The sequence below is a fragment of the Gossypium hirsutum genome, chromosome D08, assembly GCF_007990345.1.
Source record: "Gossypium hirsutum isolate 1008001.06 chromosome D08, Gossypium_hirsutum_v2.1, whole genome shotgun sequence".
Taxonomy (NCBI): domain Eukaryota; kingdom Viridiplantae; phylum Streptophyta; class Magnoliopsida; order Malvales; family Malvaceae; genus Gossypium; species Gossypium hirsutum.
This window is the reverse complement of record NC_053444.1, coordinates 432046-574045: the sequence shown is the minus strand read 5'-3', so window position 1 is coordinate 574045 and position 142000 is coordinate 432046. Positions and strand designations below refer to the sequence as shown.

General features: G+C 33.3%; 10 protein-coding genes, 1 long non-coding RNA gene and 1 other non-coding gene across 18 annotated transcripts; 2 read left to right on the top strand and 10 right to left on the bottom strand.

Annotated features, from left to right (window-relative positions):
* Positions 1-6914: 6914 nt before the first annotated feature.
* On the top strand, positions 6915-6997 carry TRNAL-UAA (transfer RNA leucine (anticodon UAA)). Its single transcript has one exon. It is a non-coding gene; the product is annotated as a tRNA-Leu (tRNA).
* A 2688-nt stretch (positions 6998-9685) lies between these two features.
* Positions 9686-14732, bottom strand: LOC107932520 (glucomannan 4-beta-mannosyltransferase 2). The gene is made up of 9 exons (XM_016864549.2): positions 14169-14732; positions 13977-14075; positions 13313-13565; positions 11886-11996; positions 11360-11496; positions 10992-11105; positions 10711-10910; positions 10405-10620; positions 9686-10038 (listed from the first exon to the last, which is right to left on the bottom strand). The coding sequence occupies exons 1-9, from the start codon at positions 14496-14498 to the stop codon at positions 9885-9887; spliced, it is 1614 nt and encodes a 537-aa protein (XP_016720038.2). The 5' UTR covers positions 14499-14732; the 3' UTR covers positions 9686-9884.
* A 13430-nt stretch (positions 14733-28162) lies between these two features.
* Positions 28163-38979, bottom strand: LOC107932510 (AP-2 complex subunit alpha-1). Of its 3 annotated transcripts, XM_016864531.2 has the most exons (28): positions 38897-38975; positions 38543-38750; positions 36900-37031; positions 36130-36255; positions 35591-35653; positions 35418-35515; positions 35121-35328; positions 34739-34810; positions 34569-34661; positions 33965-34066; positions 33731-33828; positions 33286-33367; positions 33071-33159; positions 32812-32917; positions 32646-32711; positions 32450-32556; positions 32262-32366; positions 32012-32132; positions 31677-31868; positions 30933-31169; positions 30731-30811; positions 30441-30605; positions 30259-30345; positions 29890-30015; positions 29609-29689; positions 29463-29534; positions 28851-28930; positions 28163-28773 (listed from the first exon to the last, which is right to left on the bottom strand). In XM_016864531.2, the coding sequence occupies exons 2-28, from the start codon at positions 38672-38674 to the stop codon at positions 28635-28637; spliced, it is 3060 nt and encodes a 1019-aa protein (XP_016720020.2). In that variant the 5' UTR covers positions 38675-38750; positions 38897-38975; the 3' UTR covers positions 28163-28634. The 3 variants fall into 3 exon arrangements, with proteins under 3 accessions (XP_016720020.2, XP_040955263.1, XP_040955262.1); XM_041099329.1 differs by having other exon boundaries at positions 32262-32337; positions 32635-32711; positions 38543-38979; XM_041099328.1 differs by having other exon boundaries at positions 38543-38979.
* Positions 38980-40399: 1420 nt separating this feature from the next.
* On the bottom strand, positions 40400-48241 carry LOC107932509 (vacuolar protein sorting-associated protein 41 homolog). 2 transcript variants are annotated; one of them, XM_016864529.2, is made up of 19 exons: positions 47884-48241; positions 47397-47666; positions 47131-47310; positions 46686-46946; positions 46168-46303; positions 45992-46082; positions 44970-45072; positions 44593-44696; positions 44425-44518; positions 44164-44319; positions 44007-44069; positions 43806-43871; positions 43256-43456; positions 42432-42509; positions 42234-42353; positions 42066-42146; positions 41617-41702; positions 41159-41240; positions 40400-41081 (listed from the first exon to the last, which is right to left on the bottom strand). In XM_016864529.2, the coding sequence occupies exons 1-19, from the start codon at positions 48148-48150 to the stop codon at positions 40659-40661; spliced, it is 2862 nt and encodes a 953-aa protein (XP_016720018.2). In that variant the 5' UTR covers positions 48151-48241; the 3' UTR covers positions 40400-40658. The 2 variants fall into 2 exon arrangements, with proteins under 2 accessions (XP_016720018.2, XP_016720019.2); XM_016864530.2 differs by having other exon boundaries at positions 46168-46300.
* Positions 48242-61323: 13082 nt separating this feature from the next.
* Positions 61324-64307, bottom strand: LOC107932454 (cation/H(+) antiporter 4). The gene is made up of 3 exons (XM_041099199.1): positions 64110-64307; positions 62941-63939; positions 61324-62506 (listed from the first exon to the last, which is right to left on the bottom strand). Exons 1-3 carry the CDS (start codon positions 64305-64307, stop codon positions 61352-61354), a joined length of 2352 nt encoding a protein of 783 aa, XP_040955133.1. The 3' UTR covers positions 61324-61351.
* Positions 64308-69734: 5427 nt separating this feature from the next.
* Positions 69735-72857, bottom strand: LOC107932409 (uncharacterized). Of its 3 annotated transcripts, XR_001693385.2 has the most exons (6): positions 72608-72857; positions 72335-72436; positions 71913-72067; positions 71678-71803; positions 71092-71293; positions 70045-70643 (listed from the first exon to the last, which is right to left on the bottom strand). It is a non-coding gene; the product is annotated as an uncharacterized lncRNA (long non-coding RNA). The 3 variants fall into 3 exon arrangements; XR_001693384.2 differs by having other exon boundaries at positions 69735-71293; XR_005917339.1 differs by having other exon boundaries at positions 70045-71293; positions 71640-71803; positions 72608-72831.
* Positions 72858-87821: 14964 nt separating this feature from the next.
* LOC107932474 (cation/H(+) antiporter 4) lies at positions 87822-91472 on the bottom strand. The gene is made up of 3 exons (XM_016864462.2): positions 91132-91472; positions 90031-91029; positions 87822-89074 (listed from the first exon to the last, which is right to left on the bottom strand). The coding sequence occupies exons 1-3, from the start codon at positions 91372-91374 to the stop codon at positions 87947-87949; spliced, it is 2370 nt and encodes a 789-aa protein (XP_016719951.2). The 5' UTR covers positions 91375-91472; the 3' UTR covers positions 87822-87946.
* Positions 91473-109391: 17919 nt separating this feature from the next.
* LOC107932453 (cation/H(+) antiporter 3) lies at positions 109392-112978 on the bottom strand. Its single transcript, XM_041099327.1, has 3 exons — positions 112675-112978; positions 111567-112565; positions 109392-110620 (listed from the first exon to the last, which is right to left on the bottom strand). The coding sequence occupies exons 1-3, from the start codon at positions 112915-112917 to the stop codon at positions 109991-109993; spliced, it is 1872 nt and encodes a 623-aa protein (XP_040955261.1). The 5' UTR covers positions 112918-112978; the 3' UTR covers positions 109392-109990.
* Positions 112979-118562: 5584 nt separating this feature from the next.
* Positions 118563-121480, bottom strand: LOC107932452 (cation/H(+) antiporter 11). The gene is made up of 3 exons (XM_016864440.2): positions 121244-121480; positions 120119-121126; positions 118563-119687 (listed from the first exon to the last, which is right to left on the bottom strand). The coding sequence occupies exons 1-3, from the start codon at positions 121478-121480 to the stop codon at positions 118563-118565; spliced, it is 2370 nt and encodes a 789-aa protein (XP_016719929.2).
* A 2817-nt stretch (positions 121481-124297) lies between these two features.
* On the bottom strand, positions 124298-126982 carry LOC107932450 (cation/H(+) antiporter 4). Its single transcript, XM_016864439.2, has 3 exons — positions 126659-126982; positions 125568-126572; positions 124298-125488 (listed from the first exon to the last, which is right to left on the bottom strand). Exons 1-3 carry the CDS (start codon positions 126890-126892, stop codon positions 124349-124351), a joined length of 2379 nt encoding a protein of 792 aa, XP_016719928.1. The 5' UTR covers positions 126893-126982; the 3' UTR covers positions 124298-124348.
* Positions 126983-130791: 3809 nt separating this feature from the next.
* On the bottom strand, positions 130792-133525 carry LOC107932436 (zinc finger CCCH domain-containing protein 66). 2 transcript variants are annotated; one of them, XM_016864422.2, is made up of 2 exons: positions 133345-133525; positions 130792-133006 (listed from the first exon to the last, which is right to left on the bottom strand). In XM_016864422.2, exons 1-2 carry the CDS (start codon positions 133466-133468, stop codon positions 130968-130970), a joined length of 2163 nt encoding a protein of 720 aa, XP_016719911.2. In that variant the 5' UTR covers positions 133469-133525; the 3' UTR covers positions 130792-130967. The 2 variants fall into 2 exon arrangements, with proteins under 2 accessions (XP_016719911.2, XP_016719912.1); XM_016864423.2 differs by having other exon boundaries at positions 130792-132975.
* A 5497-nt stretch (positions 133526-139022) lies between these two features.
* On the top strand, positions 139023-141622 carry LOC107932408 (putative serine/threonine-protein kinase-like protein CCR3). The gene has a single exon (XM_016864386.2). The coding sequence runs from the start codon at positions 139176-139178 to the stop codon at positions 141483-141485; it is 2310 nt and encodes a 769-aa protein (XP_016719875.2). The 5' UTR covers positions 139023-139175; the 3' UTR covers positions 141486-141622.
* The last annotated feature ends 378 nt before the right edge of the window (positions 141623-142000 follow it).

Below are 142000 nucleotides of genomic sequence, written 5' to 3'. Positions count from 1 at the left end.
CTTGACCAGCAATATGGGCCTAAAGTCCACCCATATTTATAAATGACTATTTGAAGCACGTTTCAGGTTCGTCATATTATTTTTTAGAAATATACTATTTTAATTTAATATTTACTATTTTAGATGAATTTTATTTTATTAAAATTTTAAATTTAAACAACTTTTAACATTTTTAATGTTTGTATTGTATTATTATATATTTAATTTTATGTGATATAAATTACATAATATATAAAGATAAAATAAAAATATATTACACAAGCATAAAACGGGTTGGTTGATTCGGGCTTAGGTCTTGAATGTTGAAGTCCAAGCCCGACTCATATTTTAAACGACGCTACTTTTTAGTCAATCACATTTTTCGAGCCTCGTATTTTTACCCAAACCCTCACATATCTCGGGTGGATCTTCAAACTTGAACGGATAATCGAACGTATCTACTTATAGTGAGCCAAATAATATATATATATATAATATATGTTAAATCTAAAATGTAACACCCCAACATATAGGGGGTTAATTGTAAAAAATGACTAAGTAAAACTCACTAAAAATCTGTAGTTTAGCTACACTTTTCCCAATTCTTTTCTTTATTTTTTAGCAACCTATGATTAAAACCATACTTGAACATATATTAAATTAGAGTAAAAAATAATTAAGAGTGGGTAACAGCCCAAATGGTTAAGCCTTTTCGCTTTCCCAAATTCAAGTTATGTCACTCTCCTCTTTTTTTCCATTTAATTTCGGCAGTATGGATAATTTACAATGCAGCCCCTCCAAATTTTGTTAAGCCTAGCTATTTAATCCATTTTACTAGTCATAGTAGAATTTTGTTTCCCTTTCCAACCTAAAGAGAATTGTATCCCCCTAATCTTTATATTTCCTCCTATTTTCTTTTCTTCCCTTTACATTCCATAATAATTTCCCCATTACTGATAATTATTTCGTTTCCCGAATCAAATCACCCTTCATTCTGTTGTGTTTTTATCGGTTTAGCGAATCGTTGTCAATTTCATCCTAATTTTGGCCAAGAGTTGGTAAGTTCAAATCAAATTCCGGTAATCAATTCCAAATAAATGGATCTTTTACGAATATTGCTGAAATTCCTAGTAATCTTGAAAACCGTTATTAATTCTAGCATAAATATCATTTGAAGGACTCGATTTAGGTACCCTAAACCAGATTCGAACATGAGGAACGTCGCTCAAGACCTCGATGACAGGTGTGTGTTCTTTTACAAGTAAATCGAGACAAATAGTGCCTAGAATTAGGGCCGAACAACCAACCATATGGGCGTATAGACCACCCTTGTGAACCACACGACTCCTTACACGATCATGTTCCCCTGAAACCCTGGGGGGGCCAATTGTATAATTTAACCTAAAATTTTTCTTTGAAATGACGATTTAACATCCACGTCAGCTTACCGTTACATCGTTAACGGCAAATAACGGCTCAGTGACTAGAATGTTACAACACATTAACGTAAGTGACTAAAACGTACATAAATGACTAAAATGTAACCTGAGTGAAACAAAAGTGACTATTTTGATAGTTTACCTTTTTAAAAATTTATTTTATAGATATAAACAAAACTTTTAAAATTTTAAAATAATATGATTTAAATATTTATAATTTTTTACAGCAACAACTTATAAAATAAAATATAAATTTAAAACTCAAATAAAATATAAATTTATAAAATAAAATAAGGTCATTTTCTTGAAAATTTCAACAAATATAATTGAATAAGAATAAAGCACGTGTTTTATTCAAATAAATAAACGTACATATTTTCTAAGCCTCGAAAAATTATTAAAAACATCACATGAAATTAATTTTATATTATTTCTCCCTAATCAAATCTGACATGTCATGTGCAATATTTATTTTTTTAAATGTTGACATTTTTTAATATTAAAAAAGTTAGGTTAATTGATGTTTAATATTAAAAAAGTTAGGTTAATTGATGTTTACATTTTGTTCTCCTTTCTCTTACTGGTCTATTTTCGTATTTATAATGTACAATCTTTTGATGTGAAGTATTAGGGTTAAACAAGCTCCATACATGTTAATACGTACCATTTTCTATGCACTTCGCCACCATGCAGGTAAACTCATCAATGGCGAGCCTAGTAGAGGCCCAAGGGCCCATGACACCCCAAAGTTTAAAACTTTTGCAATTTAGCTCTTTGTAGATATACTACGGTCCTCCCAAAAATATAAGTAGGCCCCTCAAGGTTTAAGATTTTTGCAATTCCCCTCTTTGTATATATACTATAGCCCTCCCAAAAATCGATTGTTTATATGTTTAATCGACCGTTATGTTGGAATATTACTTCTTTTGAACCGACTGTTAGTTTGGCCCTCCAAGATTAACATCCTAACTCTGCCACTGGAACTCATACTTGGGGGACACGTGTTAGTCTTAGGAGAAGGTACGTGTTAACATGCATGAAGCATATTTGATACTAGTACGTCACATCAAAATATCGTACTTTAAAAATACGAAAATAGGCCCTCAAGAGAGAGGAAGACAAACAAATACTCAACATATATACTATTTAAGAATAGAGTTAAATATATCATAGAATTTTGTATGAAAAGATACTTATACTATAACCCACTCACTTACGTACAGTGGTGGAGCCAAGGGGGGCAAGTAGGGACCTCGGCCCCCCTAAAATAGAAAATTTTTCATTTAGATCCTTTATAATTTATAAAAATTTAAATTAGTAATGGTCAAATTACACTTTGGCCCCCCAAAATAATAAAAATTTGATCCAATCTTTTAAAAATTATAAAGATCTAGTCTATTAAAATGGTGAAATTATAATTTTACGATAGTAAAAATATACAATTTAATTCTACCAAAAAAAAATTTCTAGCTCCGCTACTGCTTACTTATATATTTATTTTTTTATTCAAATTATTTAACGTAAATATATTATTAAAAACCAGTCATTTATTACATGGTTAATATCATTTAACATTTCAAGAGATTAATTAATAATTAGATTATGTAAAAAATTATGAAAAATTATATTGTAAAATAAAGATATATATAAAGGGGTGGTAGATTTCTAGAAATAAATTATAGTTTTTTTTTTTTAAAAATTTATATTTAATTTGATAGTCGGTTAATTCATGATATCAATTCCGATTATATATAGAAATTTAAGAGCCAAAATTGAATCATAATATTACTATTTTTAGAAGTCCAAGACCCTTGCGTACAAAAATAAATTTCGATAATTTTTCATGGAGGTCATTGTATTAAGAGTCATATTACATTTTGTTTTATCTAATAAAAAATGGATAAATTAGTCTCTGCACAATAGATCAAAGAGCAAACTGGTCTTTCTATTGAAAACTAATCCTTATACACGTGACATGTCACGTGTCATTGTTCGATTATTTCGTTAGTCAAGCCAATTTTTAACAATACAAAAAGATGAAATTATTAATAGAAATGATCAATTTACTCTTTAATTTAATGTACATGAACTAATTTTCTTATTTTTTAATAGAAAAAATAAAATACAATTTAACTCATAATACAATAATCTTCAGAGGAAAAAATTGTCTCCATTGGCTCTTGACCACAAAACTATGGATATATATATTTTTCCTTTTAGAAACTAAGGTCTCTAAATATTTAATTTTAGTCAAGTAATTAATTATAGACCCACTTTTTTTTTTTATTGGTCAATTTAGTTTTGGACCCCTCTTTGCCTAGCACTTGAGTTGAGTCTCCTTTTCCATGAAATAACATCAACAATTTAATATCCAACAATCATTGTGTGTGTCATGTCAAATTGCAATTAATAAATTTCATGAATCATGTTTGCAGAAGAAAATTCTAGTAAAGTTTCCAAGGTCCTTCATAATTTCCAATTTTTTAGAAATATTTAAAAATGGGTCAATCTAATCAATCAAGGGTGCCTTTTTCTTTTTATTTATTTTCTAAACACCCAAAATTAATATAATGTTATACATTTTTTCATATTAAAAAAAAAATCTTTAAACCAATGTTTTAGACCTACACACGTAACATGGTAAAGGGTTAATATAACCTTTTAATCCCTGACCTTAATAATTAAGTTAACTTTGATATATTTATTTTTGGATCAATTTAGTACTTAAACTTAGCAATTAGGTCCAAATTTGTCTTTGAAATTAGACTTCATAAGGAATTTAATGACAAGACATAATTTTAGAGTGTCACATCATTCCGGACCGAAATGAACTCACTTACCAAGTTCAAATACCAAAATAGACCTAATTACTAAGTTTAGGGATTAAATGTCATGTTAACCTTTTTCCAAACAAATTGGCAAGATATCTAAATAATGCACAATTTTCCATTTAAATGAAAAAACAAATTGAGAAACATTAGCAACAATTCTATTTTCAAACTTACTAAATAGTAAATAGTAAATACTATCTTTTTAACCCAACAATTAACTTTTTAAAAATGATAAAATTATTGTATGGTCCCTCTAAAAATAGTAAAATTATAAATTAATATAACGACAAAACTATATTTTGACCTAAAAAAATTTCTAGCTTTCCCCTACTTTTAAAAGTGATTATATGAATAACCGATTGAGTGTTAGCTTGATTGACATGGGCATTGTTGCCAATACAGGAAGATTGAGTTCGAGTGCGCTGAAGCGCATTATGGGTTGATGAGGGGCTATAGGTAGTTCTAGGCATTTTGTGAAAAAAATAAAAATAAATATGATCAAAACATATAATAAGATTATTTTTAAAAAAAAAGTGATTATATGAATAAACCGAACTAAACCTTAAACTCAGCATTCTTGTTTAAAAGGATATTTGCTTGAGGAACTACCTTAATTGTGTTCCCACTTCATCTCCTAAAGGCTTTCACATTCAGCATTGGAGCTAAAGAAATAATGCCTAACCTAAACTTGATTGTGAAACAATTAGGGGTTTTAACCAAAATTAGTTGTTGGGAGACTCTACCAAACTTCAAAGATTTTTTTTTTTCAACACTTTGCTAATTAGTCAACTAAATGTTAATTGAAAATTAGATATTGAAACAATTTGGCATAATGTTAAATTTATCCTTAACGTTTACATTTTTTTGTTAAATTGATTTTTATTGAGTTTGAGCTAAATTTGACTTTTGACATTTTAAAAAGAGTCGAATTACTGACTAAAACATTAAAATTTTAACATATTTTTTATTGACATAATTACTCTATCATGAATGATGCAATCAAAAGGTTTGAGAGAAGCAAAAATACATGGTAGATTAAAAATATAATTATAAAATAGTTTAATATATATAATTTGATATATGGGTTTGACACTTTTTTCTAATGTGGTACTTATAGTTTTTTTTCTAATGTGGTACTTATATTTGATAAAAATTATACATTTTACTATTTGAAGGTAACAATGGTAACTTTTTAGTATTTAATTCGGGTTTTAGATTTGATTTGATAAAAAATCATAATCAACTAATAATATTAACAATTAAATTTCATCAAATTTTCATCAATTAGCCCGTATTTGTCAAATTAAAAAAATTAAATAAATCCATAATTAAAACTAAATTTATTCTATTAACAAAATCATGAAAAATTCAAGCTAAATAATATTAGTAGTTAACTTTTATAAAATCAACCCTAAATCTTGAATTAAACATTAAAAAGTTAACATTGTTACATTCAGGTACCAAAATATTTATTTTTTCTCAAATATAGGTACCACATTGGACCAAAAAATAATACATGTACTACATTATAAAAAATGTCACTAAATAATATATTAAACCTTATAAAAATTTATATGAAAACCAAATAAAATGAGATTTGAGTCCAATATGTTAACTTCTTAAGCTCAAATGAAGCTGAAAAGTTTCTTAGGCCCACAAATGAAATCCCTTTGTCAAAGGATTTGAGTTATAGAATTTTGATGTTAATAAGCATTGGTGTTTATGTTGTATTAGACTAATATAGAGGTGTTCATGGGTCGGGTTAAGTTGGGTTTAAGAATGATATTAATAAATTCTATATTTGTCCAAACCTAGCTTGATTTGAAATATGGGCTTAAAATTTTGCTCAAATCCGTCCATAAATGTAAATGGTTAATCCAAACCTATTTTAGGTTCGTCCATATTATTTTAAAAACATATATTTATATTACTTTTAATTTGATATATTTTTATTTATTGAAATTTTATATAGTCATCTTAACATATTTTTTTAAATTTACATTATAATAGTATTGTATATTTATGTGTTATAAACTACATAATATATAAAAATAGCATAATATAAAAGGGAATGTACTTGAGAGGTCCTTGTATGATAGGGACTGGATCAAATTAGCCCCTCTCCTATTAAATGAATCAATCCAGTCCTTGTACTATTAAAAATAAGCAAATAAAGTCAAATTGGAATAGGGTTAACATTTACTGTTTAACAAACATAATATATTTAAAGTTCTTATGGTTTTGTAGATGAAATATTTGTTTGGAATTGAACTGTAATTGAAAAATTGATTATTAAACTGTAATTGAAAAAATAAATCAATTTCAAGAGATTTTTATACCGTAAATGTTAACTTTATTACAAATTAAATTTATTTAATTCTTTCCAATAGTATAGGGAATAAATTGATCAATTTAATAATAGAGGGACTAATTTGATTTAGAATACAGGGACCTTCCATGTACTTTATCTTAACATAAAATATTACTAACCTAAAAACAAACTATCCTTAGTCTTTGAATGTTCAAACTCTACCTACATTTAATAGACCTAACTTTTTTGCCTTACCTCATATTTTGAGCCAAAAATAGCTCAACCTAAGAGTAAGTCTAGGCCCATTATTTTGTTTTATACTTAAAGGTAATTTAAGGTTAGACTATTGAATTAGCTGGTTTGCCCGAGTGGTTAAGGGGGCAGACTTAAGATCTGCTGCACTGAAGTGCGCGTGAGTTCGAACCTCACAGCCAGCAGTTTTTTAATTTATTCCCCTCAAACAACGTTGAGTTGTTTGTAATTTTTGCATCATATATCCTCAAGGTTCCGATAGCTGAAGCTTTATAAAATAATCTCAAAACTATTAAATATTTTAATTAAACAGATAAACTGAGGACAATTGTAGTCAACCATAAATGCCATTGAAAATTACAAACCCATGTGCTTTGTTTCACAAAATGGGGCCCAAGAGCTTTTCCTAAATTATGGGCTGTGCAAGGAAAATGCATCATTTTTGCATTCAAAATTTCCAGAATAATTAATTCATTTAAAATAAAACTGGAAAAGAATTAGAGACCTTCATGAGTTCGATCCGACTTGAAATCATATTAACACATTTTATATTTATTTAAACATGATCAGTCTCAAAATATGAGCCTAAAATTTTACTCAAGCTCCTCGTATTTGTAAACGGTTAACTTCTATCTTTTTAAAAATATATATATATTTATATTATTTTTAATTTGATATACTTTTTTCATTTATTAAAATTTTATATAATGACAACTTGATAAATTTTTATCGTTTACATTAGAGTATTATATATTACTATAGATGTATTGTAAATTACATCATATAATATATTATCAGTTTAGAAAATGAGACAATCGAAACTGGATTCAGGCTTTGAATGTTTTAGTCTAAGCTCAACTCATATTTTGAATAGGTCTAAATTTTTTTGTCTAAACCCGTTTTTTGGACCTAACATTTTTGCACAAATCATCCCAAATTTTGAGCGAATATCTTAACCCTTAAACAGATCTAAAAAGAACACACATTCAAACCCGAAATCTCAAAATTCTCAAAACCAAAACTTACCATTCTGCCTATCCCTTTCTTTAAAAAGAAATGACTCATTCCCAATAGTCCACCCCACAACCCCACATCCATGTAATGTGATAGATTGGTACATTCTCTCACAAAATTAAAATGCTTGCATGTGTTTTAGGAGTATACAGAAATTTGGTTATCATTATTCTATTGAAAAATGATAAGAATGACGTAGAATTATAGTTTCATACAATTTCTTTTCTCTATATATAATATAATATTTGACTTTATTCTCAAATTTTTAAACGATTTTTATATATAATTATTTATGTTCAAATACTTTTTAAAAGAATTTCAAAGAATGATTTCAAAATTTACTATCACATTCTTAATAAGGTATTCGATAAACCAACTGTATCAATGTAATTTCTTCAAAATTTTAATCAATACTTTCTCATATATATCAAACATTATAATGTGACATTAAAATCTTAACACAAGAAAATAACAAAGCCGATGTAAATAAAAAAATAGGTGTAATTGTAATTAGTTTAAAATGAAATGTCAGAGGTAAAAAGGTTGATGAGTGAAATCAAGGCAGGGTCGAGAAAGTTCACAACCCTGACAATGGCAATTTTTAATCTCTTTATAATGCAGCAATTATTGCCCACAGTTAATGTCTTGGAAAGGAATCACAGTAAAAAATTTTACATAAAAGAGACCACAAATAATTTAGGGACTACCTAGGGATTCCCTCTATAAAATATTATGAGTATTATTTTAAATTATTCTGATTAAGTCTTTAAATTATATCAATTAGGTCCTTTCATCATTAAAATAATTAATTTAACTGTTAAATTAACGGTTTTTATAACCCGATTGATATTATGTGGTGTTGTTCGTTATGCAAATACAAAATTTTTTTTATACAATTTTGTGGGGGTATGATAGCATTTGATATAATAGAGCCAGAACACTAGAGATGGCCTATGAACTCTTTAATTTAAGGCATTCGAAGCTTTAAAACGTGCTTGAGAGAGCATATGTTGTTGGACTAACATGTGATAATAAGAAATATTTATTTAATATAGTTATGTAATCACAACTTGTATAATCAAACATGATATGGACGATTACGATGTAATTACACTTTCCCAATCAAACACGTCAATGGAATTAGAATAGGTTAAATTTTGCATTTAGTCCCTGCACAATTACGATGTAATTACAATTTTTAAATTTTAAAATTTCAGTCCTCGCCAAACAACAATTGTTAAATTCATTAAGCTCTGATATTTCCAAAATCTGATAGGGCAAACATATTATCATATGTTTGACTATCATTTGTGTCTAGATTGAAGTTTTAAAAATTGAAAAAAATAGGGACTTAGAATGATCCAATTATAGAATATATACTCTACAATTGTAAGTATAACACATGATTAATAATTGAATTTAACCAAACGAATTTAATTGCTATTGTCCGCCTGTTTGAGTGAGAACTAAAATTTCAAAATTCAAAAAGTACAGAGACTAAAATTGACCAATTTGAAAAATATAAGAACTAAAACTGATTGAGTTACATGGACTAAACCCACAATTTTCATAAAGTGCAAGGACTAATAGCAAAATTTAACTATTAGAATTTCTTCTAATTGCAAGAGGTTGTAATTGCTACCATAGTAATTACACTTTTTTTTCAATCACTTTGTAGATTTTAAAAACACCTTATGGTATAGAAACGGTCTTCTTTGATACATAATTTAAAAGGAGTATTTTTATAATTTTATAACTGAATTGATTACTATTAAGGGTGATAGCAACTCGATAAAATGGGAAATTTTAGCTCCTTTAATTAAACTTAATTAATTAAAAGAAACAAAAACAGCAAACTATTCACCAAAAAAGCTTCATTTTTGCATCTCATTGTCCTTAAATCTGTCATAACAAAGAAACTCTCCATTAACAAAGAAAGATGGCTAAAGCTTTGTCCTCTGTACAGTACTCTATTGAAAATGGACCTATATTTTGCTTGTTTGGCAGGCGAGAAAATTTAGAATAAAAAAACAACAGAAAAACAAACTGACAAAATGATCAAATGATGGTGCCGACATAGCCAATGCCTGTAATGAAGAAGGTAATGGTTTGTAGCCAAAGGTATATGAAGTAATTGTTCTTCCCGTACATAAAATCAAAGCACCCACATAGGAAAAGGAATGCTGAAAATCCTAACTCCAATTTGTTTAATCTGTTTTCATAGAACAAGAAAAAACAAGCAATTAGTTCAATTTTTTAAAATTTGAGTATAGTAAGGGACTAAAATCATAATTTAACATATATAGAATCATGGGAATTTATGAGGGTAAAAGTATTATTAACCCTTTTATTCAAAAAATAGTAAATTAGTCCATTTGTATTGTTAAAAACTGTGGTAGGCTATGTTCATAAAGTGAGACTAAAAGGAGAATTATTTCATTTAACTAAGGAGGCTGAGGAATCTACACCTGACTTTGTCCCGATTATCTTTGTATCAAATATAAATTCTTTATAATGATTCGTTGACTATAAATATTATATAAAGATGTGGATTCAAGTGTACTTAAATGAGTCTTACCTATCCGTAAATTTTGATCTACATCTCTTTACCGCTTTGCTATTGGTCTTGTTTTTATTAGCTTCAGCGACTTTCTTCGCTACATCTCCAAGCTTCTCGGTGACGACCCACTCGTTGGCTCGGCCGGTCTCGAAGAGACCGATGAGTGTCGCTTTTGTCCGATGCAACGACATCGCGTTCTCGAAAAGAATCCAATAAAACAATAGGTGAATGGACCTACAAAATACCCCAACACATACAAAACATTAAATATATTTTTCTAGAGAGTTCTTGAAGCATCATATCTCGGATCGTATTTCACTGTACCTAGGAGTGCCTACGGAATTTAAGATGGTGATGATGGAAGGGATATAAACCGAACCCCATATAGGAACTTTAACCTCAGGGACTAGAATGGTTAAAGGGAGGACCACACAGTAAAAAAAGAAAGTGACCATGTGAGCAATGATTTTTCTGACGAAGAAGAAGCTGTAAATTACGTATAGTTTCTTCCAGAATCTCACTTTCTGCAACAAGGTAAAAAGTTAAAAAATCAATTAATTTAGTTTATAAGATAAAAATTTACAGCAATGCCTTTGTTTTTTTACCTTGTTTGTGATGATCTCCCCCACCATTTTTCTGAACAAATTTGCAGGGCCACATGACCATCTATGTTGCTGGAAACGAAAGGCCTTGAAAGTACTTGGAAGTTCACTTTTTACCTAATAAGATAAAATGTAATTTGGATTTTAAGTTTGGATTATTTCGGACATGAGATATTAAGCATAAAGTTTAGTCAGTTTGAATTCAGATCGTTTTGAGTTTGTGTCAATAATAAATCAGGTTAAATTAAATTTGAGTTTTGAATTGATCTAAACTTTATGATTCGGGTCAAAATTAACAAAATTACCTACATGTATATACATGTTAGATATGAATGCTTGTAGTAAAATGAAGAATCGAAACAATCAGATACCTGAAGGTCACCAAGGTAAAGAAATTTCCATCCCCTAAGACTAGCTCGGACCGCAAGGTCCATGTCCTCCACGGTGGTTCTATCTTTCCATCCACCTGCCTCATTAATGGCTGCTATTCTCCATATACCAGCAGTTCCTGCATTTGGATCATGTATAAGTTAATACAATGTTATTAGTGCCTGTTGAGGGAAGATTGACTCTTTCGAGAGAAATCTTCAAAATGTCATTTGTTCGAAGTTTGATCTCTCAACGGGTCATTATTGTCTTCGGTCAGTGTTTTATCTCCCGACTCTGACGAGAGTCTAAGTGCTTGAGGGTTCTTGAAGAGACGGCAAATTCAACAGAGTGAGAGCACCTAGTCGCCTACCAAGCGCAAATACTCACATTTTCTTAATAAATGATAATACACAGTCTGCTTCTTCAAGCACTTACAAGGCGTTTTCACTCTGTCAAACCCACCGAGTCAAACACTCACACTCTTCGTAAAAATCCCAATATCTCTCAACAAAGCTGGAAGTTTTTTACCATTAAAACCGAAGAAAGCATGAGTTGCTGATCCAACTTCTTGTTCCACTGTGAAATGGTAATCCAATGACATCTCTTGCATTCTTGTTAGCAAGCATTCGTCGGCATTCACTAAAAAAAAAATCCGAACTCAATAATTAACTCATAATTTCAGTTAATTAATTAACCAAAATAAATCTAAAAATATTTCGTAAATTTATACAGAATTTTTCAAAATCACTATTAAAAGGATATATTATGTTTTACATTTAAATATATAATAAAATTTATCGAGTCTTATCTCAATTATCATTATTAATTTGTCAAAAATGAAAACACTACTTGACTGCTGCTGTGATGGAAATGACATTTATGGCCTCTTATCAGTTAAGATTACCCTGCTCCTGACCAATTTTGGTCGTTAACCAAGAGAGCAAAATCAGACCAATTTTTGTTCTTTTATACTGAAATGACAAAACCACCCAGAAGTTTATAGGTCAAAGAAGACAAAAGCTTTATTAATGATTGGAATGTCTAAATTCTTTACTAGTATAAACTTTATAGGTCAAATTTCAGATTTAGTTTATACACTTTGACCTTTTTATAATTTGGTCCCTTTATTTTTATTATATAATTAATTAACCTTACCAACATAGACTTCCGAACCGAAACAATTAGCAGTGTTAACTATTTAAACTGACGGATAACATTAGGAAAACAACGAATCAAATTATATGAAATTAAATTATAAGGACTAAATATCATGTTTTTATCATGGTGGAGGGACCAAAGAAAAAACAAGACCAATTTTTTATGCTAAATTCTCAAAGATGGGTCCCATTAACCGTGATGGAAGGCTGAGTGGGTCCCAACTTGATTAGTGGGGTACTTTTGATTATTTTTTTGCCTGGGACCCACACCCCTCAGCCGACAAAAACCAAAGACATAATTTCATTGTCCAAATAAAAAAATGTTTTATTTTAACACCACCGACACAATTAAACACAAACTTAAGCAGTAATGTAATTGAAAAGGATTAATTCTCAAACTAGTCCTCAAATCATACTGTTTTTCTATTTAGGTACATAAAGTTTTTTTAAGTCAAAAGTATACTTCGAATATCAATTTTGTCTCATCTACCAAAAACTGCATGGTATCAAATTTTAGGGTAAAATGACACAAGTTTAAGTAGAAATGAACCCCTTATGGACACCTCAAAAATTTGGAAAATTATCATTAAGATCTTCAAAATTTTGGAGAGTTTTAGTTAAGTCTCTCAAAAAATTTGAAATTTTTAATTGAACCCCAAAACTTAATGTCAAGATATGCTACTATTTAAGTATCACATTTGACCCTAAAAAGCTTAAAAGATTTGCATTTAAGCCTGATTAAAAAGATGATTAAATGATAAAAAAATAAGAAGTTTAGGATTTAATGTTTAGAGTTACCGAATCTCCAACGAGCTTGAACTAGAGCAATGTCAGGGTTATGATCCAAAAAGGGGATACTTTTTCTAAGGAAATCGGGATCCGGTCTGAAATCGGCATCGATAATGGCTACATATTCACAATGTTTCACATAGCTCCTCTTTAACCCTTCTTTTAAAGCACCAGCTTTGTAACCTGTTCGGTTTTCTCTTATTTGGTACGTTATGTTTATGCCTTTGCTTGCCCACCTTTGGCACTCTTGCTCCACCATTGACTGCATTAAAAAAAACATTTTCATAGCTTGAAAATCGAGATCTTTTAAGGTTAAATTGTAATTTTAGTTCTTATATTATGCTCAAAATTTTGAGATTTAGGGGTTGTTCATAGTTTCAAACCCTAGATTAGGTGCTAGCTAACAACTTGAGGATAATGCAAGAACTTTTTTATTGTTCCCCTGGCTAGTTGACACGGGCAAACTTAACAATTTTATGCTAAGAAGGTTAAATTGAAATACTAAAGGTCTAAAAATGCAATATAACCATATTATCCTCGACTTGGAATTGTGTTTTCAAGAAAAAACACATCCGCATTTTAACCGGAACTGATGATATTATAGGGATTTGAGCATAATAGAGGGACCGGAACCATAATTTGACCATTAAGAAAAGATGGCCCTGTACTTAACCTTGATTGCAGAGTCAGTTGAATCATCAAGTACTTGTATAACAAGACGATCGGACGGCCATGAAAGTCCACAAGCTGCTCCAATGGAGATCTTATAAACCTGTTGAAACACACACACACACACACACAAAAAACCCTAAACTTTCTGTTTTAGCAACGAAAATCCAGAAATAAAAAATTGCAGAAAAAGGACCTCTTTTTCATTAAACATTGGTATTTGCACCAAAACGACCGGAAAATTCGAGCTACCGTGCTCTTCATCGTCTTCAATAGGCACAAACTTATACCGTTCCTCTGGTTTTTTCCAAAAAAGCTTTACGAGGACAATGACAATCCCCATATAAACCCTTTCCATAAACAACATAAGCGCCATGCCTAAACAAATATAAACCGAAAGTTTCAACATAGGGACTAACAATGGTGCTTTAATCAATTCCCACATCAAGCCCAGTTGACTCGTTACATCATCTCGATTCACTAGAAATGATTGTGGAATCAGTAGCTTTGGTGATATCTGATCCATCTATGCTTTTCTTTATTTTTTATTGTAAAAAACAGGGGATTTTTTGAAATGAAAAAAAAAAACCCTTTTAACAAAGAGAATCTCTCACTGGTTTGTTGATGTTTGGCAATAAAAATGAAGCCCCCTGTTTGAGAAACAGAGTGAAGTGAGGCAATGATAATGCCAATGGAGAGGATGAGAGACTCTCTTGCGGGTAGAGAAACAGAGTAAAGAGGGGGTTCTTTTATGGTGTAAGAAATGGTCATATTTGGAACTTTAAATTTATTTACTAAGAAAATCTTACACCTTATTTTTAGTTAAAAACTATTTTGATAGAATCAATTTTTATTATTTTTTAATAAATAATTAATTTAAATCCTAACTAATTAACTAAAATAAGTTCTCATTCAGTTATTAACTCACTCTAAATTTAATCGAAATCTAAATTTATTATTGAAGAAAAATTATTCGTAATTTATATATTAGGTTAATTGAGTTATTGAAATAACCTAGAATTATTCATAACCTCTCACTAACTCATAAATAGGAGACGTTTTAGCGCACTCAAGCTCGCGTCGCTTTAATATCAAACAATTCCATCGAATTGAGTATGATTATATGCGTGATAACATATACTATACCAGGAGTATCAATGATCCCGATTGTTGCAATTAGTTTAGCTTCTAATTAGCTTCCAGAATCTATTTCTTAGTTTAAGGTCCCTCCTTACTAATTGGAATCAAAGAATTAATAGATCTGTTCTGCCCAAAATAGGAATAGGCTGGGGTTATGAACTTATAATTTATAATCAGATGATTGAGTTGGTTCCATTATTATAAGTTCATTCCATACTGGACCAGGTTGAAATAGGGCTTTATACATTCTCATTATGAGAAGGAGTCATTTGAGCGTTTCTAAATAGATACTATGTTTACATATGGATCCCTACATCTTTATATTCCATTTAGGATTACGAATGGGCATAATTGGGCCTTCTTTTTACGCATCTCTCGTTATTTGGAACCCTTTTGCATTGACAACAATGTTCAGGCATTGGTAAGAACGTGATTTTTTTTAATGAATGTACTTAAGAGATTTCTTTATTATAAGGACTTGATTAAATTAGTCTCTCTACTATTAAATGTATCGATTTAGTTTCTATATTATTAAAAAGAATTAAATAAGGTCAAATTGGAATAAAATTAATGTTTATTGTTTAAATATTTTTAAAGTTTTTATTGTTCTGTAAATGAAATCTTTTGTTTAGAATTGAACTGTAATTGAAACAAAAATTCAAGACATTTTTTATATAGTGAATGTTAGCTGTTACATTTGGATTTATTTGATTCTTTTTAATAATATAGGGACTAAAATTGATCCATTTAATAATATAGTGACTAACTTGATCCACTCCCTATAATACATGGACCTCCAAGGTGTTTTAACCCTTCTTTTTCACTATTTTTTTTGGGTTAATATACTATTTTGATACTTGAGTTTTTTTTTGTTCTAGTTTGGTACCTTCCCCCGAGTTTTTTTAATTTGATATTTGAGTTTTTTTTTTATCTCTGTTAAGTACTTTGTTTTGGCTTCAATGTTAATTTGGTGATTGAACTTTTTTTTTATCCCAATTAAGTACTTATTTTTTTTATTAGAACACATGTCAACATGGCGGAAACCAGACATCTTTCTTGGAGGGGTTGAAATTAAGTTATAAAAATGCAATATATTAGCTTAAATCTAAATAATTTTTAAAAGGATTAAATCAATATTTTATCATGCTCTGGGGCCAAATCGTAATTTTACCATATATATTTTTTTATAATTTTGAAAATTTTGAAGGGCCTAGGGAAATTTATTTTAGGCCATGCCCCCTTGCTGTCACCCTTATGTGCTAAACATTTATTTGGGAACATTTTGCCATTAGATTTAGGTATCAAATTGAATACTAAAACTAAATTTAAGTACCAAAGGATATATTAACCATCATTTTATGGTAAGTAGGTGTTTTCCTTTTCTGATTGGCTGTTGATGCAAGCTTCTCCAATGGTGAAAAGGCCAAAGATTGAACACTTTTACTTTTTTATTTTCAGAAAATTGTCATTAATTGCAGGTACCTAAAAGTAAAAAAAAGTACATACATGGAAGCTTGAAGAAGTGTCTAAAGTAAAAGACTCTATCTTCAAGGCAAGAATCAATGTTAGGTTAATTAGTAAAAATGACTCAGGTAAATAGCATAACCTGGCTGGGAATGCTGTTATCTCGGTAAAAATATAATTGAATTTTCTATATTAAAAGTAATATTGCATTTTATTTTTTTACATAAAAGTGAATAAATTAATTTTTTTAATTAAAAAATTATCTATTTTTATTATTAAAAACTAGCGTGGTTGGCGAAATAATCAGACAATGACATATGATATGCCACCAGTACCTCATGGTGATGTACAAAACCAGTTTTCAACTGTAAAAATGAATGAAATTTTTAACAGAAATGCCAATTTGCTCTTTGATCTAATATACATGAACTATTTTACTCATTTTTTGAATAGACGAGGTAAAATGTAATTTTACTTCTAATATAGGGACCTCCATAATGCTTTTACCTACACCTTCTCATTTTTTATTGCGCATAAATTATATTATAGGTTAATTAATTATATTTAAGTTTTTATGGTTATCCAACTATAAAAAAAGTTACAATATGATAACTTAACTAATGGCTTTTGTTTTTGTTTTTTGTTCATTCTTGTTAATTATGTAACAAAAAAAATGATAAAATATTCTAAAATTGACAGAATAACAAATTTAGATCTCTAACGTTTATACACTTTGTTAATTTGATCTTGATTTTAAAAAATAGTCTTCAACATCTAAATATTGTGTAATTGTATGTGGCGTAATTGACAAAAGCAAAGACTCTAGATCTTAAGTATCCAGGTTCGACAATTATTGATATAGTATCATTTTATGTTTATGTATTTCATATACGTATAATTGTATTTATCTAATATAAAAATAAAATGATGTATTTATTTCTTTAAATGTGTATGATTAAAATAAAATTTCATGTGTATAATTACATCAAATCAAAAATCTTGTATCAAATTGCATATTAAATCATTAAAAAAAGTATTGATTCAATAAATATTTAAGTTCAATTTTGAGATTTACCCAAAATAAAATTACCTTATGCTATTTTCTTGATAATTGCCAATTTTGAATCCATTTATGAACCATTGAAATTAGTTGCACAATTAATGGCTTTAATGGCCAAGAACTAAACAACAAAAATCCTTTATTTAAGGATAATCTTCATCCTATTCATTGTTTGGTTACTAAAAAGTTTCAAATTAATTGCATCCTAATCTTCATCCTATTCATTGTTTGGTTACAAGAGAGTATATTATATTTAGAGTTATTTGCAGTAAACACCTTCAACTATGACCCTTAATTTAAATTGGTCTTTTAAATTTTAAAATATTTTAATTACATTATTAAACAATCAAAGTCATATCAATCAGGATCTTTCATTATTTATTTATTTTTGGTAACAAGAGTAATAAAAAAACTAGTTACAAGAACTTAAAACCCTTCCCCCAAATAGAGAATTATTGAAAACTTGAAACCCAAGCCTTCTCTCATGAGTCATCTTTACTAAGCTATCTGTGTCTTGATTATCTTCTCTAGAAATGTGTCAAATACTCCAATAGCCAAATCGTGACAGCAGCTGATAAATTCTCCTAACCAGTGTAGAGTTGGAACCCTCCAAAGAACTTTCTTGAATGTCCTTAATCGCTTCAAGACTATCAGACTGGATTAACACTTTATCATACTCCCGGTCAATTAAAAGTGTCAACCCATCCAAGATACCCCACAGTTTCGCATCAAACATTGAGCAACTCCCCAAATACTTGTTAAACCCAAATAACCACTTCCCATTACGATCTCGCACAATTCCTCCTACTGCAGCGAATAACACACCGATTTTCATATGGCTAAATTTAAAATGCTTTAAAAAAAACCATTGCAAAATAACTTTTAAAATTAAAAATGCATTCGTAAAAGTTTCGAAAACCTCAAAACCAAGATTTTTACAACACTCGTTTTACCGATTCTTTTTCTTCTGAAAATTTTCATTTTAAATTATGTCGTATAAGACCTAATGTATTAAATTAACTATTTTAATAACAGAAGGACTTGATTGATATAACATCAGTAGTTTAAAGACGTAATTAGAATAATTTGAAGTTTAAGAGACCAATTTAACATAACGGTTATAGTTTGGAATGTCTAGTGCAATTATATGCCTATTTTAATTATTTGACTCAATATTATTATTTTAATGATAAAATATTAATTGATATAAAATTTTACATGTGCAATTTTAGTTACCATATAAATAATGAACTTTTATTTCATTTTGATATATTTATATATTATTTTACATGTTAATAACAAATAAAATATTTAAATTTAAAATTATTTATCCAATGCCATTCTAATTCATAAGACTTTTTAAAGGTATTTTGTAATTAAAATTAAGTAAAAATATATTAAATAAGTTAGGGTGTATTTGATAAACTCAAAAATTAAGTGTTGAATTTTTGCTATTATACTAGAATGGGTAAATTGCATCACAAGTCACCTAACTATGGGTCATTTTCTTTTTTGTTTACCAAACTATGAATGTTTTAAAACCCAACTAATCGAGATTGATTTTTTGGTCCATTTCTGTTAATTGCACTAATGGAAATGTGACATGACAGTTGAATATCGGTATAATAACAAATTTATCCATCAACATTTACATATTATATCAGTTTATTCATAGTTTTAAAAAATTAACCTTCGAAATTTACAAATAATATAAATTTCACCCTAATTCTAAGAAATTTAAAGAAATATATAAACCTACATAAATATTCTAAAAGAATATAATAATAAATCTAAATTTTATATTAATATTTATGTTAATATTAAATAAAAATAAAAAACCCCTCCCCCTCCGATTAGTCTTATTTCATTGTACATCTTTTTTTTTTCTTTGGTCTTATTTCTCTATCCTTCCGATTAAATTCCTAATTGTAAATTTAAATTTTATATATTCTTTTGAATTTTTTAGAATTAGGATCAATTTAAGGTCATTTGTAAAGTTTGAGGGTTAATTTTTTAAAATCGATATAATATATAAAAATTGAGAGCTGAATTTATTCCTATATTTAGAAAAAAAATTATTTTTAAGAGATTAACTAATTTTAATTTTAATGTTATTAATATAATATTTTATATTATTTTAAATAGCTTTGGATGAAAGATTAATATGATAATTTGAATATCTCATTTTTTACATTAAGTGATAAGTAGCTACCTACTTACTTATTTTATTCTACATTTTTTTGTTGAAAATTTTATATTAAGTAAAAAATCAGAATGATTATCCAATTAAATGTTGAAATGTTCACTTTTAATAAAATGAAAAATTTCGATAATTTATCAAATACACCCTTAAATATTTTAAGATTTATTATCTTTAAAAGTATTTTATGGTGAAAATAAAAATTAAATTTCCTTTTTACCAAAGAGAATCTCAATGACTTCATGTTGAAGAAAGGAATTTAGTCTCAATGCATGGAACTTTTTTTTTTTATAAAAAGGGTATCATGATAATGGCAAAGTCTTTTTCAGTCTTAATAATGGCTGAAAAATATTATGGTCAAAAGAAATGGCTGCTGTGGAATCAACACTAAATTTGGTAGTTTGAAATGTGATATTTTTCTATTTTCTTTATATCTACAATGTACAAATTTGGTTATATATATTAATTAAAATTAGGGGCATAGTTAGGGGTCTGCAATGATTTCAACTAAGTCCTTCAAAATTTTTAAAATTTTAAATTAGTAAAGGTAAAATTATACTTTAGCTCTTCTTAAAATGATAAAAATTTGATTTAATTCTTTAAAAATTATAAAGATATAGACTATTCCTCTCTAAAAAATTTTTCTAACTTTACCCCTGATTAAAATGTAGTATATATATTAAAAATTTATTACAAAAGTTTTACCTTTTCAAAATTAATATAAGTGAAAAAGTAAAAATATAATATATTGAAAATCAAATTAAATGTGTTTGCAAACTCTATGCAAACTTCACCATTTTTAAGGAGAATAATGCAAAATTATTAAAATTTCCTTAATTTCTGAATATGCTTGATATTATTTTTATTCGAATTTCTTTTAATTATTTTTATTTTTAAGTTACCAAATATGTACAAACTAAGTCACGGTTTTCAAATTTTAAAAACGTACAAATTTTCGTTGCAAAATAAGGTAATCAATTGAGTGTCTTTCTGTTATAAAATAAATAGTTTTAACGGGTATTTTCCTAAAAATTGGAAAGCAATTTGCCAAAATTAATATTATCAAAACACACAATTTCGAAATCGATTTCTGGGTTTAAAACAAGTTCATGTAATTCCTCAAGATTCGGCCATAACGTTTAGGCCGAGTGTGGAGTGTTACAAATATAATTTTTTAGGACCTATAATATAAGAACTTTTTTGCCATAACCATCCCAAACATTTATACATGTTCATGTGTAGAATATAATTTTTAAAACTTGTATAAAACTAATTTTTTAAAATTGACTTTGAGTGTAGTTACACGTATGATTACTTTGATTCTCTTATTCCTCCTAAAAATTGGAAAGTGTAATTGAGTGTATAATGTATTTCACTCATTTGCTTTTTTTGTAACGTATTAATCCTAATACTTTCTTGAGACTCATATTTCAAATACCAGACTTAAGCAATAATGTATAGTGTTAATTGCCTACATAAATTCAATCCAATCCGACCATCAACTTTTTTTACGTACTATTAATATAATAAAACTTGATAACCAATCAATTATTTATGAAGAATTCAATTTTGTTTTCTTTTAGTTGCAAAAGAAAGTTGAACTATAACGCTCAATCGATAACAGTAGTCTAGTTACTCAACACTTACCCCTCAACATTACATCTTGCACCACCAAAGGCATTGCGAGAGAAAATAAAAACTTATTTGGCAACGCTTTATCGCCTTGTGTACAAGGGCGAAGCCAGAAATTTTTTTAGGGAGATCGAAATTAAATTTTAATTTTTAATAGCCTATATATTTATAAGTCTTAAATGATTAAATCAATTTTTTTTTATCATTTTTAGGAGGGGTCAAAGTGTAATTTTACCTTTACTAATTTAAAATTTTAAAATTTTTAAAAGGTCTAAATGGACAAACTGCTTGTGTATAGCATCAACAGTCATATTCACTGCCGAATCTCCCCTTGCCATCTAGTTGCAAACCTCCAATGCCAATCTCGACAATCCCACCACTTCTGCTCCAAATATTAAGTCTGCTATTGTTTACTATTACTCTCAATTAGCAGCCAATGCACCCCCTTCTCTCAAGCCGTTTTCAGCCCATCAACAATTTCTCGAAATTCTGCCTTTAGAACTGAGCTAACGCCTAGGTTATGGTTATACCCAAACACTGGGTCACCCTGGTGACATCTTACAATCCCACCCTCCATTGCAGTTCCAAATATATCATATGAAATTTGAGAAAGGGAATTAATATTGATAAAAGCAAAGCTTCTTTGATCGATTAAGCAATTTGTGTTTTGCAATAAGCAATAGTTCAATAGAAGAAAAATAAAGAAAACATATTATATGTTTTTTTTTTGTTTGTATATTCAAAATTTTCAATACACAAACACAAATTCTCAGCAAATAATTATGCCACTTAATGATCAGGTGAGGTTTAATTTCAAACCTAATACAACTTTATCCATTTTTTATTGCGTTAATTAGCAACCCTATCAAATTGCATGCAAAACCGTATTAATTGACGAAATGTGTAAATATTATTATATATTTTTAAATTTTAATATATAATTTGGTATTTGGAATTGATACTTTTTTGATACCCAAAGTTCAAATATAACGGTATTAACTTTTTAGTGTTTAATTTGGATTCTAGAGTTTGTTGATTCAAATTCATAATTAGCTAATAATATTGACAATTAACTTTCAACAAATCAACCGCAAAACACGAATTAAATTGCATCTATCAGATTGTATCTGACAAATTAAATTCAAAATTAAACAAATTCGCAATTAACACTAAATTTATTCTATTAACTACATAATAATTTTAACAATTAACTTTCATCAAATCCACTTTAAAACTAAAAAATTAACACTGTTACCTTCGGATACCAAAATATATAAGCCAGATACAAATACCAGTTACACCAAAAAATAACATATGTACCACATTATCATATATATATATTGGAACCACAATCGAAGTTTCATGTGTATACGTACACCAAATCAAAATTCATACATTGAATCAAAGTTCGTACATGATTTTGAGATTTATCCTTTTCAAATTTTGATAAACTAAGGGTTTGGATCATTTTGGATTATTTGTTCAAACAAGTTCAAGTTTGATTATTTTAGATTTGAATCAATTTTAAATGTGAATTAATCAAACGACTACAAAATTATTAATATTTTACAATTAATCTATTGAATCTAAATAAAATTCAAATTAATTAAATTATTCTTTGATTCACATCTCTAGTAACAATGCATTATCTTCGCATAAAATATCAATCAAACACATATTCATGAAAAAGTTTGGCTTATAAAAATATATATATATATATATTTTATATTTTTATAATTAAATATAAATATAAATATTTTTTATTTTTAAGTAGTACGAGCTAATCTCGAATTAAAACCTAAATTTTCTTTTAATATACAACCTTAGTTCAATCCAACCAATAAATACCTCTAATTCCAGTCTTTACCAAAATTTTCACTTTTATTTTAATCCTCATCTATTTACAATTTTTTTAAAGTTTCAGATTTCCAATTAAAATCAAAATCTCCAACTTGCACTAAATATCAGTTAAAGTTGTTCATACAAATATTATTTTAGATGAAACTCCAATACATAATTAGTATAACAAATATGAGATATTAAGGCCTTTGGTAAATGATTTGTTGAAAGAAGGAAAAATATTTGAGAATACCATCAATTTAAATTAAAATAAAGACCTAATATATTATTTAATATCCAAGTTTGATATTGTAATTGTATTATTTTTTGGCATCTAAAGATAATGGTATTAAACTTTTAGTTTTAGGATTAATTTGATGAAAGTTATCAATTTTGGTTTTTTCATAATTTTGTTAATAGAATAAGTTTAGTGTTAACTGTAAATTTATTTAATTTTGTGAAAGTTAATAGCTAATAATTTTTGTCAAATACATGTATCACATTGGACAAAAAAATAACACACGTATGACATTAGAGAAAAAAAAACAAATTCAAGTACTAAATTATGTATCAAGCCTGAAATAAATTATTATAAGCAGTAAATTGTATAACTTTAACCTGACTGAGCTAGCTAACAAGTTCATACATAATTCTTTTCACGTGATGGAATTGTTGTATAAAAAAATTGGTTAGATCAGAAATTGATATTTTGTAAAGGTAAGACGTTTCTAGGAAACTATCTTAAGAACAATTATTTCTCCTTCGTGTGCAGAACGATCAAGAAATGTTATTCCCACAATACAATGCTTTTACTCAAACGGAACAATACATACTACATTACAAATTGTTTTAAACTAGAATAGACTCCAAAAATACAAAAGAAAGAAAGAATTATATAAAAACACTTCTCTTCAATTACATTCTTTCTTCATTATATATTGTTATACAATAATAATAAAATATACAAAAACCTGACTTAGGATCCAACCCGAAATATTTATGGTTTAAATAGCCCCAAACACTCCATTTGAGAGGGGTATGGGAAAAAAACCCATCTTTGTTATCTTCTTCCACTCTTCTCCTGGACTAAAACTCTTCTCCTTTTTTGGAACTCCATCATTAATATTATGTATCAACAATCTTCTGATACCATGTATCAATATATATATTATAAATAATATAAAACTTTGTTGGTGGCTCAAGGAGCTTCCTTCTAGGATTGGAAAAGCTAAGGCTCATCAAGAAAATAATGTCCCAAAAGGTTAGACATTGGTGACCTACCATTATGCCAATGGGGCATCTAACCCTAATTTCAATTAACCTCTTTTTTTTTTTTTCTTGCCATCATTCATTCTTACAACTACCATTTGTTTTTATTAGCCATAAAAAAGAATATCCATTATACCCAACCATTTTAAATTAATACTTTCCATATTAATAAACATTATCCTAAATTTTGGTTAATTTATAATTTTAGATCTTTTATTATACTTAAATTTAAGATTTAATACTTATACTTTAATTTAATATAAATTATTCTTATTAAAATATTAATGTAAATTTTATATAAAATACCTTCTAGAAAGGAAAATCAATGACAGAATAGCTTTTTAGAACAACACACATCAAGCTTCTAATTGGATTAATACTTAACCATGATAACAAATTAGACTAATTAATTAACTAAACAAAACAATTCTAAAATAAAATTTATATATTTATTTAAAGTGAAACTCGTAAATGTTGTTATAATAAATATTGATAATAGTGGTAAAACTATATAAAGTAATATAAAAGAAAAATAAGAATACACAGATTTTACGTAGAAACCCTTTCGAGAAAAAAATCAGTGGTAGAGGTAGAGAAATTCAGTAATATTGAAAAACGAATGATAAAAGGGAAGTTTCGACTACATCTATTAAAAGGTTGAAAAATCCTATTTTAATCAAAGTCAAATAGAAAAAGAATAGTTCTATACAGATCTTCTTATTTTACTACTGCAGTTATTTTTCAACAAGTGACGGGATTTGAGTCACACAATTCCTATCAAATGTCGTTTTTTGTGTGAAAAGAAACAAACTGACTACAAAAAAACTACACAATGAATCTTTTAGCAAGACTAACACACTTGCTTTAATAATAGGAGAGATTGCTAACACCTTCTACATCGAAATTCATTTTAGCCATACAATTAACAATTTTATTAACGATGACTTTATATGCAAAAATCGAATTATTTGAATTTCCATGATTTATGCTACTTTTTCAATCTTCTAAATTGCCATCTTTTTAGCAAATATTGACCTTCTTTTGCTATTTTATTTTTTAAATTTCTTTAAAAATGATAATTTCCCCATATCGAATCCAAAAAAAAGAAAAACAGTAAGGTGGCATCTTTCCCAATGCTCCAATATTATTTTTCTTTAGTCACATAATTAATTTCTGCCGACAGCGGTTCTTTTACTAAATAAGATCTAACATATCACATTAAGACGTGTGTTAGATGGGTCTACCTTATATACTATTTAATCATGGTTATATGAAAGTCGAATTAACCCAGCTGTCACTCTAAACAAATTAATTGTAGTGAGTTAAAAAATTGTTTGAATAAAATTTTAATGTTTTTTAATAATTTATTTAATGAATTAGTCAAATCGAGACTAATTACATGTCACTAAATTGATCTCAAATTAAAGGGATTAATTGCACCAAATGTCCCTAAATTATAGTACAAATTCTAAATTGATCTCAAATTTGGGAATTTACCTCTTAAACCCTTTTAAATTTGTAAAGTTATAAGTTAACATACGATGAAATTATACTTTGATCCTCAAGAATGATAAAATTACATTTTAACTCTCATAAAAAATTATAATTTAATTACAACCCTTAAAAAATCCAACTTCACCTAATTATAATTATTGCTTTTCTTGGTTTTGGATTATTTATTATTATTCACTTTATTATTTGGAGTTAAAATACTTTTTTTTTTAATCTGTAAGGTATAATTATGCCACAATGTTCAACAAAAGAATTATTGATTTGTTAAAATTTTAATGGCATATGATGAGGTATTTTTACTCTATGAACCTAATGCCTCTTCAGGCATTTGAACATTCAACAGAATTGGAAGACAAAACCCCACTCGAGGACAATATTAATCACCAGACTTGTTGAGAGGCTTGTCGACTTCTCAAACTTTTTAGGAATGAATCATAAATTCCTCAACAAAACTAAATCCCAAATTTGAGCACAAACCAAAATTGACCTAATTCAAAATACATGACATACAAATAAATTGATTTTGATTTTGTTATTTATTGGTAAAAGTATTGTATAGATTTTTGTATTAAGAGTTAGATTACATTTTGTTCTCTATACTAAAAAATGAGGCAAATTAGTCATTGTATGTTAGATCAAAGAGCAACCGGATCATTTCTCTTAAAAATTTCATCAATTTTTACTATTAAAAGCTGGTGTAGATAACTAGAAAGTTATATGTGATGTGTCACGTGTACCTCATTTTAAAGTACATGACCAATTTTTAACAATATAAATAGATAAAAAAATTTAACAGAAAGACTTGTTTGTTTTTTGATCTAGTGTATGGAGACTAATTTGTTCATTTTTTGGGTAGAGGGGATAAAATACAATTCGACTCTTAACACAAAGACCTCCTTAGTATTTTTACCATTATTTGTTACAATTGAATTGAAAGTTAAAAAAAAAAAAGTCGAGCATCAAAAACAGAAGTTCATGCAACCGCACAGCTCCATTTGCCATATTAAGACAGGGTTTCCCATGATTTGTTGTCTCATTCACCCTATGTTCTGGAGTGGAAAAACACATACAAATAGTAACTTGTTAAGTCTGGAGATGCAATAATAATGATGATACCCTTTGTTTGGACAACAAAACAAAAGAGGGTGTTTTCAAGCAATAAAAAGAGCTGTTGATAGCAAACAGAAGAGACTCCATCTTTATATTTTGTGGAGATGGGCTATCCAAAACTCCAACATTGCTCATCCTCTTGTTCTTGAAACTGGTTTATATGGTCGGTCTATTGAACTCTACAAATCATTGGGTTTATTCATTTAAATGCAAATATGCCGCCTTCTTTTTTAACCAATGGGGTATGGCTCATTTTGGACCCAGTGTAGATTGACGATGGCGAGGCTAAGATGATGTCATTAGCGATTGATCATGGTAGTGCACCTTTAGTACTTCTAGTGCTACCATTTTAGCAATCCTTTCCACTGAATTTTTATGATAACCATGGCATGTAATTGGTAGAACAATGAGACCAAACAATTCCAAATGCCATTCATGCTTATCGTTTAGTAGGTATGTTGTATTCACGGTTTGAAGAACCAAATTATTACAGATTAATTAAGCAAAACATAATAATTTCAATTACTTTTCGTTTTAACTTAACAAAATTAACCCTTACAAATTTTTCTTATTAGATAATTCATAGTTCCGTATACAAAGTATTGAAACAAAACAAAAATGTAAAAGCAAAAACATAATAAAGGTATTAACTATCTAATTTATATACATTAGAAGTTCAAAACAAACATAAAAACTTCTGCTTAAAGAAACCCTTGTATTTAATGTCACATTGCAATTTGTCTCCTTCACTCCAAAATCGAGCAACTTAATCTTTATATGTTAGATCAAAGAACAACCTGATCTTTTATGTTATAAAATCCCTAACAAAATAACCAAATAGTTACAAGTGTCGTGCCTCATGTACCTCATTCTAATGTACGAGAACCAATTTTTAACAGAAACACAGACTAATTTGCTCAACTTTTAGTAGAGAGCAAAATGCAATCCAATTTTTAGTATAATATCGCCACAAAAAAACTGAATGATATATTGGATTGAGAAACGAATACATTGTTACAACCCATATCCTACTTTCATCCCTTATCCTACTTTCATTCCATATTACAGGCTAAGACGTCGTACTAAAGAAATCAATCTCGTAAAATTGGTAAGAAATAGGATTAACTGAAAATAATGCCCCCTCCCCCCCCCCCAAAAAAAAACCCAACTCCCGTTAGACACTAAAAAGAGGGAGAGAAAAACTCACCAAGGTTTCAATATCCTTGTGCAGAAAGAATCACAGAAACCGGACTGGACCCTTCTTTGCTAAGCCAAAAAAAATATGTAGCTCGTCTTTAGCTTCCGTTAGCCCTTGCATTGGGGATTTTAACTGTATACACCTCGGAGGGGCAAGTGGGAAGGGGCCAGCTGTTGAAACCGAGTCTCGTTAAGTGTAAATTGAACAAAACTTCCGGTTTGGTCATTTTTTACTTTCATCATAGCAAATCAGTGAGTAGAGCAGCGGGATCATTTGGTGGTATTTGAGGGGTCGGTGGAGCTGCAGGTGGAGCCGGTGTAGGTGCTTGAGCAACTGTGGGAATGCTAACCAGTTGTTCTTTGATGAATTCTTTTAACCTGTGGGGTAAAATGGTAAGAAAATTTCCGCTAATCCGATTACACTAACTTCTTTATGTGAAAGTTTAGCTACTTACTCGAACGTTAATGTGGGATCACCCGAAGCGAGGGTCATACGCAACTGTGTTCTGTCTGCTGGATCCGTTTCAATTCTGACCTGAAAATATTATAGAAGAAATGGCTTGTAAGCAGTGGCGTTACACAGATTCTAATGCACCACAACAAGCTCATTGATAATGTCCAAAACAGCAAGTTGTAAAGATTAAGAATCGATTTCTCTAATTATATGACAAATTATCGAAACAAATTCAGCACCAAAAAGGGAAAAATAGTATCAAGAGTTGGGGGAGAGCATATGCTGGTTTTGGTTCACTCAGTTTTCTCCATTAAATTGGTTTGTCTTGATTATGATGGTTCTCCGTCAGTCAGTTATCGTTTATTAAAATTCATAACTGAACTAACCGACTTAATACATATTAATTATTTTAAATATATGATAAATAATAAAAAAGAATTAGAAAAAGTCGGTTAACTGACTTAACCAACTGATGTTAAGTCTGTTTGGTTATAGTAGCAGGATGGTCACTTAAGTCAGTTAAAGTATAAAAAACAGACTGAATATATAGGTGTCATTTCAGACTTCATTACAATAACACAGCCATATAGCTAGAACAGAACATGTTTCCTACCAAGCAAACTATGGCACGTGTATTCTCCGAATAGAAGGTTGTGCTTGCAACTAGATTATTAGGATTTGGATCCTGAAACAGAAAATCGAACGGTGAACAATGCATATATAAATGGAAGAAGATGTTATCTGATTGAAAGGACTTACAAGCCCTGGAGAAATTGCTATTCTGTAACTGTGGAGTAGATTTGCCATTTCAGGAAGAGCCATCGGTCTTACACCTCTAACCTGCCCAAATTTGGAGCAAAATGACTACAGATCAGACAGGGAACCGCACAGAGAAAATAAATTAGACTATAAATGATAATACGAGCTTAAAATGCACATAACAAGAATCAATTATATAATATAGGTGTGGTGTGTCTCGATATATGAAACTAAGTATTGTGCTTTCCAATAAAAAATAAAGAAAAAAAAGGAACACATACAACTTCTTGAAGCTTCAATGGTGGTCCAGAAAGTGATCTCCACTGGGGGAAGAACTCCTCTGCGGAAACTGGTAGAGGCTGAAGAAATTTATTCAGCACAGCAGGAAGACGAAGTTTGATGTTAACCTGTAAAAGATAATAATAAGATACCTGGCACTGTAAACAAAACCAGCTCTTGGTGATTTAGGGTGGGTTTGGATGGGCGATTGGGTGCGGTGCGGTGCATTTAGCTTACTTTTTGTCTCATACTACAGTATTGCTACAGTATCTAATCTCACCGCCACGGCTGTTTTTACACTAACCGCAGGTAAACGCACCGCCCATCCAAACCCACCCTTAGTTTATAATATATCAATTATCTGCAAGTACCATATGGGTTCCAAACTTGTAGGAGAAGTCGAGAACAGCTACGTCCCTGCTTGGCCGAAGATTTACAACCTCAAGTGGGCATTGCACCTACAGGAACCATGAAAAGAAAGTAAAATAAACATGATAATTCACGAACATGCATCAACGAATAACTAGTCACAAACACAATGAGTCCTTTTCACCTGTGCTCGAGGAGGTATGGTGTCAGGCACTAATGAAAGCTCCATCTTCAGATGAGCAGGAGGCAATATCAAAGCCTGAACTGAAACGAGAGGAGATGTATTCTTGTTTCCTAAGAAAAGAACCAGACGTCCTTGATGAGCTCGCCACTCTGCTTTAATGCCGATCTGAAGTAATTTTTAGTGAGAAAAATCAGCATCAACCTTTTGGAAGCTTCTAAAAGAGTCATAAAACCAACTTGAAACTAACAGATAAGATAAATAACGGAATACAAAAGGAAAAAGCTTTATACCTGAATGTAAGGATCTTCGTATAGAACACCACTATCTTTCAGGCATAAAGCATGAAATCTTACGGCAATATTCCCTATCGGCTGCAGATGCAAGTAGTAACATCAACTAGTAAAACTAAAAGCAATACCAAACCACTTACTAGAATCACATGCGATTTTACAATCACTAAACTTCTAATTAGTGTTAGGGAAGCAGCAATACCTGAATTGTATTTGTCCCCACTTCTACGGGCACTATGGCTGAACCATCTACTACATCCGGACCACTTTCCAATCCAGAGACAGCACTGTTCTCATATTGAACAGTAGCACCAGGAGGGCCCTCAATAGCCAGTGGACCCAAAAGATCACTAAGGGGATCTGCTGAAGGAGGTTGCTGATCTACTTGGCTTAAATTTCCGTTCTCCTGAGAAAGAACTTGCTCTGTTGAAGAATGATCCTGTCAAGACAATCACATATAAATTAGTGCAAATTACACTTAAAAACAAAAGCTATACATAAATCTGTAAATCTATAACCTATAATGTAAAAGCACATATATCAAAATACTTTTCAACTGATATAGACATTTTTGTTCATTATATTTCTACATTGCCATTTAAAATATTTATTTTAAATAGATATTAATAAAATTTACCCAATCTGATAAATAAGAATATAGTTCCATTAAAAGATTTTCTTTAAATGAAGTATTCGATAATAAGATTTAACCAATTTATAAGAATTCTAATTCAATGTAAATGTGACATAAATGCCAAAGTAAGTCTATGGTAAAATGTAAATTTCAGTCATTTCTACACAACATAGTAACTATTAGTTTAATATATAATGATTATTTTAAAATACATAAATAAAAAGTATACAAGTCCAACATATGTGACAATAGCAACTAGTATATAAAAAAACCAAGAAAACAAGTAGCCACTAGGATTGGAAGAGAACTAACCTCGGTATTATTCATGTTGGGTGCCTTTACAACACTAAGCTGCCCAACAAAAACTGGTAGTGGTTCCCCATTAGAAGGGTGTTGGTCGGTTACAACTAGAGCATTTGAAGGTTGCTGTTGAGCACGCAACTTGAGGGCACTTTGCTCTGCAGTGTCAGCCTCAGCATCTTCGGCCTTTTTGATCAATGAAGACTGTAAATTGAGAACAAGAGCATGGTTTAACCATCACTTGAATCAAGACTATGCATGGACCTTCTGCAACACAATGCATGGACCTTCCGCAACACAAAGGTGGAACAGGCAGCTTCTAAACAAATAATGCAAAGTACACAAACCTGACGCTCAGGAAATTTAGGCATTTCAGCTAAAATATCCATTACAGCAGCACCTTTCCGACTCAATGCAAAATATTCAACAGCTCGTTGTTGTATCTCCGCGTCAATGCAACTCTCATATCTGAGTTCAGTGTGTTAAGCAAATCATATTAGTTAGATGGCAACAAAACCAAAAATTTCCAAATTTCAAACAAGCCATAGATGAGATGCTCAGAAATCAGAGAGAAAAATATGCTGAAGAACATCTTACTTGGTGAATATTGTCCAAATCTGATTCTGCAGTACTTGGTCAGGCGGCTGAGTGTGCATTAAGATCTTAGCATACGCTGATAGAAGAAGAGGAATGGTGGTAGTTCTGAAACGTGATATACATTATAGTAAGATAATAGAGAATGAGTATTTATGAAACATATAGTGCCAAAGGTTAAAGGCTCTTACGATACTGAAGGAAGTTTCTCATGTATGATGCTAAAGATTTCTTTTGGACTACACCCAGGCCGTCTAGCCAGAAGGTGGCTGTATTCTCCAAGAATATAAGCACAGACCTGTTTGGTACAGACAAATTCCAAAATAAAATTGCATATTTTTGTCCATAATGATACATATCCATGTAAAATATTTACCATATACAAACCTTGACCATTTTCTCGTCTACAGCAGGCTTGTCAAGATACTCTTTCGCCTTTGCAGCTGCATAAGGCTGGTCATAAACATAAATAATTCAGCCTGAAAATCACCAAAAGAAGAATACCTTTCCTGTTATAAAATAGCACAACTAAATGTGTTGGACTTTTTGTCACCTGTAGGTCATCATTGTTAGTAACGAACTGCACAACATGGAACCATATGTCATCGCTAATAAAGTCTCCTGCCTTTTCAATCAACTGAAGAATCACATCCACATACCTGCAATGTTTGGGCAAACTAGTTATTTTGTAAGGAATAACAACCAAACATTTGATGAAGCTACTGTACACAATAGAAAAGAAAACACTGAGGTACAAAATCTTCATTCATAAGCATGTGGGTTAAAACTCTGCTTCCATCCAACATGCTTACCATGACAGATCAGGAGCAAACTTCTCAGCAAGAATGGCAGCCTTAAGTGACAATTCCTCATGCATTGTAAAGTCAGCAGAGTTCAGATACTGGTTAAGGGTCACAGTCAGTAACATTCTCATCTCGTACCTCACCATTTGAGTAGTTGTATGGAAAATAAATTAGCGGAGAAATCACACCAAGTAATACTTTTTCCATGTTCAAGACTTTAGTACCTGCAACAGTTCTTCAACAATGTCCTTTGCATTTGTTATGTCACACATACCATAAAGCAAATCAAGAGCTCGCCTACAGATACTGGAAATTACACACTGGTGTTAGTCAAAGAAGAAAAAAGATCTTATGAACATACAGTTCAAAGAATATATAATTCCATGTTTAGAAAATCAAGGCTTTAGTTATAGATGAAAGTTTAAGGCTTCAATAAAGAAAATTGTTATTTTAATTAGTTAGGCAAGGAACTCATAACAAGACAACTATATAGGGTGATTTTCAAGCAAGGAAAAGTTTGGCATGTCAAAGATGGGGCCAATTGATAGATGTTACATACACTTGAGTCTGTATATAAATGATTCACAAAAGAGAATCATAGCAATAACATTTTAAGTGCAATTAATACTGAAAAAAACTGCAAAAAGAAAAGAAAAAAAGAAACCCAACCTGATATCAGGATCCTTCAATGATGTGATGATTTGTGCCTGATGCCTTTTTATACTCTCTTGCACATCAGCAACTATTAGCATCCTAGTCATATTTTCCTGCAACCAAGCATTTAATATCTATAAGTAAATCATTAGGTTATAGATAACCACCCGGATCTGGCACATGTGAACATATTTTCTTGTTTGGAAACAAGATCATTAAAAGAGAAGTAATTATGCTCCCATAACTTACCAAACCAAGATACCTAATATTTGGTTCACGAACAGCAATGAACTTCCCAAGAAGAGCCACACACTGAGACATCATCTCCTTTTCGGCATCAAGATGCATGACCTGTAATGAGGAGAGCAAACGTACAACATAACTTAAGAAAGCACTCATCTAACATGCTTAGTAAAGTATAATAGTGACTAACATGTATTGTTATGCACTTTACATGATGTTTTCACGCACAGAGGAGCCAGGAGAGGGGTATAGTATATAACTTAGAAATATGTCATATAGAGACAAGAAAGCAGATAGGCTGCCAAATTTGAAACCACTATGTTTTTTCTTCCGTCGTGTGCAAGAGAGGTGCTATCATCCATATACTTTTATTACGTAAACAAGGCAATAAATTAGGTATGAATGCTAAAAAAGCGCATAATATTTCTTGTCATAGGATAGAAAACATGAAACCCATCTAGAAAACCTACTTTGATGAATTTCAGCAGGACTTTCATAAAGTGACAATCTTAGTTCGACAGAATAAATCTTCCTGGAATCACTTAACGTCAAATATTGTCTTCGATAATAAATTTCAAGAGCTAGAGCCAGAATGAAGAAGTGAACTCACGAGAGCAAGGGCTTCAAAGAGGACAGCATGTGATGCATTATTCTTATTAACATTCTTCACAACATCTGTTCCCATTAATATCCATTGTAAGACCTGAAATCAGCCTTCAAGATCCATTAATATAAAAATAACCTTAATAGAAGACAAGAACCATGCAGGAAAGTTTAAACCTCAAACAATGTTCTTCTCGTATTTGGATCTTCAATGGTAGGAAAATACTGAAGAGCCCTCATTGTCTTAACCTATTATAACAGAGTGATAAACACCACAATGAAATTTACCAAATATGAGTCGATGATAATTACTGATTAACAAAGTTATCCACCTTAATAAAGAGATAGGGAAAAAAGGGGGGGGGAAAGAATTGGACATAATTACCAAGTAATAAAGTCTAAACATGTCAATGACCAAAAAAAAGTGCAAACATATCCAAGAGAACAAGATCCACTTGAAACATACTTATATACAATAATCAGACCAGGCATATGACATTTTTCTGAGCTAGGTAACACATTCATATAGGAGTTATAAGAGAGAAATAGAAGGACAAACCTGCAGCCATGGAGATGGGATGCCATAATAAGTATATTCCTGTGGAACATCTTGGTTCCTCGCAAGGCGTTCCAATATTTTAACACATTTTGGAAGGCATGTCCAATATGCTTCATGATTATTTGATACCAAAGCAACAAGAAGGCTCATAGAAGATGTCAAAACGCCAAGATCACGCTCATCTAAAAGTTGCGTCATCCGGTCCGCCCTAAAAGATAGGGCAAGAAAAGCAATTCAGCATCAACACAGCTAACATCATAAAACAGCAGGGATAAAACTTTTAGCGTTCTAGCGTACCAGCCATCAACATTGACAACATCAGGATTTTTCCTAAACAATCGCAGCAAACATAATGCAGCTTTTTTCCGTACAAGTGGTCTGCAGCTGCTAGACAGCTGAAACATAGATTCTCTCAGTGTAAATTATTTTTTAGAAGCAGTTTAACTTAACAAGTTTCTGGCTGATCTTACAAGTAACTTTTGAACATCAGGTGCCAAAGATTCAGCAAATTCCCTCCCACCAATATTACCAACCTACAAAGTTAATTCAGGAAAAAGTAGAAGTAAGATCACAATAATAACAATATCGAAAACCTAAGCAAAGGATAAGAATAACAATATGGAAATCCTTAGATGTCATATGAACTAACATGAACTAATAACTATAGAACAAAGCAACATCCAAGCGCAACACAATAGAACAGTGATCCTCATGCATTGATTAACAACAAAATCATAGTACTATAACCACCTATTGCAGATCCAGAAATAATAAGCCGTGATATAAACTGTAAAGTGATGAATAATATTTGGAAAACTGAACTAATTCTTGAGAAAAGAGAAAAAAGGAAAATTCTGAATCACATGTCGCCGACTAAATCATACCTTCTGTAAGCAGCTCAATTAAGTATGTAGGCTAAGTGCTCGATGTTGTAAATTACAAACAGTTCTATCCCATTCTAATTACATAGATAATGTCTAGAACCTCAAGCAAATTTTCTTAGCCTTACCAGGGTTAATGCTAGGCACTGGAAAGTCTCATTTTGACCAATTATATCATTGCATACAGTGTTGATTGCTAATCTCAGAAAATCATGATTTTCGTTGAGCAAACATGATGTCACAATGTATCCAACCTACAGCCAATAATGGAAAGCCAAAAAAAAGGAGAAAAATAGTTAATAGAGTTAAATACAGATTTGAATATCAACCATGTCCATACAGAGAATGATAATTATATCCTTTTTATGAGAAACACAATAAGCTACATTATCCGAAAAAATTACATGAATATCCATATATTATCCAGGCTTCCATAATACATACTAAAATAGATATCATATGGCCCCATTCAAATACTTACAAGAATCAGAATGCTATTATATGATGGTTATCTACAGTGCTTAGACAGTGCCAATCACTTGCCAGCTTTATCATTGTAGGAAACAAGTTACATGTAACAGTAACTGATATGAATACAAAGGATAAAGCTTTCATGCTAATGCAGATTCTAAGTATTGAAAGCTGAGACCTTTCAACATGTTATCTTGTTCATGCATTCAAGTTTTATTGGCCCTTTCCCCTCTTGCCTTCTGAAAGGGAAAGGAGGAAATGATTAAAAAACTTTAGGCCTTGGTTTACAACTTTTCTTGTTTTCTGTTCTTTCAAGCTCTTAAGGATGTCACCTGTAGTGCGTAGGTCCACCAGGTTTTTCTCGCCAATTAAGGTCTCACAAATGTGACACTGATCAAAATTAAAGAGATAACAAAATTGATCTCACCTGCTTTTCTGGATACTTTGGTGCAGATATCAAGGAAACAGCTTCCATATGACCAAAATCAACATCATAACCCAGCATGTAAATGTAAAGCATTTTCCAAACATATTTCTTCTTATCATATGGTGTCAATCCCTGTCAGAAAATGTGAACTTTCAATAAAAAACTGCTCATTCATCTTGGTAAGGCAATAAAAATATGTCACCTATCAAGGCACTAAGTCTTTCCATGTAAAAGTTTCTACAGGGAATGGGCAGGGTTTGGAAAATTTTGGCTCTAAGGTTTAAACTTCATGTGAAGAATGAGCTCAACTCCTCCCCAATAAGTCAACTATGAAAGAATGAAAAAAAATATCATATAAAAACAACAAGGTTACTTTGTTGGAGATGGAGAACTTACTGAGATTTACCCAACTGCACTTAAGTACATAAATAAGCAGACTCCTGTAAAAGAGTGTAGAACATAACATTCTAGCGTGTATGAAGCTGGAGCAAATACTCAGTGTGATACAAAAGCAAATGCAATTTATGTTTCTTACTTTCTTACTGAGGCTAGAATTTGATTTATATGAAACTCTATGAATCAAACATAACAAACTAGTAAGATGACGCGATGACTAAGGAAAGAAAATTTCCCAACAAGGAAAAAGTTATAAAGTTTGGCAATTTACAACTTGGGAAGGAAAAAGTACAAAATACTGTAAAATTTAACTATAATCCTACTAAAGCACAAACTAACCTTTCCAATTTACTATAGTAGCGAGGAAAGGAGGAAGGAAATGTTCATTAGGTAGAAAACCTTGTGTTCTTCCCTTCAACATAGAACAAAATAGGGGAATGCAAATCGAAAATGCTCAAATATGAACCACATAAAGAGTGCCCACAAGAGGAGGTTAAAGGAGATGGGAGGGGAGAGAAAGACTCAATACTCTATACCTATAACATCAAATTAAAGCAAACCAAATCAAATGATTCAAGGACCTGTTCTAACCATCAAAAGTGGCTAGATTTGTAAAATCCAAATAAAAAGAACATTTTCAGTTCAAATACGCCATTGAATTGATAAGTTCATCGTTTTATGGAAAGACATCTTTGAAAAGGATAGATTCTCAATAATGCATACACATAACGTGATTTTGCATGCCTACTATAGTATCATTCACTATACATGTTTAGAAAGGTTTCATACATGGTCTTTAACAGGAAGCTCAAATTGTAAAGAGTTTCTCAGAATTAGAAAGCAAAATACTGTCCATACACTACATAAGTACATATATTTTTGCTCAAGGTAGGGTTCACAAACATAGGTAGAATTCTTAAGATAGGAGATCCAATCCTACTGCAAACTCTATATAAAATATTATAAAGAAATATCGCAGTAAGTACTTAGGAAGATCGCAATTGCTGTAAATAATCGATACATTTACAGCGTTCACAAATGCATAGACTTCACAGCTAAACTAAGTTCATAATTTTTTTTTCTTCTCTAAAACAAAAAAATTAATTAACAAAAGAATCTATGTCCACTTTTATCCTACTGAAGCTCATAAAAATTAAAAAAAAAAAAGAGCAAGTCCGACCGTTTTCTAATTCACCGAAATTTAAATTAATAAAAAATAAAATAAAAAATGCTTTGAAACCCCTAACCTTTTCTTTTTTGAAGCGATTACGTATGTTGCCGAGCTCTTTATCGACACGCAAACGCTCTTGCTCTTTGTTCTGACAATTACGAATGTCGCTTATGAAAATCGAGAGACCTCTCATCCCGTGCATTGCCATTCCGTTTTATTGATCGATCCACTTTCTTCTTTCCTGTTTCGCGATCTGCGTTCTCGATTTTCCAGATCTTTTACCTCTTTTTGTTTTTCAACGGCAACGGAGAAATCGATCCGGCATCAGAAAAAAAGGATAACGGAGATGAACATGAGGTGTTTGAAAAATAATATGTAAGTTTTTTTCAAATTTGAAATTTAAAAATAAAAAAAAGGAGAAAATGAGTACTTAGATATAAAAAGGAGGAGCAAAATTTGGCGGAAAAAAATAGCCGTCGAGAGTAGAGCTGGAGATAGAGTTGTTCGTTAGTCGGATCGGGTTTATTTATTTATTTATTTATTTATATATATGATTTGGATTTTGCTTTTATGTATATTTGTATGTTTAATTCATGATCTGGCCCTAAAGTATACTTATTTTTTTACTTTGGTATTTAAATTTTTTTTATCTCAATTTGAAACTTAAATATTAATTTTCTCTATTTTGTTTATGTGGCAATTAAGTTCATTTAAAATAAAAATATTAGATTTAAAAATAAATATTATAATATTTAAAAATATTTTTGACTCTGACCGATCATTGATTTGTATTGACAGGTTACGTGGCATTATTAGAACACGTCATGTGTCTTTTTTTTATTTTTTAAAATATTATATATTATATTGATTAAAAATATAATAAAATCATATATATATAATTTTTTTTAAAAGTTTAAAATAAATTTTTATAAAATTCTAAAATATATAATTTTAAATTTTAAAAAGTTAAAATAATATATAAAATTTAAAAAAATATTATAAAAAGATACTAATTTAGGAAAAAAAAGCTTAAATACTATAGTAAGAAAATAAGTTTACTTGAATTGTGAATTAAACCTTTTTATAATGTATATCAGATCCAATAATGAGAGTTAAAATTTGCTTCAATTTTTTATGTTTATAATTTAGTACTTCTATTTTATTTTTAGAATTTTAGCCTTAAGAATTAAAATTGTTTTATGACAAATAAAAGTAAATAGAAGAATTAAAATTTTAAATGTTCTCATTTTGTTGAATCAATTTTCTTATGTGTTTTTTTTTTTGCAGAGTTGACAGAGAATTTTATTCGATTAAAAAATTTGTTAGCTTTGAATAGAAGAATTTGAACTCTTCGTAGAGTCGACAAGCAAAATTTTTTCTAGTTGAGAAATTTATTAACTCTAATGGATGACACTTTTGAAACTTTTTCGAAAAAAATCAAGCTCCCCTCTTACTAAAAAAGTAATATTCAGTAGGCTTTGAGTTAGCTAGTCCCTGTATTTTTAAAAAAAGTTTGATATTTAATCCCCATATTTTAAAAGTTAAAAATTCAATCCTCTTTTTTTTTCAATTTAAAAATCCTAGTCTAACCATTATGTCATTAGTAGTTTCAGTTAAAATTTGCCAACTTAACATGTTTACTTCCCCATCAATCATATGGCTTCAGTCTCTATACTTTTCTCAAATTTAGAATTTAGTCTCTATACTTTTATTTTTTTTATAATTTAATCTCTCTACTTTTCACATTTTAAAATTCAAATCCAATTATTGACAATTTTTGTCAGAAAAGTAGAGGAGCTAAACTACAAGGAAATAAGAGTATATGAACTAAGTTCCAAATTTAGGAAAAGTAGATTTTTTTTAATTAACGATATTGATCATATTTATGGTATCTAAAATTAACAAAGCTGATTCTGGTTTGGAACTCACCGTAAATCACATCACATATATTTCATTAAAAAGAACTTTTCTTTATGGTACTACATAGGTATACATATATTATATAAATCAACCGCCAAAAAGGATTTAATTACACTTTCCAATGATTACAAGGGACTATAATACATATATTGCCACTATAACTGAAGCACAACAACAATTCAAAGAGAATGGGCCAAGGAAAGATACGAATCATGAAATTTTTACCTGCACAAGCACCAAATTTGTCAGACCACACCTACACGAAAGTTAACTCAACTTGCCGCCGTGGTACATAGAATACATCGCATTCGGGGGTCACCGGCCTGGTCGTCTTCTTCATCTTCATCATCATCATTGTCATAACCGTATGGCTCTTGTGAAGTTGGTCCGGTCCCTTTTTTGTTGCTATTACTGTAAGTAGAGTCCGTCAAGCAAGTAGTGTGATAAGCATGACAACAAAAAAACACGGTGACCGATACATTTTGTATAGATAAAGGATCGAAACACAAACAACATCTTCCACCCCCTCTAGTTTTAGACTTAACCACCGTGTTTCTCACGCTAGATGTTTTCTCTATTGGTAAAGAGGCTCCACTTGCATCCCTCTTGGATCGAGTATCGTCTTCTTCATTGCTCAAGTAAACTGCACGTCTCGCTTCTTTGTAGTATTTAACCAACAGGTCAACACAATCAGCCTGTATATTTCGCATTTACATTAATTTCAAGTTTCAACGATTGAAAGTTACGACACGTGTTATAAGAGTACGAGTACCTTGAGAATATCATTGCATCCATGTCTAAGAGAAGTTTCGGTTCTGTAATCTGTTATAATTTTGACTAGACGATCCCTAAGCCTGAAAATAACATATACAATGGGGTCAAATTATACTGAACCGATCACATACTGTAAGTAAATAAAGTGATTCGAATTAGATCCCACCAACTAGGGACTTAGACTAGTTGGTTCATTCAGCCACATTTCTTCTGAGGACCAGCAGCCGATGCTTAACCGATAGTAAAGCCAGTTTATTAAAACAACAACTCAAATAGCTATGAGCTTTTTACACATTTATGAATCCTTGACAGTTAACCATCAGATAAATGCGAGTTCTTGATGGTGAACCAGGTTTCCCTTTCCTCCATTTTTTTACTACGAAACCCAGACGATGTTATTCAAACTGCTAGCTACACACTTTGGTTTGCAAATTTTACTCGAGAAAGAATACTAACCGAGGAATCTCTAGGCCATTGGGTACTATGTTTACAATATAGAGAGGATCAAGATTGCCAACAGTGTGTTCCAATAAGACACCCACCTGCCAATTAGTGAGAGTAGTAAAATGAAAAAAAAAAATGGGAAAACAAAAGATAAATGTGACAAATCATAAGTATATGGTTAAAATGTACTCTAAGTCACTATATTTTTCGTGCAATTGGAATTTAGTTCCCCTGCTTTTATTTTTAGGAATTTAGTTTCTCTACTTTTCGGATTTTAAAATGTCAGTCCAATTGTTAATATAATGAAAGTTCTTCTGTTAAATTCAAGTACATTACAACATCTATTTCTTTTTTGTTACATGACTACAAAGTGAATATTTTTTGTTTCAAAATGTTGCACCAATAAATTTAACAGAATAAATTTAACGGTTTATAGATACTTTTAGTTTTTATGCCACTACCATTTCGGGTTTGTGGAGGCATTGCTGAATCAACTCTTCCCAAAGATCATCATCATGCTGCATGCTCACAAATTCTACAGCCTAGGGAAAATGACAAGGCTTTTCTCATTAGTACCAATCGTTAAGCTAAAAGCTGAAGGACTGAACACTGAAAATGACATAAAGTACCTCTTCTATATCTCCTAATTCATTTATTATGACCGCAAGAGCTTGTTTTGAATTTCCCATTCTTCCGAGGATGAATACTTGTTCCTTCAAAAGATCTCTTCTAACACAGATTTCATATGCCTGAGGATGAATTTCAACGGCATCATTTATGGAAAAATTATTATGCCATCAATTATAACCTAATGTTTAGATCCAAACCTTCTCCAGTGTGTAATGTTGACTACTGCGAAGAAAAGGAAGTAGAACCTTTGGATCATATTCAGCATAAAGCTCTACCTAAACGGCAAGATAAGAGTACAATATTTATTAGAAAATCCACTCAACATAAGAACGAGTACCTTACACACATGAATGTACATGTTCAGTAAACATGCAATAAAATATCGAACATAGCATCAAAAAAAAGCATTGAAAGAGCATATTCCCAACCGATAGGAAATCTTACTCTTCTTTCCTCCTCCTCTTTTCCTTTATTTGGATTGAATTTAACACATAGAAGCGGTACACCTGATGATCAGACCAGCAAAACTATATAGCCTGGTTTAATTTATGGTCCAGGTTACAGCCTTAAATTGAGCTCTGTTGATGAATGTTTGAACCACTTAGGCCATTGTTAGCAGCCAACTGAAACCCATATAAACAGTCCAAGTTCAGCTGCCATGGCTGGTCTAATGTTGTCAAAACTAATCCGTACTAATTTGGAACCTACTGCAATTTTGCTTCTCCACCATTGACCGCACAGACAGGGTGAAATAAATTTTACCTCCCAACAACCTTTTTTTTGGGGTATGATTATAATTTTTGGGTTATTTACACAGGGTTTGAACCCTGGTCTCGGGTGCCAACATAGTACACAGAGCTTCTTTACCACTTGCTCCATTGGGTTGTTGGCCCCAACAACTAAGGTTTGAAGCTAGAAAGTTATAGCAAATATCAAATAATAGAGAACTGTCAGAGTAAATGAAGCCCACGATATTCAAATAAATGCTATTAAAATGCCGAAATAGTTGTCTCATACATACCTGCATATCATGATAATCCTTTCCAGCATGTGGGTTGACTTCAAATAATGAATGCAGATATAAATGCAAGAAATATCTTGAATCACACTTATTTCCAGAACTCAAAAGTTGTGAAACAACTTCAGATGGTGTAATCAAGTCCCTATTTTGGATCAACAAAGAAACAGCATGCTTACAATCTAGCATCATCAACTGGACAACCTGCACCGTACACATAAGAGAAAGGACTTCAATAATAGAATAAAAAAATAAGTAAAAAATTATCTAGAATGTCAACAAAGGGAAAATGGAAGTACATGAAGTGTTTTTATTTATGCAAAATGGTGCAAAGAGCATGTACTATATAGTGTTGACTTTAAGTATCATTGAAAATCAAAGGGTCAAGTTTCAACATGGGTAGTAAAATCATGTAATGCATCCATTTCAGAATTTCACAGGTTGGCCTCAAATGAAACAGGTATTAAGTTATTCTATAAAAAAATAATCATTCATGAGAAGGCAAAGCAGCTCAGATATTGCACCTGCTCCTCCATAAGGACCATAACCATACCTTTTCACGAATGGAATCATGTAAGTTGTGCCTTTCAATGAAGTCAAATATATCAGGCTTCATGAGCTGAAAAACTCAAGAGAAGTAAACTAATTAACATACAAGCTATCCAACTAGAGAATAGATGGAAACTAGCCGAAACAATTTACATTAGATGAATTGAAAGGTAACAAGAGCACAAATTTACATCCAAACACTTACATCAGCATAGAGTGAAAAAGCTTTCTCATACTGCCCATTAATAACATATAACTCTGCAAGTGCCTATCAAGAAAAAATTAAGGATAATTCAACATATGAACCATTAGCCGATTCAACACTCAAATCATATCAGATATTCACAAACTGCCTTACAAACCTCTTTAAGGGCATCAGTCATTGATGAAGTATTTAACTGTGGCTCTATCGCAGAAATAACAGGTAATGCAGAATAAATGACAGGTGGCCAAGATTTAACAGTTGATAATAGATCCGTATGAAAGGCTGGATTTGTTGCCAGGGCCACAAGTGCAACCTGCAGCATAGCAAAAGGGTAGTTTTAAATTCCAAGTTGACATATATGAAGGGCCATACGAGTGGACTACATGAATATTTGCACAGAGTTGTTGTCCTAACAAACCTCATAAGCAGTATCACGCAGCCTTGGGTTTTCAGTAGGTATATATGGAACCAATGCAGGAAGCTGACGGAGATGAGCAAAATGAAATACCCATCTGTCAAAAGCATTTGAATGCAAGTGATTAACAAGAAATGTAGGGAAAGAGTTACATATAATGCCTTTTGGTACCTTTCCCAAGCTGTAGCAGATCCTCGCAACAATTTGGGACACAAGGATGCAGCCTCAGTATATTTCCTTTCAACAATCAAGTGATCAAGGTATTTTGATCCCACCTGCATGTAAAGCAAATTAGCAGGTAAAAAAGAAACAAAAATAATTTTTGCCATTAACATGGACACGGATTAGAAACCTAGGCAAACAATTGTATCAGCAATAAAAGGTATTATTTACCACAATTCAACATTAAAATAAAATCATAAGCAGCCAAAATCTTTAATATTATAGGAATAATTAGGTTGAATTAAGAATGCTAACAGCCAGCAGCTTTGTATGGTAACTCATGTGAAGTCATTACCAAATATATTAAGAAAAAGAACCCAAATTACCTCATCAAGGAGTTCACTCCGTCCCTGACCAGCCTCAGCTGCTGCTAAGGCTTTTTCATGCCGACCATGCTGAAGAAGCCATGCAATGTGATCCTCTGCATCCCTAGGATCAAAAAGTTTATAGGTCTAAAACCAAGCAGGATTTGCAAAATATATCTGTAGGTACCTTAGAAGATATAGGACAAATTCTAATACAATATGTACAAATCCAAAGTATCATCATAACAGGTCAACGTCCATGTTAGGGGAATCTTGAGACCAAAATTCAGATAAAACTCATTGTGCCCTATGAGAATACACCTCATTTTCATTCATCTGAAGATAAAGTATAATATTCACTTACCTATCATAAACCTTTTGCCATGTACTACGAGAATGCACCTCATAAGTATTGTTTGACTATTATAATACATTTGTCAACTAGCCAGTTATAATAGTACTATATACTTTCTTAGATCTTGTTAACACCACCCAACAGAAGCTTGTGAATTTTATGTCAGCTTCAAAGGCAAGGATAGGTCAACAGATGTATTTTCACACCAAGTCAGATCATTTAAGTCAATTAGAAGGTCTAGGAATTACAATGCAAAACAAATAAGCAACTATGGGAAGAGATTATCCATAAACTCAAATCCCTTATGATATGATAAACTAGGATATGGCAACACACTACGCACGTGTTTTAATTGTATTTTAGGAAGTGGGTAGTTTTCTTTAAATGTGTTTATCGCATATTAAATAACATACATACTCTTAATTTCACATAGATTACTTTTTTTATTTCTTTTTCTATTTCCTGACTGAGTTAGTGTAACTTGACTCATGAAACTAACTCATTTAGGAGATTTATATATAGCATAGATAAATAAGCAACCAAGACCAGATTGACACTAAAGACATTTGATACAAAACGCAATTAGCTATTAATGCATATTGCTAAAGCAAACCATGATCCTTTTATTTGGAATAAGCAGCAATAATAATCTTTAGGAAGCTACAATGTACAAAGAATCAATAGTAACCTGGGTTTTGCTATGACAACATCCTTTGGTGATACAATGTAATAGATTGGTTCATCACCAGCAGCCCACTGTCCACCAGCATAACTGCTTCCTGCATTTGTATGAGAAAGGAACCTTAATTATTGACAGTGAATTGTTTCCAAAGGTCCATAAAATTAAAAAATAAAGTTAACAACCTGAGAAGGGAGAATGCGCCAAGGAATAATCTTTTGCTTTGTAGTGCTCAAAGCCATGCACAGGTAGGGCATCTGTTGCCAGCTCATCATTGTTCCAAGTTACTACACGTACCTCTGGTCTCTGTGCACTACCCTGCTTCAGTAGATTCATGCATAATGAGAATCATAACAATTGCAAAAAGAGCTCACAAGCATGGGGTCTAGCATTACTGAGAAAAGAACTGACTGATTCATTTGATAATACACTTCCTCACCTTAAATTTTTCTAAATTAAATTCCTTTCAAAACAAAGACAGCCTTAAAGTTCAAATCAGAGTAGCAACTTGGGTAGTTACAGTAACCACAGTCATAGCTGCTGTCAAGCATAGAGTCACTACATTCAAATATGTTGGTATATTTCTGAGATCTGTAACAGGTAATGGACAAAAGATGGCACGATCCAACCTCAAAATAGGAGGGTGCACGCCATTATGAGGTACTTATTGGAATTTAAAATGCAAAGGACAAGTATGTTATACCTGTCGTGATGGTATTGTGCTACTAAATCCATTCTCTCCGTCTTCTTCACTAGGAATATAAGCTAGAAGAACCAAAGCATCACCAAAAGGAGCAATTCCTGATATGAAATAGCTAGTCTGAAAAGATGCAACAATATCTACTTGGTTCATGTTAGACATTGTAACATGCCTATATGTTCCATTGGCTCCATTATTCAAGTTTGTTCTTATTGCTGCAATCTTGACAGAGGTTCCCCAACCAATCACCAATAAAGTATCATCCTGAATGCAAAGTTCAAACAAAGAACAATAGCAATAACGAGAAGCAACAGTATCATGCTTCATGGAAAATTAGGGAAGTGAAAACTTCAAAAAGAAAATGGAAAATGGCATTGCCGTTTAAATTTTAGAAAATCTATATAGTCTGAACAACTTCCAACATATCTCATTTTAATCATTGACTAACCTGCCAAACCAAATGAGGAAGCAAAACTTCAGGATGAGGACTGCATCTTGGTCTTTCTATAAATGTAATCCGCTGATCATTTGCAGCATCATAAACTTTTACGCCTACATTATTAGCCCAAGCAACGAGACTTGTACGCCATTTTACCGCATGGATTGGACCTTCACCCGAGTGCAAAACCTAAAATCCAGTTAAAATACAAAACGTCAAGAATTTAGAAAGATATCCATTTTCAAATATATCAAGGTCAATCAAGCACCACAAACCTGATCCTTATAGCCAAGCCACTTTTTGGTATTAAAATATAAGTGACCTGCCAAGCCACCAGCTACGAATCTCCTAGATGATTTTCTTGCATAATCAGGATCAAGAGCAATTGCTTTCATAGGACGATGATATTCAAATTTCAATTTCTCGTCAATGAAAAGACTATTTATTACAACAGAGCCATCATCAGAACAGCTTCCTAAATATTCACCTTCTTTATCAAAACTAAGATCATTCACTGCAGCTGAATGAGCAGCAAATGCCTTAACCTACAAACAACCAAACACAACTTCAAACAAACAAACAAAAAAGAATTCTCCTCTTCCAACACTAATCACAACAACCGAATAGCTTACTAAAGTCCACTCACCAGTCAAATATATATATACTCACTAATATTTGGAATTCAAGTGAAGTTACTAAAGAAATTTTTAAGATTCAAAAACGAAATATAATATCTAAAGTGATGAAAAAAAAAACCTTCACCTGATTTCCCAAAAAGTCGAGGATATGAATAGTTCCGTCGTACGTTCCGAGTGCGATCATGCGTTCAGCGACGGCGATACACGAAGCAGCTTCGTTAGATAGAAAGGAAGGTACGCTTCCTCCCATTCTTTGATACTTAAGCCTCGGCTCTTCTTCTTCTTCCTCTTCCTCTTCTTCTTCTTCTTCTTCATCTTCAACGTCATCTTCTTCTTCTTCGTCTCGTTCGTCTTCACCTTCGGCGCCGTTCTCCGATGGAAACGGAGACATTTGAAGGATTCCGGGAATTGAGAAACGGAAAAAAAAAACGGAATAGAAGGATCTGAGTGGGGTTTGGGGCTTTAATTTGGTTTAGTTAATTAAAATCAAACTTATTTATTTGCTAGCAAACAAAAGGGACGGTGACCAATGATGGGTGCCAACTGCCAACTGTGTTCATTTTACTTGTCTGTGTTTTTTTCTTTATTTTTAATTTCCACACCCTTTTTGGACTAATTTACCTATAAAGGACTACTTCCAATTATATTTACGAAAATGGGTCATTTATGTATTATTTACCGAAAAGGGCCGATTTTGGGAAAACGAGTCCAGGTATGAGCGTTTTTAGGTGAAATTTCAGCAAAAAGCACCCTTGGGGTAGCGATTTTGCCATGTCAGCACAAAACGTGCTAACGTGGACGCACTTTGCTGACGTGGCAAAATCGCTCCCTAGGGGCGCGTTTTGTTTCGTGTTTTTTCTAGGTCAGGGTTTTTTACATGTTTAGTTCCTAGGGTTTTTAGGGTTAGGATTTTGTTTAAAAATTTAGGGTTAGGTTTGTAGAGTTTAGAGTTTTGTTAAAATAATTTAGGGTTTTGAGTTTTAGGAATTTTAAAAAATAAATTAAAATTTAGTGTTCTTTTTTAAAATTAATTAAATAGGGTTTAGGAGTTTTAAATAAATAAATAAAATTAGGTTTTAGTATTTTTAGGAAAATTAATTAAATTAAGGTTTAGTTTTTTTAAATAATATTGTGTTCAGGTTTAAGGTTTAGGGAAAATTATATTGATAATAAGGAAATTTTTTTCTACAGTAGTTCTTGAAAAAATAAATTTGAGAATACGGTTCTAAATAAATAGTGTCAAAAACGCTTCAAGAGGATGCATTGTCAGCAAAATTACTAAAAAAGCTCTCATGTGGACGTTCTTTTTCTGTAGTAGTTCCTGAACAAATAGTGTCAAAAACGCTTCAAGCATGATGCACTGTCAGCAAAATTACTGAAAAAAGCTCTCACATGGATGCTCTTTTTCTACAATAGTTCCCCAAAAAATAATTTTAAGAAGACAGTTCTGAACAAATAGTGTCAAAAATGCTTTAAGTAGGATGCATTGTCAGCAAAATTGATGACAAAAGCTCCTACGTTGGCGCTATTTTTCTACAATAATTCATGTTTGGCCTTACTTAGGCTATAAATGAGCCAAATTTCATTCTCAGGTTGCCTAAGTTACAGTAAAAAAAATTAGAGAGGTTAAGTAAAATAGAAATTGAAGATGGGTGAACATATTATTGCTGTTATTTACTATGATTATGAGGTCTGTAACACCGAGAACGACGTTATTTTTTTTCGAAGAACACAACGTGACTGGTTTTTAACCAAATTATAGATTTGACAGAATTTCGTAAAAGAATTAGGAACAAAATCTTCGAAATGACGCCAATGAAAGTTTCTTCTATTAAGTATCGATTTTGTGCTTCGATTGATCCCGTGACATATGACTCATTTGATATCAAAGGTGGTCGTAGCTTTAAGGTGATGGTGTAGACTCATATCGCTAGTGGACCACCCTATCTTAAGTTATATGTACAATTTTCATCTCCAAATGAAATATTTACGACTTCAACATCTATTACTATTCGAGAGGAATACACGACCCCTACCCGACACTCCGTTAGGGGGAGGCAGAACACGGAAGCGCCCGTATTTGGTGGCAGTATGGAATACACAACTCCTGCACGACACTCGGTTAGTGGATGTGACATGCACATCGGTGGGTCGATGTTCGATGCTGAAAATACGTATTGGAGAATGACATCAACTTCTAGTGGTTGGCAATCCACATCTGATTGGGGACGTTACGAAACGTCTACAAGAAGAGATGATGTACTCCCTACGACGTCCACCATCGAGGAGACCTCATACGTTGCAAATGATGGTGGGTTAGATGATGAGTCCGATGTGGATCCACCTCGAGAGTTCGGTCCTGATGGTGCAGAAGTTGCATTATTTTCTAAACTAGAGCCTGTTCTATCCGAACCTGAAGACGTTGAAGGGGGTTCAGATGAAGAATAAGAAGATCCGTGATTCAGGGTGTACTCACCTCTAGCCCACATGCATAATATCGATATATCAACAGATGATACGTTGGAGTTTCCAGATCTACCACACAGAAGGCATGACTATACAAGTTCGTTATTAGATTCGGGTGAATTGGAAGTTGGTAAAGAGTTTTCCAGTAATGATAGTTTTCTTGGTGCATTGAAACAACATAACATCAATCAAGAGGTTAACTACAACGTGGTTAAATTCAAATCCGAGAAGTTAGAGGCCAAGTGTGCAATGCAAGATGGTACAGGTTCATGGAAAATCATGGCTTCTTTTAGGAAAAAGACAGACTTGTGGGAGATAAAAAAGTAAAAAGGTCCCCATACTTATGTTGCCGATACAATATCACTAAGTGTTTAGGGTTTTTGAATAATAATGTTATTACATAATGTTGTATTATTTAACGTACTTCATTGACAGGTGTTTCACAAGATCATCCTAAGATGGATTCAGGTATGATAGCTAGCTTAATACTACCGATGTTAAAGGCAGATCCCAGAACTTTTATGCCGGTCTTAATTGCCAATATTCATAACCAATTGAGGTACACGCCCTCTTACTGCAAGGCTTGGATAACTAAGCAGAAGGCGTTGGAAAAGATGCATAGTGGGTGGAACGCTTCATATAATGATTTGTGGTAGTGGTGTTAGGTGCTGGAGAGATACGACACAGGTTGCATAACTGACCTATTACAACGACCGATTGCTCCGTGGATGCCAAGTGTTCAAGCGTTTGTTCTAGAGCTTTGAGCAATGCCAGGACGCATTTGTGTACTGCAAGCCATTGGTACAAATTGACGATACCTTTATGTATGGTAGATATACCCCTCAGCTATTACTAGCTGTAGCACAGGATGGCGGTGGGAGAATCATTCCAATTACGTTTGCAATAACACCGGGGAAGTTAGGTGATGACTGAGATTTCTTTCTTTTTAGGTCAAGGAGGTATGTATGCCTCTAACTTGATATTTGCGTTATATCAAATCGGGGTACTGGAGTACTAGCCGTAGTTGAGCGACAGGGAAGCTTATGGGATCGCACACACCATCAATATTGTCTAAGGTACGTTACGCCTAACTACTACGGGCAATATCAGTCTACCACTGAATGATGGTAAGTGACCAACATAGGTATTTAATCTATATTAATATAATTTCATTTGTAATATTCAATTTATTCTGAATGGAATAGTGGTATGTAATTTTTGCTATCAACTTATATTGGTAGGGTACGAGATCAATAATGACCGTTTTCATTAGATGTTGGGGATTTTGCGTTTAGTTAATGACCAAGGCGCAGGCTATCTCTGTAACATACCTTTCAAATAGTAGACACAAGCATACGACGGTGGCTTACGATATGGTCATATGACCACAAACCTGGCTGAATGAATAAATTATGTTCTAAAAGGAACGCGTCATTTGCCAATAACCTCGGTTATGCAATAGACATATTTTTGTTTGGCGACACTATTTTCAAAGCGAGCAGTGAGTTATAAAGGCCAAATACAAGGAGACCATATTTGGTTGCGGAAGGTATTGCAAGAAATTAACAAGGCGAAGGCGCGGGCCAACACCATGCACACAGTGTATCACGATCGCGACAACCTATTATTTCGTTATCCATGCGCTCATAAAATTGCAGCTTATTAGAATCTCCGTTTGGATCCCATGAGATATGTCGACGAAGTGTACAAAATAGAATACATGTACAATGTGTAGAGACATGTATTCCTACCGGTCCCAGATGAACGTAAGTGGCCGTTTATATTGTTTGCTCTTTTTAAGTTGTTATCGGATAAAGAATTGCGTCGCAAACCAAAAGGTTGACCTTGCTCGAGTAGAATACGTAATAATATGGATATCTGGGAAAGAACGAACCAACAGAAGTTGTTCAGATGGTGTAGGAACCTAGGTCATACAATTCGATCATATCCAAACTGAAATAGTTGATAATTGCTGTAATGAAACTATGTTGCATTATTTCTATAGTCTTATTAAAAAGAACTTCTATTTTATTAAAAATATAAAAATAATTTACTATTAAAATATTAAAAACAACTTTTATTTTATTAAATGAAACAATATAAAAATAGTTTGTACAAATATATTAAAAAAATCAATGTATATACCGGTCGGAATTAGTGTCACATGGAGTGGTCGACGATTACGCGCTGGATTCCTCATTGGTTCAGCTTTCGACGGGGTTGTGGTTGCTCCGGTTGTGGGTGTTGGGAGGATGACCAACATTGATGGAATAAAGAATATGGAGGTGTTTGCATCACCTACGGCAGAGGTGTTTGAATCCCATAAGACGATGGGGATTGGTAATGAAATGAGCTCCCCGACGGTGCCTCGTGCGGTCCCTCCGGGCCATGCATTCCAACCTGGCATATAATTAGGAAAATGAAACACATAAGGGCCTAGATACATATAAAGGCTAGTGTACGCACCTAGCATAATCTGAAGGGCTGTCGTGTGGGTGTCGTCGGTTGAGGCATTGGGCCTGGTGATTGTGTGGGCACTGTTGATGGGCTCGTGTCTTCATCCCTTCTCCTTGGATTTAAAGGGCATTGTCATTTCCTTTTGACATGGATTTTTTGACGCCTCTGCTCTTCCGACAACAAATATAGCTTGCCATGGTTCCTAAATCATGGCATGTAATCCGGCGCGCACGCTAACTCTGGAACAATGATCGGTTCGTGAGTAGGTATATGATCATACTGATTTTCCCAATTTTTGATATATTCTAAGAAAAATACCTGCCAATTCATATTCGTTTACCGTAAGTTAATTTTGTGCTCTTTATCGAGCACATCAAGTGCCTTGAGAATCGGTTGTCGGAATCTAAATTGCCGCAACACTCTATCCGTCTGGTGCATCTCAACAGTAGCATAGTTGACCAATGGGACCTTAACATGCCAAATGTTCGGATTTTGAAAGAATTCATCCGAAATTACTGCTCGAATTACCAGATCCTCGTATGGTGTTCATTGAAACTATATGAACGTGATAAAAATATTAGTTATATACATAATACTAAATACTAAATATGAAATGACTATTTTATGTATATATATTTTATTTAATATTTGCGCTTCTGATCGTTGGTCTAATAGAAGCCGTATATCTTCAAGAGCGGTAGGTATTCCAATATAACTTGTCGGATGCTTCCAACTAATTAAATATTTTTTAGCATACAATTTTATTTTAAATCTATGTAATAATTGTAAAATCAAATAAAATTTTACCTCGTTATTAGTGGGAATATATATGGGTGGTTCACTCGATGACGTAAAAATGGAAAGCGAAACGAGCCCATGATTGTAGTAGTAATAGGTAACCTCCGATTTTGGCTTTATTTGGTGACGTCACCTTACACATCTAAATTCGCCAACTAAATTCACTAGCTGTTCTAAAATTCGCCAACACAACAGACCCCCAACTAAATTCGCCAGCTGCTTTAAAATTAATGAGTTTCAGCAGCCACCTCAGATGTACGAGGTTTCGTAACAAGTCCGGAATCAAATAACCTCCAACCATCTCAAGGATGTATGCCTAAGTATATCGTATTCTTTCTACTTCAGTCGAATCATTCCCCAGCTCCGGGAATGTGTCTCGTAACCAGCCCATCTTGATCTGACCTCTGTAAATATTATCCGGAATCACACCCAAAAGATCGTAGCATATGGCTCCCAATTAGTAGATTGAACGGGCCCGGTGAGTGCAGACCCATCCACCCACAATCTTAATTGTAACTACACGTCCTCCAAAGTGATAGTACACTGTTTGCATGGAAGGTGGAATGTATGCGTCTCAAGTCTCCACCACTCTATTAACGCGTTGATGAGTTTCGAGTCCAACTTGCACCCCTGGCCTATAGTGGCCACGTGCCAAAAACCCGCTTCCCTCAAGTAATTTTCTATCAACGTTGATGGAGAACCAGACATATTACAAATATAACATTGTAACACCCGATCTACAGACTGTTATAAAAAATTATAAAATACAAATTAATAAAAATTACATAAATGAAAAAATATTAAATAATATTCAAAAATTAAAATTTACCCTTACCATTTTCATTTGCTCGACGAGATATGTTTATGATAAAAAAGAATTAATTCTTCGGCTATTACTAACACGACTAATTATTTTTGAAATTATAAAAAAATAATACTAATTTAGAAAAAAATTAAAAGGAAATAATTAATTAAAGAGAGCTTTGAGAAATCTAAGGAGAAATTTGAGAGCTTTGAGAAATTTAGGGAGAAATTTGAGAGTTTTTTGTTAAAATTTGAAGAAATATTGTGTGAAATAATAGGAGGGGAGGGGGTTTTATACTTTTTTTTGACTGTTGGACCCCCCAACGGTCAAAAAATAAAATAATCGTTAGGAAAAAAAACACAGAGCAAAACGCGCCCCTGGGGGAGCGATTTTGCGACGTCAGCAAAGCACGTCTATGTCAATGCGTTTTGTACTGACATGGCAAAATCGCACCCCCAGTGGCGCATTTTCCTGAAATTTCACCCTAAAATGCTCCTACGTGGACACATTTTGCCAAAATCAACCCTTTCCGATAAATAATGCAGAAATTGGCCCATTTTCATAAATATACTTAGAAACGGGCCTTTATAGGTAAATTAATCCCCTTTTTGGACCTTTTCTTTTATTATTATTATTATTATTATTATTATTATTATATTCTTATTCTATTTGGGGATTTCTATCAAAGACCTTTGATGTTGATGTAAATGAGTATTCAAAATTATTTGATATAATAATAAAAATTTTAATTTTCTTTTCGAAAATTTGAATTGTTATTCAAGATTTTTTTTAAAACTCGAACTTTCTTTTAAGAATTGTAATGTTTGATCAATGGAAGTTTATAAGAGTTTGTTGAGCAAAAGCCTTTAAAATAAAAAAGATAGACAACTTTTTTCACAGCTGATCGGGGATGAGATCTGTGGAATGACATATCTGACCATGTTTGCTAAAAAATTACTCCCTTTGCCACATGCTCTCAACCATTCTTGAATATTCATGTACTCTTAATTTATTTTTAATTTACTTGTGTAAAATGGAAACACTCAAAAATTCAAAATAGTTGGATGAACAAAAAAAAGACAAAAATTGAATAGTTGAATAGCCCTCTTGTAACTTGTCATAGTTGGGTGACTAAAAAAATAAATTTATTAATAATTTGATGATTATTTTATAACTTTCCATAATTTGGTGACAAAAAAAATTTGGTGACTACTAATATAATTTACCCAAAAAAAAGAGCCTTTCATTATGGTTTTAATGGAGTGGAGGTTTCAAGGAAGGTGATGGTGGTGGTAGCATCAAAACTTCTGTTGGGACTATTGACTTGAAATAGTAGCTAAGTAATAAGCATAGTATGACTAGAAGTGACAGTGGAAGTAGGCATTTGTGTAAGCACTATGATAGCACATAACTAAATAGGGGATAATAAAGGCCTAATTTAGGAATGCTTCTCAAAAGTGCTTTTGAGGAGAAACTAAAATTTTCAGCTTACGAAAAAAGTGATTTTGGTCTCATTTTTTGGCATTGGAGAAGTACATTTTCTCTCAAAAAGCAACTTGTTTAGGATTTTTTTTTGTCTCAAAAGTGCTTCTTAGAAGTAATACTAAACTAGCCCAAAGTTTGTTTACACAATTTGATTTTCCTATATTTATGGAACTTAGCTTGGTAAGAAAAATCTACTATATTCAAACAATTACAACCAGTGAACTTAAATATATTACATCACAGTGACAAATCGAGCTAATATACCTGCTATTTGAAGTAGTTTACCTTTGTCGGCTATTTTACCCATTTGACCTAAAATATAAAATATTTACAACAATAACCCAAGTTAAAAATAATTACCAAAATGACCTGAAACGAACAATGCCGGAGGGTTTTGGCCACTCCATGGTCAACACCCACATAAAATTCCCTCGATCATTACTTCATGATTGATATTTGGTTGTGGTCATTGCATGGTCAACACCCATGTAATTTTTTATACCATATTATACTGGTATACAAATTATACCAGTGTTTAAAAAAAATTTGGGTGTCGTGAAACAGGTGGTCACACCCTTTTTTCTGTATAATTATTTTTAGGGTTTTGGCCACCCCATGGCCAACACCCATTTGTTTTTCTCTCTGTATTCAATTTTTTTTGAGGTGCCATGTACCAGATGGCCAACATCCCTTTATCTGTATAAAATTTTTTTGTGTGCCAGATACCAAGTGGTCGACACCTCTTTAAAAAATTTAAAAAAATTTTGGTGCTGGCCTTTTCTTTGCCTACACCAGTAGCCTATATATAGATATATGGATGCTCTTTAGGTTGTGGTATTGTAAATAGAGAAAAAAATGTTGAAAGTAACCTGTTGAAAAAAAGGCCATTATAGTTACTCATCATCTGATAAGCAAACAATTTATTGCCTGAGCAAATTTATGAATGGTTAGAAACATTGCGCCCATCTTGGTAGGTTGTTAACCCATCTTAAATTGTTTGCTTATCAGATGAGGAGTAACTGTAATGGCTAGATGTGAAGCGGTGGATCTAATGTGAAGTAGTGGATCCCTTAATTATCTGGGAAGTGTACCATTAATAGGAGATACCAGTTATCGAGGTTGAATTATATACTGTCATACATTAACGGGGTTGAATTATATATTGTCACGAGAACCGTAAATGTCATGCCATCAAAGAACGTAGAAATTGATTACGATTTACACAAGTTAGTGGCTGTCTTCATCGATGATGACTAATTGTGTAGACTGGTTATGGTTTACACAAGATGATGGGTGAACATGGTCAATATTACTAAATGTAATGTAGACCTCATTCAAGCAGAAGATGACTAATTGCGGATTTTTTTATATCTGTAAACCAAATTTGGACCGTTTTATTTAAAAATCGAATTTTATATTTTTTTTATCAGTTAACATTTTACGTAATATTTTGTGCTCATCAATTCAAAAATAAATAGCTATGTTGAAAATTCAATTTACGGTTTACAAAAAGTTACTAAGTAAATAGTTAAAAAAATCAAAACTGTATGGACCCAGGCGTTGTCCCTGGCCTCGACGTGTAATGGTCAAGCTGCCTCCTTCGGCGACCTCGTGCACCTTCATGTGGCAATTCATAAGTGCTCGGACTAGCCTCCGATGTTCCTACAAGTGTACTAAAGAAACTAGTAAAATTATATTCCCCATCATCAGGAGTCATGGGGTTTGCGAGACCGGAGGTACTGAGCCAAAGATATCCTACTTGGTAGGTGCTTGCTGATGAGGCTTTGGGTGATATGAGTACGCTCTAGAGTGTGCCGAATGTTGAGGCTCGAGGTTGGGGTCTGCGCCAAATATTTCCTCAAATGAGGGTGGTTGTTGTTGGGGAAGGGTAGGGTGTGTGAGTAAGATCCGAAGATGGAATATTGGGGGCTCGAGATCAGGGTTTGAATTAGATTCAATGTTCCTAGATGGTGGAAGTCGATGACGACGCGGTTGGGTTTCCCTCCGTCGCTATCAAAACCCTTGCGGTTGCACATGTGGTAGGACCATCATAAAATGATCATTATATATGAAGGGCTTCCCGTTCGCCATGAATTTAAAGGATTAAGAGTATAAAATTCACAATTAACATCGGATAATCACCCAAAACGCGTTAAGAATAAGGTTAAAACATGTTACTTTTAGCACTTATCAAATATCCCCACACTTAAACGTTTGATTGTCCTCAAGAAAAATTCTCAACCCACATTCAAGTTAACTTCCTTTAATTTATTGTTTTCACCGATGTCTCAGGATAATCTACAAATAATCATGCATTGGAAATTTAAACTAAAATGACACTAAAAAATACAAGCAATCCAAGCAGAATTTTTTTAAGGCATAAAAAACATAGGTATCTCCCCTATCTCAATAATTACTTGAAATTCAAATTCAACAAGAATTAGCACCCTCACTAAGGTTTACTCAAAGCTATCAAGGTGTTTAAGGTTCAAGTAATATGTACTTAATAGTTAAACAAGAAATGCTATTACCATAAGCTTGCTTGAAAATTAAATCTCCACTACTACATATACGAGATGACATACCATTTAAGAGGTCTTTACGAGATTGTAACGGGGCTTAAGTTAAGGGTACGAAAAAGGTCATAAAATATGGTTACAATCGAGATTCCAATTGATAGGTTACCAGACCAAAAGAATCAACTGCTAAATTACAAGAATTTAACATCAATGAGAAATAAAGAGTGGATGTGAGTTTTTATACAATAGATGAGATTAACGATTCAAGCTTAAATAAGATAGTAAGGTTTATAACCTAAATATTGATTTCTCAATTGATCAAGATTGCTAATTTTTTTAGAACAAAGAAAAATTCAACAATACAAATGAAACATAGTCAGACAACTAACCAAATCAAATCTCAACAAAAAAGGGAATCAATAAAAAGAGTGATTTACAAAATTAAGGTGGTTTTCGGGTTAACATGAATGGGTGATAAGTAGACAAAAATGGATTAGGATCAACAGGGTTTCTTAGGGGATAATACAACGGGTAAGTTGTTTAAAGGTTAAGCAGATTCAATCTTAAGTGCCTCTATCTTCTCAGTAAATCAAATCAATAATATGGTCTTGACCACCAAAATTGACATTTCAAGCCCTAGCCATTAAGTCTCCTTGACCATCCGCTCCTCGAGAGTGGCTTTGGCCACCTATTCCCATGACAAGGCCACCTGTTTAGCAAGCTACCTCATCAGGCACTCTTTTTAGGTACAATCACTTCTCTAAGTATGAACATGCCTCTAATAATAAGTGAGTCTTGTCAGAGAATAACAACAACCTCGTACTGCCCAGGACCACTACATTCGCACCTCACGTTCACTATGCCAGTATACCCATTGTCCATTGTAACCACTTGTCACATCATAGTACAGGACAAGAGGACCTCCCCTATAAATACCCTTCAAATGGTGAAGAAAGGATCAACCTTTTAAGCCTTACACTTCTTTAAGCAATCTTCTCCTCCTTTAGAAGTCAGTCTATTCTCTTGTCTATTTTTGACTATTTACTTCTCTAGGTGAATTGTCTTCCTTAACACCACTATATACCTTTCCTTACCTCCTCATTATCTCCTCAATTGTTGTACATTGTATCAATAACGTTAATGTTTTTGCCAATTGTACATAATTTTTGTTAATATAATAAATTTAGCTTGCAACATTTACACGTTTTGTCAATATTTACACAAAATATATGAACAACAAGGGCTAAATGTACAATTGACGAAAAATATTAACATCGTGATTAATTGTCTTGAGTTGCTCACTTGTGAAATTAATAGTGATTAAATTGCCCCAATTTTTTGAAACGGACCAATTTGTTCAATATCAAAATTGAGATGGATTGAAAGGTTTTTTTACCAATTGTTTTATATTTCAAATCTATGATAACTATTAGATTTTTGTGCCCTTAGTGTAGTAATTCCATCATATTTGATAAATTACTGAAATGACCAAATTGATTATTCATGAAAATAAACCAACATTATTCACTATCTCTATGTTGTATTGTCCTTAATGGTTTATACAAGTAACACAAAATGTATATATAAATATTGGCTCATTGATTACCACAAGCTCAACGCAACTCTTTAGTGGATTGTGTTTAACACGAATACTTATATGGAATTGTAAATAAGGAGAAATAGTTCACTAAATTTACTCATTAGAGTAATAAGTCTTTTCTCTATTCATTGATTAGATTATCTTGAGTTAATTTAGTCACTTCAGATATCTATTTAATTAGATTAAATAATGAATTTGAAGTGAAATTAAATTAAGAGATCATGTTATCTAATTATTTGGAATGAAATAATATTAATTAAAAAAAGTTACACATGCATTTTAGTACGATGAAGTCGTCATGACTTTAACGAGATTAGAATAAGGCTTTGTAAATTATTTAATTGAGTAACTAATATTGGTTTATTAACTAAAATTAATTAAGAATCTAAAATACATATGTGGGTAATAAAGTGACCTAACAAAGGTTAATAAGTTATAGGCCAAACAAGCAAGAAGGCAACATTAGAAGTCCTGAAATGCTTAAATTAATTAAGGGTGAGTTTGGATTGGCAGTGCATTTAGTGTAAAAACAACGGTAGCGGTGAGATTAGTTACAATAGCAACACTGTAACATGAAACAAAAAGTAAATTAAATGCACTGCATCCCACCGCCCATCCAAATTCACCCTAATTCTGATATGACAACAATAGCATACATAAACTTCTAATTTTAATTAAGTTTTGATTTTAGTTAAGTTTACAGATGAAACCAACGAGAAAAAACTTGAAACGTTTAAATTAATTAAAAAAGCAATTATGTCTCAATTTAACAAAAGAAGAAGTAAGAAGTAAATAACTAGATTATGAACATCCAAAGGTGCCAAGCTACTTTTCTATTGTAAATTAAGTTACAATTTGAGTAACATGTAAAAAACTAATAAGAAAATATGTACACGAGAATTAGTTATTGGAAATTTTTTCTACGGTATTACTTAGTGAGTAATTCACTATGTATCTACATTATAAATTATGATTTAAGTTTAAATCATTCACAGAATATTTACCTCACATTCATACACCAAATAAGATTATTCTCTCACTAAAATTTTTACCTTGAAAGCTCGGTTATAAACTAAACACAAAATACATTTTGTTTACAATGTATTTGCACTAAAATAGGTTCCCAACAAACTTTTAATTATATTTATATTCTAGCAGCTATTTAATTGCAGCTATTTTTCATATATGTCCCTCTAGCAAGGTTATTTTTAAGATTCGATCCTTAGTTGTGTTTTTGGTTGATGAAAGAATTTAATTTAGGGACAAAAGTATTAACTAAAATGAGATAATTAAGAGTAAGATTTTTGCATATAATCAATGTTTATTATAAACTGCTAAAAGTTATCCATAATTTCTCTTTAATTCTTATAGAAGAGGATTAATGCACTCAAACCCACTCTTTTTATATTAACAACAATGTTAATATCAAGATAAGATTCAAGATAATCAATGTCTATTACATTTATACAGTTTGTTGTTGTACAACTAATATAGATACCCTGCTATTTAAATCCATGGATGCGAAAAGGTCTCCGACAATCCCTAGTTCAGGGAATTCACTCCATTCCGATAAACCCGCCAATAGTACCGACTCTACCCCGTATTGTCTACCGACGATCATTAAATCATAATCGTTGGCGATTGACCTAACGAGCTTTATGGTCTGCGATCCGCAATGCAACACTTCTTCTACATACGTTATGTCATAACCATTACCAAGTACTCCATTATTTTGCTTAACATCTTTCAACATCTCAGTATCCAATACCGTGTCCCAGTCTACAACGTTACTGCAATCTTGATACTCAATGAGACGGGTCACGGTTAGCTTCACCCGAGGGCCTCGAGCCATCCTTTTCGCCAGCATTAAAGCTTCCCTATCGTCTTTTCCGCCTAAGAAAAGCATCCCGATTGAGCAAGACGATGGCGATGACGGCTTCATTGGTTTCTGCCTCCTGCCACGATCGATTAGGATCCCGACTGAGCACGGTGCTTGGTCCAAGACGGTGCAATTCAAGTTCCTTACCACATTATTTTCTTCTTCAAGGGATCCATCAATCGACCATTTCCTATGGAATGGAAGAATTATAAAAGACGTTTGCTTGTCGAGAGCCATCGTGCAAATATCTTCATGCATGAGCTTTCGTGGTGTAATCACCGTGAAAGCGTTAACCGTGACCAAACCCCAATTGTTCCCCTCGTACCGATAGAACGGAATGATTTTCTCGAAGGACTTGGTGGTGGTGGTGCTAGATTCATGATTGTGGTGAGCTATAAACACCGGAGAATTACGAGCCATTAGCTCGATCAAGTGAAGGACATAAACAACATTGGGACTCTCTCTCGTAGGGCAAGTGAGATCAAGCAAATTGATCATAGCTGGGACATTATCGGATGTGTGAACACATGCAAGAATCCGTAGCTCAGCATCGGGTTTTAAGTGCATTATGTTCCGTTGCTCATATGCTGCATATTTTCTTGAATCTGGGTCATAAAGGAACCTCACCAGGATTGGGATTATAGTTGCATTTACCAAAATGGCGATGACCATGGCGGTAAAAACTGTTTCTGATAAAACCTGCAAATGAAAAAGATAATTAGATAGGTTTGGGAGATTCTAATTAAGTTTTTGATCGGTCAAATCATATGAAAGATCCTCATAGGGGTTCAACGGGTTTAAGTCTACTATAATTTGATTATTTCTGGACTAATTAGGACATAAAAAAGGCTTAGGTACCAATTGGATATTATAGGCTGGAAATATATTTTGAAAATTAAGGAGACTAGAAATTATCAAAAACTATATATTATAGGGATAAACTATACCAAAGAAACATATTATAGGGATCATATGTAGGATTTTATTTATGATTTGGCTCTCTTAATTTAATATTTAAATTTTTTTTCACTTTACAGAAAAATATTATCTATATCCAATAAAAATGTGGCATGTCTCAAATTCTTATTGAGATATCTTTTTTCTTAAAGTAAACTAAGGCGAAAATGATAATTTAAATATGAAATAGTAAATTTTTTAAATTTAGAATTTACCTGATTGTCTCTAAAAGTAGAATAATGCGACAACTGGACAATTCCTTTGCTACTCATAACGAGACCAAAAGCTAAGGAGTCCCTAAAAGGCATAAAGTTCAAAAATGAACCTATGCAACATGGTATTAGTTTTGCAAGGAATGTCATGGAGAAAAAAAAGGTAAAAAATTTGACATGGGATGGATCCGACAACATATTCCCAAAATTAGCCCTCAGTGTCGATGCTATCACGTAGATCGAAAGAAAGAAGGCATTGATAAAGCATTCGAACTTGTCTATCAATGCCGACCCTAGCGGCGGACCGTCAGGGACAGCTAGGCCGAAGAGAAAAGCACCGATTAAAGGAGATCGATCGGTCCAATGTGTAAATACAGCACACCCTAATGCAACCATCATGGTGGCCGTGATGTACACTTCCGCGACCGGTCCCCCATCGGGTGTTCTTTTAATTACCCAATACATCAATGGACGAAACACGAAGATAATGAGAGTTATGAAACAAAACATGATAACTACTCGTTCTATAACCAACAATGGTGATGCGGTAAAATTTCGTGACAACGACATTACGTGGACTAAAAACATGGTGCTCAAGTCGCCTACGGCAGCCGACGTTAGGGCAAGTCGTCCGAGTTCGGTATTTAAGATCTTGAGCTCGGCTAGTAGGCAAGCGATGACCGAAAACGATGTTAACGCTTCGATCACTGTTCCGATTAGACGTTCGGTTTTTACTTGTTCGGTTTCATTAGGTTGTTTGAAGGTTTCATTAATAGCTGCACCGACCAAGATGGAAGATAAAAGGGATACGACGCCGATCCCTACGGATCTCTTTGTTGTCCTTAATGCTAATTTCATGTCCATTTTCACTCCCGTTAGGAACAAAAATAATGCGAAACCGAACATCGATACAGTGTCGATGACTTCTATACTTGATTCCTTATTGAAGAATGTGCTCCTGAATGCTTGTAGATTCATCATAGGGCTCATGGTAATGCCGGCCTAGTAAAAAAAACAAAACAAAACAAGGTTTCACTTAGTTGACATGCATCTCATTAGCATAATAGGCTGAGAAATATAGAGAGAGAGAGAGAGTAGGTGATGGATTAACATACAAACATTTGTGAGGCAAATAAGGTGATACCAAGAGGCCTTAAGATGGTATAAATTACATGAGTGATGACGAATGTCAAGACAACCTGCATCTCCAAAAGTGGCAACGAGTAATTGAAAATCACCAACGGGGAAGCCTCATTTTCCCATATACCGGCGGAATTCACCTTGGGAGGTAAAACGATGCAATATTCATATGTTTCATTCTCGTACAGAAGAAATGGCAGTGGTGATGGTGGAGGCGATGCTCCGACCATGGCTGCCACTGACTATCGCTAAGATTCTGGTATTAATGAAGGGAAGGAATTGGATGGTAAGGTTTAATGCTTTATGTAGATTTTTTTTAAGAAGGTAAATTAAGGAAATTATTGTAATGTTTTAATCAAGAGGGTTATAATATCAAATTAGCAACAATTTTTGGGATTTCTTGTTAATGTTTAACAATTTCTAGCTAGTTGTTTCAACTAGACTTTCGGCCCTTGAAATTAACAGATTTACCTAAATTTTTTTATTAAGAAATTAACAAACAAAATCAAACATTTGAGTTGGCGTTAGTTGATTTGGTGAAGTATTCAATTAAAATCTTAATAAACCGGTAAATATATCATATTATTTTGACTTCTTTTTAAATTATTTAGTAAAAAGATTTATTTGGTCTCTCTTAGTTTTGACAATGACAAAATTGATCTCTTAGAACAAATCAGAGAAATTTAATCTTTTTCCAATTTTGAAAGTAATGTTTGTTATATTCCCTAACGCTTATAGACGTGTCAGCACATTAAGCCACTAGAATCGACCTTTAAACCCCCTGTCATTAGGTCCCCTTGACCACCTGTTCTCATGACAAGGCTACTCACTTAGCGAGATAGGTCATCAGGTACTCGCTTTTTAGGTACAAACACTTTTCTAAGTATGAACATGCCACTAATTATGAGTGGGCCTGCCGGAGAATAACAACAACCTCGTACTATCTAGGACCACTATGTTCACACCTCACGTTCACTATTCCAGTATGCCAACTGTAACTGCTATGAAACTTAGAAAAAGAAAGGAATTTATTTCAGGTTTTCTATGTACAAGTGATAGGTATTTATACTAGTACCTAGGAACTATACATGCCAGTATGCTAGAATCATGTTAGAATTAATTATTCATTAATATACAGATTTACATTAACATCCCCCTCAAACTTAAGTTGGTGTTGTGGATTGTAGCTTGAGTTTGGAAAATAAGTCGTGAAATTTGATTGGTAGATGCGTCTTTGTGAAAATGTCTGTGATCTGAGCTGATGAGAAACAAAAGCAAGGTGTAGAGTGCCTTGAGTAACATGATTTCGTACAAAATGACAGTCAAGCTCTGTAACAGCCCTTTTCCTGTGGTGTTAGAAATTATGGTTTGAGGATCATAAATTCGACTAGTGAGTTCGTAAATATTAAATATTAATATTTACGAGTCAAATATTATATTATATAGAATTTTGACCTAATAATTTTTGTTAATTGAATCATTAGTTAAAGTTAAGTGATTTGTCCCTAAAGTCAAGTGATTTTAAAAAATGAGGTATCGAGACTTCTTTTCTATAAACTAAACTCATAAATATTTTTATTAAACATTTTAGGAGTTATTATATTGGTATGTGAAGTTACGGTTCGGAAATTTTATTATTTTACTAGTTAATTAAAGAAAAAGAATTAATTCATAAAAGATGTAAAAGTTAATCGCTATTATATTTTATTGATTAAATAGCTTAATTAGTAATTGAAGAAGGCTTTATGTGGTAATTAGACCTTTGTTAGGAATCGATCCGATTAAGCAACAAGTAACAAAAATAGCGGAATAAATTGAGAAATTGAACACACAAATTTAACGTGGAAAAACCCCTTCAAAGAGAATAAAAAACCATGGGGAAAGATAATTTTACTATAATGGCAAAAGAACGAAGAGTACAAAAGATGGAGATAAAACTAAACCCCAGAAACCTGAAAACAAAGAACCCTCAAAACGTAAACACAAAATTCTCTAAATGTGTTATGAGTTCTAATATCTAATGGGTGTTTATACTAAGGTTGTAAAAGAGCCTATTTATAGGCTAAATTCATGTGTCAAATAATAATAAAATAATCTAAACTAATCAGTGTTTGACTGAAACAAATAAACAGATTTTAACTAAAAGATTATTTATCAAATTTGACTGAAAATAGGAATCATACTTAACAACCTTAATAAACCATCATGGACGATTGGTTATTAGGTTTTATTACATTTCATATGTTTTATATTTTAGTTTAATTAATTAAAGTAATAAAATTAATAAGCCAAAGTAAAAATAAACCTTTCACCTTCTTTACTTTTTATTCCCATGACCGAAACCTCCATTTTCATACATTAGAAGCTTCGGCTAAGCTAAAATCTTTGCATGTAAGTCATATTTCACATGTTTCTTGTAATTTTTATGTTTTTGTGACTGTCTCAATTAGGTCCAGCTAACTTGTGCCCCCATTTTCAAATCTGTTAAAGATTTTAAAGATGAATCTTAATTTTTTTTATAGAAAATGGTTTATTTGGAAGCTTGATAATGAGTTTAGACTAGTTTGTAAAGTGATTTTGTTTAATTTATAAGTTTAATGATTAAATTGTTAAATTGTTAAACTTGGCATGTAACGACCGAAAGTCAATGAAGTCGGAAACGGTAGTTTCGGAATACTGTTTTCGATGATAGGATCAGTGAATATTATTTATTAATATTTACGAGGATATTATAGTATTATATTGAAGTTTGGTCTAATAATTTTAATTATTGGAAAGTTAGACAAGGTACAAGTATATCAGTTCTAAACCGGACTCGTAAATATTTAATAAAAATATTTGTAGAGTTATATTAGAAGTGAATTAAATTTTGGTTATGTAATTTTGACGAAAGAGTGTTTAAGTAGAGAACATGGGCTGAACCGCATAATTGAATAAAGTAGGATTTATAAATAGACCATAAGACATGTGATCTTATTAGTGGTCGGTTATGACTTTATTATATATGTCTTTCAATATATATTATAAAGTTTAATTAATATTACGTTAACTAATATTATAAGGTAAATGAAAGCTAAAGGATTTATAATGCAATTATACCTATGTATTTATGTAGTGGAATAATATAAAAACATAATTAGTAATAAAAGATAGTGAGTGGGGGAAAGGAAAGAGAGGAAAAATCATTTTCTTCCCTTTATTCTTCATGCAAATCGAAATAGAGGGGGGGAGAAGAGAAGAACATTCGGCATTGGGGCTGAAATTTTTACAAGCTTCAATTGATTAGTATATCCTAGTTCTTTTTACTTGAATTGTATGTTTTTGGGAACCTAATAGCATGAACTAGCAATTTATGGAATGATTGTAGTTAATAGAAATTACTATGGTAGAAAATCTAAGTTCTTAATATTGTTTTGGTAGATTTTTAGAGTTGGAAGTGAAGTGACAATTCATGAAATTGTACATTGAGGATTATTATGGAAAGTTTTGAAAATATGGGGTTTAAATTGTTTATTTGTGTGAGATTATCAATGTATAAAAGGAAAAATGCCATTGAGATATTTTGAAGTCTTTTATTTGAAAGAGTTTTGTAGGAGTGCTTGATGTTGAATTTGTGTTATTTTATAGAGTAAAATTTCACGACATTTAAAAATTAGGGATTTAATTGTGTAAAAGTGTAAATAAGTAGCTAAATGTATTGAATTAAATGGTATATGAAATTACAGAGTCATTTTAGAAACGAGCAGAATGATAGTTTGATAATTTTAATTATTAGTGTTTAATTAAGTACAATGATTAACTTAAGTGGGTGATAAATTAGTAATTAGTATTAAATTTTAAAGAGGGATTAGAATAAGGGACTATTTAAATAAATAGTCCATTAATTTGATGAGTTATGGTTAGTGGATGGTTACGATGTTAAGTTATAATAAAAATGAAAATGATATGAAAATAGGAATAAAATAAAAGAAACAAATAGAGTAGTGGGGGAAAGGAGGAGGAAAGAGAAACAAAAATTAAAGCTTCATCTCTTGCATGCCTTTAAGTGCCATTTTTGAAGCTTAATTTTGTTGGGATAATTTGATTATTTTCAATTAAATTTTATATTTTTGGAACCAGGTTACCCATGTAGAAATTTAGAGAAATTATGATTTTTGTGGAAGTTGCCGTTGATAGAATTAGAGGTTAAATTGTTAATTTTGTGAAGTCTAGGGACTGTTTTGGTGGATTCTTCTTTGTGCTGGAAATTTGAGCTGAATTACTAAGTTTAGTGAGTAATTAAAATATTTTGTACCATGAGTTTTGTTAGTATTAGCTTTCAAGGAGTTTAATGCTATAAATTAAATTAGCATGGTGTTAAGTTATAAAATTCAAAAATTTAGGGATTGTTAATAAATTATATGTATATTTGGTTAATTATAGAAATGGCAAATTCAAGGATTAAATTGTGAATTAATTAAAAGTGTGAGTTGTTTTGAACCTTCTGGAATAATTGGTTGAAATGGGACTTTTTTTTTTATTTTAATTAAATAATATGATTTATACTTGGGGATTTAATTGTATCGAGGGTAAATGTTGGGTGCAAATAAGTAAAAATGTAATTAAATGGTAGAATGATTTGAATTTGAACTTGATATGGTATTTGAATTAGTTAATAAATTTATTTATTATGTTTTGATCGTGAAACGAGTAGATCGATTGTAAACCGGGGAAAAGAGAAGGTTGTGGAATAATCATCTGGGGTTTTAGGTAAGTTCGTAGTCCCCAAACTCAAACTTTATAAATTGTTTTAATTAATCTAGTTACTACTTGATGCCTTAATATATATCCCTAATGTAATTGTTAATAAAATTGAATGGAAGTTTACGGAGGTATAAGTTAACTCAATTGAATGGAGGTTTATGGAATGTGACATTATGAAATAAATTAATGTATGATTAGTAGATAATTGGAGTGGAAGTGTTATTAAATTATGAAATTTGATATTGAGTTATGAAAGTAAAAATTACGGACTTGCAAATGAATAATTGACATCGTCGATTCGTTCGACTAGAGCTGGGCGCAACTTTCGTTTAGTTTAATTTTAGTTTATATTTAAGTGAAATATATGAACCTAATTGCATAATATTAGATTATATTGATGTGTGTAAATGAAAATGAAAATAACGAATTGATGTTATCTCGATCATTGATTGAGAAACTCAATTATATTTGTAAGTGTTTATGAATATTAGGCTCCGCACCTCATTCTTATTTATTTAATTAAAGGTTCATAAATATCCATTCAATAATTATATTTGAGTGTGATTATGCATGGTTGGTAACTTGTAAATACACTAGTTTTAGTTTTTTCACTTTACCCACAAGTATTTATTAAAATAATTTTAATAAAAAATATAAAATATACTCATCCGGGAGTATTACCTTATAATATCCACATACATGTTATGGCTTAGGTTTGGATTAACAGGAAGGAGAGAAGCAATTGACGTTGTCAAGTTGCACCATAGAAGCTATCATTTTCTCCTCCAAAAACTACTTTTCTATTTATAAACCACTGCACAACTCCGTATATATGAATTATCTACCAAATACTCACAAAAGGCTTTTAAGAAAATATTAGTTGGGAATATGCTAGTAATGTGGAACGAGCAAAATTACTTAGTAAATATGTCTTCATGAGACTGCTGTATTTCTTTAAGAACTAGAAGAACTATTAGTGAAGGCACAATAGTTTATTGTCTCAAATCTACCTCACTGTGCAATGAATAAAGTACATCAAGCAGGGATTTATCCCTCGCCATAAATATATCGCACTGGTCTTTGCCTTGTACAAATTTCCCGAAACACAACTTTGGAATTTTAATATTTGGAACTCCTAAGCTACCTGAAACAGCAGTAAGTTACCCTGACTAAAGTGCATACATACATATACGAAAGTTTCTTAAGCAATGATAAGATAATTAATTGCTAAAAATCTTTATTGATTTCGTAAAGAGACAATCAGACAAATCATGTCATATTAATAATGGGACAAAAAGGTTTTCTGGACTTTTAAAGTTATGAATCTATCAGGCTCAAGCATTTCCAACATCTAATTTATGACTTACATCTCAAAGCAAAGAATGCAAAGCATTAGGCTTAAAGATCATAATATGCACAACAAATGTAATGGCCCTGCAAGGTCTACATCATGTCATGCATGCATAGATACATTACATTACTACAAGCAAATTTACAGCTTTATCAGTCTATAACATGGTAACATAGTCAAAAACTATCAAACATGTCAGAGCGTGCATGTCAGAATGGAAGTACAAAGGCAAAAATATACAGGTTTCTTCTCACTGCAGTATAGTAGAAACAAACTTTTATTGCCTGTAAAGGATGGGAGATGCTAACTCAAGCCTTACAATAGTGCATACATCACAAGCTGCATGCGAGCCAATGGTGCCTCAAGAGACATGAAACTTTACACAGTTAGAATCTTCACATTTACCCCTAAAGTTCAGACTTCAAACAACAGAAAATGGTAGATGAACTAGCTTTTTATAGTGTCAAACATGCTGCATTGCAACAAAATATTCAGATTGATATTCTCTGATAAAACAAAAGTTTAACATTTAGAGTTTAAAACAAACAGAAAATGAAAAAAATAATTGGAAACAGACTATTAAACAAATGAAAAAAATGAAAAATAATTTCCTATATATATATGCTAAATAAAAACCCAAAATGGCAATCGGTCTTAAATCCCAATCTCTTAACAATTTAAGAAACAAATTCCAATTCCAAAAAATCTCAGTCTCTTAATAAGACAAAAACCAAATATACCAAATACCCTTTCCCTTGCACACAAAAGCTAATTCAAGAGATTACCAAAAAAAAAAAAAGGCTAATTCAAGAACCAAGCTTGAAAAACAACCAAACCCCCCATTTAATAATTATTTGGAGCAATAAAGCTTTAATACCTTTCAATAATTTCAACAGAACCAATAAAGAAGTAATACCAACCTCAGTAGGATCCATTTGAGCCATGATAGCAGTCAATGGGTCATCTCTTTTTAAGCGACTCTCTTCATTCGGTATTATAGCATCCTTCAATGGACAATGACGATCACCACTCTGGTGACCATAATTTTCGTATCTAAGATATTTTACATTATGGACTTCAACAGCAAATGGTTTAACCTTACCAGGAACACCAGTCTCCAGCCTGAAAGTTCCATCATCGTGTCAAATAGAAGTTATAAAACACACTTTCATGTTATAATAATGTAACCATGAGATGAATATATTTTGCCCTTGTTATAAGAAGGTTAGTTTTAACATTCCTTAAAAAGATGTAGCTTGAGCTTCCTCATGTGAGTAAGCCAGTTTCATTGCTCAGTACAATAATTAAATTCATTTGCATAGCGTGACCATGGAAATAAACAATCAAATAGCTTATTTCAGCAATAGAAATCAAATCAAATTGTCTGCTTTTCTCCATAGTAGATCATATTTTCTTTGGTTTACTAGCCAAGATTGTGCGGTAGTGCATGCAGGTATATTCAATTTACCATTGGTTAATATTGCAGAAGCTACTATTGATACATACTATGGAGCATTTTTAAGAACTTCAAACTCTTCTTCTGTCGGTAAAGAACGTCCAAAAACATCTTTAGGTCTTGATTTCCGTTTCTCTTTAGTAGTAGCACCTCCACCGGGCAAAGATTCCTGCTGCCTACAAGATGAAGCTAATAAATTGAGAAAGCCATTTCACAAATATGAAAATAAGCTTAAAATAAAACAAGGAAAACACATGAAAAGTTTTATATTCAAATCAAAATTACATTTCTGTAGAAGGCACATCGGTAGAATGATCATCGGATACGTTGTTATGATCAGTTTTTTTCCTCTCATCAGTAATCTCGGCCGCTTTGGCACTTTCAGCATTATAACCAGGCGGACGAATATACATAAAGCTAACAGCTTTCATCATCTCCACCTAGGAATTCAATAAGGGTTTTCGGGTAATTTAGTCCCCAAAAGAATGAAGATAGAAATCCAGGGCAACCACTTAGATAGGATCATATTCAAAACATTTTCCTTCTCTTTTTTGGAAATTAGAGCCGTCTGGCGAAAGAATTCTTGCACTTGGGCATACTTTATCAAAGTATAAGATAGAATGCTTAGGGCTAGGGCAAGTGAAAGAGAGAGAGAGAGAGAGAAAGAGAGAGAGAGAAGTAGAATAATAAATAAAAGAAAGACCAACCTCGCGAGTGACTTCGTCGGCACGGCGCACGCACTGGGCATGGGTCTGCTCAGCGATCCATTTGCGGCATTGGTTAGGGTAGAAGAGGGGATGTCATGGTTTCTGGTTGAGATAGAGAAAGCAACAAATTTGTAGAGTAACCAAAATATAATAACTTTGAAAAACAAAAATAATCAGAGAAATAGCCAAAGAGAAAAGCAAAAAGTTAACTCCCAAGAAGGAAATTCCTACTGCTCATTTACAGAGTAATCAAAATAAAAGATAGTGATATACCTTGATAGGATTGGAAAGCTAGATTTTGGGGTTTCTTCAAAATGCAAATTCGGTAAAGACGACGAGATGACGAGACTCGAATTCGGAGGTAAGGCCAATGAAACAGAGATAAGGAGGAGAGGCGGCGGCTGATGGACAGAGAGGAAGGAGAACTGCTGTGATGAAAGTGGAGAAAAATGGAAAATATCTTATAGAAATAGAACCGGTAAGACGTTTTCCAAAAGGCCATTTTATTTACCCAAAACATTTATGTTTTCCTGTAAACAAACAACCCTTAAAATTTAAATAAAAATTGTAAAAAGTTATGAAAATGATAATTTCTAATATCAATAGAGACAGGTTACATTTGCATGTAAGACCATAGCGAGGCTATGGTAATTATTCAAATGTAAGACCATGGTTGGACCATGGCAGTATTTATATGTAAGACCATAGTTGGGCTATGGCATTCTGATGATAAGACCATAACTGGGTTATGGCACTATGGACGTAAGACCATGATTAGACCATGACAGTGTTTATATGTAAGACCATAGCTGGACTATGGCATTTTGATGGTAAGACCATAACTGGTTATGGCACTACGAATGTAAGACCATGGCAGAGTCATGGCAATGCATATGTAATACCATAGTTGGATTATGGCACAAAGGAAACGTGTATCAGGGTTTCAATCGCCTTCATAATATTCATCGATTATAGAAAAGGGATGGTTTCGACCATCGTTTAGCACACTTTGTGTGAGTTTCGGTAAGGGTTCTGATTGACTTCACTACGACAAATATGGAAAGGCATGATGTATCAATGACTGAAGTATGAATATTCATGAATATGAAAGGTATGATTTAAGAGATGTTATGTTTATGTACTATATCTTACCATGTGATGATATCGCTAAGTTATGTGTTTAATCATTAGCTTGGGGCTATGGTAAGTGTTTAATATGAACCAAGGTATGTGTGTATGAAATTAATTGAAATGGTGATATCTTGTAATTGTATGTTTAGATAGTAGTATGATGATATAATTCAATTTGAGCATTCATGTATCATATCATGTCTTAAAACGTTCGGATTATAGAAATATCATTGAGTTTTACTCAGCGTGCAGTTTTGTTTTCCTTGTACAGGTTAGGTACTCTCTTTGATTGCTGACTCAGCATCTAACAACAATCTCGATCTTAAGTGTGGTGATGTTTATTTTTGTAATGGCATGTACCTAGGATGTATTTGGTTGTTATTTGTTTTGTGAATGTGATGTAAATTGAGTTATAAGTATATGTTTATGTTTGAAGCTAAATGTTAGTATGTGGTTTGACCAAAGGCTTGATGTGTATGAAACTTAAAGCTTGATGTCTTAAGTAGCTTTAGGTTAGGCTAAATTGAGTGATTTTGGCATACATTAAACTTTAATTTGGATGATGCATTGTTGATGTGTTTTGAATATATAAAATGTGGTACCAATGTTGGTACATTGGTTAGGCACTTAGGATGATTGTTTTGGCATGTTTTGAGTATGTTTAATTGTAATTTGAATAGGGTAAATGATTGGTATTTGAATTGCTTAAGGTCTAAGTAAGCTTGAAATGGTAACTTTATTTTTTGAGGTACATTTTAGGTCCTCACGGCCAGAGACACAGGCGTGTGGCTAGGCCGTGCGTGACAAACAGCTTGGCAACACGACTATGTGCCACCTGTTGAATGCTTAAGGTGCAAGTCAGTAGGTTACACGGCCTGAGATACAGGCGTGTGTCTCAACCGTGTAAGGCACATGGCCTGGCCACATGGCTATGTGACCCTTGCTCTCAATTTTTCTGAATTTTTCCTAGGCTTTCCAAATGATTTCAAATTGGTCTTGATTTATTTCTAAAGTATTTTTAGGGCCTCGAGGGCTTGATTTAAAGATGATATGTGTATGAAGGAATGGTTTAAGTTACGTTTATGGTTTTCGAATGAAATTAATTATAAATGTTTTAATTATACAACAATACTTGTAACCCTAATCTGTGACGGAGAAAGGTTTGAGGTGTTACATGGCATGGTTTCATTGTAAAATTTCAGAATTAGAGGGCTGATTTGTAATGTAATTAAATTCGGCTCATGGTTATAGGGATTAATTGTGAAAATAAGATTGTTTTGATTTTAGGGACTAAATCAAATAATGTGTAAAAGTTTGGAGCAAATGTGAAAAATTGTAAATAGGAAGACGTAAGCACTAAATTTAATATTGTATGATGTTGAAGCTGATAAATTGAAATAAAAATTACTTTATAGATCAAGAACAAGTAGATAATCATGGAAAATAGAAAGATGCTGATTAGTCCCTAAATTTTACTATCTCTACAGTTTAGCCCTGGTAAGTTCATACGATTTAATTTAGTACAATTTGAAATCTTTTATTGACTTGTGAATACTTATATATATTTAATGAAATAATCATAAAGATGATTCAAGGTGAGAAATGTATTTGAATTGTAAGATATCATGCGGTTTTTTATATTGAGCACGGATGAACATAATATAGGATGTAATTGGCGTGCAAAAGGTTATATTACGCACTGTATAGGTTTGAATTGAGATGAGATGATGATTCCTAATTTATTCCTGTCCACTAAATATACTGGAGTCTAGCATTTGTTGCGGACTATCGTGTTATATTTATAGTGTTTCTGGCGTGTTATTGAGAGCGGATGTAAAGCCTTCGGGTTTGGCACTTGGTGCCAAGGTGTGTTCTAGAGGGATGTTAGCCTACGAGCTAGGCACTTTCTCGGTTGGTTTACCTCGTTGGAACATTTTGGTGTGTTTCGGTGGATAACCGCGTATCCATATCTGTTATACAGTTCATCGGGCAAATTTAAATTGGTTAAATGACTTGCGTATTGAATTGTAAAAATATTTGCTTGATTTCCAATAGTATATTTTGACTTGATATTGATTGAGTTCGTATGAATGATCTAATTATGCAACTTGTATATCTGTATAACTCACCATTGATTGATTGTGGTTGGCAGGACTAACGTCTATTAACATTGTTATTAAATGATTTATTATGTTTATTCAGTAAGTTTTATCATTTTAACCTGTGAACTTACTAAGCTTATTAAAGCTTACTCATGTCATTTTCCTGTTTCCTTGTAAATAACATTTTGTGGAATTTGGCGATTAGATCAATAATAATATCACACTTTCAAAATTTTTTTGGTAGATATTAAAAAAAACGTTTAATGTTGGGATATGTGGCATGTAATAGGAGTATCTTGTATATGTTTTAAGTACTTATTACAAGTGGTGTTTTCTATACTTGTGTGATAAATATATGTTTTAGTTAATTCATGGTTTGGTATGGAATCCAAATATAGTATGGAACTTGTCATGTAATAGGTGAAATTTGTATATGTTTTGGTTGTGTGTTATATGTGGTATTGGTTAGATTAATGAAATAATGTTTATGTTTTGTAATACCTTATATGTGATCATGTTTTAGACCTTGGTATGTTTATGGTATTGTTGTGCTAATTGTTCACTTGATATAAACTTTACAAATGTATTTAAATTATGGTATAAATGAATGTGGTTGAATGAGAAGAGTAATGGTAAGTTTTGACATAAGTTAATGTATGGTTTTTGAGCTTAAATGCAAACCGTTTGGTATATGCTTCTAACATAAAAGTATAGACTTGGTTTTGATTTGTTTTGATATATAAACTATGTTTCCAAATGATGGTATATTGGTTAGGCATAGGTTGGGTGAAATTGACATGTTTTTGAATGATATTTAATGTGTTTGAGCATGGTTTTGCACCTGATAATGGTGTGGCTAGGTATCTAAGCTTTTGTGGAAAATGACTTGAAATGCAAGATTTTTAAGGTGCCTACGGTCTAGGACATGGGCTGTCACACGGTCGTATGTCATTATTATTTTTAGATGTAGGTTTCACACGGTCTAAGACATGATCGTGTGTCTCAAGCCAGTATGTAATATGGTCTGGCACATGGCCTGCAACACGACAGTGTAGCCCTATTTTGGACACTCATACGGGCGGACACACGGACTGGGACACGACTGTCTGTTTAGACTTTGATTATCCACACAATCTGGGCTATGTCACACGGCTGTGTGACCCTTATTTTTAAAATTTTTGAATTTTTCTAAAACTTTCTATTTTGTTTCAAATTAGTCACTAATTGTTCCTAAATTATTTTTAAGGCCTTGTAAGCCCGATTTAAGGTCAATAATTATATTTATGCTATGAATGACATTTGAATTTGATCATATGTTATTTAATTTGACATTTGAATTGTTAAATGTTAGTAATTGTTATGATATGCGTTGTAATGCTCTGTAACCCTAATTCGGCGATAGAGACGGGTTAGGGGTGTTACAAGTTCTATGCGTTTTGTACGTTCATGAAACACATCATTATAAATGATCTATTTTGCACTACGATTATCACAATGCACGATAGTAGAAATAGAAGACAAAAGTCCCATATCTTCAAGTAATCGACTTAGCCAAAGTAACTTTGAAATGACATCAACAAGAGCATGATATTGAAATTCAGTGTTAAAGGGAGTAACAACAATCTATTTCTTACTTTGTCAAGAAATAAGAGAATCACCTAGAAAGAAACAATAGCCAGTGGTTGAGCATCGGTTTGTAGGATTTTCTGCCCATTTAGTAGCAAAATGTCTAGCAAGAACTAATGAGCGAGTAGGGAAATGAAGACCATAAAAAAGTGTACCTTTGACATATCAAATAATACGAAGAACTGCTAAAAAATGAGATGACTTAGGAGATGTCAATAACTGACTAACTATATGAACTGCATGAGCGATATCAGGTCGAGTCACTGTAAGATAGACTAAACTGCCGACAAGGTGTCAGTACAAGTTAAAGTCAGAAAGATGAGTGTCATCAAACGGGGTAAGTTTGACATCTGGTTTCAAGGAAGTAGGAACAGACTTACTGTCAATAATATTGGCACAAGAAAGTAAATCGTAAGCATATTTTACCAGAGAAAGATAGTAGCCATCATTATTCTGGACCACAAATTTAAATCCGAAAAAAAATATTTTATTATTATTTCATGGTCTGAATTATAATAGGAACATCATCTGAAAATTTTGTTAAGAAAATTTTACCAATTACATGTTTAATTGATAAAAGGAACGAATTGCATGAAATGCAAAAGTTGAGTTCTAGTAGCTATAAAGGTTTTCGAGGACGAAAATTCTTTAAGAGGGGAGAGTTGTAACAGCCCATTTTCAGTGAAATCGAAACAGTGGTTTCGGGACCAAAAATTCAAATTCAAATAGAAAATTATTTTAATATTATTTCATGGTCTGAATTATAATAAGAAAATCGTATGAAAGTTTTGTTAAGAAAATTTTACTGATCACATGTTTAATTGATAAAAGGACGAAATTGCATGAAATGCAAAAGTTGGGTTCTAGTAGCTATAAGTATAAAATATCTATGAAATTCAAAGTTTGAGGTCCTTATATGGCAAATAAACCATTGGGAGAAGTTAGTAGATAAGGATGATGATTCATCCATGGAAATTTAATTAAGGAAAATGATGAAATTGGAAATAAAAAATATTAAAAGATGATAAATGATTAAATAAAGAAAATATCTTCATTTATCATCATCTTTACTAAATTTTTTTTATGGAAACCCTAGCTAAAAGAAAAGTGTTCAAGCAAGCTTTCTTGACTTAATTAGGTATGAATTCTTGTCCTGTTTTTAGTAATTTTTATGTTTCCGAGATTGTAATAGCATAATTAAGCTATTTTGGGGATTAATTTGCAAAGTTATCAAAGTTCTAGGATTTTTTCATGGGTGAATATAGTTGAATTATGAAGTTTTATGGTAGAAAATGAAAGGTTGTTGATAGATAAACAACTTTTGTTAAAGGAATTTTGATGAAAATGAGTTTTAGGGACTAAATTGTAAAAATGTAAAATTTATGAAAAAAATTCTAATTTTTGTGAAATACATGGGCTGCTATTGATACATGTAAAATTTTGCTGGGCTTGGAATAGGGATTAAATTGCATGAATTTCATTTTTCGAGTTTGGAGACGAAATCATCATTAATTAAAAGTATACGGGCAAACCAGTAATTTTGCTTAAGATGTGACTTGGATTGGATTGAGTATTAAATTGATGTTAAATTTAGTCTTATAGATCTGAATAGATCAAAAAACAGAGTTAGATCGTGAAAAAGAAAAAATATTGAATTAGTAGTTTATAAGTCATGAACAATTGTCGAGGTAAATCCGTGTAACTTAATTGTGTAATTATATGTTTGAATTGATTTCAATGATTTGCATGTGAATTGTGTATTGGCCATGTATATGAAATCTGATCATATATCTGGAAAATACCTGATAAATGTTAAATCTTTTTTGAATGAATGAAATTCGATTGGATACAGGGTTCTGTTTCCCGAAAAGGTAGTGGTCCTGCATATGTTGCAGACATACCGTAGCTCTAAAGAGTATACCGTTACAAGCCCTCTCAAGCTTTCCGTTATATAGTGTTCTTGCGGGCTTCTCGTTAAATGCTCTTCAGAGCATCCCGATCGGTTGTGACCCTAAATGTGTTGTGGGCATACCGCAACTCTTATGAGCGTCTCGTTATATGGACCTTTGTGAGCTTCTCGATTAAAGGCTCTTTATGAGCTTCCCGTTAGTGCTCGCTTGAACTTCCCGTTATATGGCTATCCAGTGCTTCTCGTTAAGTACTCTTCGGAGCTACTCGTTAAATGCTCTTCGGAGCTACCCATTAACTGCTCTTCGGAGCTACCCGTTATAGGTTCTTTGTGTGTTTCCTGCTATATTGCTCGGATAATCTTCCCGTTACAAGGCTCAATGAGCTTCCTGTTATAGCACTTGAGAAAGCTTTCTATTTAAGTGCTCATAAAAGCACTCCCGGATATGAATTAACGCATTTATAGTATTGTTCACTTCAAGTGTACTACCCAAGTATCCATCAGGATTTCAAATGATTCAACGGGTGAAATTCTGACATGAGAACATGTAAAGCAAAATGAAACTATTATCTGTATATGCATGAAATACTTGGAAACTCAATACCTTATGAGCTCATCCTTGTTCTTGTTATTCACATGACTAACATGTTTGTTGAGGTTATATGTGTTAGGCTAATTGCCAAATTGCTTTGGATGTATTATGCATGTTTACTATATAAGTAAATGAATGGCAAGTTAATTTCCCGTTATACGAACTTACTAAGCATTAAGTGCTTACTCAGTTGTATTTCTTTGTTTTATAGTACTCGAAAGCTCGTTGGTTTGGAAGCTTGGCGAAGATCACTCACACTATCCACCGGCCCATTTCGGTACAATGATGAAACTAATTTTGGTTATAATGGCATGTATAGGTTAACTTGGTCTTTGTTGGCATTTTAAATATTTTGGTTGTAACTAGCCATTAGTATGACTTGTGTTTGGTATATTTTGAAAAGTGTGTATATATACGGCCTTAACATGTTGGATGTGTGAAATTGAAATGGTTTAATGATGGTAAGCATTTGGATGAATGAATGGAGATAGCATAATTGATAAAGTATGCATATATGTAAATTTGATCAATTAGCTAAGATTGAGTATAGGAATAGATGTGATGAAGTATCATGCATAAGACTTGGTTTTGGCTTGGTTTAAATGTCTTGAATTGGAAGGTGAAATTGAGTGAGCAATAAATCTTGAAAATGACCTGATTTTGTCCACACGGGCATGTATCTCAGCCGTGTGTGACACACTGCCTAGTACATAAGCGTGTGTTCTGGCCGTGTGTCCTCTGTATCTTAAAAATTCAAAACAGAATACTCATGAATTTTCACATGGCCTAGGACATGGGCATGTGTCTTGGCCGTGTGACCCCTGCACTTAAATATATTGCAAGTCAAAGTGTTACACGGGCTGGGGACATGGCCATGTGCCGTACTTCAAATACACACGACCTAAGACACGGTTGTGTCATTGACACGGCCTGACCACACAGGCGTGTGTCCCTTGCACTTAGGAAAATTTTTAAGGTTTCACGAAAAATTCTCTGAGTTACCGATTTAGTCTCGACTTATTTCTAATATATGTTTTGGGCCTCGAGGGCTCATACAAGGGACAATATAATTCATTTATAATTAATATATGATATGAATGTTAGGTAATATAAAATATCTGAGTTTGATTTGAAAACTTCGGCAATGCTCCTAAACCCTGTTCTGGTGACGGATAAGGGATAATGGGTGTTTCAAAGAGGCCCAAGATCCTTCATCTCAAAGTGTTGACTAAGGTATTGTTACAGTTCAATGATGCCCTTTGTGTCATCCCCTATGATAATCATATCATCCACATAGAGAAGAAGTAAGATCATACCTTGAACAGAGTACCGAGCAAAAATTCAGAATCATGAGGACTTGATACAAAGCCAAATACAAATACAATGGAGCTGAATTTTACAAACCAAGCTCGAGGGGTCTGTTTCAAACCATACAAAGTACGTTGAAGTTTGCACACTTGATTAGGAGAATGAGAATACCCTGGTGGAGCATGCATGTAGATTTCTTCATGTAAATCACCATTGAGAAAGGCATTACAGACATCCATCTGATGCAATTTCTAGGTTTAACTGCAAATATGGCTAATAGACTATGAACAGAAGTGAGACGAGCCATAGGAGCAAAGGTTTCCTTATAGTCAATACCATACTCTTGGGTGTATCCTTTGACTACAAGTCGAGCTTTATAGCGCTCAACAAATCCATTTGAATAAGTCTTGATTTTGTACACCCATTTATAACCAATCAATATCTTGCCTAGTGGAGGATCAACCAAAGCCCAAGTATGACTTTTCTCTAATGCTTGCTGCCAAGAAGGACTAGCATTAGCCTCACGATAGGATTGGGGCTCATGGAGGGTGACAAGTGCAGAAAAAAATGATAATCTTTTAAACGGAAATGTGGTTCTCTTACCTAGTTAGATCGTCGAATAACAAAAGCAGGAACATGATCTTCAATTGGATCAAATTCAGTGGATGTAGAAGTGGAAGATAGAAGTGCTAAGCTCATCAGATACATCAAAACAGAGGAACGATTCAATAGAAGCATCTGTGAAAAAAATGTAGAGAAGATGACAACGAAGAATAAAATGTGGACAAAGAAGAAAACTTAACATATTTCCAAAAGGTAACATGCCGAGAGATACACAATTTATAGGATATTGGATCCCAATAGCGATAGCCTTTATGCTCAATGTCATACCCAAGAAAACAAAAAAAGATGAGCACGAAGTTCAAGTTTAGTATGTTCATGAGGTTGGAGGAGTACAAAACAAGCACATCCAAAGGTTTTGAGAACAAAATAATCTAGAGAGTTGTGAAAAAAAGTTCATGCGAAGAGAGATCATTAAGAAGTTTAGTGCGTGTATGGTTGATTGTATTAACAACGGTTAAAGTAATTTCCCCCAAAATTTTCCAAGACATTTGGCTAAAAGAATAAGAGCCCTAATGGAGTCCAAGATGTGTCTATGTTTATGCTCAGCTCGACCATTTTGTTGGGAAATATAGGGACAAGAACGTTGAATTTGAGTGCCTTGTTGATCAAAAAATTGAAGAAGAGATGATTCTTTTTATTCTACAACATTATCAGTACGAAAAGTTTTTAGAAGAAAATTAAGTTTTGATCATATTAAAAAATTTAATGGAAATAGCAAGTAGTTCGGAACGATTCTTCATAAAGTAGATCCAGGTGAAATAAGAGTAATCATCAATAAAAATAACAAAATACTGAGACCTAGTAATAGTAGAAATAAGGGAGGGACCTCAAATGTAAGAGTGAATAAGTTCGAAAGGAGATGTAGTAATAGAACTTCTACTAGTAAAAGACAAAACTAGTTGTTTAGCATGTTGACACTTAAGACATTTAAATGACTCAAATTTGGTGAATGCTAATAATCCACGAGACACTAATGGATAAAGTTTACTTTTAGAGACATGACTAAGTCGAAGATGCCACTGAAGCAAAGAAGGTTGCAAGGTGACAACAAAGATAGTTTTCTTAGGTAGATGTAGCAAAATGAGCTCAAATTATCTTCCCACTTTCTAGCCTATTCCAAGAATCATCCCGTAGTCGGATCTTACACCTAACAACCAGATGAAAAAAAATAGGACCAATATCACAAAGTCATCCAATAGAAATAAGATTAAAAGCTAAGGTAGGAGCACAATAGGTGTTTGGAAGACTAGAGTTGGAGGTGGATGCATGACCTACATGTGTGATAGGCATTTGTGCATCATTAGCTGTATGAACAGATGGATGAGAGGAGGTAGAGCCATGTATGGAAAAATTTTGTAAATTAGGTATCACATGATTATAACAAGCAGAATAAAAAAGCCAATTAGAATTAGTTAGAGTGATGGACAGAACAGAATGAGAAGAGGAACTAGAAGATATAACCTATTTCAGGAGAGGTACTAAGTCACTCAATGAGAGAGGAGCAAAATGCGTGGGGGCAGCAGAAACAATTGATGAAGTAAGAAAAACAAAACTCCTTCAGAGATGGGAGATCCACCAACCTTAGTAGTTTCACTAGTCCGAAGGGCACGAATCGGATAATCTCGAATAAGGTGGTTGTGTTTAGGATAGTAACGAAATTCCACCTTAGGGTAGAAAAGGAATTGATGACTGTTCTGACGACAATTTTTACAGAAAACATTGCCAGAGCTAGACTTCTGAAATAGTGGTCTAGTAGCAGGAGCAAGATTGAAAAAAGATGCCTGAACTAGCCCCAGATGGGTCTATTAAAAAATAAGTTATTTAACAATAGTGTCTAAAGATGGAAGGGGACTACTAGAGAGGCTTAAACTAGCTCATATTTAGCACGAAGTGCCATGAGGACCTGAATATGGCAAAGATGATCCTCAATGATCTTGGCTTGGGACAATTGAGTCCAAATAAACTTCACTTTGGCTAGAAAGGTGTTCACAGATTGTTTAGCCTCTTACTTGAGATTGTGCAAGGCATTCCATAATTGGAAGCAATGAGCAAGATCGGTGGTTCAATATCAAGTGGCAAGAAAATCCTAAATCTCTTTTGTTATTTCAAACTCATAAAACTACCCATAAATGTCAAGACAAAAGTATTACAAAATCAAGTGATAATCTGATAATTTTTACTGTCCTAATCCTTCAAACGATCTTTGTACTTGGTAACAATCTCATCCGTCTCACGTATAGGTTCAATATAATCTCCAGTAACAATGTGCCACAATTTTCGGCCAATAAGGAAACTATGCATCTTAAAAACCCAAAGATTATAATTTGTCCCATCCAGGATAGCAAAAATGGGGTAGGAAATCTCTATTTTCTCCATGATAGAGACTAATCGAATAGAAAAAGAGTGAAGAAATAGGAGTAGAACATCGAAAAATGGTGGGAATGGTTGGTTAACGGATAGAAAAAGAGAAGTAATAGGGGCGATGAAGCCCAAAACATGATCAAAAGAGTAGAGAAAAAAAAAGAAGGGGAACCTAAGCTCTTGATGCCATGTTATGAAATTTAGGAAAAGAAATATGAATGAGTTTTAGTTTTTCTATTGTTATACAAGTGTTACGCATTTATACTAGTGATAAGTGTTAAAAGTAACAAGTTTTAATATCATTCTTAATGCGTTTTTGGGTGAATATTCGATGTTAATTGTGAATTTATACTCTCAATCCTTTAAATTCATGTTTTAATACTTAACAGAGCGCTTAGAAGCAAAAAGAGAAAAAATCGGAGCGTCAAAGCAAGTTGTAGGACCCATACAGGTTGACCCATTCCACACAATCGTATGACCCACACGGGTGTGTGGTAGGCTGTGTCGATTTCACGGGATTGTGCACTGAATAGTAAAAAAATCATGATTTTTAGGTTTTTCGAGCATTCTAAGGCATATATGACAAAAATAAGAAGATAAGAGAGAGTCGTCAAAGAATATTCAAGAAAATAACCTGAAAAATATTGTTGAAGCCAATTCGAAAGCAGATTTCTGTCAAGATTGAAGATTCCTAATTGATTTATTAAGAAGTTATCGAAAGTTTCTTATATTTCTTTCGGTTATATTATATCTTGGATGTTTTTATTTTCAAGCATTAGCTAATTTTCTAAATACCTAGGGGAGATTAACCCTATGATGATTTCTATCATTTGATTTTTATTTTTACGCAATAAATACTTAGTTTCTTGTTCTCAATTATGTGTGCTTAATTCTTGGTTTGATATTTCTAGATTATTAATCCAGTTTGATGTGCTTGAATCGGAGGTTGAATAGACCCTATTTAGAAGTAGATCTTATGTAATTGGGTGGAGTTGCATGCAATCCTGAAAATAGGACGGCATAAATCTACTGGATCAGAGTCAAATATAATAGGGAAATCCATAGTACAAGTTAATGTGATAATAGTTGTAACACCTCTAACCCGTATTCGTCACCAGATTAGGATTACGAAGCATTACTGTACATACAGAACATTTAAAATAAACGTTTCAAACATCATCCAAAACATATTATAATACATTCATTTGCATACACATTGGCCCTAAATTTGGCCTTCAAGGCCCAATAAATACCTTAGAAACAATTCAGGACCAAATTGGACTGTAGGGGTCACAAGGTCGTGTCTCAGGCTGTGTAACATTTGAAATAGGGACTCACGGTCATGTCTCAGCCCGTGTCCTCACCCATGTAACTCACTGAGTAGGGTCACACGGCCAAGTCACACGCCCATGTGCCAGGCCGTGTAACTCTTGAAAAAAACCCTATACGTCCATGTGTCAGGCCATGTGTTAGGCTGTGTAACTGTTTGACTTGTGTGCATTAAAACCTACAGGAGACACACGGTCGTGTCACCAGGCCGTGTGTCACACACGGCTGAGTCACACGCCCGTGTCTCAGGCTGTGTAGACATGAATTTGCCCAAAACCAAGCCATTTCAAACTTCATAACATGCACACACCTATAAGCCTTTTGTGCACCTAATCAAATCATCAAAACATGACTGAATTTTACATGAAAAGACCAATTCAATAGTTCAAATCAATCAACCAATATGCCATATAAGGCACCTCAATAAAAACATCCAAAACTTACCTAAATATTCATATGTTGCCACTTACCATTCATCAACTACTAGTTCCAAGAGCTTGCTAAACACACAACATAAGATAACTCAATAACACAAACCATCAATTGATACTAATAAACCATTCTCTTCCAATATCAAAAGTGACAAAAAGTACTTTCTAAAGCAAGCATTATACCTATTTTGCGCACATGACACCAAACACAACCACTTTTAGTTATTATTCACATATTCATCCAATACCACAAATTCATCTACATAAGTTTATACATGCTATTACCCTAGGAGATACAAAAACTACCAAAAACGATGGATAGTGTGAGCTGAAGAGTTAATCCGTCCAAAATTCAGCAACAACGATCTATAAAACAATACACAAAAACGAATAAGCTTATAGAGCTTAGTAAGAACATGGTATAATATTTAATTTAACAATGAATTGAACACAATTTATATTTCATTCGATTCATAATTACCAAAGTCTAAACAGGAACATGTATGTGCAATTCAATGGTACCGAAGTATAAACAAGGGCACGTATGTGCAATTCAGTGGTACCAAAGTACAAACAGGGGCATGTATGTGCAATTCATCAATATTATTCTAGACACATAATAGATAAAGCATCACACTCTGCTTTTACACTTTTTATGATTTAGTCCTTTTCACTTAATTAATCATGCAAACGTCAAAATTTCTTAACGAAATTTTTATACGACCATACAAATATCCCTAAAACAATAAAATAATAAAATAAAAATTTACTCGTCAGATTTGTGGTCCCGAAACCATTGTGTAGTAATTTCATCATATTTGATGAATTATTGATATGACCAAACTAATTATTCATAAAAATAAAAAAAAATATTATTCACTATTTCTATGTTGTATTATCCTTAATGGTTTTTACATGTCAAGCAAAATGTATAAACAAATATAGACTCATTAATTACCTAAGGTTTAACTAATATAAAGATGCATTATATGGATGAATTGTAGTGCGAAAAGACAACTTATATTAATAGATAATCTAAATTGTCCATAGTCAGTAGAATCAGGTTACGTAATTGATTTAAATAGAAGACTACTTTGTCATTTACAAGTCCAATTGGGGAGATAGCTTATTTTGATTATCGAAGCAGGACTGACTCCTAAAGATAGAGACATAAATTTGATTGTCTGGATTGACTATACATTGGATTTGGCACAAGTTGAATTAATCATAGATTTGTTTATGGATTTAATCACATGCGACGTTCATCGCGTAACTTGCCTAAATCCTAAGTAAGTGAATGAACATGTGTGTGTAACAAATGTGTATTGATATATTGAAAACTTGTGCTATCATGGTAGTAGGACCAAAAGTTGGTATATTAGGCATATGAATTATATATGGCATGGCATCACTTACAAGAGTAGAACCCATAGTTGTAATCAAGAGTAAATGGTATTCTCTCATTACGGATTATGAAAATAGAACCTAACCAAGGGTCATCTGTCTAGGGAAAATAATTTTATCATTTCTAATATGAGTAATGATCATTTTCATTGCAGAAGATAAAATGGTGACCATGAGATAAAATAGATTGAATTAAGTTAATGGATTAAACCTAAAGAGAAAATGGATAACCTAGGAGGATAACACACATATGACAAGGTCATTGGGCTAAAGCTTGAAATTTGTACCTTTTGTAATGGTATATAATAAGGAGTTCAGTCCCGGTACTTTAGTGGAATGACTCTGTAACTAAATGATTTTTTATTAATAGGCGAAGAGTCAAAATTTAATTACAAATTATTTAGGCCCTAATTATGTCTAGTTGGATTCTCCACTAGCTCAACGTAATTCTTTAACGGATTACGTTTGACACAAATAGTTATATGAAACCGTAAATGATTAAATGAGAAATGGTTCACGGAATTTACTAAATAGAATAATATGTGTTTTCTTGATTCAATGATTAGATTATCTTGAGTTAATTTAGTCACTTTGGATATTTATTTAATTGGGTTAAATAATGAATTCAAAGTGAAACTAAATTAAGAGATCGCATTATCTAATTATTTGGAAGAAAATAAACTTAATTAAAAAAGTTTAACATGCATCTTAATACGATGAAATCGTCATGACTTTAACGATATTAGCATATGACTTGTATTAGCAATAATGTTAATACCAACCAAGTAATCAATGTCAATTTACATTTATACATTTTTGTTGTTGCACAACTAATATAGATACCCTACTATCTAAATCCATGGATGCAAAAAGGTCTCCGACAACCCCTAGATCAGGGAATTCACTCCATTCTGATAAGCCCGTCAATAGTATCGACTCCACCCCGTAGCGTCTACCGACGATCATTAAATCATAACCGTTGGCGATTGACCTAATGAGCTTTATAGTTTGCGCTCCGGAATTTGACACTTCTTCTACGTACTTTATGTCACAACCATTACCCAGTACTCCATTATTTTGCTTAACATCTTTCAACATCTCGATATCCAACACTGTGTCCCAGTATACAACGTCCTTGCAATCTTGATACGCAATAAGATGGATCACGGTTAGCTTCACCCGAGGGTCTCGAGCCATCCTTTTCGCCAGCACTAAAGCCTCTCTATCGTCATTTCCGCCCAAGAAAAGCATTCCGATTGAGAAAGATGATGATGATGACGGCTTCATCGATTTCTGTATCCTCCCACGGTCGATCAGGATCCCGATTGAACACGGTGCTTGGTCCAAGATGTTGCAATTCAAGTTTTTTACCATATTATTTTCTTCTTCAAGTGATCCATCAATCGACCATTTTCTATGGAACGGAAGAATTATAAAAGACGTTTTCTTGTCAAGAGCCATTGTGCAAATATCATCATGCATGAGCTTCAATGGTGTAATTGTTGTGAAAGCGTTAACCGTGACCAAATCCCAATTGTTTCCCTCGTACTCATAGAATGGAATGATGTTCTCGAAGAAACTACTAGCAGCGGTGCTAGTTTCTCGATTGTGGTGAGCTATAAACACTGGTGAATTTCGACCCCTTAGCTCGATCAAGTGAAGGACATAAACAAGATTGGGACTCTCTTTTGTCGGGCAACTGAGATCAAGTAAATAGATCATAGCTGGGACATTATCGGGTGTGTGAACACATGCTAGAACCCGTAGCTCAGCATCGGGTTTTAAGTGCATTAAGTTTCGTGTCTCATATGATCCATATTTTCTTGAATTCGGGTCATAAAGGAACCTCACCAGGAGTGGGACTATAGTTACATTTGCCAAAATGCAAAAGATCATGGCGGTAAAAACTTTTTGTGATATAATCTGCAAATGAAAAAGATAATTAGAGATTTCCAAAACAATCAAAGAGATTTGGGAGATTCTAATTAAGTTTTTGATTGGTCAAATTGTATAAAAGGTCCTCATAGGGTGTTTGTTTGACAAGTTTAAGTCTCTACTATAATTTGATTATTTCTAAATTATTTACCTTTCACAAGGGTTTAAATTTTGAAACAACATCATATGGTGCAATGAATGTCATATGTGCTTTATTAAAAAATCATATGTACTTAATTGGGATACCAATGGAACATTAAAGTAAAACTTATGTACTTAATTGGGATGAAGAAAAACTCAAGTATCAAATCGAAAAACTTAAATACTAAAATGAACATTGAAACCAAACTCATGTACCAATTTGGGATAAAAAAAGCTTTAAATACCAAATTAAACATTGAAAGCAAACTCAAGTACCGAATAACATATTAACCCTTTTCTGAAATGCGTATTTTGAAACCTACACCCAGCTTTCCATTATTCCACCAAATATTTGATGTGGCTTTTTTTTGGACTAGATGATTTTGCATATATAATTTAACATTTTTCTATAGTTGAAAATTTTTTTTCTGCATATTTAAAAAAAATGTTTGTTTTAAGGCTAAAAATGTAATTTTAAAAATTAAGAGATTAGAAATGATCAAATTATATTATAGGGATCAACTATACCAAAGAAACATGGTATAGGGATCGTATATAAAATTTGACCTTTTTAAGATTTTACTCTTGATTTGGCTCTTAAACTATTCTCATTTTCTTAATTTGATTTTTAAAACTTTTTTTACCCCACTTTGCAAAAAAAAAATTATCTATGTCCAATAAGAATATGCCACATGTGAAGTTCTTACTGGTAAATTGATTATTTTAAAGGTAAACTAAGACGAAAAATAATAATTTAAATATCAAATAGTAAAAAAAAGGAAATAATTTAATTTAGATTTTACCTTATTGTCCCTGAAAGTACAAATATGGGACAACTGGACAATGCCTTTGCTACTCATAATGAGACCAAAAGCCAATGCGTCCCTAAAAGGCATAAAGTTTAAAAATGAACCTATGCAACATGGTATTAGTTTGGCAAAGAATGTCGCGATAGCAAAAATGATAGAAAATTTGACGTGGGATGGATCCGACAACCAATTCTGTAATCTAACCCTCATTGTCGACGATGTCACGTAGACCGAAAGAAAGAGGCCATTGGTAAAGCATTCAAACTTGTCTATCAATGCCGACCCTAGCGGCGGACCGTCAGGGACGGCTAGGCCGAAGAGAAAAGCACCGATTAAAGGAGATCGATCGGTCCAATGTGTAAGTACAGCACACCCTATAGCAACCATCATGGTGGTTGTGATGTACACTTCCGCGATCGGTCCCCCATTGGGTGTTCTTTTAATTACCCAATACATCAATGGACGAAATACAAAAAAAAGAAGTGCCACGAAACAACACATGGTCACTCCTCGTACTAAAACCAACAATGGGGATGAGGCAAAATGTCGTGAAAACGTAATTATACGGACTAAAAACAAGGTGCTCAAGTCACCTACAGCAGCCGACGATAGGGCAAGTCGTCCGAGTTCGGTATTTAAGATCTTGAGCTCGGCTAGTAGGCAAGCAATGACCGAAAACGATGTTAACGCTTCGATCAGTGTTCCAATTAGACGTTCGGTTCTTACGTGTTCGGGTTCATTAGGTTGTCTGAGGGTTACTTGAACAGCTCCACCGACCAAGATGGGAGATAAAAGGGATACGATGCCGATCCCTAGGGATCTCTTTGTTGTCCTGAATGCCGACTTGATGTCCATTTTCACTCCTGTTAGGAAGAAAAATAATGTGAAACCGAACAATGATGCAGTGTCCATGATTTGTATACCTAACTCCTGATGCTGGAATATTCTCTCCATTTGTTCTTGTTTGAATATAGGGACCATAATAAAGCCGGACTAGTAAAAAAAAAAAGGTTTCACTTAGTCGACATACATTTCATGGAGCATAATAGGCTAAGAAATATATATAGAGAGAGAGTAGGTGATGGATTAACATACAAACATTTGTGAGGCAAATAAGGTGATACCAATAGACCTCAAGATGGTATAAACTAGATGATTGACCAAGAATATCATGACGAACTGCAGCTCCAAAAACGGCAACGAGTAACTGAAAATCATGGACGGGTCAGTCGCATTTTCCCGTATACCGGCGGAATTCACCTTGGAAGGTAAAACGAAGCAAAATTCATATGTTGCATTCTCGTAGAGAAGATATTGCGGAGGCAATGATTCAGCCATAGCTACGGCCGACTGTCGCTAAGATTCTGGTATTAATGAAGGGAAGGAATTGGATGATAAGCGAAAGAATAGTGTAAGGTTTAATGCTTTACGTAGAATTTTTCTTGGAATTCAAATTAAAGAAATTTGTTGTAATGTTTTAATCAAGAGGGTTAAAATATCAAATTAGCAACTATTTTTGGCTTTTCTTGTTAATGTTCAACAAATTCTCGTTGTTTCAACTAGATTTTCGGCCACTTGAAAAAAAAAGGTGCTACCAAATGCAAAATTAACAAAATTACATATCCTTATTTGTGTTGTATCCTTATTTATCATTTTACACATATCAATTTAATCAAATCATCCACTGTAATCATTTATCTGTCAATTGCCAAACAGGGTCAATTATTTTTCGACAATTGTACATAACTTTTATTGGTATAATAATAAATGTAACTTTTAATATTTATACGTTTCGTCAGTTTAATCTTGATTGAACAAATTTAACTTGATTTACATTCAAGTATTTTATATTCTAACGGCGATTTGATTGTTGTAACAGCCCGTTTTCAATAAAATCGAAACAGTGGTTTCGAAACCACAAATTTAAGGTCAGAAGAAAATTAATTTTATTATTATTCTATAGTCTATGGTATGATAGGAATGTCATATAAAAATTTCTTTAAAAAATTTTATCGATTATACGTCTAATTTGTTAAAAAGGACTAAATTGAAAAAAATGTTGAATTCATGGAAAATTCTGAATTTTATGAAATTCATGGGATTTCTATTATTATGTATGGAATTTCTAGGCTTGGAATGAAGATTAAATATAATGAATTTCATCTTCCAAGTCTAGGGACAAAATTAGAATTAATTAAAAATATAGGGAAAAATGGTAATTTTACCTAGGATGTAAATTGAATTGAATTAAATATGAAATGTATTAAATTGATGTTAAATTTACTCATATAGATCCAGATAGACCTAGTACGAAATTGGACTGAGGAAAACAAAAAGTATCGGATTAGTAGATTTTCGTACACGAGCAAGTGTTGAGGTAAGTTCATGTGACTAGATTTTGTATATTACATATTTGAATTAAATGTTGTATTTATGAATGCTGAATTGTGAAATTGGTATGTTTATAAAATTAATCATAAAATCTGATAATGCCCGATAAATATTAAATCTCGTTTGAATACATGAAAATCGGTGGGATACAGGGATCCCATATTGGTTGTGGTCTTGCATATGTTGCAGACACACCATAGCTCAAAAGAGCATCCCGTTATTAGCTCTCATGAGCTTTCTGTTAAATGGTTCTTGTGAGCTTCCTGTTATAGCTCTTCGGAGCATCCCGATAGGTTGTGATCCTACATGTGTTATGGGCACACCTTAGCTCTTTTAAGCTTCCTAATTAAAGGCTCTTTGTGAGCTTCCTGATAAATGGCTCTCTGGAGCTTTCCAATTAAAGGCTATTTGTAAGCTTCCTGATTAATGGCTCTCCGGAACTTCCCGATATGGCTCGCTTGAACTTCTCGATATATGGCTATTTGGAGCTCCCCGATTAATAGCTCTTAGGAGCTACTGTTATAGGCTCACACGAGCTTCCTGAATATTGCTCTTATGAGCTTCCTGTTTTAGCCCAAATAAGCTTTCCATTTATGTGCTTTTATAAGCGCTACTGGGTATGAGTTGACCGATTTATTGTATTGTACACTTTGTGTGTATTGCCTAAGTATTCATCGATATTTTAAATAATTCAATGGGTAAAATTTCAGGTACAAGATAATATGAATTATAGATGAATGATTGTGAGAAATACTTGATATACAAAGATATGATATGTATATGTTCATTGGAAATTTGAAGTAACAAATATATGTATATGGGAATGGAATATTGATGAGCTCATTCATATTTCTTGGTATTTATATGAATTACATAACTAACATGCTTGTTGAGGATTATGTGTATTTAGGTTATCGATTACATTGATTTGGGTGTGCTATGTAAGCTTATTTTAAATGAACATGATTGGTAAGTTAAATTCCTGTTATACGAACTTACTAATCAGTAAATGTTTACTCGGTTTTCTTTTCTCTGTTTTATAGTACTTGGAAGCTCGTGAAGGTTGGACGTTGTTGGAGCAACATCAACTATCCTTCAGCTTGTTTTGGTATAAATAGCAAACTTATTTTAGTATAATGGCATGTATGGGTTAAATTGGCCAATGATGGCATGTATATGGTGTGTTGTAACTAGCCATTGGAATGGCTAGTGATGGTATGTTTGATGTAAATGTAGGAGGTTATATCATGTTTAATATATATGTGCTTGGTATGATAGATTGAATTTTGATAAACTTATATGATTATACAAATAGGTAAGTTTGAATACTTAAATACATGTGATATCTCATGAATAAGATTGGTTTTGGGCTTGGTTTTAATGTCTTGAATTGGTTGGTGAACGTATTCAAGTGTTTTTGTAGGTTTAAGGCAAATTTGGGTGAGAAAAGTGGCCTTGAAAATGGCATATTTTCGTCCACACGCGTAGACACATAAGCTTGTGTCTCAACCGTGTGTGACACACGGCCTAGCACACGGGCGTGTGACTTGGCCATGTGACCCCTACACCTAATTAATGTAAAATAAATTGCTCACACGGCCTAGCACACGGGCATGTGGCTTAGCCGTGTGACTCAAGTTAGTAGTTACCTTAATTTGAACACGGGATGGGACACGACCGTGTGTTTCACATCGAATGCCCACACGATCTGGGACACGGGCATGTCACTTGGCCACACAGACGTGTGTCCCCTGCACCTAAGAAAGCTTTTAAAATTTAGAAAAAATTATTTTAGTTCCCAGTTTAGTCTCGATTTGATCTAAATGCATATTTTGGGCCTCGATGGCCCATTTAAGGGACAATATGATTGATTTCGGTTATAAATAGTAAATGATATGTGTAAACTATTTTTTTAATCTGTAAACTCTGGTAATGCTCTGTAACCATGTTTCGGTGACAGATATAGGTTGGGAATGTTAAATTTATTGGTATCAGAGCTACGGTTTAGCCAATTTTCAAACTAACGTAGCAAGTACGAGTCTAGCTATACATGCCATTATATACTTTGTCATAGTATGATAAATCTTGATTATTTTAAACATGTTTTTCATATAGTAATGTCATCCAACCGATCTGAATTCGAGGAAGCTGAGAGCAATGCTCAAGTTTCAGTGCAAAGAGCTATTTCAAGTAGTAAAAGGCCCGTATCTGAGGGCCGAGGTAAGGAGGCAAAATGAGCCTTTTTTCAAATGATGAACGAATGATTCACTGAATTTTGAGAATAAATCCTACTGTACAACAACCTCCTCCTCTTGTCCCTTAACCGATTCTTGATATTCCATAAGGTATAAAATTTGTTAGAACTGGTAAGCCACCGATAGATAAAATTCGTAAATATGATGCGGAGGAATTTAGGGCTACTACTGAAGACGATCTAAAAAGGGAAGAATTCTGGTTAGAGAATACCATTAGAGTTTTAGATGAATTATCATGTACACTGACTGAGTGTCTGAAATATGTTGTATCACTGTTGAAAGACTAGCTTATTAGTGGTGGAATACTTTGGTTTCTGTTGTACAAAAGGAAAACGTTACATGGGAATTTTTCCAAGCAGAACTCAAAAAGAAGTATATTAGTCAGAGATTTTTGGATTAGAAAAGAAAAGAATTTTTAGAGCTTAAACAGGGAAATATGACAGTATCTGAGTACGAACGAGAATTTTTCAGATTAAGCAAGTGTGCTAGAGAGTGTATTCCGACTGAATTTGCCATGTGTAAATGTTTTGAAGAAGGATTAAATGAAGACATTAAGTTATTGATTGGAATTCTGGAATTAAAGGAATTTGTAGTGTTAGTTGACCGGGCACATAAAGCCGATGAGCTAAGCAAAGAAAAGAGGCAAATAGAGATAGAAGCCTGAACTCTGAGTAAAAGATTATGGGAAAGTCACAATCGTCGGCTTCAAAGAAATCAGAGAAATATCATGATCATTGTATCACATCTATGGGGTATTCTGGAAAAGACCGAGGCTCTCAACGCTCTAATCTGATATCTCCGGCCCCATCAGTAGTAAGTGCTGGAAGTGTGGGGAATCCCAAACCTAAATGCAAAAATTGTAATAAATTTCATTTTAGTGAGTGCCACATGAGAAGCAGAGTCTGTTTTAGATGTGGTTCTCTTGACCATTATCTCAAAGATTGCCCGAAAATAACTGAAAAAGATGTTATTTAGACTTCAAGGCCGAGCAACCCTGCCTCGAGAGGTAGACCACCTCGTAACCTTAGCATTGCCAATGGTAGCTGAGGTACAAAAAAAGGTTCAATTGCTAAATTTGAAGCACAAGCACCAGCAAGGTCATATGCTATTCGTGCAAGAGAGAATGATTCTGCACCAGACATCATTACTGATACTTTTTCTCTTCTTGATACTGATATTACTGCTTTGATTGACCCTGGTTCAGCACATTCATACATTTGTACGAAATTAACCTTTCTTAAAAATCTATCTGTTAAATCCACTAAATTTGTGGTTAAAGTTTTAAACCCCCTAGGCCAGTTTGTAATGGTAGATAAAATTTGTAAAAATTGTCTGTTAATGGTACAGGGTTATTGTTTCTCGACTGATTTGATATTGTTTCTATTTGATGAATTTGATGTAATTCTGGGTATAGACTGGCTAACTCAGCATGATGTAATGGTAAATTGTAAACTTAAGCATATTGTATTAAAATGTCAGAATGGTGAATTGCTCCGTATTGAATCTGATAAACTGGATGGGTTGTCAACGTGATATTGGCCGTGCCAACAAAAAATATATCAGAAAAGGGTATGATGCCTATCTTGCATATGTGTTGGATACTAAAGTATCTGAGTCAAATATTAAGTTAGTGCCAGTAGTATGTGAGCACTCTGATGTATTTCTAAAGGAATTACCTGGATTACCACCAGTCAGAGAGGTAGAATTTTCTATAGATCTTGTTCTAGGGACAATTTCTATATCTATAGCACCTTACAGAATGACCCCTACAGAGTTAAAAGAGTTGAAATCACAATTGCAAGAATTAACTGATAGAGGATTTGTTCAACCTAGTTTTTCACCTTAGGGTGCACCGGTTCTATTTGTTAAAAAGAAATATGGATCATTGAGATTATATATTGATTACTGGCAGCTCAATAAAGTCGTAATAAAGAACAAGTATCATTTTCCTCATATTGATGACATGTTTTTTCAGTTGAAAGGTGCCACTGTATTTTCAAAGATTGATCTTCGTTCTGGCTACTATCAGTTAGACTCAAATATACCAAAAACAACCTTCAAAACCAGGTATAGGCACCATGATTTTCTTGTGATGCCGCTTGGTTTGACAAATGCACCTATGGTATTTATGGATCTGATGAAAAGAATTTTCAGACCGTATTTAAATATATTTGTGGTGGTATTTATTGATGATATCCTGGTATTTTCCCGAGATGAAAATGAACATGCTGACCATTTGAGAATTGTGCTGCAAACTCTGCTCGAGAAATAGTTTATGCCAAATTCAGTAAATATGAATTTTGGCTTCAGGAAGTTGGTTTTCTTGGACATATAGTATCTGCTAAAAGCATCAGAGTGGACTCGAATAAAATTTCAGCAATAGTTAACTAGAAACCACCGAAAAATGTGTCTGAAGTTAGAAGTTTTCTAGGAATAGCTGGATATTATCGGAGGTTTGTAAAATAATTTTCAATGATAGCCTCTCCAATAACATGATTGTTACAGAGAGATGTGAAGTTTGAATGGACTGATAAATGTTAGCAGAGTTTTGATAGATTGAAAACCTTGTTGATTGAAGCACCAGTGTTAGTTTAGCCTGAATCGGGTAAGAAATTTGTGATTTATAGTGATGCATCATTGAAGGTTTAGGTTGTGTCTTGATGCAAGAAGGTAAAGTAATAGCCTATGCTTCTAGATAGCTAAAACCACATGAAAAGAATTACCCGATACATGATTTAGAATTGGCAGCAATTGTGTTTGCATTGAAAATTTGGCGGCACTATATATTTGGTGAAAGGTGTTATATATTCACTGATCACAAGAATTTAAAATATTTGATGTCACAAAAGGATTTAAATTTGAGACAGCGCAGGTGACTTGAATTATTGAAAGATTATGATCTGGTTATCGACTATCATCCAGGAAAAGCAAATGTGGTTGCAGATGCTTTGAGCAGAAAGTCTCTGTTTGCTTTGTGAGCAATGAATACTCAATTTTTGTTATCTGATGATGGTTCAATCATAACTGAGTTAAAAGCTAAATCGACATTTCTACAGCAGATTTGTGAAGCTCAAAAAAATGATGAAAAATTACAAGCTAAACGGGTACAATGTGAGCTAATTTCTAATTTTGAATTTTAGATTGGGTCTGATGATTGTCTGTTATTCAGAGGCAGAATATGTGTACCGAAGAATTCAAAGGTTGTACAGAAGATTTTAAACGAATCTCATAGTGGTACTATGTCTGTTCATCTGGGGAGTAACAAAATGTATAATGATTTGAAAAAGATGTATTAGTCGCCAGGAACGAAACGGGATATTTATGAATTTGTATCTAAATGTTTGATACGTTAGCAAGTTAAATCTGAACATCAGGTGCCTTCAGGATTATTACAACCAGTTAGGATACCAGAATGGAAATGGGAAAAAATTACTATGGACTTTGTGTATGGATTACCCTTATCTCTGAAAAAGAAAGATGCTATTTGGGTAATCATTGATCGTTTGACAAAGTCTACACACTTAATTCTAGTACGTATGGATTTCTCTCTGGACGGATTAGCAGAGTTATATGTTTCTGAGATTGTCAGATTGCATGGAGTGTCGGTCTTTATTATTTCAGACAGAGATCCATGATTCACATCCCGATTCTAGAACAAGTTGCAAGAAGCTTTGGGTACACAACTACATTTTAATACCGCATTTCATCCTCAGACTAATTGCCAATCTGAACGTGTAATACAAATTTTAGAGGATATGCTCCAGTGTTGTGTTTTAGAATTTGAAGGTAATTGGGAAAAGTATTTGCCTTTATTTGATTTTGCATACAATAATAGTTATCAGTCCAACATTAAAATGGCACCGTATAAGCCTTTGTATGGTCGCAAATGTACAACTTCGTTGTATTGGACTGAGTTTAGTGAGAAAAAGATACACGGAGTTGATTTAATTCGAGAAACTGAAGAAAAGGTAAAGGTAATTCGGGATAGTTTGAACGCAGCTTCTGACCGTCAAAAGTCTTATGTTAATATTAAATGAAAAGAGATAAAACTTCAAGTTGGTGATAAAGTATTTTTGAAGGTTTTTCCTTGGAAGAAAGTTCTTCAGTTTGGCCCTAAAAGAAAACTGAGCCCACGATTCATTGGACCATATGAGATTATAAAAAGAACCAGACCTATTGTGTATCGATTAGCATTACCACTAGAGCTTGATAAAATCCATAATGTTTTCCACGTGTTTATGTTGCGACGGTATCAGTCAGATCCTTCACATGTTATTTCTTTGACAGAAGTTGAGATTCAGCCTGACATAACTTACAGTGAGGAATCGATCAAAATTCTGGCATGAGAGACAAAAGAACTAAGAAATAAAAAGGCGACATTAGTAAAAGTTATTAGGCAACAAAACGGGATAGAAGAAGCTACCTGGGAACAAGAGGAAACAATGAGAAAGCAATATCTGAACCTCTTTACTAGTAAGATTTTCGAGGACGAAAATTCTTTAAGGGGGAGAGTTGTAATAGCCTGTTTTCAGTTAAATCGGAACAGTGGTTTTGAGACCACAAATCCGAGGTTAGAAGAAAATTTATTTTAATATTATTTTACAGTCTATGGTATTATAGGAATGTCATATGAAAATTTCATTAAGAAATTTTATCGATTACAAGTCCAATTTGTTAAAAAGGACTAAATTGAAAAAATATTGAATTCATGGAAAATTCTAAATTTTATGGAATTCATGGGATTGCTATTATTATGTATGAAGTTTCTAGGCTTGGAATGAAGGTTAAATATCATGAATTTCATCTTCCAAGTCTAGGGATGAAATTGGAATTAATTTAAAAGTATAATAACAAAATGGCAATTGTGCCTAAGATGTAAATTGAATTGAATTGAATTGAATATGAAATGTATTAAATTGATGTTAAATTTACTCATATAGATCTGAATAGACCTAGTACGGAATTGGATTGATGAAAACAAAAAGTATCAGATTAGTAGATTTTCTTACATAAGCAATTGTCGAGGTAAGTTCGTGTAACTAGATTTTGTATATTACATATTTGAATTAAATATTTGATTTATGAATACTGAATTTTGAAATTGGTATGTTTATAAAATTAATCATAAAATCTGATAATGTCCGGTAAATATTAAATCCCATTTGAATACATAAAAATTGATTGGATACAGGGATCCCGTATTGGTTGCGGTCTTGCATATGTTGCGGACACACCATAGCTTGAAAGAGCATCCCATTATTAGCTCTCATGGGCTTCCTATTAAATGGTTCTTGCGAGCTTCCTGTTATAGCTCTTCAGAACATCCCAATAGGCTGTGATCCTACATGTGTTGTAGGCACACCTTAGCTCTTTTGAGCTTCCCGATTAAAGGCTCTTTATAAGCTTCCTACTTAATAGCTCTCCGGAGCTTCTCGATATGGCTCGCTTGAAATTCCCAATATATGGCTATTCAGATCCCCGATTAATGGCTCTTTAGAGCTACCCGTTATAGGCTCGCACGAGCTTCCTAAATATTGCTCTTATGAGCTTCTTGTTTTAGTCTGGATAAGCTTCCCGTTTATGTGCTTTTATAAGCACTCCTGGGTATGAGTTGACGGATTTACTATATTGTACACTTCGTGTGTATTGCCCAATTATTCATCGATATTTTAAATAATTCAACGGGTAAAAATTCAGGTATAAGATAATATGAATTATAGATGAATGATTGTGAGAAATATTTGACATACAAAGATATGATATGTATATGTTCATTAGAAATTTGAAGTAACAAATATATGTATATGGAAATGGAATATTGATGAGCTCATCCATATTTATTGGTATTCATATGAATTACATAACTAATATGCTTGTTGAGGATTATGTGTGTTTAGGTTATTGATTACATTCATTTAGGTGTGCTATGTATGCTTATTTTAAATGAACATGATTGGTAAGTTAAATTCTTGTTATATAAAACTTATTTTGGTATAATGGCATGTATATGATTGGTTGTAACTAGCCATTGGAATGGCTAGTGATGGTATGTTTGGTGTATATGTAGGAGGTTATATCATGCTTAATATATATGTGCTTGGTATGACAGATTGAATTTTGATAAATTTTTATGATTATACAAATAGGTAAGTTTGAATACTTAAACACATGTGATGATATATCATGCATAAGATTGGTTTTAGGCTTAGTTTTAATGTCTTGAATTGGTTGGTGAATGTATTCAAGTGTTGTTGTAGGTTGAAGGTAAACTTGGGAGAGAAAAGTGGCCTTGAAAATGGCCTATTTTCGTTTACATGGGTAGATACACGGGCATGTGTCTCAATCGTGTGTGGCACAAGGGCGTGTGTCTCAACCGTGTGTGACACACGGCCATACGGACGGGTGTGTGGTTTGGCCGCGTGTCCCCTGCATCCTTAAAATTGAGAAACAGAATTCCCAGGTATTTTTACATAGGCAGAGACACATGCGTGTGACTCAGCCATGTGTGATACACGGCTTAGCACACGGGCGTGTGACTTGGCCATGTGACCCTCACACCTAATTAATGTAAAATAAATTGCTCACATGGCCTAGCGCACGGGCGTGTGGCTTGGCCGTGTGACCCAAGTCAGTAGCTGCCTTAATTTGAACACGAGCTAGGACACTCCATTCTGATAAACCATTGATTGTATCGACCCCACTCCGTAGCGTCTACCGACGATTATCAAATCATAATCGTCGACAATCGTCCTAATAATCTTCACAGTCTCTCATCCGCTATCCGATACTTGTTCTACATACATCATGTCACAGCCATTACCTATTATTTTGCTCAACATCTTTTAATCGTGTCCCAGTCTAATACGTCTCTGCGATATTGATATGCAATGAGACAGATCACGGTTAGCTTCACTCGAGGGTCTTGAGCCATCCTTTTTTCCAATATTAAAGCCTCCCTATCGTCTTTGCCACCTAAGAAAAGAATCCCAACAGAGTAGGACGATAATTTCATCGATTTTTGCCTCTCACCACGGTTAATGAGGATCCCTATCGAGCATGGTGCTCGGTCCAAGACGCTACAATTCACGTTCCATGCCACATTGTTTTCTTCTTTTATAGACCCATTAACAACCATTTCCTATGGAAAGGCAGAATTATGAAAGATGTTTACTTGTCAAGAGCCATAGTGCAAATATCTTCATGCATGAGCTTCGGCGGTGAGATTGCTGTAAAAGCATTAACTGTGACCAAGCCTCAATTGTTCTGCTCGTATTGATAGAATGCAAGGATGTCCTCAAAGGAACCGTCGACGGTGGCGTTAGTTTCATGCTTGTGGTGAGCTATAAACACTGGTGAATCACGAGCCATTAACTCGGTCACGTGAAGGGCATAAATAACATTGGTACTTTCTTTCATAGGGCATGTGAGGTCAAGCAAATTGATCATGGCTAAGACATTTTCAGGCCAATGAAACTGTAACAGCCCGCTTTCAGTGAAATCGGAATAGTGGCTTTGGGACCACAAATCTAAGATCAAAAAATTTATTTTAATATTACTTTAATATCTATAGCATAATAGTATCATAGTATAAAAATTTCGTTAAGAAATTTTACCGTTTGTATGCTCAATTTGATAAAAAGGACTAAATCGCATAAAGTTTGAAAGTTCTATTCTATTAGCTAAAGGTGTTAAATAGCTATATAAATTTAAAGTGGAAGTCCTTATGTGGTAATTAGGCCATTAAATGAGTTAGTGGATGTGCATGGCTTGGTATTTATGAAAATTTTAAAGTTAGGTAAGGTTAATTAGGTAATTAGCCAATTAAAGATAAAAATAAAATAAAATAAAATACTCATCTTCTTCACTCATTCGCCAATTGAAAATTTCAGCAAAGATTAGCCCTTAGAAGCTTTAAAATTTTGCAAAGAAAATCCTTTGCATGCAAGTGATTCTTTGTCCCATTTTTGTTGATTTTTATGTTTTTGGAATCGTTGTAGCTTAATCTAGCTAAATAGGGGACTAATTTGCAATATGGTTGAAAGTCTAGAGTTTTTCCATGAGAGCATTTTATTTGTTCTTTAAGTTTAATGGAAGAAAATGAACCCTTTTTGTTAATTAAACAACTTTTGTTAAGTGATTTTTAATGAAATTGTCAAATAGGGATTAAATTGAGAAATATGAAAATTATGTGTTAAATATGTGAAATTATGAAATGTATAGGCTACTATAAGCATATTTAGAATTTGGCTAGGCTTATATAAGGATGAAATTGCATGAATTTCATTTTACGAGCCTAGGGACTAAATTGTGAAGAGTCAAAAGTATAGGGGAAATTGCAATTTTTCCATAACATGACTTTTGGATTGAATTGAATAGAGTGAGGTTTAAATTGGTTAAATTTGATTATATAGATCAAGAAAAGCAATGTACGGAATTAGATCGAGGGAAAGACAAAGTTATCGATTAAACAATCATTTTTCTCCGTACGACTTTGAGGTAAGTTCATGTAATTAAATTGCATATTTATATGCTTTAATTGAAATGTATGTATGTGGATTTTATAATTCCTATGCATAATTATCGATCGCATAACCGATGATGTACGAAGAATACCGAGCCCCGTTTGAACCTTAGGAATTCATAGGATACAAATGACATATCATTAGGGTTACTGATTCCAGCTCTGATGAGCTTATCGATACTTAGCTCATATGAGCTTACCATTATTCAGCTCAGAAGAGCTTACCGTTTATCGCTCGTATGAGCATACATGTACAAGAATTGATGGATTACAGTTCAGTACACCTCGTGTGTACCACTCGCGTGTCTAACGATATTCTAAGTGGTTCAACGGGGATATTGTTATTACAAGTGTCGAAACCATTTTTTTGTAAAAGGGGTCGAATTTAATTTTGAAAATGAAAATGAAAATGGAGTCGTCACCGATCATTTTTATGAGGTGTGATCGGTTCACCTTGTAGTGATTTAATTTATTAAAATAATAATTTTGGTCTACGAAATTTAGAAAAATAGATTCGAGAGTCGGTTACGTACGAGGAAGGATTAGCACCCTCGTAATGCCCAAAATTGGTACCTAATTGATTAATTAATGTCTGAATGTCGAAAATTGAAACTCAAAAAGAATTTAAAAATACGATCCCTTTTTGTATTAATGTTAATTTTTTTAAAGGAAAAACGCTTGAATAAATTGAAACGAATGTCAAAGACCCTTTCGTCTCGAGATAAAAAATGTCACATCCCTTAAGTTAGGACACAGCATTTTGAACCCTCGAGAACAAGCTTGCCTTTAGAATTTTTTTATTTAAATTTCATGTATTTTAATTTTAAAAGGACATTTGGCTATTTCGGTTTATTTATGCTAAAGACTTACTGAGCTATTAATGGCTTACTGTTTGTGTTTGCTTCTGTTTATTTTGTCTTATAGATTTTTGAGGTTGTTACGAGCTCGGGGATCGTCAGTAAAGTTTATCACACTATCGACAGATAATGGTATCTTAAATTGAATTTTTTTTTGAAGTATATGGAATGTATAGACTAAGACTAGTTTGAAATTGTTTATTTTGGAAGTAAATAAGTATTAAAGTCATGCGAATGTGGCTTAATTAGTTTGTTTTAACCGCTTTTGGTTTGAGTGAATAATTATGCATATTTTGGTTGAGGTTTAGTATTATACGAGACATATTATATTTATGCATGGTTGTGCAGTTTGTTTGAGTTAGTTCCAGATGAATATATATATTATGCATATAAATGGAAGTATATATGCGAAATTATGGAAATGTTTTATTAACATATTATAAGTAGATTGAATGAATGTTCAATTATATAAATGTTTTAGTTGTTGGAATTGAGTTTGATCAGGGTTATACAAATGGTTTTTGTATAAATAATTATGAATATGTATATGCGGTTTTGGTATTTAAATATAAATTTGATAGCTGAAAATTTGGCTTTGTGACTTATAATATTTTGAGATTAAAATGATGTTTGACTTTGCATGTTTGGTTGGTGTATTTTATAAAGTATAAATATATATTTATTTGAAGATCATATGACAAACAAAATTTTCTTTAGTAAATTAAGAGATGATAGTACATATGCTTATATTTATAGGATTTGATAATCGATATAGACATATATACTTGTAACTCGCAAACATGAAAACATAGGTTTAATATATGTTGAATATATATATGTATAAATATTTATATTCGAACATACTTAGATAAATTGATTTTTGCTGTTTAATATGAGATGTCATTTTGTTTAAAATTGAATGGTTCACTATGTATAATTAGTTTTTTTTAGTAAAATATATTTATTTCTTTAAATCACTTTGTGAATTAAGACTTTGTTATAATTGTATTCAATTGTGCTATGTCTGTTAATACCTCGTAACCCTAATCTGGCGACGGATACGGGTTAGGGGTGTTACAAAAATAGCTTCATTTCTGCACTTCTCCAAAAAAAAACCAAAATTTTCTCTCCAAAACCCTTTCCCTTTTTCCAGAATCTGGCGAACTGCCGCCGTGTCGGCCACCGATCGCCGACGATGGCGCCGCCTTCCACGGCGGTCGGAAGGCCAAAAGTCCTTTTTTTTTCGGTGAAATCAAAGAGAAAGGGGTAAGTTTCTCTTTTCATACACTTTTGAAATACATATATATGTATAAACAATATTAAAAAAAAGAAATATTTGTATGTATAAACGGTTTCAAAAAAGGAAAAATAAAGAAAATAAAAATAAAGAGGACCCTTGCACGTTTCTCACTTTTTTCTCTGCTTGGTTGCTATATTTTTGTTTGTATGCTTTGAATTTGTTCTTTTTGTTTATTCAATTTTTTTGTGTATTTCTCCGTCTCTGAAATTACAATCGGTTTTTGTATGGCTTTATAGTCGATTTTTTGTTTCTTGCTTTGTTTGCTACTGCTTGTGTGCTCTTGCTTTCTGCCACTGTTGTTGCTACCATTTTTGTTGTTTCTCTGCACCCGAGGAAGAGCGGCGCACATGGGGGCTAGGGTTTCTTCTTCCTCTTTTTTGTTGAATTTTTTTTTTAGATTTTGGGCCATTTAGGCTTAGGGTTTTTTTTTGTAATTTGGACTGGTTTTTTGTTTTTTTATTTGGGTTATTAATATTTTTTGTTTTGGTTTTATTTATTTGGATTTGTTTGGCCTCGTCAATTTGGTTGGTCCCGTGTAAATTGGGCCTACTACAACAAGATTATACAAGTTCGATATGAACTAATACAGGTATTTACATGGAAATGATTTGTATATGATATACATATACATATACATGGTACTGATGTTATATGTACATGGAATTTAATAATTGTTGAATTCATACATGATTCTCGGTTTTATATGAATACATGTCTAACTTAGTTATTGATTATATGATAGGCTTTGGTCATACTGAATTGTGTTATGCTTTGAATTACTTATCTAACTTGTGGTTAAATGGTAAGTTTAATTCTGTGATATACGAACTTACTAAGCTTAATTGTTTACTCTGTTTATTTTTCCATGTTTTATAGTGATTCGGAAGCTCGCTTGGATTGGAAGTCGTCAGGGATCTCATCACATTATCAAATGTTATTTTGGTACTTTGGACTTTATATTTTGGGTTAAATGGCATGTATAGGTCATTTTGGCTAATAGCAGCTTATATCTTTTGTGGTGTTTTAGCCATTTGTGTTGGCTTGTTTTGTGAACATATTTTTGTTATGTAAATATGTAAATAACCTTTGTATATGTGGTGTATGGTTGCCAAATGAATGCCATGAATTGATATTTTGGGTACCAAATGGTTGAAATGGATAAGTGGCATGCATGATAAGTTAGGCACATTGATGCATATATGTGTTTGACCATTTAGGTAGATTTTGGAGGCATAGTGACAAGTTCTAAAATGGTTGATTGAGGTGTCTATTAGTATCATACTTGTATGTGATGTTTTAACAAGTTATAAGCTTGATATTGGTTGGTCTTGAATGTCTATTTATGCCATGGTTGTACGCAAATTTTTGTGTTTAGGTTGGTACCAATTTGGGTGAGAAATATGGCTTGAAAAATGGCCTATTTTTGTCCACACGGGCGTGTGTCTCAGCCGTGTGTGACACACAGCCAAGTGATACGGCCGTGTGTCCCCTATAACTTCTTCAGAAAATAAGTCAGTAACTTCACACGGCCTAGCACACGGGCGTGTGGCTTGGCCGTGTGGCACAAGTTAGTATATCCTCCAGTTTTCACACCGCCTGACACATGAGCGTGTGAGGCCATTTCAAAGGGTAACACGACCTGGCACACGGGCATGTGGTCTGGCCATGTAACCTAAGTCAATATGCTCACTAGTTAGGACACGGGCTAGGACACGGGCAAGGAAATGGACATGTGGCCCCATTTCGAATGTCCACACGGCCTAAGACACGAGCGAGTCTCTTGGCTGTGTGAGACACACTGCCTGGCCACATGAGCGTACCTTTGAAATTTTTACATGTTTTTCGAAAAATTTCTTGAGTACTCGGTTTAGTCCCGAACTATTTCTAATGTCTATTTGGGGCCTCGAGGGCTCATATTAGGGACTATATGAACGAATTTGAACGGTTTTTTATTTGATTGAGAAATGAACATGAAATGTATGATTGTTTGATTTATAAGTCCGGTAATGCCCTGTAACCCTGTTCTGGCCTCATATACGGGTTAGGGTGTTACATCAACTAGTACCTAGGAACTATACATGGAAATAAAACTACAAAAAATCCTAATTTGCATGCTAAAATCAGATTTACATTAATAGTAACGACTTGTCACATCACACTACAGGACAAGAGGACCTCCCCTATAAATACCCTTCAAATGATGAATAAATGATCAACCCCTTTAAGTCTTACACTTCTCTGAGCACTCTCCTCTACCTCTAGAATTCAGCCTAGTCTCTTATCCATTTTCAGCTTTCTGCCTCTCTGGGTGAACTGGCTTCATTAACACCACCATATACTTCTCCTTACCTCCTCATTATCTTTTCCCTATCTCCTCTATTGTTGTATATTGTATCAAAAACTTTAATTTTTTTTGCCAATTGTACATATTTTTTATTGGTATAATAATAAATTTAGCTTACAACATTTACACGTTTTGTCAACATTAACACAAAATATATGAACATCAAGGGCTAAATGTACAATTGACGAAAAGCATTAACGTTGTGATTAATTGTCTTAAGTTGCTCATTTTCAAAATTGATAGTGATTAAATTGTTCCAATTTTTTGAAACAGACCAATTTGCTTAATATCGAAATTGTGAGAGATTGAAAGGTGTTTTTACCAACTATTTTATATTTCAAATCTGTGATAGCCATTAGATAACTATTAGGATTTTTGTGCCCTTAGTGTAGTAATTTCATCATATTTGATGAATTATTGATATGACCAAACTAATTATTCATAAAAATAAACAAATATTATTCACTATCTCTATGTTGTATTATCCTTAATGGTTTTTACATGTCAAGCAAAATGTATAAACAAATATTGACTCATTAATTACCTAAGGTTTAAATAATATAAAGATACATTATATGGATTAATTGTAGTGCGAGAAGACAACTTATATTAATAGATAATCTAAATTGTCCATAGTCCATAGAATAAAATTAAGTAAATGATTTATATAATGGACTACTTTGTCATTTACAAGTCCAATTGGGGAGATAGCTTATCTTGATTATCAAAGCAGGATTGACTCCTAAAGAAAAAGACATGAATTTGATTGTTCAGACTGACAATACATTGGATTTGGCACAAGTTGAATTAATCATAGATTTGTGTATAGATTTAATCACATGCGACGTTCATCGCGTGACTTGCCTAAATCCCAAGTAAGTGAATGAACATGTGTGTGTAACAAATGTGTATTGATATATTGAAAACTTGTGCTATCATGGTAGTAGGACCGAAAGTTGGTATATCAGGTATATGAATTATATATGGCTTGACATCAATTACAATAGTAGAACCTATAGTTGTAATCAAGAGTAAATGGTATCCTCCCCTTACGGATTATGAAAATAGAACCTAACCAAGGGTCATTTGTCTAGGGAAAATGATTTTACCATTACTAATATGAGTAATGCTCATTTTCATTGCAGAAGATAAAATGGTGACCATGAGATAAAATAGATTGAATTAAGTTAATGGATTAAACCTTAAGAGATAATGGATATCCTAGGAGGATAACACACATATGACAAGGTCATTGGGCTAAAACTTGAAATATGTACCTTTTGTAATGGTATATAATAAGGAGTTCAGTCACAGTACTTGAATGGAATGACTCGGTAACTAAATAATTTTTTTTATTAATAGACGAAGAGTTGAAATTTAATTACAAATTATTTAAGCCCTAATTATGTCTAATTGGATTCTCTACTAGTTCAACGCAATTCTTTAACGGATTGTGTTTGACACGAATAGTTATATGGAACCGTAAACGATTAAATGAGAAATGGTTCACTGAATTTACTCATTAGAGTAATATGTGTTTTCTCAATTCAATGATTAGATTATCTTGAGTTAATTTAGTCATTTTGGATATTTATTTAATTGGGTTAAATAATGAATTCAAAGTGAAACTAAATTAAGAGATTGCGTTATCTAATTATTTGGAATAAAATAAACTTAATTAAAAAAAGTTGCACATGTATTTTAATACGATGAAATCGTCATGACTTTAACAATATTAGAATATGACTTGTATTAGCAACAATGCTAATACCAACCAAGTAATCAATGTCTATTTACATTTATACATTGTTGTTGTTGCACAACTAATATAGATACCCTACTATCTAAATCCGTGGATGCAAAAAGGTCTCCGACAACCCCTAGTTCAGGAAATTCACTCCATTCTGATAAACCCGTCAATAGCACCGACTCCACCCCGTAGCGTCTACCGACGATCATTAAATCATAATCTTTGGCGATTGACCTAATAAGCTTTATGGTCTGCGCTCCGCAATTTGACACTTCTTCTAAATACATTATGTCACAACCATTACCAAGTACTCCAATATTTTGCTTAACATCTTTCAACATCTCGGTATCCAACACCGCGTCCCAATATACAACGTTCACACAATCTTGATACGGAATGAGATGGATCACGGTTAGATTCACCCGAGGTTCTCGAGCCATCCTTTTTGCCAGCGTTAAAGCCTCTCTATCATCTTTTCCGCCCAAGAAAAGCATCCCGATTGAGAAAGACGATGATGATGACGGCTTCATCCATTTCTATATCCTGCCACGATCGATTAGGATCCCGACTGAGCACGGTGCTTGGTCCAAGATGTTGCAATTCAAGTTCCTTACCACATTATTTTCTTCTTCAAGTGATCCATCAATTGACCATTTCCTATGGAACGGAAGAATTATAAAAGATGTTTGCTTTTCGAGAGCCATTGTGCAAATATCATCATGCATGAGCTTCGGTGGTGTAATTATCGTGAAAGCTTTAACCGTGACCAAATCCCAATTGTTGCCCTCATACTCATAGAACGGAATGATGTTCTCAAAGAAACTGCTAGCGGTGGTGCTAGTTTCTTGATTGTGGTGAGCTATAAACAATGGTGAATTACGACCCCTTAGCTCAATCAAGTGAATGACATAAACAGCATTGGGACTCTCTTTCGTAGAGCAAGTGAGATCAAGCAAACAGATCATAGCTGGGATATTATTAGGTGTGTGAACACATGCTAGAACCCGTAGCTCAGCATCGGGTTTTAAGTTCATTAAGTCCCGTTGCTCATATGATCCATATTTTCTTGAATTTGAGTCATAAAGGAACCTCACCAGGAGTGGGACTATAGTTGCATTTGCCAAAATGCAAAAGATCTTGGCGGTAAAAACTTTTTGTGATATAACCTACAAATGAAAAAGATAATTAGAGATTTACAAAACAATCAAAAAGATTTGGGAGATTCTAATTAAGTTTTTGATTGGTCAAATTGTATAAAAGGTCCTTATAGAGTGTTTGTTTGAAAATTTTAAGTCTATACTATAATTTGATTATTTCTAAATTATTTACCTTTCACAAGGGTTTAAATTTTGAAACAACATCATATGGTGCAATGAATGTCATATATGCTTTATTAAAAAATCATATGTACTTAATTGGGACGTAAAAAAAGTTCAGATACCAATGGAACATTAAAGTGAAACTCATGTACTTAATTGGGATGAAGAAAAACTCAAGTATCAAATTGAAAAACTTAAATACTAAAATGAACATTGAAACCAAACTCATATACCAATTTGGGATAAAAAAAACTTTAAATACCAAATTAAACATTGAAAATAAACTCAAGTATCAAATAACATATTAATCTTTTTCTGAAATGCGTATTTTGAAACCTACGCTTAACTTTCCATTATTCCATCAAATATTTGACGTGGCTTTTTTTTGAACTAGATGATTTTGCATATATAATTTAACATTTTTGCATATTTAAAAAAAATATTTGTTTAAAGGCTAAAAATGTAATTTTGAAAATTAAGAGATTAGAAATGATCAAATTATATTATAGAGATCAACTATACCAAAGAAACATGGTATAGGGACCGTATATAAAATTTGACCTTTTAAAGATTTTACTCATGATTTAACTCTTAAACTAATCTCGTTTTCTTAATTTGATTTTTAAAACTTTTTTTGCCCCACTTTACAAAAAAAAATTATCTACGTCCAATAAAAATAAGCCACATGTGAAGTTTTTACTGGTAAATTGATTGTTTTAAAAGTAAACTAAGACGAAAAATAATAATTTAAATATCAAATAGTAAAAAAAAAAGAATTTAATTTAGATTTTACCTTATTGTCCCTGAAAGTACAGATATGGGACAACTGGACAATGCCTTTGCTACTCATAATGAGACCAAAAGCCAAGGCGTCCCTAAAAGGCATAAAGTTTAAAAATGAACCTATGCAACATGGTATTAGTTTGGCAAAGAATGTCGCGATAGCAAAAATGGCAGAAAATTTGACGTGGGACGGATCCGACAACCATTTCTGTAATCTAAACCTCATTGTCGATGATGTCACGTAGACCGAAAGAAAGAGGCCATTGGTAAAGCATTCAAACTTGTCTATCAATGCCGACCCTAGCGGCGGACCGTCAGGGACAGCTAGGCCGAAGAGAAAAGCACCGATTAAAGGAGATTGATCGGTCCAATGTGTAAGTACAGCACACCCTACAGCAGCCATCGTGGTGGCCGTGATGTACACTGCCGCGACCGGTTCCCCATTGGGTGTTCTTTTAATTACCCAATACATCAATGGACGAAACACAAAGAAAAGGAGTGCTATGAAACAACACGTGATCACTCCTCGTACTAAAACCGAGAATGAGGATGAGGAAATATGTCGTGAAAACGTAATTATGCGGACTAAAAACAAGGTGCTCAAGTCGCCTACAGCAGCCGACGATAGGGCAAGTCGTCCGAGTTCGGTATTTAAGATCTTGAGCTCGGCTAGTAGGCAAGCGATGACCGAAAACGATGTTAACGCTTCGATCAGTGTTCCGATTAGACGTTCGGTTCTTATGTGTTCGGGTTCATTAGGTTGTCTGAGGGTTTCGTGAACAGCTGCACCGACCAAGATGGGAGATAAAAGGGATACGATGCCGATCCCTAGGGATCTCTTTGTTGTCCTGAATGCCGTCTTGATGTCCATTTTCACTCCTGTTAGGAAGAAAAATAATGTGAAACCGAACAACGATGCAGTGTCCATGATTTGTATACCTAACCTCTGATGCTGGAATATTCTCTCCATTTGTTCTTGTTTGAATATAGGGACCATGATAAAGCCGGCCTAGTAAAAAAGAAAACAAGGTTTCATTTAGTTGACATACATTTCATGAAGCATAATAGGCTAAGAAATATAGAGAGAGAGAGAGAGAGTAGGTGATGGATTAACATACAAACATTTGTGAGGCAAATAAGGTGATACCAATAGACCTCAAGATGGTATAAACTAGATGATTGACCAAGAATATCATGACGAACTGCAGCTCCAAAAACGGCAACGAGTAACTGAAAATCACGGCCGGGTTAGTCGCATTTTCCCATATACCGGCGGAATTCACCTTGGAAGGTAAAACGAAGCAAAATTCATATGTTGCATTCTCGTAGAGAAGATATGGCGGAGGCAATGATTCGGCCATCGCTACGGCTGACTGTCGCTAAGATTCTGGTATTAATGAAGGGAAGGAATTGGATGATAAGGGAAAGAATAATGTAAGGTTTAATGCTTTACGTAGAATTTTTCTTAGAATGCAAATTAAAATATCAAATTAGCAACTATTTTTGGGTTTTCTTATTAATGTTCAATAAATACTCGTTGTTTCAACTAGATTTTCGGCCACCTGAAAATGTAAAATTACCAGAATTATATATCTTATTTGTGTCGTATATTTATTTATCATTTTACACATATTAATTTGATCAAATCATCCACTACAATTAGTAATTTGCCAAACACGGTCAATATTTTTTCGACAATTGTACATATTTTTTTTGGTATAATAATAAGTATAACTTTTATTGTTTATATATTTGATCAACTTAATATTGATTTAACATATTTAACTTGTTAAGAAATGGCTTAAAATTGGTAGTGGATTGTTGTTGTTGGTAGTGGGTTGTTGGTGGTAGTGGATTAGTGGATGGTTGTTGGTGTCCATTTTCAACCACAAATCTTTGCCAAAGTTTTGGACAATTATGTCCTTGAACTCTCTTATAAATAGAGAGGTTCATTAGCCATATTAATCATCCCAAACCAAGAGAGAGCAAAGCTTGTTCTTTGAAAGCTAGGATTTTAGCTTTCGGGTTTTCTATAGGGGTTGAGAGTTGTGAGGTTCTCGGGTTGTGTCTTGAGTGTAAAACACTTGTAATCTTCATCTTGTTATAGTGAAATTTCTTTTCGCCTCTGCCCGTGGACGTAGGCATTAAAGCCGAACCACGTAAATCCTTGTGTTCACTTTATTTTTCGTTCCGGTCAATTTACTTGTAGTCATATCGGAGTTCTCGAATCGATCCTTTCCGCAACAAATTGGTATCAGAGCGTAGTTGAAGGAGTGATAATATTTTCTGAATTGCCCTGTGACTGCAGCTTTGTCTGATCTTTCACATCAGGAAGAAAATATTATCATTCATTCAAAGGTTCCAAATTATGGCTACAAGTGTTTCATCGACTAAGTATGATGTCGAGAAATTTACCGGGAAAAATAGTTTCAGTTTATGGCGCATCAAGATGCGGGCAGTGCTGGTTCAACAAGGATTGCTAAAAGCATTGTCTGGTAAAGATAAATTACCAAGCACGCTTTCGGAAGAGCAAAAGGATGACATGCTAGAAAGAGCACATAGTGCTATTCTGCTATGTCTAGGAGATGAAGTACTACGAGAAGTAGCGGATGAGAAAACCGCGCCCGGTTTGTGGCTCCGGTTAGAGAGCAAGTACATGACGAAGTCATTGACGAACCGGCTCTACCTCAAGCAAAGACTCTATGCCCTGAAGATGGAGGAAGGTACACCTGTTTCCCAGCACCTGGATAAATTCAATTCCATTATCATGGATTTGAATAATATCGATAACAAAATCGATGATGAGGACCAAGCAATAATTGTTTTGTGTTCTTTGCCTCCCTCGTATGAGAATTTTGTTGATACAATGATGTACGGTCGTGATGACCTGACTCTAGAGGAGGTGAAAAATGCCTTAAGTTCCAGTGAGTTGAGGAAGAAAATCACTGGTAAGGTGGTCGAAAACAATGAAGGCGAAGGCTTGGTTGCTCGAGGAAGATCCAAGGCAAAGGGTGGAAGTTCAAGTAAAAGCCATCCTAGATCGCAGTCCAAGAAGAGAATACAGTGCTACTACTGTAAGAAGTACGGGCACATGAAGGTAGATTGTCCGAAAAGGAAGGAGAAATCAGAATCACAGGAGCAACAAAATGATCGTGCGAATGTAGCTGATGCAGATTCTTCAAGTGATGCCGAGATCGTTCTTGCAGTATCCGACTCTTACGCTGGTGGGAGATGGATTCTTGATACGGGAGCTACATTTCATATAAGTACTTCGAAAGATGCATTCTCAACATACGAGAAGCATTCTGGTTCAGTACTAATAGGAAATGACCACGCATGTCAAGTCATGGGGATTGGCACAGTTCGTATAAAGATGTTTGACGGTATTGTTAGAACTCTAACTGATGTTCGGCACATTCCAGAAATGAAGAAAAATTTGATCTCTTTGAGTACGTTGGACAAGAAAGGCTTTCGGTACTCTGCTGAAGGTGGAGTTCTCAAGGTATTCTCGGGTGCTTTGACTGTGATACGTGGTAATTTGGAGCGGGGCCTTTACTTCCTCGATGGTTCCTCGGTTACAGGTGTTGCGGGAGTGTCATCATCAGATGATCTAGATTCTGACACCACGAAGTTATGGCATATGCGGCTCGGGCATATGAGCGAGAGAGGCTTATCGGTGCTAAGCAAACGAGGATTATTGTCTGGGCAGTGTACAGGAAAGTTGAATTTCTGTGAGCACTGCGTCTTCGGTAAGCAGACTCGGGTAAAGTTCAGCACTGGGATTCACAAGACAAAAGGCACAGTGGATTACTTCCATTCTGACCTTTGGGGGCCTTCTCCGACAATTTCTAAAGGTGGTTACAGATATCTGCTTACCTTTATCGATGATTACTCGAGAAAGGTTTGGGTGTATTTTCTGAAGAGCAAGTATGAGGTTCTCATCAACTTCAAGCAATTTAAAGCTTTGATCGAAAATCAAACAGGAAAGAAGATCAAGCGATTCCGGACGGATAATGGCTTGGAGTTTTGCTCAGGTGAATTCAATGAGTTCTGCAAAAATGAAGGAATAGTGAGACACCGCACTGTTCGTCGAACACCACAACAAAATGGAGTTGCAGAACGCATGAATAGAACTCTCTTGGAGCGAGCTCGTTGCATGCGATCAAATGCTGGGCTCGGTGAAGAATTTTGGGCTGAAGCTGTTAATACTGCTTGTTATTTGGTTAACAGATCTCCGTCAACAGCTATTGAGCTGAAGACTCCTGAGGAAGTATGGTCTGGTTCTCCTGCTGATTACTCTGGTTTAAGAGTGTTTGGCTGCCCTGCGTATGCTCATGTAAATGAGGGAAAACTCAAACCGAGGGCGAAGAAATGCATATTTCTTGGATACGGCCAAGGGGTGAAAGGATACAGGTTGTGGTGTCCTGATCCGGTTTCGTCCAAGTTCATCATCAGCAGAGATGTGACTTTTGATGAGTCATCCATGCTTCGATCCACCACAAATTCCCGGGAAAAGGAGGTGTCAGATAGAATGGGAGATCACGGTGTTGAGAAGCAGGTGGAGTGTCAGGTGGACGCTCCAATTCCTACGGAAGGTACTTCAGTCCAGGATGATCAAGTTGAGGTGCAAGATTCCGATGAAGATGAGTCACCTCAAGAAAAACCATATAGCATTGCCACTGGAAGAACGAAGAGACAAATCAAACCAAATCCGCGTTACGCTAATCTGGTGTCTTTCGCGCTCAGTGTGGCGGAGTCCATTGGTATAGAACCTTCCAGTTATAATGAGGCTGTCACGTGTGATGAGTCGGCACAGTGGGCAATTGCTATGAGTGAGGAGATAGAATCTCTTCACAAGAACCATACTTGGGAGTTGGTTAAGCCGCCAAGTAACCAGAAGATAGTTGGTTGCAAATGGGTCTTCAAGAAAAAGGAAGGCATCCTAGGGGTTGAAGCAACTAGATTCAAGGCACGATTGGTTGCTAAAGGCTTCACTCAGAAAGAGGGGATTGACTACAATGAAGTTTTCTCCCCAGTCGTAAAGCATTCTTCCATTCGTGTATTACTTGCCATGGTGGCCAAGTCTGATCTAGAACTTGAGCAGCTTGACGTAAAAACGGCGTTCTTGCATGGTGAGCTCGAGGAAACAATCTACATGCGTCAACCAGAGGGTTTTACAGTTCCTGGTAAAGAAGACCATGTCTGTCTATTAAAGAAGTCTTTATATGGATTGAAACAATCCCCAAGGCAGTGGTACAAGCGGTTTGATAGCTTCATGATTCAGCATGGTTACACAAGATGTGACTATGATGCTTGTGTCTATCATCGGAAGCTCTCAGATGGTTCGCACATTTATTTGTTGCTGTATGTTGATGACATGTTAATTGCTTCCAAAAACATGTCGGAAATCAACAAGTTAAAGTCGCAGTTGAGTGGTGAGTTCGAGATGAAGGATCTGGGTGCTGCCAAGAAAATTTTGGGCATGGATATTCACAGAGATCGCAAGGCGGGCAAGCTTCGTGTGTCGCAGAAGAACTACATTGAAAAGGTTCTTCAACGCTTCGGCATGGATAAAGCGAAAACTGTGAGTACTCCGTTGGCACCACATTTCAAACTCTCTGCAGAGTTGTCACCACAATCTGATGAAGAAAAGCAGCAAATGTCTCACATTCCATACTCGAGTGCAGTTGGAAGCGTGATGTATGCAATGGTTTGCACTCGTCCAGACATTTCACATGCAGTTAGTGTGGTCAGCAGATACATGAGTTGTCCTGGCAAGGAACACTGGCAGGCCGTGAAATGGATTCTCAGGTATTTGAGAGGTTCTGCAGATTTATGCTTGGTATATGATCAGAGTGACTGCACTAGCAGTGTCACGGGCTATGTGGACTCTGATTATGCTGGAGATCTGGACAAAAGAAGATCTCTGACGGGTTATGTTTTCACTTATTCTGGAGGAGCCATTAGTTGGAAAGCTGTGTTACAGTCTACCGTAGCCTTATCTACGACTGAGGCGGAATATATGGCGTTAGCAGAAGCAGTGAAAGAAGCATTGTGGATGAAAGGTCTAGTAAGCAGTTTGGGTTTACAACAGGATTTCACTGTTGTATTTTGCGATAGCCAGAGTGCCATACATCTGACTAAAAATCAGATGTTTCATGAACGGACCAAACACATTGATGTCAGATATCATTTTGTTCGGGAACATGTTACGCAAGGTGACATTGTTATCAGCAAGGTTGCTACCGAGAAGAATCCTGCAGATATGTTAACTAAGGTGATCCCTGCATATAAGTTCAAGCATTGCTTGGACTTGATAGGTATTCGGGATTGATTAGCGCCAGAGAGGCGTTTGGAAGAGGTGATCCAGTTCGAGGAATTCACTATGATGTTCAGCTTGGTAAATTTCAAGCCAAGGTGGAGATTTGTTAAGAAATGGCTTAAAATTGGTAGTGGATTGTTGTTGTTGGTAGTGGGTTGTTGGTGGTAGTGGATTAGTGGATGGTTGTTGGTGTCCATTTTCAACCACAAATCTTTGCCAAAGTTTTGGACAATTATGTCCTTGAACTCTCTTATAAATAGAGAGGTTCATTAGCCATATTAATCATCCCAAACCAAGAGAGAGCAAAGCTTGTTCTTTGAAAGCTAGGATTTTAGCTTTCGGGTTTTCTATAGGGGTTGAGAGTTGTGAGGTTCTCGGGTTGTGTCTTGAGTGTAAAACACTTGTAATCTTCATCTTGTTATAGTGAAATTTCTTTTCGCCTCTGCCCGTGGACGTAGGCATTAAAGCCGAACCACGTAAATCCTTGTGTTCACTTTATTTTTCGTTCCGGTCAATTTACTTGTAGTCATATCGGAGTTCTCGAATCGATCCTTTCCGCAACATAACTTGATTTACTTTCTTAAGTATTTTTTTATTCTAATAACGATTTATGATTGTACAATAATATTAGAATCTTAAATTTTATTTCCTACAAAAGTATGAACCAAAAATAGATAATCATAATCAATGTCTACTTTCAGCTATATAATGTTGTTGTTGCACAACTAATACAGATACCCTGCTATCTAAATCTGTAGATGCAAAAAGGTCTCCGACAATCCCTAGCTCAGGGAATTCACTCCATTCTGATAAACCCATTGATTGTATCGACTCCACTCCGTAGCGTCTACCGACGATTATTAAATCATAATAGTCGGCAACCGACCTAATGATCTTCGCAGTCTGTGATCCGCTATCCGATACTTGTTCTACATACATGATGTCACAGTCATTACCAAGTACTCCATTATTTTGCTTAACATCTTTCAATATCTCAATATCCATTATCGTGTCCCAGTCTAAGACATCTCTGCGATCTTGATATGCAATGAGACGGATCACAGTTAGCTTCACTCGAGGGTCTCGAGCCATCCTTTTCGCCAACGTTAAAGCCTCCCTATCGTCTTTGCCACCTAAGAAAAGAATCCCAACAGAGTAGGACGACGATTTCATCGGTTTCCGCCTCCCACCACGGTCAATGAGGATCCCTACCGAGCATGGTGATCGGTCCAAGACGCTACAATTCACGTTCCGTACCACATTGTTTTCTGCTTCTACAGACCCGTTAACGGACCATTTCCTATGGAAAGGGAGAATTATGAAAGATGTTTGCTTGTCAAGAGCCATAGTGCAAATATCTTCATGCATGAGCTTCGGCGGTGAGATTGCTGTGAAAGCATTAACTGTGACCAAACCCCAATTGTTCTGCTCGTATTGATAGAACGCAAGGATGTCCTCAAAGGAACCGCCGACGTTGGTGTTAGTTTCATGCTTGTGGTGAGCTATAAACACCGGTGAATCACGAGCCATTAACTCGATCAAGTGAAGGGCGTAAATAACACTGGGACTTTCTGTCATAGGGCATGTGAGGTCAAGCAAATCGATCATGGCTGAGACATTTTCAGGCCAATGAATGCATGCAAGAACCCGTAGCTCAGCATCGGGTTTTAAGTGCATTAAGTTCCGTCTTTTATATCCTGCATATTTTCTTGAAACTGGGTCGTAAAGGAACCTCACTAGGAGTGGGATTACAGTTGCATTTACAAGAATGGCAAAGACCGCCACGCTAAAAGTTGCTTCTGATATAACCTGCAAATGAAAAGCATAATTAGAGCTTGTCATAATCATACATTTAGGCTTTATCTTTTAATTACTTTCGCATTTAAATTTCACCTTCAAGAAAATGAGTCAAATTAATGATTTTTAAGGGAAATATGAACTAAAATGTTAAATATTTAAATAACTTAAAAGAGTATTTTATGTTATTTTTTAATTTTTTATGATTTTTTAATTATTTATTAATGTGACATATATAAAAAATAATATCATGCTAGCATAAATTATCTGGATTGTGACGCATATTGCTATACTAGCATAGATAAAAATAAATAATGTTTTAGTCAGTTTTAAAAAATAATTTAATGTTTTTTAAAAGATTAATAATTAAATTTAACTGAAAATATTGGGTCTCAAAATATTAAAAGTTTAGATTTATCATTATGCTAAACAGGACAACTTACCCAATTGTCTCTAAAAGTAGAAAAATACGCCAACTCCACGACCCCTTTGCTGCTCATAATGAGACCAAAAGCCAAGGAGTCCCTAAAGGGCATGAAGCTCACAAACGAAGCTATGAAGCAAGATATAAATTTTGCAAGGAATGTCAAGAAAAATGAAATTATAGAAAATTTGACTCTGGGTGGATTCGACACCATCTTCCTCGGATTAACCCTCATTGCCGATGCTGTTATGTAGACAGCAAGAAAGATGCCATTGACAAAGCATTCGAACTTGTTTATCAACGTCGACCCTAGTGGCGGACCGTCAGGCACGGCTAAGCCGAAGAGAAAAGCACCGATTAAAGGTGCTTGCTGGGTCCAATGTGTAAATATAGCACATCCTATAGCAACCATCAGGATGGCCACGATGTACACTTCCTCAATTGGTTCTCCTTCTGGTGTTTTTTTAATGATCCAAAACATCATTGGGCGAAACACGAAGAAAAGGACTGTTATGAAAAGAAAAGCCACAAGTACGCGTTGTAGAGCCAACAATGGTGACGTGGCCCAATCTTGTGATAATGAAATTATGTGAACTAGAAACAAGGTGCTCAAGTCACCTACGGAGGCCGACGATAAAGCGAGTCGTCCGAGTTCAGAATTTATGATCTTGAGCTCGGTGAGAACGCAGGCGATGACCGAAAACGATGTTGTTGATTCGATCAATGTTCCGACTATTCGTTCGGTTTTTATTACATCATTCATTCGTTTATGTTCGTTGAAGGTCTTGTGAAGCACTATTCCGACCACGATGGGAGATAAAAGGGATATGATTCCAATTACTACGGATTTCTTTGTTGAGTTAAATGCCATCTTCACATCCATTTTCACTCCCGTTAGGAATATAAATAATGTGAAACCGAATACTGATACAGCGTCGATCATTTCTACACCTAACTCTCGACGATAAAATATGTTCCTGAATGCGTTTAGTTTCCCCATTATTGGAGGTCCCAAGATGAGTCCGGCCTAGTAAAAAAAAAATTAGGTTTCACTTACTTGACATGCATTTCATGAACCATACCATAATAACTCAAGAATATATAGAGAGAGAGGGGGTGGGGGGTAAGTGATTGATTAACGTACAATAATTTGTGAGGCGAATAAGGTGATTCCAAGAGGCTTGAGGATGGCATAAATGAGATGAGAGGAGACGAATATCATGACGATCTGCATCTCTAGAAGTGGCAATGAGTATGTCAACATCGTCGACGGGTAAGCCAGATTTTCCCAGATACCAGCTGAATTTATTCTGGGAGGTAAAATGATGCAAAACTCATATGTGTCATTTTGGTGGGGAAGCGGTGATGGTGCTTCGACCATGGTTGCCGCTGGCTGTCTCTTGTGGCTAAGATTAAAATGGTATTAATGAAGAGAATGTATTGAATGATAAGGGAAAGAACAATGCAAGGTTTAATACTTCACATAGAAAATTTTTTTTAGAATGCAAAGTAAGAAAGTTAAAAGAAATTGTTGCAATGTTAATCAATCGGGTTAAAATTTCAAGTTAGCAACAAATTTTGGGTTTTCTTGTTAATGTTAACAATTTCTAGTTGTTTCAACTAGATTTCCGACATATTTACTTAAATTTTAGTTTATTGAGTCACTAAACTCGATTTTATTACTGTAAAATGTTATAATTTGATATCTCAACATAAGGCAAGTTTACAGATAAATTATACGAGAAATTAACACGTGACAGAATCACCAATCTTATTCTATTCCACAATGTTTCTACCTTTACGAATAATTACAACCCCAACAAAATACCGTAATGTTACAATCACTCACTCTAAAACGCCAATCAATTGGCTAGTTATAGGCTTCTTCAAGTGTATAAAATTTATCATTTATCTCATCATTATTATAATTTACACGGCAGCCTCAACTCTCTTAAAATAAGGGGTAAGGATAATGTTTGCCCTGAATAATTGGATCCTTCTCTTCGAAACAAAAACCAGAAAATAATTTTATAATTTAACTAACTATGATAAACCAAGTAAAAATGCCAACAATCTGACTATACTTTAACTGTTCTAAGTGTTTTTCAAACAAGAAATGAAATGATTAATTTAAAAAGAAAACATCATCATGTCTCATTTAAGAATTAAAATTAAAAAGATTGTGAGTATTTTCGGGTTACTTTTTTAAGTTTATTGATAGTTTTAAATATTCTCGTGTATATATATAAAGGTTAATTTTTATTTCTTGCACTACAACAATACAGGCTTATCGCGATTTTTCTTTATTACTTAAGACGATGCAAAAAAGGTTGGCATAGGTGTCGTGACGCTTCTCCCGACACTTTTGAAAAGGTCATTTTTAATACAGTTGGCATAGGTGCCGCGGCACTTTTGAAAAAGCGTTGGTATAAGTCAACATAAGCAGACTTTTAAAAAAGGTTGGGATAAATTATATATACATTTAAATATTTTTCATATATATATTTATAGTTTAATTTTTTATTTCTTAATAAATTACATATTATTTTGGTTAAAAATAAATAAATTATATATCATACAGACAAATATATCTTAATTACATCCCTATAAGCATATTTATATGTTAATATAAGTTTTGTAATTATTAATTAGGTTCAATAATTTAAATTAATAACTATTAATTTTAAATGTAATTATAGAAAATTTAAAATGGTTAAGATACAAAATTCAAAAGTTGGTTTAAAATATCAAAATTTTGTACCAATCTACGCAAGCCGGTATGTACTAATACATGCTGGTATTGACTGAAATAGGCCGAAACACACCAAAAGGTTGAAATGCACAAAAAAAAATTTATCATAACAGAACATAAACTATTCGATATTGATTTAGGACTAGAACAATATCGGCCAATACCGACTCCCATGGCAATGAGCAAAGATGGATACAAGAATTGGTTAGGCAATTGGAAAAGTTTATACATTTGCGAGACTAGAATAATTCACTATATTTTAACATTACAAGTCGTTATTTAAGTTTAACTTACTCATCCATTTACAACCTTACACCCAATACATCAATTAAGACCACTCATATACTAGAACTTTCCTCTTGAACAAATGAACCTCAAAAACAATTTCTTTACAAAGTATTTGTATTAAAACAAGTTGCTGTCAATGAACAAATAAGAGATGCATAATCAAGCCTTTTTATGTATATATATATATAGGTATTATAAGCTTGTAATATTTTATTGGTGTGAAGGAGACATGCTGCCATATTTGTGCTCTATATGGCATCAAATAAGTAAAAACTCTTTTGAAATTAAATCTCTTCAAATCCAATCACTCTACCGTGCTTAAATTCTTCAAATAAAAATCCTTACTTGATTGGTATTTATCAAAATCAATCTTATGTAACTTTTGCCGACCTTCCTAAAAAAACATAGAAAGATGTTCACGGAATTTGTAACACAAATGACAAGTTGCACATCCATCTAATCACAAAGTGAGTCGTTATTAATGATGGAAATAGAATGTGCAAGTGGCACTAACAACATCAAACATTGAAATCAACAATCAAGTTAGCCTTTGGGAATTGGATGGTGTTAGACTCAAGTTTAATTTGAGTTTCGGGTTCAGGTTTGAGCTCGAAGCTTTCGAGATAAAAACAACAACAAGCCAAAATTAAAATAAAATTGACTTAGTTCCATCATGCATCTTCGAGCTATAACTAGTATTCTAAAAGTGGGTCTTTAAATTTTGAAATATTCTAATACATCTTTAAATTATTGAGGTTATATTAAAAAGGTCATTTTATTACTAAATTTGATAAATTAACAATTAAATGCGACTTTAGATCTTATGTGGCGTAGTTTAAAATGCAAAGTTCAAAGAAAATGAAGGTTGTAAAAATCTTGATTTTGAGGCATCTTTCACACTCTCTCTCTCTTTTGTTTTTCATTTTTACTTTATTTTTAGTTTTAACGTTTAAAATTTACGTGGTAAAATTTCACTTTTCTTCAAAATTTTCATTTTAAATTATATCACATAAAACTTGATCTATCATTTAATGATTGAGTTAATAGTTTTAATAATAGAATGACCTAATTGATATAACATCGATAGTTTGGGATGTAATTAGAATATTTAGAAGTTTGGGGATCAATTTAGAATAAAAATAATAGTTTAGAGATGTATGATGAATTTTTTTTTTTTGTGAATTGATGCGATGGATTATACATATTTAATTAATGTCTACCTAGCTCTACATAATATTGCTGTTGTACAACTAATACTGATACACTACTATTTAAATCCGTTGATGCAAGGAGATCTCCGACCACCCCTAATTCAGGGAATTCACACCATTCCGCTAAACCCATCGTTTGTACCGATTCCACCCCGTATCGCCTACCGACGATGATCAAATCGTAGTTGTTCACGATCGATCTAATGACCCCCGCGGCTTGTGGCCCGTCGTTGGAAACTTTTTCCGCATACATTATGTTGCAACTGTTACCAACTTCATTTTTTTGCTTAACATCTTTCAAAATCTCGGAATCGAGTATGCCGTCCCAGTCCATGATATTCCCGGAATGATGATGATCAGCAATGAGACGGATCACGGTCAGATTCACTTGAGGGTCACGTGCCATCCTTTTGGCTAACGTTAAAGCCTCCCGATCGTCTTTCCCGCCTATGAAAAGCATCCCGATTGAGCAGGTTGGCATCCTTGATGATGTCTTCAATGTCTTCCTTCCCCTATCGGCTACCCTGCGGTCAATGAGGATCCCTACCGAGCACGGTGCTCGGTCCAGGACACTACAATTCACGTTCCGCATCACACTGTTTTCGTCTTCGATTGATCCGTCAATGGAGAATTTCCTATGGAAGGGAAGGATTATAAAAGACGTTTGCTTGTTGAGTGCCATAATACAGATATCTTCGTGCATGAGCTTAGGCGGCGAGATTGCCGTGAAAGCATGAACTGTAACGGAATCCCAATTGTTCTGTTCGTATTGATTGTAAGCAAAGATGTTTTCTAAAGAACTTAGGGCACTGTTTTCATTCTTTTGGTGAGCTATAAACACAGGAGAATCACGTCCCTTTAGTTCAACAATATGAAGGGCAAAAACAACTTGAGGACTCTCCTTCGCAGGACATGTAAGGTCAAGCAACTCGATGATGGTGGAGACGTTTTCGGATCTATGAGTGCATGCAAGAACCCGAAGCTCGGAATCGGGTTTCAAGTGCATTAAGGTTCGTTTTTCATACCCTGCATATCTTCTCGAATCCGGGTCGTAAAGCAACTTCACCAAGAGTGGGACTATAGTTGAATTTACGAGGATACCGAGTACCAAGACACTAAAAGTTGCTTTGGACATAATCTGCAAACGAAAAAGTACATTCAGTGTTTAATTTACGAAACGATGGAGATTCGAACTCAACCGAGTTTTCGATCTGTACCTTATTATCTATGAAACTGCAGAAATATGATAGTTCCACAATCCCTTTGCTGCTCATGATTAAAGCAAATGCCAATGAGTCCTTTAAGGGCATTAAGCTCCAAAATGTGACTATAAAACATGATATAACTTTTGCAAGGAACGTTACACAAACAAAAATGATACTAAATAGGAATCTAGATCGATTCTCCATCATCGATTTCACATCGACTCGCATTGTTGATGTGGTTGTGAAGACTGCGAGAAAAACACCATTGACAAAGCATTCAAGCTTGTCTACCAAGGCAGAACCTAACGGCGGACCGTCTGGAACGGCTAAGCCAAAGACGAAAGCACCGATTAATGGTGAATCGCCGAAGAAATGAGAGAATATACTACACCCTATAGCCACCATTACTATGAGCACAATGTACACTTCCTTAATCGATTTTCCTTCGGGTGTCGTGTTTATTACCCAAAACATCATCGGACGGAACACGAAGAAGAGGATAACCACAAAAGCAATGGATGCCGCCGTGTTAACTGCGGCTACTGATGGTGCATTGGCCCATTTTGCCATGGACGAAAAGACAAAGACGAGGATCAAGGTGCCCACGTCTGCGATGGCCGACGCTGATAGAGCTAATCTTCCGAGCTCGGAGTTTAGGATATTGAGTTCGCTGAGGAGGCAAGCGATGACGGAAAAAGATGTCAACGATTCAATGGTTGTTCCGAGTAAACGTTCCAAGTTTACCTCCTTGCTTTGTTCAGGCTTTTTGAAGGCCGCGAAAATGATTAAACCGACGGTTATAGGTGCTAAAATGGATATAAAACCGATCACCGCGGCTCTCTTCGTCGACCTAAACGCTACCCTCAAATCCATTTTCACTCCCATTAAGAACAAAAATATGACGAAACCGAAAAGCCCCGTGGTATCAATGATTTCAATGCCTGATACCTGAGAAAACAACAATTCGTTGATTGTGTCTAGTTTTCCCAATACTGTATGCCCCAACAACAAACCGGCCTACATGTTAAAAAAAAAAAATTAATCCAATTCCGATGAAAGCATGCATTCCGAACACAAATTTATCAAAAGAGATGATAACTTACAAACATTTGAGTGGCAAAGAATGTAATTCCAAGTGGCTTGACGATAAGATAAATGATATGACTACACAAAAATGTCAATACGATTTGCAACTCGAGACGCGGCAATGGATAGGAGAGGAACACGGAGGGATACGACAGGTTTTCCCATATACCCGCTGAGTCTACCTCGCCCGGAACACAAACTTCGAGCGTTTTGTTTCCGTAAGGAAGATACGGTGGCGGTGCGTTACCCATAGTTTCTGCCGCCGGTTGTAGCGTATTGATAGGATTGGATGTGAAGTAAGGAATTGTGCGAAGGCTTAATGCTTTTCATAGAATTTTCTCTTTGTGAAGAATATAAAGAAAGGAAATTAAAGAAAACTTGGTCGAATGTTTATGTTAGTTACAATAAATTGTAGTGTTGATAATGTTGAAAACAGTAATTTGTTATTTTTATTTAACAAATTTGATATATTTATACAAATTTATGAATATTTCGACTCAAGTGTAAAAATAACAACAAAAAAAAACTAATAATATTACACACATAATAGTGTTAGTTTGAATGAGAATAATTCCATTAAATCAAAGTTCGATTCTCTAAACATTTGAACTAATTCTTTAAAATTATTTAAATATATCTATATTACACATATTTATATCTATTTCAATACCCAACACCCACTTGAAAATGACGCCCTAATTTCATATATAATTTTGAGATTTATTTCAAAATGTAAAATTGAAGAAGAAAAAATCTAATTATTATTTCCCTCAACATATTTTTTTTATGTTCTCTTGCAAATTTAAATTTTATATTTCAATTTGATCCATTCTAATTTTTGTATTTTTTTTTAATTTGAAATTTCTATCCTAATTAACGATAGCAGTTAAATTTGTTAAATTAATTTCTACTATTTTCAAAACTTATACGATAAACATATTATCACATATGTAATATCATGTTATGTTGCTATTTCCACATAATAGTACTCGCAAAAAAAATGATGTTATTTCAATTCATGGGTTTAATGACTATTGTTTGAGTTGAGATTGAAATTTTAAAAATCCAATTAGAGAAGCGAAATTAAATCCATAACTTACGAGACCAATATCAAAATTTGATCTAACTAATTTAATTGCTATCATTTAGATTATAATTAAATTTTAAATTTTAAAAAATAAATAAAATAAAATGAACTTTCACAAAACACACAAACACTATGCATTTAGCTTGAAATTATCAAGGCCAATCTTAAATCCCAAGGTCTCTATTTCCTTTTGAGCTTGTGCTTGAAAAGATTTGTAAGTAAAAGGCTTGTACTTTGAACTTTGAATGGTACAATCAAATTGTGGAAACACAAAATAATTTATTGAGATTCGGTCCTCTTCCTTCTTCACCTTTACTCTATGCTTTCGCACTTGTGTATAAGTAGTTGTTTATGGCCTGATTAATGCAAAAGAAATGTGCTAAATACTATCAGTTGGGTCGAAATAATTAATTTTCCTCTCGTTGGGCTCTTAGAATCTGAGTTCAAAGATCCATTACTTGACTCTTTCACGTAAACTGTTATCATCTTATTCATTGACAATGTATAAAATTTACAGTTTATTCATTCATTTTTGTGGTTGGGTTAGGAGTTTAATTGATGAATATGGAAGGCACCAAGCTAGGCTTGCTAGAACCATATACGAATCCATGGCGAAAAACTTTGGTCTCGATTCGAGACTATCGAAATCTTATTTGTTGGAATCGACTAGATTTATACGTGTTCATCGGTACCCACAGATCCCTAAAGGTAACCAAGCTTGGGGAGTTGGAGTTCATACAAATAGCTCGGTTCTTTCGATATTGAAGCAAGACCAACTCGGAGGACTACAAGTTTTCAAAGATAACAAATGGATCCATGTTAAACCCATAGCTGATTCCCTCATCATCAACCTTGTGAGATATGATGCAGCTCCTAATTTTTTTCTCAATACCTAAATTTTTTTGTTTTATTTTTATACATAAACTATAATTTTCATCTCATTTTACTCCAAAAATTACTACATCCAATAAAAATGTGCCATGTGTTATGTTCTTATTAGTAACTTTTTTTTCTTTTGAGGGTAAATAAAAACCAATGATAACTAAAGTGAAACAAAAAATATTTAAATACTAAAGCGAGAAAATAAATATAATTCAGGGGTTAAATCATAATTTAAGCCTATTATATGCTTGTCAATTGGACAAGTCATGTTGATTTTTGGTCTAGGATTAATTTAGATGGCATGAATTCAATTTCTAAATTTTTTGGTTATTTTTTTGTTTGTATCATTTTGGTTTTTTTTTTTTTTTGGTATCATTTTGGGTTTAAGTCAAGATTCAAAATTTTTCAAGATGGGTCCATGGGTGGCAAGGCCTTGACCCCCTAAAATTAGAAACTTAAAATTTGACTTTTTAAAATTTATAAAATTTTAAATTAGTATTTGGTAAAATTGTACTTTGACCCCTAAAATGATAATTTTTTTTATATAATCTTTTTTTAGTTCAAATCATTTCGAGTTCCGGTTCATGTCGTTTTGGTTTTGGGTCAATTTGAATTAGAGTCCATTTGGATCTTGTTCATGTTGTTGACGTTTTATAATCAAATCGGATCGAATCATATTTAAATTCAAATCAATTGAATCTAGTTTTCAAGTTCGGATCAAAATTAACACGTTTCCTTTGAGATTTGATGAGAAAATTTTGCATTAATCAGGCCATAAACAACTACTTATACACAAGTGCGAAAGCATAGAGTAAAGGTGAAGAAGAAAGAGGACCGAATCTCAATAAATTATTTTGTGTTTCCACAATTTGATTGTACCATTCAAAGTTCAAAGTACAAGCCTTTTACTTACAAATCTTTTCAAGCACAAGCTCAAAAGGAAATAGAGACCTTGGGATTAAGGGTTGGCCTTGATAATTTCAAGCTAAATGCTTAGTTTTTTTTATACAAGTCTTTGTATTGGTTTAATTCATGAATTTTAATGTACTTAATTTTAGTTTCTTTTTCGAAATTTGAGATTTTAATCATGATCCAAATGATCATATCAATTAAATCTATTAGATCAAATTAGATATTGACCTGGTAAGTTATGGATTTCAATTTTTGAAATTTCAGTCTTGACTCAAACAATCGTTGTTGAATCTATTAGTTAAAATAATGTGATATTTTCGATGAGGATTATATGGAAATAACAAGTTGACATAATATTTTACACATCTGATAATATGTTTGTTATATGAAATCTTGAAAACAGTCAAATTTAACTTAACAAATTTAACAACTAACATTTGGTTAGAATTAAAATTTTAAATTTATAAAAGAAAAACACAAAAATTAAAACTAACCAAATTCTTTGATTTAACGTAATTGTATATACGACCCATTTGCTCTTTAATTAAATATATATGGACTAATTTGATCATTTTTTTAGTAAAGAGAACAAAATGTAATCCGCAAGGGTTTCTATGGTGCTTTTACCTTTAATTCAATCAAGCCAAATATGATTTTAATTCAATTTGATTTGACCATAGAAAAGTCAACAATCCAAACTTGAATAACATGAACTTAAAATGATCCGAGCTTCAAACAACTCAAACTAAAACAATCCCAAACTCAATGACTTTAAAAACTTTTAAATAGTACATTAATTTAAAACTTTTGAATAGTACTGTAATGACCCAAAATTCACAGGCATCGGAAAAGTACATTATCGGACCTCTGTCTTAGTAAACTAAGTCCGTAAATAATTATTAGGAGTAATTGTGAGTTTTGTAGTATGTTTAAATAGGCTTTAATTAAGTTAAATTAGCTCAACTTAGAGAAAATAGTAAAAATGACTAAATTGAATTAGGGGTAAAAGTTTAATTATAGATTAAAATAAAATAAAGGGGATTAAATAGGAAATTATGCCTATTTGATTAGGTGAGGCGGCAAATGGGAAGATTTTTTTGATTATGTATTATATATATATAAATATTATTATGGTTTTATATTAAAATAGTGACAAATGTATGGTATTGATAATAAAAATGTGTAAAATACATGAAAATACACTTGTAATATATTTGTATATTTTCTTAAATAATAAGCAAAAGATATTTATTAGTTGTTATTATTATATTATAAAATAAAATAGATAAAGACAAGTGTAAGGTGATGATAAATACAAGTGTGTTAAATACAAGTCGAAACAAAAATAAATAAATAAATACTAAATTTGCTTCCATTTTCCATCCAAGAAATAAATAAAAAAATTAAACTTAGGAGGTAATGGAGGGAGGGGCTAGTTTTCGGTTTTAGTTCAATATTTGGTCTTGGTCCTTGTATAATTGTTCCATCCAGGCAATGAGCATATCAGAATTCCCAGTGTTACGACATTTCTGCTGCTTCTGGTCCTCAGGTCTAACCTGACCAGCGGAATGGGTGCCGCCGTTCATGTCAGGCTGGACCCGAGACGCTTCTGGTTCTTCGCTAGTTGATGACAGTGAGCGTGCTGTATTCGACAAATTGCTGCCGTTGTTTAGGAACACAAGAGATGCAGATTTTCTTAGTTTCTTTAGCTCTTCTCCTTGTATACCCCAGTCTAGTTTGCCATCGACGGAACCCCAATCCGAAAGGTTGGGAGGCATTGCACCAACTGGTGATGCTGGCGTAGAAAACCCTGAATTACGATTTCCAGCAGGACGCTCGATGACGCTTGGGCTCCGTTTTGAACTTAAACTTGATGCTGCAGTTGGCCCGGATGTTTCAACCCCGAAGGTTGGAGACATCATTATGGGAGAGGATGCTAGGTTCGTTGGGTAGCTAGCACGGAGCTGCTGGTTAAGATTCTGCCACTTCGGAACTCCCGTTGGTGACTGTAGCTGAGGTGAAGCAGCCTCGAGCGGAAGTCCTTGTAACTGAGGCTTAGTACTATCTAGAGATCCGAAAATATCGTCAAGGCTAGTCGACTTCACCCCTCCAAACCTGTTTAATTCCCCGGATAAGGGATGGTTCCAACTGGTCGGGGATTGTTCCAATTGTTGCTGTTGTTGCTGAAAGCGACGGTGAGTTTCCAAATTGAGTTTATCCATGTTTAAATCCTTACCCCGAGCAGTACGTGCAGCTTTCAACCTACTAAAAGGAAGCTGCAACGTAGGAGGTACGATGCTAGACTGGTTCGGCCACATCGATCCGCCTATAGAATTAGTCCCGGTAGGAGTCAAGGGTGGTGTTGATGTTGAAGGTTTTATAACAGATGGAGAAGCTGGAGCAAGCGGGCTCATTGAACCAAATTCGAGCCCGGAACCTGAGTATGATCTAGGTGAAGGCAATGCTGAACCTGTTGAAGCATACAAAGGACGAAGTTCTTCCGGCTTGTGTGCAAAGAAACAAACCCTCCTGTTGCAGTTAGTCTCATCTTTGCATAGACGAGTTCGATATTGGGCAGGGTGAAGCCAAGACTCGAAAATACCATGTGCATACTCACAACTATCACCTTGCTTGCAAGATCCCTTACGGTATTCAGGGCAAGGGACGCAGCTGTAAGCATATTTCCTAGGATCGCGCCTCCTTGCATTCTCCCCAGGATGAACGAAAGGGCACTCGGTCCAATCATGAGAATAAGCCCTCGAGCAAGGTTGGATCTTGAAAGTGTACATCCTAAACTCATCTGTCCCATACATCCCGTTCTTAATGTCAGGAAGAGTGAGATCATAGGGATACTCTTTCTTCTCATTTCCATCTTTCCAAACTCGGTGGATCGAATTTATTTGCACCTCCGACACATCCATCTCGTTTCCTACTCGGAAGGGGAAACCCTCTCTTCCATCGACATTACTTTTCAACAAAGCCTCCAACAACTTCTTCCTCGAGCTGCAATCTGAGTTGCAACTAGCCGGAGCAATCAAATCACCAGGCCTGTTTCCGTTAGCATCAACAGAATTAATATCAGCACAAGCATCGAGCAGGATTTTGACAATTTCAGGTGAACCAGAGGAACCACCGGCAGCAGCACAATGGAGAGCCCTGGCTCCATCGGAACCACAAGCCCTATTGACATCGACTTGGCCGCTTTTGATGATATAATTCACCACATCCTTGCAGCCGAAAATCGAAGCAATCAGAAGAGGCGTTCGTTCCTCAAACCCCATCTTCTTCGTACCTATCCTTCTTCCGTACCACAAGCTAGGCTCATCAATGTCATGACCCTCTTCCTCGATAGCAATCCTAAAACTGATCAAATCATTCGAAGCCGATAACTCCAGCAAATCGGAAAAATTTTGTGTGGCCCCACCGGTTTGAGTTGATTTCCCCATTGCAACACTGCACATGGTAATTAAATTTCTCTTCGATTCTGAGAAGAAAATTTTATAAATTTCTAACAATAAAAATGCAGAGCCTACAATTGACATAAAAAAGGGGAGAATTGCAGAAAAGTGACTCCCTAAAACCCTATAAACTTCATAAATCTATAATAGAATATTAGTTATAAAACTAAAAACATAGAAAACAAATAAATAAAAACAAGACAAATACGGTTCAGCCAATGTCCAAACATGGTACCAATATGTATTTTTAAGACTAACTACCCAACAATAAAAAAACACTTCAAAGTTACTATTTTTTTCTTACACATTTTCTCACCAACCAAACAGCACGCAATCAAAGGACCAAAATGTAAAAAAAAAATACCTTTGAAACACAAATATGAGAACAATAGCAGAAACACAATCAAATCAGGGGCTTTTTGGCTTTGTTTTTTTTTTCTGAAGAAAAAAGTTTTAAAATTTGATGAATGATGTAAAAAAATTAACATATAAATATGATAATTTTTAGTAAAGTAATTATTTTTTTAGTAAGGTAGTTATAACACAACTAGGTGGCTGGATAGTTGTTTTTATATAGCAGAGCAGTTCTTATTTTAACAAAAAAAATGTTTTTATAAATATTAACATCTATAAAGTTAAAATGCTCTAATTTTAGTTTTTGTTTTTTTCAAATTGAATTAGTATGGTATAATTGAAGTTAATTGCATTAGACATCCTCAAATTATAATTCTCATTTTAAATTTGTCCTCAAATTTTAAAACATTTAAATTATATCTTAAACTATCGATGTTATATCAACTAAGTCCTTTCGATATTAAAGCGGTTAAATAACACATAAAATGTTATGTAGCTAAATTTAAAATGAAACATGTAAATAAATAAAACGGTTTTTCTCATAACTTTTAAAGATAAAAACTAAAACTAAAGTAAAATAGGAAAGAAAAAACAAAAGTGAACAATAAAACTTTTGTAAAAACTTTGAAAATGTCAAAACTAAAATTTTTAAATATATTTTTTATTTTAAATTATGTCACATAAGATCTAATTTGTCATTTAACAATTAAATTAATGGTTTTAGTAATGAAAGGATCTAATTAATATAATCTCGATAGTTTATGGATATAATTAGACTGATTTGAAGTTTAAAAATCAATTGTTTAGATTGCGGCAATTAATAATTATAAAAACTAATATTAAAAAATCGAGTAAACTATAAATAAATCTTTTGTTTAGAGTCAAAGCGTTAACAATAGACATGATTTTTTTAGATGTGCTCTTCATTCATAATTTTCGACCATATCAATAGGATTAAATGTTGAACATATCGACGTGCATTATGTGCTTATAAATTGAGGGGTGTATACGAGGTAAATAGAATTTTGGGTCATTATTAACTAAATACGGAAATTGTTTTTAGCTCTCAAAAATTAATTTTTTTACCCATTTGTTTTATAAATATTTAATTAATATATATTTATGAATGTCTTTGTGAATTTTTATCCTAGAATATTTCACCACTTCAATGTTATTTTTTATTTCATCAAAATTATTTTTATTCTCTATTCAAATAAAAATTTTTAACTGGTTAGACCACTAATTCTTAATCTAAATGGTTCAAAATAAATAAGTTACTAAAAAATAAATTTTAAATTTAAATTTAAAAATATTTTAATTTTACAAAAAAAAAAACCAATTCAACCTAAAGATGGCAAAACTTATACTGTTCGATGAATTCTAAATCGGTCCACTCCGAATGAAGTGAGTTTTTTCTTTGGAAAAGTGAATACGGAGCGAGATGGATTGGATTTATTTTAGACAATTAATACGAAGCGACCATGATAATTACTTGTCCCGCCCTGCTCTAGTATATTAAATTAACATTTTATCATTGTATGTATGTATTTTTTTTAAAAGAATCACGATGAAATATTTATTTGCATTTAAAAATTTAAATTATTAAAAATAAATAACAAAAAAATAAGTTAAAGTAACGCTTGATAAGACAGAAATAGATGGATCCAACGTCTACAAAAATAATAGTAAATATACTAATATGTTCATAACTGTTACGAGTCACATCACCATATAACAGTCAAAAAGTCACATGTGATGCTTAAGATAGCAGACAGCAGGACCTTTGAAAGACATCCACCTGCCCTCCTTACACCCATGGATCTTCTTTTTAGCTCCAGCGGGCCAATCAATGATAGCACGCTGCTCTTACCTCTACCATTTTCATACTAATTTCTTTTAATATTATTATTTTACAGCTCGAAATTAAATTATTTATTCAAATATGTAACGTAGTTTATTGTCATACTCAACATTCATCCATAAATTACATCATTCTATTAAGACAACAATTATGTTTTTTTGCTACACTAATAGATAAATGTATTTATTTTTTAAAATGTGCATAATTAAATCAAAATTAAAGTTTTATATATATATTTGAAACACGATAAAAATTTTATGTACATAACTACATCAAATCAAAATTTATATATAATTTTGAGGCTTATCCCTTAAAGAACTGATAAAAATATCTAACAAGTCCTTGTGATATGAAAAATTTATTAAATGAATGTATTTTAGCATTCATTTCAGCTGGTACAGCAACTTAAAGCTGAGTTGCCAAAATTTTATCAAAGCTTTAAATTGGCTGAGTTGCTAAATGGTTGTGGGTATTGCATTGATTTAATTAAATCATTAACAAATATCATTAACTCCATGTTTAAATACCTTATGAATGAGGTCTAATTCTGATTTTAGTCCTTTTATTACGTTGAAATTTGGGATTCAATCCCTTTACTTTAATTTAGTATAATTTTATCATCTATTTTTAAAACGGTATCAATAAGTCTTAATTGATAAAACCATTAGTTACTATCATTGATGATGTGTATTTTTCTTATTTATCATTTTATCCAACCAATTATATTCAAGCGACAATAAATTTATATATAAGTCAAGTGCTTAAAGTTGTTTTTAAAAAAAAATTCATATTGTTACTTTAATCACAACAACTATGTTTCTCAATCTAGACTTGCTAGTAACATTATAAAAAAGATGATCAAATGTGAAATGAAAGAGATTAAATTTTGGGGGGAGTGGCCATGGACAATGGGAGGTGTTGCTACGGGGGTTTTCCCGTAAAATAGGGATTTGCACGGTGTTGGAAGCTAACTTGTGAGGGGGGTTTGAGGGAGTTAAGCTAGCATGGGAGAAGGGAGTTAAGAAGATAATCTTAGAGATGGATTATATAGAGGCAGATAACTTGTTGAATAGTTACACTTGAGATCATAACTTGTTAAGGGGGTAAAGGATTTATTAGAACGAACGGAAAAATTTCGAGTGGTATATATATCAAGACAAAATAACAGAATAGCGGACAATATGACCAACTTTGTCATGAGAAAGAATGTTAAATGGAAAGTTTTTGACGAACCTTGCTGGGCGATATATAATGTTGTGGTGGCTGAGACTCTTAACTCCATGACAAGATAAAGTGGATAAATTTTTATTTTACTTTCATGTTTTCTTTTTGAACAAAAAAAAACCTAAAATTTCAATCAATTTAAGCATTATAAAGAAACTAAATGAATCATAATTAAACCATTTGAAAAAAAATTTAATTTCATAAATCACTATCCAACCTGTTCAATAACAAATTAACTAGCTTATGAATTTTTTTTTCTTTTATCAATACAATATTAAGAAAAGAAGTAAAGATTTTAAGATTTAAACCCGTGTCATACAAGCGATTAAATATATTTTTAGAGATAAATTATTTGGATATTGCTGATGTGTTTACAGCAATGTGGTGGGTGAGGATTCTCAATCAAATAATATTATATATGCTAAATTGCTAAATTTCCTAGTAATGAATCATTGTTAATCTAAATCCAGACACAAATTGCATTTTTAAAAGAAAAAAAAAACAGCTTAAAATATCAGCTCTTAAACACAGCCACTTGACTCCACAGATCAAACAACAATTAAAACACTAAACTAAACTTGTAACAACTGACACAATACAGTTACGAAGAAAATATTTATTTGATATCGGTTGAGTCTTAGTTTGATTGTTATTGGTATTGATATTATTGTTAGTGTAAGATAACGTGGGTTCGAGTACACTGAAACGTATTATCTTCCAATTTATAAGTTGGGGTGAGGTTATAAATAGTTTTAAATATTATATTAAAAAGATATGATATTATAAGAACTTATGATGAGATTAATTTTCAAAAATATATATTTATTTGATGTTTTATGTATAAGGCATAAAACAAATTTATTTGTTACGGTTTATAATTTTATTTGATCCCATTTTTTTATTTGAATTTGGCTTTTTTTTATATATTGAAATAGTACTATTTTATCTTATACATCATATCAAAAAAAAATAATTTAAAAAATTACGAAAAAAACTTTTCAATCTTTACTTTTTAATTTTCATTAAAAATTATAACAATAAAAAAAATAGAAATGCAAAAGAGTGACGACTTAGTAATAAAAGGTTGAGATTTAATTTGTTCCAAATAGAAGAGTACGAGTCAAATTGAATAAAAGCGTAAAAAATTTAGGGTTAAATTTATTGTTGGTTATATATAAGACACCAAATTTTAACATATAACAATAATTTACTCATTTTTTAGAGTTAAAAGTGTAAATTTGCTATCGTACCAGGGGGATATTGAAATTTCTTACTATATTTGCTTCAATTGATATTTGCCCATAAGTAAATTTTTATTCAACTATTATGCCATTGAATTTTATTTTATTTTAATTAATTTTTACCACTCTATATTAATTTTGATAATATGAAAGCATAATTTGATAATAAAAAATTCGTTCATATATTTTATTTTTAATTTAACTTATAAATATTAAAAATTATTTCTAATTAATGAAATAAAAACTTGAAAAATAAAAATAATATCGTAAAAGAATTTTTTATATAAAATAACCATTTTTATTTAATTTTAATCTTATATTAATTAACTTATTGTTGTTAACTATTAAAGTAAAATATAAAAAAATTTATTAAATTTTGTCTCTCAATTTTAAAATTAAATAAATAATTTAACTTAGAGGTGCTCATGGATCAAGCCGGGTGAGCCCAAAAAATGGGCCTAAAATTTTACCCAAATCTAGTCCGGATAAAAATGCTAAAACTCAGGCCCAGCCAATATTAATTTTTTATATGCTTTTTAAATATATATAATACATCAAAATTACTAAAAATTTAAAATAAATATTTCTCAATAAATTAAAAATAAATTTTAAAAAATATATATACTTAAATAACACTAAGATAGATGCAACTTAACAAGTAAATTTCTCTAAAATAATAACAAAATTAACAATAAAACAAGTATTATACAATATTCAAAAAATAACAACAAAATAATAATAACATAATAATGATATGGTAACAAAATAGGGAGAAAAAAATAAGAAAATAGCATTAAAACAACAACAAAATAGTAAATTTTGTTGTCCTTTTGTGAATTCGACCCAACCCAAAAATAGCATCAAATCTATATTTTTGTCTAAACTTTATCAGTTTTTAAGTGAACCAAGTGACCTGGCCATTATCACGTATAAATTTAACTTTAGTGGTAAGTGAGATAAATTTAATAAAAATTCATACATTTACATAAATTAAGATTTTAACTTAAAATCTCATAATTTTATTTTATTTCACCTTATATATTCGTTATTTCTATCATTTTTAGAGACAGAAAGGGAAAAAAAAACCAGCTTTTTTATGGGTTATGGGAACTATGATTAAACTACTTTTAAAAGGTAAAATCTGCAAGTAGGGAACTTTAAACAAGACAGACAGAAAGATAAATACTTTAATCTCTGTTCTTAAAAAAGTATTGTTTTAATTTCATCCAACACTCTTATAAAGTTCCATTTTTTTTATATTTGATTGAAAAACCAAAAAAAAAAAAGTTTTCTGAAGCTACCATCACCATTTTCATGGGACCACATGCTTTGCACTTATGTATGAATTAATCTTTATTCATTATCATATTATATTGTTTTATTACACGACTCTTTTCTTTATCATTATCATCGTGCTCCCTGTTTCTGTTCCTATGTGTGTGTGTGTTTTTTTTTTGTTCTGGTTTTTTGTTTTTCAATGAAGAACATCAATAAACCACCAGCACCATCTTTGAAATGACCTTCTTTTTCACCATTTCCCTCTTGATCCTCACCGCCGCTACCATCCATGTTGTCGCCGCCATCGGCTCAGCCTCCACGGTTGCGGTCGTATACGGCACAGGCACCATATGTGGTATCATAGCTAACGAGCCAACCCAACGAGTCCAATGTTACCAAAACGGACTCAAACTCGACGTTTCGGTATCACCCAACGTATCATTCGAATCAATCTCCGGTGGCAAAACCTTCTTTTGTGGACTTAGATCAGGTGGATTCAGTCTCCATTGTTGGGACACTCGAGCTTTGTTCAACCCAAAGCGTATATATTTAAACTATAATGTCTCGTTGACCGACTTAACCGTCGGTGTTGACCATGTTTGTGCTAGAGAGGTAAGTTCCGGCATAGCTAGGTGCTGGCGAGGGAACCGTGGTTCACCATTTTCATCACCTGGTGATGGTTTAAAGTTCAGTAAGATCACATCAGGGAATGGTTTTAGCTGTGGGATTTTGATGAACAGTTGTAAAGTTGTTTGTTGGGGTTATAATGAAATTAGTGTTGAAATCCAAACTCAATTTGGTAACTTGTCTATGTCGAATTTAGTTGCAGGAGATTCCCATGTTTGTGGATTGACCAAGACAGGATTCCTTGTCTGTAAAGGAACCGGCCAACTCGATGTTCCAACCAGTTCGGCTTTTGAATTCTCCGGTTTAACATCAGGACGGGGTTTCGGTTGCGGTATCCAACGAAGAAACGGTTTGGTTCAATGTTGGGGAAGCGGTGATAATAATAGAGTTAAGGATGTTTCATTTGAAACCATTGTTGCTGGTTTGGATTTCATTTGTGGGTTAACAACAAGGAATTTGACAATTATTTGTTGGGGAAATGCCTTTACAAGTGATGTTCCTGTTCCAATGGTGATTCCAGGTCCATGTGTTAAAAGTTCATGTAATTGTGGTACTTATTTGAATTCTGAGACACTGTGTTATGGTTCAGGCAACATTTGTAAACCGTGTCAAACCGAGCTTCCGATCCCTGTCCCGATAACGCCGGTACCATCACGAGGATCTGAGCTGTCAAAAGGGATTAACAAGCTTTCAATGGCGTTTTTGATTGTGGGATCAATTGGTGCTTTTGTAGGGATTTGCAGTGTTCTTTACTGTTTATGGCAATGGAAATGTGGGTCTTGGCTTTGCAGGTCAAATAGTTCCGTGCAACCCACGGTAGCTAATGATGCTATTGCTCCACCACCTTTAAGATCATTTTCGCTTCGACACAATAGTTTGAGGAGACTCAGCCGGCAACGAAGTGGGTCGTCGTCATCGAAACAAGCAGAGAAAACCCAAAGCTTTTCGTTCTCGGAGCTCGCCGATGCTTCCAACAACTTCTCGATCGAAAACCGTATCGGTTCCGGGAGTTTCGGGGTTGTTTATAGAGGCAAACTTCGAGACGGTCGTGAAGTTGCTATTAAAAGAGGCGAAAACGACTCATTAGAGAAAAAAGCAAAGAAGTTCCAAGAGAAGGAAACCGCGTTTGAATCGGAATTAGCTTTGTTATCGAGGCTGCACCATAAACATTTAGTGGGATTAATCGGATTCTGCCAAGAAAACGACGAGAGGCTTCTGGTTTACGAGTACATGACTAATGGTTCACTCCACGATCATCTCCATAACACGAACAACATCGAAAAAGGAAGCAGCGAACTAAACTCCTGGAAAATGAGAATCAAAATTGGGTTAGACGCGGCAAGAGGGATTCATTACCTTCATAACTATGCAGTACCACCTATAATTCATAGGGACATAAAGTCCTCCAACATACTATTAGATGCAAATTGGACCGCTCGAGTTTCGGATTTCGGATTATCGTTGATGGGACCGGAATCCGATCAACAATTCATGTCAACCACCGCAGTCGGTACGGTTGGGTACATAGATCCTGAATACTACGTCCTAAATGTATTGACACCAAAGAGCGATGTTTACGGCTTAGGTGTGGTATTGTTAGAGCTTTTAACAGGAAGAAAAGCCGTTTTTCGAAACAGAGAAGACAGAACTGGACCAATGGGGGTAGTCGAATACGCCGGCCCAAGGATATCAACCGGGGATCTCCAGTCGGTGCTCGATACAAGAGTCGGGGTGCCAGAGATTCACGAGGTCGAGGCAGTGGAATTAATGGCTTATACAGCTATGAATTGTGTGAATTTGGAAGGAAAAGAAAGGCCTAATATGACAGACATTGTTGCCAATTTAGAGAAAGCTTTAACACTGTGTGAGAATAGTCATGCTAGCCTTTCATCTACTACAATTTCACTTCCTTCAGATTGAATTTTTTTTAATTGCATTTTAGTCCTTTCTTTTTGTCAAAAGAAACCCAGAATTTTGATTCTTATTTATGATTCTTTGATTTGTAAATGAATGATTAAAAAGATTGAAAAAGAAAGTGAACAGAATGTGTTCTTGCATTACGGTCCCTGTAATCTTGCTTTAGTAGTACCCTATTAAGTAATGTTGTCGTGATCAATTACAGGATGAATATCGATAACACGAAAAATCGAAGTAGAAAAATAATGATCATAACATCGAATTACTGCGACTACTTAAATTTCGATAAACTATCTAAGGTTATTTCTAATTACAATATGGTACGTTAAAATGCACTGGAGATTCCAACCAAAATCATTAACTTGGATCTGAATCAGGTAAGGATAACATTGAGAACAGGTTGACTTTACAAGGAATTATAAACTGTACTAGATATCCTAAACTATAGATTAAATTTTAAATTATAAGAGTATTAGTATCATATCAATTAAGTCCGTCTGACAGCCTTACCGATGGTT

Bases quoted from the DNA above. Each gene is read 5' to 3' on its own strand.
- LOC107932520 (XM_016864549.2), bottom strand. From the start codon at position 14,498: ATGGATCAGATATCACCAAAGCTACTGATTCCACAATCATTTCTAGTG. The intron at 11,106-11,359 runs GTATCTGATTGT...TTATCTTATTAG, and splicing joins TTTACCTTGGTGACCTTCAG to GTAAAAAGTGAACTTCCAAG. The intron at 10,621-10,710 runs GTACAGTGAAAT...GGTATTTTGTAG, and splicing joins AATTCCGTAGGCACTCCTAG to GTCCATTCACCTATTGTTTT.
- LOC107932510 (XM_041099328.1), bottom strand. From the start codon at position 38,674: ATGGCAATGCACGGGATGAGAGGTCTCTCGATTTTCATAAGCGACATT. The intron at 34,067-34,568 runs GTGAGTTCACTT...TCCTCATTACAG, and splicing joins TCTTTGAAGCCCTTGCTCTC to GTCATGCATCTTGATGCCGA. The intron at 31,170-31,676 runs GTTAGTTCTCTT...TTGTCTTGACAG, and splicing joins CCAACATGAATAATACCGAG to GATCATTCTTCAACAGAGCA.
- LOC107932509 (XM_016864529.2), bottom strand. From the start codon at position 48,150: ATGTCTCCGTTTCCATCGGAGAACGGCGCCGAAGGTGAAGACGAACGA. The intron at 43,872-44,006 runs GTAAGTGTTTGG...TGAGTTTTTCAG, and splicing joins CTTTTTCACTCTATGCTGAT to CTCATGAAGCCTGATATATT. The intron at 41,082-41,158 runs GTACTCGTACTC...CGAAATATACAG, and splicing joins GATGCAATGATATTCTCAAG to GCTGATTGTGTTGACCTGTT.
- LOC107932454 (XM_041099199.1), bottom strand. From the start codon at position 64,307: ATGGTCGGAGCATCGCCTCCACCATCACCACTGCCATTTCTTCTGTAC. The intron at 63,940-64,109 runs GTAATTTATACC...TTTTTTTACTAG, and splicing joins TGACATTCGTCATCACTCAT to GCCGGCATTACCATGAGCCC. The intron at 62,507-62,940 runs GTAAATTCTAAA...AAACTTAATTAG, and splicing joins CTACTTTTAGAGACAATCAG to AATCTCCCAAACCTATCTAA.
- LOC107932474 (XM_016864462.2), bottom strand. From the start codon at position 91,374: ATGGCTGAATCATTGCCTCCGCAATATCTTCTCTACGAGAATGCAACA. The intron at 91,030-91,131 runs GTATGTTAATCC...TTTTTTTACTAG, and splicing joins TATTTGCCTCACAAATGTTT to TCCGGCTTTATTATGGTCCC. The intron at 89,075-90,030 runs GTAAAATCTAAA...TTTCATTTGCAG, and splicing joins GTACTTTCAGGGACAATAAG to ATTATATCACAAAAAGTTTT.
- LOC107932453 (XM_041099327.1), bottom strand. From the start codon at position 112,917: ATGGCCGAATCATTGCCTCCGCCATATCTTCTCTACGAGAATGCAACA. The intron at 112,566-112,674 runs GTATGTTAATCC...CTTTTTTACTAG, and splicing joins TATTTGCCTCACAAATGTTT to GCCGGCTTTATCATGGTCCC. The intron at 110,621-111,566 runs GTAAAATCTAAA...TTTCATTTGTAG, and splicing joins GTACTTTCAGGGACAATAAG to GTTATATCACAAAAAGTTTT.
- LOC107932452 (XM_016864440.2), bottom strand. From the start codon at position 121,480: ATGGTCGAAGCACCATCACCGCTTCCCCACCAAAATGACACATATGAG. The intron at 121,127-121,243 runs GTACGTTAATCA...TTTTTTTACTAG, and splicing joins TATTCGCCTCACAAATTATT to GCCGGACTCATCTTGGGACC. The intron at 119,688-120,118 runs GTAAGTTGTCCT...TTTCATTTGCAG, and splicing joins CTACTTTTAGAGACAATTGG to GTTATATCAGAAGCAACTTT.
- LOC107932450 (XM_016864439.2), bottom strand. From the start codon at position 126,892: ATGGGTAACGCACCGCCACCGTATCTTCCTTACGGAAACAAAACGCTC. The intron at 126,573-126,658 runs GTAAGTTATCAT...TTTAACATGTAG, and splicing joins TCTTTGCCACTCAAATGTTT to GCCGGTTTGTTGTTGGGGCA. The intron at 125,489-125,567 runs GTACAGATCGAA...TTTCGTTTGCAG, and splicing joins GCAGTTTCATAGATAATAAG to ATTATGTCCAAAGCAACTTT.
- LOC107932436 (XM_016864422.2), bottom strand. From the start codon at position 133,468: ATGTTAATTTTTTTACATCATTCATCAAATTTTAAAACTTTTTTCTTC. The intron at 133,007-133,344 runs GTATTTTTTTTT...TTTTCTTCTCAG, and splicing joins CTCATATTTGTGTTTCAAAG to AATCGAAGAGAAATTTAATT.
- LOC107932408 (XM_016864386.2), top strand. From the start codon at position 139,176: ATGACCTTCTTTTTCACCATTTCCCTCTTGATCCTCACCGCCGCTACC.